This window comes from Eschscholzia californica, unplaced genomic scaffold (assembly GCF_041429995.1).
Source record: "Eschscholzia californica isolate CP2 unplaced genomic scaffold, dmEscCali1.0.p SCAF_5, whole genome shotgun sequence".
Classification (NCBI taxonomy): domain Eukaryota; kingdom Viridiplantae; phylum Streptophyta; class Magnoliopsida; order Ranunculales; family Papaveraceae; genus Eschscholzia; species Eschscholzia californica.
In genome coordinates this window covers 49,783,558-49,893,033 of record NW_028238472.1, presented here as the reverse complement: position 1 = coordinate 49,893,033, position 109,476 = coordinate 49,783,558, and the positions used below count along the sequence as shown (strand labels likewise).

The 109,476-nt window shown below is 35.7% G+C and overlaps 10 protein-coding genes and 1 long non-coding RNA gene across 17 annotated transcripts; 5 read left to right on the top strand and 6 right to left on the bottom strand.

Moving 5' to 3' along the window:
* Window positions 1–4,998: 4,998 nt before the first annotated feature.
* Window positions 4,999–8,025, bottom strand: LOC147540167 (GATA transcription factor 26-like). Its single transcript, XM_086643204.1, has 4 exons — window positions 7,986–8,025; window positions 6,209–6,541; window positions 5,590–5,897; window positions 4,999–5,106 (listed from the first exon to the last, which is right to left on the bottom strand). Exons 1-4 carry the CDS (start codon window positions 8,023–8,025, stop codon window positions 4,999–5,001), a joined length of 789 nt encoding a protein of 262 aa, XP_086499330.1.
* Window positions 8,026–15,041: 7,016 nt separating this feature from the next.
* LOC147540166 (uncharacterized) lies at window positions 15,042–26,525 on the top strand. The gene is made up of 10 exons (XM_086643203.1): window positions 15,042–16,664; window positions 16,827–17,016; window positions 17,114–17,244; window positions 17,757–17,867; window positions 17,981–19,425; window positions 19,501–19,765; window positions 23,794–23,940; window positions 24,213–24,311; window positions 24,386–25,854; window positions 26,149–26,525. Exons 2-10 carry the CDS (start codon window positions 16,998–17,000, stop codon window positions 26,417–26,419), a joined length of 3,957 nt encoding a protein of 1,318 aa, XP_086499329.1. The 5' UTR covers window positions 15,042–16,664; window positions 16,827–16,997; the 3' UTR covers window positions 26,420–26,525.
* A 1,187-nt stretch (window positions 26,526–27,712) lies between these two features.
* Window positions 27,713–33,496, top strand: EYE (conserved oligomeric Golgi complex component-related / COG complex component-like protein). The gene is made up of 10 exons (XM_086643512.1): window positions 27,713–28,290; window positions 29,304–29,393; window positions 29,459–29,578; window positions 29,690–29,791; window positions 29,902–30,182; window positions 30,302–30,447; window positions 30,566–30,764; window positions 30,937–31,621; window positions 32,086–32,415; window positions 33,075–33,496. The coding sequence occupies exons 1-10, from the start codon at window positions 28,003–28,005 to the stop codon at window positions 33,354–33,356; spliced, it is 2,523 nt and encodes an 840-aa protein (XP_086499638.1). The 5' UTR covers window positions 27,713–28,002; the 3' UTR covers window positions 33,357–33,496.
* Window positions 33,497–36,658: 3,162 nt separating this feature from the next.
* LOC147540164 (LUC7 N terminus domain-containing protein) lies at window positions 36,659–41,830 on the bottom strand. 5 transcript variants are annotated; one of them, XR_015226013.1, is made up of 10 exons: window positions 41,230–41,830; window positions 40,974–41,102; window positions 40,834–40,873; window positions 38,340–38,415; window positions 38,046–38,246; window positions 37,756–37,962; window positions 37,242–37,666; window positions 37,076–37,145; window positions 36,899–36,984; window positions 36,659–36,787 (listed from the first exon to the last, which is right to left on the bottom strand). XR_015226013.1 is itself a non-coding variant. In XM_086643510.1 (8 exons), the coding sequence occupies exons 1-7, from the start codon at window positions 41,270–41,272 to the stop codon at window positions 37,289–37,291; spliced, it is 1,074 nt and encodes a 357-aa protein (XP_086499636.1). In that variant the 5' UTR covers window positions 41,273–41,830; the 3' UTR covers window positions 36,659–37,145; window positions 37,242–37,288. The 5 variants fall into 5 exon arrangements, 2 of the variants coding, with proteins under 2 accessions (XP_086499636.1, XP_086499635.1); XR_015226012.1 differs by having other exon boundaries at window positions 36,659–36,984; XR_015226011.1 differs by having other exon boundaries at window positions 36,899–37,666.
* Window positions 41,831–45,591: 3,761 nt separating this feature from the next.
* LOC147540163 (peroxidase 47-like) lies at window positions 45,592–48,651 on the top strand. The gene is made up of 4 exons (XM_086643508.1): window positions 45,592–46,009; window positions 46,689–46,877; window positions 47,311–47,473; window positions 48,107–48,651. The coding sequence occupies exons 1-4, from the start codon at window positions 45,779–45,781 to the stop codon at window positions 48,502–48,504; spliced, it is 981 nt and encodes a 326-aa protein (XP_086499634.1). The 5' UTR covers window positions 45,592–45,778; the 3' UTR covers window positions 48,505–48,651.
* Window positions 48,652–49,443: 792 nt separating this feature from the next.
* LOC147540162 (uncharacterized) lies at window positions 49,444–51,076 on the top strand. The gene is made up of 2 exons (XR_015225786.1): window positions 49,444–49,623; window positions 49,909–51,076. It is a non-coding gene; the product is annotated as an uncharacterized LOC147540162 (long non-coding RNA).
* An 8,960-nt stretch (window positions 51,077–60,036) lies between these two features.
* LOC147540161 (peroxidase 47-like) lies at window positions 60,037–69,947 on the top strand. Of its 2 annotated transcripts, XM_086643507.1 has the most exons (5): window positions 60,037–60,454; window positions 61,478–61,666; window positions 63,689–63,851; window positions 64,490–64,870; window positions 69,856–69,947. In XM_086643507.1, exons 1-5 carry the CDS (start codon window positions 60,224–60,226, stop codon window positions 69,873–69,875), a joined length of 984 nt encoding a protein of 327 aa, XP_086499633.1. In that variant the 5' UTR covers window positions 60,037–60,223; the 3' UTR covers window positions 69,876–69,947. The 2 variants fall into 2 exon arrangements, with proteins under 2 accessions (XP_086499633.1, XP_086499632.1); XM_086643506.1 differs by lacking the exon at window positions 69,856–69,947 and having other exon boundaries at window positions 64,490–65,087.
* A 12,964-nt stretch (window positions 69,948–82,911) lies between these two features.
* Window positions 82,912–84,743, bottom strand: LOC147540160 (Eukaryotic aspartyl protease family protein). The gene has a single exon (XM_086643505.1). The coding sequence runs from the start codon at window positions 84,628–84,630 to the stop codon at window positions 83,152–83,154; it is 1,479 nt and encodes a 492-aa protein (XP_086499631.1). The 5' UTR covers window positions 84,631–84,743; the 3' UTR covers window positions 82,912–83,151.
* Window positions 84,744–90,112: 5,369 nt separating this feature from the next.
* HINT4 (histidine triad nucleotide-binding 4) lies at window positions 90,113–92,423 on the bottom strand. The gene is made up of 6 exons (XM_086641041.1): window positions 92,178–92,423; window positions 92,008–92,054; window positions 91,062–91,138; window positions 90,918–90,984; window positions 90,443–90,520; window positions 90,113–90,336 (listed from the first exon to the last, which is right to left on the bottom strand). Exons 1-6 carry the CDS (start codon window positions 92,247–92,249, stop codon window positions 90,252–90,254), a joined length of 426 nt encoding a protein of 141 aa, XP_086497167.1. The 5' UTR covers window positions 92,250–92,423; the 3' UTR covers window positions 90,113–90,251.
* A 1,162-nt stretch (window positions 92,424–93,585) lies between these two features.
* On the bottom strand, window positions 93,586–94,848 carry SPX3 (SPX domain protein 3). Its single transcript, XM_086641534.1, has 3 exons — window positions 94,500–94,848; window positions 94,249–94,414; window positions 93,586–94,051 (listed from the first exon to the last, which is right to left on the bottom strand). The coding sequence occupies exons 1-3, from the start codon at window positions 94,713–94,715 to the stop codon at window positions 93,726–93,728; spliced, it is 708 nt and encodes a 235-aa protein (XP_086497660.1). The 5' UTR covers window positions 94,716–94,848; the 3' UTR covers window positions 93,586–93,725.
* A 1,724-nt stretch (window positions 94,849–96,572) lies between these two features.
* Window positions 96,573–100,363, bottom strand: EMB2794 (Tetratricopeptide repeat (TPR)-like superfamily protein). Of its 2 annotated transcripts, none has more exons than XM_086641531.1 (3): window positions 97,630–100,363; window positions 97,362–97,465; window positions 96,573–97,267 (listed from the first exon to the last, which is right to left on the bottom strand). In XM_086641531.1, exon 1 carries the CDS (start codon window positions 100,029–100,031, stop codon window positions 97,806–97,808), a length of 2,226 nt encoding a protein of 741 aa, XP_086497657.1. In that variant the 5' UTR covers window positions 100,032–100,363; the 3' UTR covers window positions 96,573–97,267; window positions 97,362–97,465; window positions 97,630–97,805. The 2 variants fall into 2 exon arrangements, with proteins under 2 accessions (XP_086497657.1, XP_086497659.1); XM_086641533.1 differs by having other exon boundaries at window positions 97,661–100,210.
* Between the last annotated feature and the right edge of the window lie 9,113 nt (window positions 100,364–109,476).

Below are 109,476 nucleotides of genomic sequence, written 5' to 3'. Positions count from 1 at the left end.
TTTGTGGTAATAAAAATAAAGTTCTGAATTAAGTAAATTTATTGGAAAGTCCGGACCGAGACCGTCCGGTGTCCGACTGGACCGGTAAAATAAACGGTCTTGGACGGTCAATGGACAAAGAATTCTTGAGAGTGACCGTCCGAGTCCGCCCGAATAAATAGGTGGTCACCAACAGTTTATGTCCGAGTCGACCGGTTCGATGAAGTTAGAGTCCGATACCGACCGGTCCGGACCGATTCCCACCCCTAGTAGGGAGGTTGCTCAGAGTTAGCTAGACACCTTGAACTTAGATCCGCTTGAAGAGAATCACAATGGCAAGACCAGGCCAAGTAAAAAAAAATTTACTTTTCATACACAAATCATTATGTGTCACAAGATTTGTCAGTGTTTGAAGATACACACTCATCAGATATCATCTTCCAAACGACCATGCACACATGGTTACCATCAGAAACAGTGTTTTACCATCGCATCATCTCAGTCGTGCTCTGATGCAGTCATCTAAACCTATATATAGCCTATAAGTTTGTCCTAAAGAGAATGAAAGTTCATCTTCTACATTTAGACTCTTTGATTATTTCTTGACACTGTAAAAATACTCCACTGACTTGGGTGAGAGTATATTCCTCTATTTTTGCAGGTCTTTCCCACCTAAATTCAATCAGAAAAACAAGGTGAGTTCATTGTGTGACCAGAAGACTTTGATCATCATTAGGTTGACATCAAGAAAAAAACACTTTCCTAGTCTCTGACATCATCAAACATGAAAGCATCAATGTCAGGGCCCCATGGTGGGTAACTTGGGCTTAATAAAATTTTGAGAAGCTCGATCATGCTAAATGAAGATTGTTCAAACATGTAATATTTCTTTACGATGTGGCCAAACCACTTCTATTCTCTTCCCATTCTTCAATGCATATACATTTAATTAAGCATGTTTTGTCAAGCAAATACTAAAGGGGTGTGTCCGAGCAGGGTGTCGAAAAACACTTATAAACCGATTCTGACATGTTGTTTAATCAGTCAATTGATCAGATTAGACCTGACTACGAATCTCGGGCATGCATGGGCTGTAACAAAGTCAGGTGTCCATGATATATTTTGAGTTCTCGAACTTTTCTCCCATCTCTACTGTGATGATAGATTTTTAAACTAAACTATTTATTATATAAAATAGATGGATTGAGTAATAGATGGAATGAGTGCTGTCTAGGACAAACCTATGATAAATCTTCGTTCAGGATACACAGTTTCCTCAGTTTTTTCAGATTAGGCCCCATATATTGTTTGGAAATAGTCTTGAAGGACAATTTTAAAGCACTCTCATTTCTAATGCTGAAATTATCCTTAGATTCTTAGTTTGCGGAGCTTTGCAAGCTGGTTTGCACTGCTTTGCAATCTGGTTTACAGGGCTTTGCAAACTAGTTTGCACTTGTTTGCAATCTGGTTTGCAGAGCTTTGCAAACTGTTTGCACTACTTTGCAATTTGGTTTGTCTTGCAAAGCTTTGCAAACTGGTTTGCACTGCTTTGCAATCTAGTTTACAGGGCTTTGCAAATTGGTTTGCACTGGTTTGCAGAGCTTTGCATTTCCGTTTGCATTGCTTTGCAATCTGGTTTGCTTTGCAATGACTTTACAAAATTTTGCACACACTTAGCAGAACGTTTTTATCTGGTTTGCTGAGCTTTGCAATCTGATTTGCAGAGCTTTGCAATCTGGTTTGTAGAGCTTTGCAAACTGTTTGCACTACTTTGCAATTTGTTTGTCTTGCAAAGCTTTGCAAACTGGTTTGCAATCTAGTTTACAGGGCTTTGCAAATTGGTTTGCACTGGTTTGCAGAGCTTTGCATTTCCGTTTGCATTGCTTTGTAATCTGGTTTGCCTTGCAATGACTTTGCAAAATTTTGCACACACTTCACAGAACTTTGCAATCTGGTTTGCAGAGCTTTGCAAACTGGTTTGCAGAGCTTTGCAAACTGGTTTGCAGAGCTTTGCAAACTGGTTTGCACTACTTTGCAATTTGGTTTGTCTTGCAAAGTTTTGCATTCTGGTTTGCATAATTTGCAATCTGGTTTGCAATAAGGTCAGTTTCGTCTTATTCTTGTATTAGATAATTTACAAAAAGGTCATAGGGAACTGAAGCTTATAAAAAGTTGGTGAATCCTTTTCAACTAAAATTCAAATTTTGTAAGGAGTTTTAACTAAATTTCTTTTTTTTCCTAATGTAAAATTTAAATAAATACTTTATTATTTGATTAATTATGTTATTTGAGAAATCTAATTTTTTATACCTTTCATAAAAAGGTATAAACACATGATATTTTTTTTTTGAAACGTATAAACACATGACTTACACACTTAAATATTGTCTTACACCTTATGAGTACATATTATACTTTTTTAACGTGCTCCACAGAAGTGTTCGTCCCAGAAACACCCGTTATATTCAGGTATTTTCAAAGGTATGATTATTCCCTATTAGCGTTAAGAGAATAAAATTTGGGCGGTGATTCTGTTTGATAAGGTTCGTGCTATAAGCACCATATTTCTGCTACATATAAATATGAAAAATAACATGTATAAACTTCAAGATTTTAGTGGGAAACTTTTTTAGCAAAAAAAGCTTATATGAACTTTTAATGGATACTCTTTTATTTTCGAGGAATGCTACGCGTACAGAAAAACTTTAAGATACCAGGAAAAATAATTGTTAGAAAAAGCCTATGCGAACTTTTATATGATACTCTTTAAATATGAAAAATAATATGTATAAACATTAAAAAATTTCTGGGAATAAAAACTTATCAGAAAAAAACCCATATGAACTTTTAATCGAGACTCTTTAATTTTCCGAGAATGTTACGTGTACAAAAAAAATTTGTGATTTACTGACTCATTTTTATCAACAAGAGAACTGAACATAACTGAGATGTTGACGTTCTTATTTTAAACGATATTTATCTTCTTTGCCGTCACAATCATTGTCACCATCAGATCCATTACCATAGGCACCACCATTACTCTTTCTCTCTTTTTCTCTCTCTGCAGATGGCAGAGAAAATCCACTATCATCAACAACCTTTTGGCCTTTGTGGCATTAAAAAAACTGTTGAAAGGAATACAAAGACTTCCGATCATATCAAAATAATAGTATGACATTTTTTGAGAATGAAACCTTTTGTTTAGAAGGTGATAATTTATAAAAATACGAGAAACAAACAAGTGCGCAGAGTTTTTAAATTAACTAGATCTTATCCTATGAAATGTTGAAAGGATATTGGGAAAAGCCTAAATATGACTTGGCCATTAGCCCACTAGCCGATAAAATTTATCATATGGAGTATATGATTTAGAGACATTCCATATATACTAACATTCATACTAATACGTCCCTTTTACTATTTACCATTTTGGAGTATAAAATCACATTAAAAATCTTAAGCTATCATTTTTCCGTCTTGTATTATTCTCAAATTCTGGAATGTACAACCTTTCGCTATCCTAGGCGAGTCGGTCATGTACCTTAAAGAATAATTTTGTCACTAAAACTTGAACACACTCAGAAGTATTCTCTATAAGTGAGAAAATTCTATCACCATGTCCCTCTCAATTGATCAACTATGGTAACTTAGAGATTGACGAAGATGTTAAGAATCTAAGATAAATATAGTTAGGGTATGAAACAAATTGTTAAAAAGAAATTATAGTTAGTATCTATATTTGGAGGTATAGGATTGTAATCAATTTCAACTCATTACATCATTTAGATTAAGAAGTTTTAGTTTAGGTTAACTTGTAGGAATATATGAAATAAATTTTAGTCAACCTTATTTTTGAGTTGTCTTTACTTTAAATAGAATAAAATATGAAGCAAGAAGATTAAGATTAGAGAATAAAGAACTTGAACTGGTACACAATAAGAAAATAGACTTCTTTTTCTTCATTAATAAACTTCTACCCACAAAAATTATGGGAGGTTTGTTTTCTTTATAATTAGAGGAGAAGCTATCTGACCTGACTTTCTTGGTAGTGTGTCTTCTGGGTTCGGTGAGCACTGAGGAGTGGATTAAACAATGGTGCTTGTTTTGAATGTGAGAATAAGAATATCAACTTTTCTTCCTTAAAAACTGTAGTCGGCTTCTTTAAGAGATGGTGTTATCGTTATACAATGGTGAATACCTTGTATTGAAACTCGTCTACATATTTTGAATTATTTTAGTTATATGTACTTCTTAATTTAAAAAAAAATGCTCTTCCATGCATCTAGGATTATAGGTTTCCCCTAAATTATTTAGGAGTTTGACTACAACTTATATGCGGATATGCCAACACATATTCTATAACAAAATTCATAAGTAATACCAACATTAGCATGAACATGCATGTGATATAGTTGATATAAGTCAACCAAGTTCTCTCAAAACCCATATGTCTAAGAATCTCAAGTACAAAATACATTATTGATGTCTTAAAAGGATCCATTTAAACTTGTTTATAATCTAAGATAAAAAAAAAAAGACTTTGAATCTAGGTCTATCACATTCTAACTCATCAATGTCAACAAAATATAAAAGTCATCATCAAAACCAACACAATTGCAACTTTTTGTTCAATATTTTCGCCAAGTTAAATTCTCATCAATCCGATTCAAAGGAATGGTTCCTGGCTTCTACACATTGCTTCCTTTATTCCAAAGTGTGCCCTAGCATGAAAGGATAGCAATTAGGGTCGAAGTCAAATTTAAATTTTAAAAATAATCACATCAAATAATAACTTAATTAGCTATAAAACAAAGACTTTAGATGCTTTTCTAGTGAGGGTTTGGATTAGACGGCAAACCACACTAAGAAAATAAAATCCCTCGAACCGCCTCGTATATATAAGGTTCAATAAGAGTGATGTGAACAAAGTGTAAGAAAAGTGGATGTATATCTTTTAAGTTAAAATCATCTATAAATAGTAAAGAAATTTACAGGATTTACTTACCTAATGGGAGTTTGTTAACTCGAAGATGTTGATTGTGAAGGTTTCTTAGTAGATGCTAATATTTCATCTCCATCTACATGTGACGATGAAGAAGAGTTTCCATTTCTTTCACCGGTTGACGACTGTAAGACAAATTCAACTCAAAGATTTAGTTAACGGGCAAAATGTTGTGATGTATAGACTAAAAGAATGTAACCATTGTGCTTGAAATACTAACTGGAACAACAAGGGATTCAATTAATTGAGATTCAATTAAGGGAGACTCCGAAGCTCAAATTTCAAGGCTACCATCAATAGATTTAGTCAGAGTAGGTACATAATGATTGACAAACGGGCTCATAAACAAAATGAGCTTAGTTTACATCAATCATAATCAAGTAATAATGGTTCGAAATGGAATAACTAATTGATATAAAATCCTCCATAATTTCCTACAACTACTAACATTAACAATTTCAAGAGCTTGGGCTTGGGCTTGTTGGGGTTTAGAGTACTTTAAGGTTTAGAGTTTCGGGCTTCTGACATAATAATATCTCTTTAAAAGCTCGCGCTCTTAGACTAAACTTTAAAGATGTACATGATGCTAAAGGAGAATAGTGACATACCTTGTTTTCTTGGGTACCATCAGATATGACAACCTCACTTTTTTGTTCGTTCGAAGAAACTGAAGGTGGCTTAAGAAGAACAACCCCGAGACCAATTTCATCATCAGAAAATGCAGGATTTTTCTTTTCATAAATGAGTACATCCTCATTATCTTCTAGTGATCCAGAAAATTTGGATTCATTTTCTTGCTCCTTCTGAATCTTGAGCAGATCTCGTCGAAGTTGTTCAACAGTTGATAGAATCGGGTGTACTGTTTTCGATCTCTTTTTTGAAGGAATATGAAAGCCTAGTACACTTGATCTGTTACCTGCACAAAATTAAACATTAAAACACTAGTTGAGAGAACCCAAAGTAAAACGTGTGAGAATAGTCTCATATGAGGAAAAAGAAAATATCACTATCAAGAATATAATATACTTATCTAGGGTCTCTTCATACATTAGTAATTGATTTTAAGTTTAAATGCCCACAAATTTAACAAAGTAACAGAGTTGGCATACGTGCGTGATTGGTCCAACAATCACATGACAAAGGAGAATTCTCTTTTGTCAAAAAAAATGAAAAAACATAAGACCAAATTGAGAAAAGAAAATGAAAGAAACTTAGAGACATCATTACCATCCTCATGACAGCTTTTAGATGTTGTTGATATTGCAGATGCTGAACTGACAGATTTATTGGTTGTATTAAATTCAGAACCAGGTAGACCAGATGATTGATTTGATGGAAAGTCTTGTTGGTCACGAATATTAGTACCATTACCGTCGACTTTAATATTGTTTAAATTGATATGAGAGGATAAGTCATTAGAATGATCATCAAGAGAAGAAGAAGAAGGAAGAGAATGTAATGGATTATAATTTTCAAGTGTTCCCCTTGTTCTCCATCTTGTTCCACATGCATTGCATAGCACTGGCTTCTCTGGAGGTCCATTCCTCCATAGTGGTGTGTCTGTTTCATTTTCAACATTATATCAAATATTTTGTACTATAGAAAATTCAATTGAAGCACTTAATATAGAAAAAGGTTTAGTTATTTGTATATCGAATTTCTCATACTCGAAAGAGAGTAGAAGTATTATTTGCTAGAATGTTGTAGTTGTGTTTTCTTAAGATAAATTTCTAAACCCACATTCCAGATTAAAAATGACTCAGGATTGAACAATGACAATGGGATAGTTCTACATCGGTTAGGGAACGTATGAAGCATGGACTAGCTATCGAGTGTGAGCTTAAACTAAGTAACGTAAAAACCTTGTGGTTGGCTATTGAAGTTTTTAACAAAAATAAAACCTTATATTCCAAGTTATACTTGTTGGACTTGGGATGGTAAAGAGTATATAGGCTAGTAAGCTGTAAGATAAATTGATCTTTAATCTTATGCTTTGTAGTTTGAACAACTCTTGTAAAAATATAACAATGAGAAAGAGATTCTGTTAGATGATTCGAAATAGGACCATACCCTATCTAAGTTGAAACAATAGGCTATATACTAGTGGGCAATTAAGTTAAGACCACACAATTTCAACATTAAAAATGATGCTATGTCCGGCCACTCTCCCGGTAAATCTCGACCGGATGGCGTGGCAGGGCCAAATTTAGACAGAGAAAGTGAAAAACCCTCTCTCTAAATCTGGTCCGACCACATCACCCATGAGAGTGGCCGGGCATAGCGTCACTGTTGTTTCAACAAAAGACAAAGTCAAGGATCCTAGCTTATACCATGTTCTAAGGACACATGATAGACCGTAGTTTTTTTTTTTTTAAATAACAAGTCGACATTCAACTTCCTTTTCTGATTGTGTCGTTTTTAAATGTTTTTTTCTTTTTAATTTGTAGCTTAACATATGTTGTTAGGGCAAAAACCGAAGAACTAATTTCATCCATAAGTTATTATATATATCGTGATTCATATGCTACCATAGAAAAAGAAGTTTACCGCAAACCATCGTGGACCAGACTAAAACTCCCAAAAGTAAAGGTGGTCCAACATAACACAACTTCTTTTTCACCTAATTTTTAGAATTACTTGTAGAAAAATGCTAGGGGACATAAAAATCAAGCAGATTCTTGTCCAGCGTGGATCAAATTTATGTTTGGTTTCTGCCTACTTTTTTTTTTTCGTTTCCTATCATTACTCTTAATTGAAGCATGTCTATTGTTTTATAATGGGCAAAGTTTTATACGATACGTTGATGGCCTAATCTATCCTTATAAAGTTTAAATCACTGAGATCGAATTAACCATTAATAAATTAAAGCCAACGATAGACAAGATCCCAAGTCAGTTTCTAAGTCAAATTGTTAGTAGATTGAGAAACAAAATAATAATTATTCGAACACTTGAATCCAACAATAAGGGGAAAAAGTATTAAGTCATAAAAATAACAAACTCACATGTTATCGCGCAATGAGAGCAAGGTCCTGTTTTCCCCATTTACGCTTCTTCTTTTCTTAAGCTTCTGAAAAATAATCGAACTTGGGTCAAACCTCCACAAAGAAACTAGGAAAAATCGAAACAAAAGTAAGTATAGATTAGAGAGAATGATAAAATTATCTTCATTTAAGCTTTAAACACCAATTAACAAAACTAAAAAAAAAATAATAACTTACCCAACACTAAGTACTAATTTTTGTTCTCCTTCCTCACAGCCACACTTATGTAAGTGATAGAAGAACAGAGACAACTCCAAGGTTGGGTTAGCAAGGGGTTTGTTTTTCAACTCCTCCAATGAACTGCATAATCATTTCTTACTTGATTTTATTGGTAATTAGTTAATAGTTAATACTATAAATGTTTTGCTAATCCCTCATATCATTTTCATTAAATGGAAAATCTTTTAACCATTTTTATTTTGTCCTAGTTGTTTTATTCAATGGAATCTTAAAATCATAAAATGGAAACGACCCACAAATTTTGTTTCCACTTTTAACCAATAAACACTCAATTCAACAAATTGGTTTCACCAGTTCTGATTTTCTTTAATGAGATACGTGAATAACGTGATGTATCTCATTGTTTTGTTTGTTAAAAATAAGAATTATTAATGACTTGACATGTATTCCAGAATCAGAGAATGATTTTGTCCTAGTTTTTCTATTATTCAATGGAATATGTGGGTGATCCCTAAATTTTATTTCCACTTTTGATAAGTAAACACTCGATTCAACTAATTGGTATCACGGATTCTGATTTTCTTTCTTATAAATAGAAATTTCTAGTGACTTACTTAGAGAACTTGTAAGGCTAATTTTTTACTGTAATAATCCTGGATCAAATATTGTATTCTATATGGAAAATACTTTTTGTTGTATATTATTTGTTTCCCTTCTTAAATGATTTTATAAATTTTTATTTGTTGAAGAGCTTTTTTAATTCCAAGAGTTTCATCAATTGAGTCAAAATTGCAATTAGAAATACTATGGGGATAGATGAATTGTTTCAACAAAAAAAAATGGGGATAGATGAATTTCTTTAACTTATTTTTAGGCAGAGTTTTAGACTTGTATAGTTTCAAAGTTAAAAGTTTTAAGACAATTTTGGTAGAGTTTTATGTGACATGCCTCTAGTTTAACGAGGTGAACTACTTGACTTGATTTAGACAATTAACTTATTTACTAGTGTACGTATATGTCGTGTGGAAGCAGAACATTACTTTTCTCGTCATTTCTTTGTGACTATTACAACGTATGTCCTAAGTTTTTATATCCTATAAATAAAAGTCTTAAAAGGAGGAAGCTACGGTACAAATCTTATTTCTGCTGGATAAAATTAAAATCAAAATCTACCAATCAAAGCATATCTTAAATTACTAAATAACACTTATAGAAAAACAAAAACAAATGTGAACCCTTGGAGAGAGGAAATACTATAATTTCCCAAAATAAGGGATAAATACGTTTATATGTCGCTTGTGAAGAGAAGAGAGAAATTTTATTTATCGTACAAAACTTCTGTCAGTAAAAAGATATTTCATTAAAAGAATTCTTACTATTATTCTATAAAAGTATATTATTATTATTTTATTGTGAATAATTACTTTTTAATATTACATTGCTTAAGAACACTTCGAAAAAGAATATGTTTTTTGAATTATTTGACCAATAAAAAGCACCCTAGGTAAATAATTTTGTCCGTCAATTATGTTGCTTAGAGCATCTCCAATGCAACACTAAAATTGAAAAATTCGAAGTGCCACCTGAAAAAACCTTCTTCAATGCAACATTTAATTTGGATCTCAAAATGACACGACATCATTTAATATTGAAATATCTCAAGAAGAAACTCAATATTTGAGATTTCTTTGAGGATCTCAATTGACCACTCAATATTAAAAGTAAATCTAACCATCTTAGATACGATACCTAAGTTATTTTTTACTTTTTTTGAGTTTGGACGGAAGATGCTCTTTGTTAGCCATTTGTCCAAAGGAATGGGGTGAATTCCTACTTGGTCTCAGTTGTGCTGACTGACTTACTTTAGTCCCATATTTTGACCAATTCTAATTTTGGTCCCTTAACTAGGTACTGTTTCCTTAGAAAACTATTAGGTTTTAAGAGAACTGAAATCAGGTACTAGTGTAGGAGTAAGAGCAATGAAGAGATATTTCTAGAGATAGGAGGAACAAGTAGTTACATCTTCTAAATTGATATTATCATCGTTTTAGTCGTAAATACATAAAACATATATATATCGATCATCATGATACTGCCACAAGTGGAAGTCATACCATCTCTACTATCTCGTTTTCATTAGATACTTTCTAGCTTATAATCTTTCATAAGGTTGTAAAACAATTCTATTTATGTTCCCGAAATTGAATACGAGTACTATTATTGATCTCTATTTACTTATAATCTACCAATTAATAGTTTCCTCACTCTGAGATACATTTCTGACAGCCACTCAATAAGTGATATTGCAAGATGCAGAGAAACCCCCAAATTTGTTTCTTTTTGTTGCAAACCCCCAACTTGTTATATTGACATTCTCTAAATGCCACATATTTTCGTTCCTCGCGCTATCTCCAGATTCATTTACCCAACAAAATACATATTAGTAGTATTTTTGTAATTCCATAGATACCATGGCCGCCATGTATATTGTATCTATCTCGGACCAACCTAATGTATTTTCCTTGACAACAATGAAAGCGGGTGGCACACGTATTGAGAGCAATCTGAGCAAATACGAACTCATTATTAAAAGTACTCCGAATAAGGACTAGTTTTACGTCCTTTTGAGAGAATCTCTTCTTCCATGAAGCCAAAAATCCATAATCTTCAACTTTAAACCAATTGGAATTCGAAAATAAGTAAATGAAAAATCTAATTCCACTCAAATGATTGAAATATAATAAATGCCTATACCCAATATGCCATAAATAATACTGCATGGAATTATTCACCCCCTCATTTTACTTGTACCAATTAAACAACTCACAAACTTCACACACATTATATATCTAGAGAGAAAATGGTAAGAACCCATGACTAAAGTGTAAGCATTGACAAAGATTGAAGGCTATCTTCATCGGATTGAAGTCGTGGTTGACTAGTTGTTGCCCGCTCACGAACCAGCCTAAGGGCTCTCACCCATCTACGTCTATCCATTGTAATCGGATCATCGTCATACATTATCCGATTTAGTTGAAAAAAGAAGAGTCTAAAACGGTCGAAAATTTCGGTATAAGACTCTCTACTCAATTTTCTCATCAAAGGGATTTTGAGAATGTAGAGAAAAACCATAGGAGTTAGATTTGGTGCAGTAGTTATTGCAGTTGTTGATGATGAACAACCATGGCTAGCTAGAAGCTTTAGCTTTGTTAGTACTACAAACAAGTGCAAACCCATTCTCTATATCTCTCTCTCTCTCTAGGTGGAGAAGAGTTTGAAGTTATGTAGTGGTAGATACTAGAGAAAGAAAGACATTAATGATGGGGACATTTTACTATTTTCTACAATCTAGACAAAGGCTTTACTTAGACATGTATTACTTTTTTAGGTACTACATTTTTTATGGTCATTATTAGTGAGGTTCATTACAATGGATGAAAATATCCATGGACAAAATATCAGTTTAACATTTTTCAAGATAATTGTATATTGGTGGACTATTCAAGATTGGTTCCATAGACAAGTTCACAAGAGGGTTTTCATTAATTTCTTTTTTAGTCTCAATTAGTAACAATCTTGAATGACCATTTCAAGACATTTTATTGTATATTTAAACTCTAAGGGGGGGGTATTGGATTGGGACTTTCGCGGACATTTGAGAGTCCGCGAAAGTCCGAGGCATTCAAATCCAGACATTTAAGAGTCCACGAAAGTCTGAGGCATTCAAATCCAGACATTTGAGAGTCCACGAAAGTCTGAGGCATTCAAATCCAGACATTTGAGAGTCTATGAAAGTCCGAGGCATTCGATTTGTCTTCCAAAATGTCTCAGACTTTGGTGGACTCCATAGTTTGATGGATTTGTGAAGGATTTGGGACAAATTTGGAAGCCAAAATGTCTTTCAAAAAACAAGAGACATTTGAAGTCCATCATGTGATCAAATAACAATAATAATATTAAAATAATAAATGTCTACCAAATGTCCATCAATGTCCACAAATATTCACAGATGTCTACGAAAGTCGAAAAATATATTTTTGAAATGTTAGTATAAATATATTATTTCATGTGATTAAACAATAATAACAATATTAAAATAATAAATGTCTATCAAATGTCCATCAATGTCCACAAATATTCACAGATGTCTACAAAAGTCGAAAAATATATTTTTGATTAGCACAAATATAATATGCATTACACATTTTGTCAATGGACTCAAGATCTTAAAATGTCCCCCAGGACATTTTGTTTATGGATCAAATGTCTTGAAATGTCTATAAAGACATTTTGTCTACAAACTCTCAATGTCTTGAAAATGTCTATGGACACATGTTGTCTATAATAAGTCATCCGAAATGTCTTGAAATGTCTACGGGACAATTTGTCTATGAAAGTCTGTGAAAGTCTCGATCCACTACCCCCCCCTAAGAGTTGAAGTGACAAGTTCTTCTTTTTTGAGTTTTTCTCTGAGATGACTTAAAGTTGATGTGGTGTCTTTGTGACAATGTGTTTTCGTTGAGTAATATTTGAAAATCTCGACGGACAAGATTTAGAGAGAAACTTGGACACTTCACCTCTCTGAATTAAGTCGGTCAATATATATATATATATATATATATATATATATATACCTTTAGGAGAGTTGAGCTGAATAGATAGAGAGTATCAAGGTTGAAAACTTTAAGGCCATATGATTTGTGTCAGGGTATTTGATGGTCCACTTCCAACCAAGGAATATGAAAATTATTTGGAAGAGGTAATGAGGAAACTTCCTGGAAACTTCTTCCCTCATATACAACAAGGCCAACTTCAGATACTATATGGGAAAAATGCTGACCAAATGAATATGATTGCTTTGTCTTTTAACTATCATTTGCTTACATAATTCATTTATCCATTTCTCTTCCTTGAAGAGAGAGAGATTGTAGGAGTGAAAGAGCTCTGACATGATCTTGGTCTTTCTTGAAAGAGTTTGACATTAGAGCATCTCCAATGCAAGACTCAATCTTAAAATCTTAAGTGCCACCTAGGACTTTAGAGTTTTTTTGAGAAAAACCCTCTCCAATGCAAAACTCAATTGAGATCTTAAGTTGATGTGGAAGCATTAAGTTTTAAGATGTCTTAACTAGAAACTCTATTTTTGAGATCTCTTTTGAGAGTCTTAAGTGTCCTAATCATCAAATTTAATTTTTGAACCAATAGAAAGCTTTTCTTTCTCAACCACTTTTTCCTATTAAATGTATGTATGACATGTGTATCTATTAGAGTTTTTTAGAGTGTTGCATTGGAGAAGGACTTGAATTAGAGACACTCAAGTTAGCCACATAGGAAAGAGAATCTCAATTGAGACTCAACACATAAGCCAAATAGAGTTTTTTTTAAGTTTTACATTGGAGATGCTCTTAACGAACTAACCCAACCAGATCCTAGCTAGCTAGGTTAGTCACTAATATATTTGGGTTGGATTCACTCTAATGTCATTCATTATTTTCAAAAGTTCATAATAATTGAGATGATAGATATGGGTATCACAATCAATTGACCATTAGATGTAGAGCCTCACTTGAAATCAAAAGTCTAGGCGTGTGCTGAATAGTTGAAATAAAAATAATAATTATAATAACAGTAGTGTGTTTGGATGAAAAGAAAAATCATAAATCACAGAATCATGAGTTCTTTGGATTCACGACTCTACGGATTCAGGATTTCAAATGATTCTTTTGTTTATTTGGTAATTAATAAGAATCCTAAAATTTATGAGTATTGAAAAAAAAAACGTTTTTTGTAATCAGGTTTTAAGAATTCGATGTTTGGCAAAACCGTTTTTTCATTAGAGTTGTTTTTCTCAAAAGTTTTTTTTTTTTGGAAAAATGTTTTCTAAAAAGAATTGTTTTTTGATTAAAAATGGAAGTTTGAGAAAAACAAGTTATGAAAAAAAAAGACCTTTTGTAAATAACAAGTTTTGAAAAAATGATCTTGGGTAAAAACGGTATTTGAAATGGTTTGAAGAAACACTTTTTGAGAAAAATATATTTAAACAAAACACATTTTTTTTTCAAAATAGTTATGTTTTTAATGAAACATTTTTTGAGTTGCTTTAATTTTGAAATTTGAATGTAATAATCCAAAATTTTAGCAAATCTTAAGGAGTAGGGTAAAGTTATGGTCCAATACAAATTTAGGTATGTTTTGAAAACAAACATTTTATAAGTATGTTTTTAATTAAACATTTTTGAGTTTATTTAAGTTTAAAATTTGGATGTAATAATCCAAAATCCTAACAAATCTTAAGGACTAGGGTAAAATTTTGGTTCAATACAGATTTAGGACTTAGAAATCTTTAGGATTCGAGAGTCATAGGATTTTTGGTAGCCAAACTGATCAAGGAATTTCGTTTCCTACAAAAAGTTATAAATCCTTATGATTCAAGAGTAGTTGGATTTTTTTATCCGAATCCTACTTCTAAACAAACCAAAACTTTTTTCTCTAGAAAAGTTTGAGAAGAAAGTTTTCTATTCCATATAAAATCATACCACTGTTAATTAACGTTGTACAAATTTATGTAGATGGACGAACCTTCTCGGATTCCCTTCTAAGGGGACCCATTCTGCAATAGTTTTCATATACTAGTTCGTCGTTTTTGTTTAAATCTTTATTTGTTGAAGAAATAGACTTAACATTTTTTTAACTGAATAGTGGGAAAGGGGGCTAAAATAGAAGCTGGGAAATGTTGAGGACTATATGAGCAGGTTATTCACATATAGGGGGTTGAACGGAAATTAGCCACACAAAAAAGGAAAAAAAAATGTGAACCCCCCTCCATTTTGAGTTTTTACTTCTTCGAACCCTAGATTCTCCGATCTCTATCTCTAATTTCTCTAACCTAAAATTTCCCTCCATTTTCGTTTCTTCTGTTTTCTCACTGGCCAGTGATCGATGCTCAACACCTATGCTGCAATTTCTAGGGGTTCTTTCTTCCCCTCTTTAATTCTACCTGTCGATCAACAGGTAAGTTTTATTTTGTTTCTTCTTTGAATGCACTTATTAGTAGCTTTTACTTTTCTCCTCAATTTTATTTGTACAGTTTATTTTTTGTTAATCTTAAAGTTAATTAGGTTAGATAAGGAAGCTAATGGTGTGATAGAAAAGGAATTGTAAAACAGAAAATAAATGAGCTTAATTTACATAGTCAAGTTTGATTATTTTGAAAATTAACTCCCAAATCAGTTAAATTATGGAAATTGAATTCTGGGTTTAAAAAATCAAGTATCTAGTTCTTCTGATCAACTCAAATAATATTGCTATTTCAATTTTGTTCTGTGCTATTTGATCTTATTAAGTGTTAATTAGACTTTTTAATGTGTAAACAAATCTATCCACTTGAATTTCTTTTTTTTGGTTACATGAATGAAAAGTATAGCATATTGAAGGATTCTATGTATGTTATGAGTGTTTTGCTAGTTTCTTACTTACATCCTTTAAAAAGGCGCACAAGGTGCTCACATATGCACGCTCCTTAACGCAAAATATAGGTGCATGGCATCAGAACTTACGCCCCTCTATGCAGTAAAGGGATGTAACTCATGTTGTCGTTTCCTCTCTTTTTCTTTAGTTTGTGGAGGTAATCAAAAGGGCAGTGAGTAGTGACCAATTGGATAAAAACATTTTATGTTCTTTATATTTACTATTAAAAAACTAATTTCTTGTAGTACTACAAACAAATTCAATAAAATATACTTTTAATATGATAAAATACGATCACAGCGTAAAATACTAGATTATAAAGAACTTGGAGCTACACCTCTTTACCACCTCAAGGCAGTGTCTTACATTGTCAAAGAAAACTGCATCGATGCGGAAACATATTTTTTTGAACATAGCTTACTAATATTAGCATGAACACCTTCCTGCGTATGTAGTGCTGTCGACATATTGTAGTAACCACAAGTTGTCTCTATATGACATTTCTAACTTGTTTTTCCCTTTCGTGCTTTAATTTTTTTCCTTTTCTCAGTGTAAATCCTTTTTTGTGCAAGAAATCTCGTTTCTACACTTGGTAATTCTGCAAAAAGATTCGTACTTATATTTATTAAAAGTGGGAGTCGCTCCTAGGGACTAATTTTAGTTATCTCCTGTAAAATGATTTTGTTCTACAACTCTATCAACACAAAGCTGAAACCCCTTCGGTTCAGTATGCCCAAAAAGGGTTAGATGTCCCCATCTCCTTACTTCAGTTTTTGTAATTGATAATCTGATAGAGTTTCATCTACATTATCTTCTTATTATATTGCCCTTCAGTTTCTCCACCTCATTCTCCCTATCTTATACCCTCTCTGTATTCATCAATATAAGGTCGACACTAAGTTTTGCTGAAAGTTGTTTTCATCCTTACTCTGTTGTATGACTGTCTCCATGAAGCAAGTTTCTCTCTTATAATTTTAATTACATTGGTCAAAAGTTACATATTTCAGTTAAAGTCCTTATTGCTCTCTCTACGCTGCTTTCAAAGTCTGAACTTTTTGCTGATTAGGAGAATGAATCGTAACATTGATCTTCTTTGTTTCGTGGAAACATGAACAATATTTCAGTTTAGAGATCTGACTTAGACATCTGTAAAAGTTCCATATTACTAAAAGTATTTGGAGTTCCAATATATATTAATTATTAACTAGTTAAGGTTGATGTTGCTTTCATCTTGTAAATGCACTTCTAATAATATTTTTTCTAGCTTATTTGTTCAGTTTTTTCGGGCAGGTTTTAGTTTAAGCGGCAACTGTAAGGGCAACCAATATGTTAACAAGAAAACGAGGTAACCTACTCCAACCGTCTCAATTGTTTGGAATTATTGATTTCTTGCTTTATTGATTGTTCAGCAATATTTGACCATCAATGGTTACCTAAAATAGCTCAAAAAATGGAGGATGAACGCATTGCGAAAGAAGCGCCTTTAGTTGAGGATCCTAACTCAAAGAGTTCTTTTGCGGAAGTTGGGGAATCTTCAAATATGGGAAAAGATTCACATTTAATCCAAACTGAGGTAAGATACCCTACGATTGACATAGTTTTCACTTACTTCTTTTAAAGGTATCCGTACAATAGGATGTTGGTCGATTAGTACACTAGTTGGGGATATACTTAAACAATAATCAAGTCAGTACACTCTACACCTACTGCGGTTGAACGATCCAGTAATGCTTATTTTGTCAGCACTAGTGGTCGTTCTTAACATTGCTATTTGATATCTGGTTGTTAATTTGGAGGATGTGGACGAACAACTTCCACTGGTCAGATAGAGCCTAAGCTGGAGTTTTGAAATAAAACACTAACAGTTTATTTATATATAGTCTATAGTCTTTCTTTACATTTTCAATCTTCTTTTCTCCCAAAATTTGTTGCATTCAATTGTGAATTGTAAATGACTCAATCCAAATTATACATAACCTGTCTATTTTTAATATGACAAGTTAACAGGTGACATCAACATAGATACAACTTATAACTAATCAATTTTGTGCTATTCATTTGGTTGTCATTGTAACTGTGTCGAAGGTCGCCGAAAAGCAAGTTGAAGATCTTGTAGAAGACCTCAATATCGTGGAATGTCACAGCCCAACTTCGGTTATTCATATCGACTTGACCAAATATTTTGAGACAGACAAGGTATGATTGTACAGTCATTCGTCTTTTTTCCTTGTGAAGAAAATCATGTTTCCTGTTAAGTTTCCAAGTTGTCGCGATGACACTAAACCTCATAGCTTTTGTGTTTAAAATAGGAATTTGAATCGAGAGAAGCAGTTGTTCAGTGGTGTCAAGAGGTGGGAAGAAAGAACAACTCTGTACTTGTTATAGCAAAGACCTCTACTTCCCCGGCAATTAAGGGGTCTTCGGTCGAGCTAAGATGTGAAAGAGGTGGTGTTTATCATAGCCGTAAAAGGGATGGCCAATCAGAAGTCAATAATAAAAGAAAGAGGGAGGTCACTTCGAAAAAATGCGGGTGTCCTTTTAAATTGAGGAGTTCTTGTAAAGCAATCAATAGTTGGGCTCTGAAAGTGACATGCGGGATGCACAATCATGAACTTCCAGAGATAGCAGCACCTGCTCGCTTGAAAGAGGAAGAAAAGGAATTGTTATTGACTCTTAGCTGCAGTGGTGTTCGCCCACGACAAGTGTTTGAGGCATTAAAGCAAAACAACAAAGAGAACCTCTTTACTATGAAAACCATATACAATCTTAAAGCAAGACTAAAAGGGTTTAAGATGGATGAAAGATTACCCATGCGACAATTGATGAAATTTTTGGCAGAACATGAATATGTGGAGTATAACAATAGGGATCCAAATTCCAATGAGCTTACAAATATATTTTGGACCCATCAGGAGGCTTCAATGCTTGCTCAGTGTTTTCCATCTGTAGTAATTATAGACATCTACAAAACAAATCGGTTTAAGATGCCTCTCTTTCAAGCAGTTGGAATGACTTCCACAAATAAATATTTCACCGTTGCATTTGCATTTTTACAGGCAGAAACAGAAGAGAATTACACTTGGGCACTGACAAACTTGAAGACCATGTATGGTCCTAATCTCGTTCCCTCTGTATTTGTCACAAACACGGACATTTCATTAATAAATGGGATCAATATAGTATTTCCAGGAGCTGTCAAAATCCTTTGCACCTGGCACATTGAAAACACAATACAGGAAAATTGCAAGAAGTCATTTGACAAAGAGGAAATGTGGGAAAAGTTCTTTTCTGACTGGAAGTATGTTTGCCAAGCTGAGTCGAAGAGTAAATACAGTGATTCTCTTACTAATTTTGTTTCGAAGTGGGCTGGTACTCATGGAGCATGCATTTCATACATATGTGAAGCGTGGTTGGTTCAGAAAGAGAGTTTTGTATGTGCTTGGGTAAATAAGATAAAGCATTACGGAAACACAACATTAAAAAGAATCGAGGGCGAGAATGCTAAGGTAAATGCATGGTTAGGAACTTCACATCGTAACTTCTTAAATTGTTGGGAGGGGATGCACAAAATGTTTCAAAATGAACATGTCGAGATTAAAGCCTCCTTTGACATGAGCTCGACTTCTGTTAAAAGTAGTCATCAAATATTACCATTTAAAGAATTGAGATACAATGTTTCACAAAAAGCTATGGACTATATACTGGACGAGATGGAGCACATAGAGACTGTCAAGATTGATGTTGCCTCTTGCAGGTAAGTTTTATACAAACTCAAGCCAATGACATATGAACTGTTTTAGCATTCTTCTAATGTATTATGACACTGCAGGTGTGTAATTCGTAAAACACATGGCTTACCATGTGCTCACGAATTGGTTCAATATGTCGAGGAAAGTACACCCATTCCCCTCTCTGCCATTGACCAACAATGGAAGCAGTTATGCTCGATATCTATTCTGAAAAAAAGAGTTGGTTTTGATTTCCTTCCTGAGCTGCAATTAATCCGGCAAAGATGGATAGAAGGGTCAGAAATGGAAAGAAAGGCAATTGTTGAGGAGATGAATGAGATTGGAACTCCTAGTTCAATACCTATATGAGCATTGTACATTATTCTTACTTCCACATTTTAATATTTTGTTTGAGTTCTAAAAAGAGAAAAGTAACCAATATTTATTAGTAGTGTCACAAACTTGCCTTTTTTGTTATGAAACGTGTCACTTCAGCTTCTCCATTGAAGGAAGAACACTGTTTATGTGAATTAGCTGTCGATGAACACTGCATCAGGAGATGAATTACTTCTAACTCTTAATCAAATTTAGTCCTATGAATCGACTATCTCAAGTTCTGCGCAGTCGAAATTGGCTGAGTAACTCAGCTCGGACTTGAGGAGAGCTCGAGCCCATACCTGGCCAAACTCCCAGCCAGAGGTTTAGCGATTTACGCGTTGGACTCGGCCGAGTCCTCAAGCCCTACTGACTTGCCTGTGACTCATTTCCTTGAAAGAAGTTTCAAACTAACTTCCTAAAAATAGGTTTCTAGAAATAGGTCTTTGGAAATAGGTTTGAAATAAAGAAGTTTTAGAAGCAGGTGAAGAGTCAAGAGAGACCAGAGAAAAGTTCGAAGAAGACTTAATGGAAAAAAAAAGTTCGAAGAAGACGGGAGAGAGAAAAGACGATTCATCATGCTTTACGTGCAACTCCCGTTATCCATTAAGTTGATTCGAGACTTCTAATTAGCATTTCTGATTCCCGGTAAGTCTTTAAATCTTCAGTTACTTCCCGACTCCTTGTAGTTTTAAAAACTTGGCTCAAGTTTCAATGGAGTCTCTCTATACATTGTAGTTATGTCTGGATCCCTTGTTAGTTTTCAATTTTCTCCATTTTCTATCAGGTCTCTCTTTTCAGCCAACACAAGGAACTGGTTTTCTGCCATTGGTGAGGTAATACATTCTCTCGACTTGCTATTTTCTATTATTGGAGGATAGGCTAAAAGCAATGGTCTAGCCTCATTCTTCCGAAGCTTTAGCCACATTACAGGTCATACTACCCTATGAAATCATTTCTCGCTATGTTCTATTTATTTACTTGGACCTTGATCAACTTCATATAATTATGTACTATATTGTTCTCAATAGTTTCCTCAGTGATTTGGTAATAGATTTTGTTTTTAACTTTGTTACTGAAGTTAATGTCCTATGGATCTTCGGTTCAAGTTCCCATGAATCTTTGTACTTCTTCTTGCTGAAATCCTTCACATGGTTTAAAAATTTATTATTATGTTCGTAGTCTCCGTCTTGATTCTCATGGTTTATTTGGAGAATTTACGCATACAAGATATCTTACACGGAAATATATGCTGACATACAGGTACTAAGATTCTGCCAAGTATGTTGAAGCATTGATTAAAGTCGGGAAATACGTCAAGGAGTATTAAACGATGGTTTTTTGGAATCTTCTCTTCGGCTTCTTTTATTAAATAAACTGATGTCAGTATATTCTCTGAAAGGGTTATATGAGCAAAGGTGAAGACACTGACTAGTACTAGTGAATGATAGTGGCTTTCTGTTCTTACTTAACCACTCTATGATGTACAGAGAATTCAAATGGGTAGAGAGAGAAAGTTCATTTTTAATCTTCAGTGTTTTTGACTGATCCTGATATTGACATATAAATTGAGTTTCACCCTTGGTATTCTTTGTTGTTAGTGAGGTCTCTTAGGGTTTATACTATACATTGCAAAGTGGAGTATCTTGAATTGTTGGTTTGGTTTGTTTATACTCAATACAATTCTATCGTCTACTCGGTATATATAGGCGCCTATACATATCCTCTTAAATTGAATTTGTTTCTTACACTTGGGTGATATCTCAATGTTACCGAGAAATCAGTAGGGTTTCGGATCTCTTATAGCATATACAAGTTATGGAGGTCGATGTTGATGATAATGTCTTTTATGTCATTTTGTATAGCAAGGACAGAAGATTCATTTTAATAAGCGGGAAGTATTCAAAAGAAATATTTCGCATTCGTCAGCCCGCTTTTGGTTCTCCCCCCCCCCCCCCTCCCTCCCTCCCTCCCTCCCTCGCGTGTCCTCTCGCTTTTGTTCTATTCCCACTCTCTCTTTCCTCAATCGTTCCTCCCTCTGACAGGTTCGAGTACTGTGTGAAAAAGGAAGACAGAGAGGTAGAGTTGTGAAAAACTGAGAGAGAGAGAGAGAGGTAGAGTTTTTACCAAGGGCACACACTGTATAGAAGACTGGACTCAAATTCCCTGGCAACCTTACTTAACACCAAATTTGAATTCCCCACTCGAAAATCTATTTTGTTTCATAGTCAGAAACTATTCAACCTGACATTCAAATCATTTTCACACGAATCACACATTAAATGAACGCTAATAGGAGCTTGACGGAGGGGGAGGAAAAAGTAGGGGGGTCAGTAGACTAGTGTTCATAAACTAGGAGGCAAAGAGGAATTAGCTCACAAATAATAAATTAAAGTTTAAATCCTGGACTAAATTGAAATATAAATTAAGAAACAGGACTAAACTAAAATACAACCTTAAAAAAAAAGTTATTCAAGGAACAAACAGATCATTGTTTTTCTATTGACTCTTCTTTTCAGAAATTCCAAAATCTCTCTCTAACTTCCGTTTTCTCCAACATTTCTCTTCACCTCTCTACTCTACCGGCAATTCTACCATCGCCGGATGGTCGGTTTCTCACAGGTATGGAGAATTCTCTCTCTCTCTCTCTCTCTCTGTCTCCTTGAAACCCTAACTTTACTAGCTTTTATTTAGGAATTCTGTACAATCTAATTGTAGTAAAAGGAGATGAAAGTAAGAGAATGGAATCATATATCTAACTATGTATGATTTTTTTTAATCAATTTTTGAAATTTTTTTTGAACGAATTTTGTTGAGTAAGATTTATTTCTGAACTTTTTGGGTAATATGATTTGTTATTAACAAATTAAGTGCAAAAATGGGTAGATATTCAGCTGAATTAGGTATAGCATTATGTATTGAGAGTGACAATTTTCCATTATGAAAAACTGTAATTTTGTTAAAAACCTCATAAAACCCTTGATACACTAAAATTTGCTGATGATTTTGGAATTTGGATCTCTAGTGGATTTTATATATAGCCTATTAAATGCTTAAATGCTTAATATGGTAAGATTTAGGGCAATTTACTTTGGTTTGGCTTGCAGGATATTTTCTTGTTTCTTTCATTAATTACGTTTACTCTCTAGTATTACTTGATTAGTTTGTAATTACTTATATAAGAGTTAAAAGTTTCCTAGTTTAATTTGGATTCTAATTTGGATTCTTGTTTCTTTCTCGCACCTTATCGATCAACACTTAGTGTTGGTGTGTCCGTGGGGCTTCGTTGCCCTGAAGTGGTCTTGGCTTTTCCTTGCCTACAAATGGTCTTGGGCATATCTCACTCCAAAAGCTAGCTCAAAGGGTGAGGCTTTCCCTCATACTTATATAGTGACAGCCACCCTCCTCCCAGGACCAATGTGGGTTAACTCCAAGACTTAATTGTAGATTCTGATGCAATTTTAGTGTAGCCTTTGATTTAGACACCGCCCATGCCCAATAGCCTATTTCAGGCCAGGACAAGGTTCTTCCTTGGCATGAGACTGCTCTAGACCATCCTAGGCTTCTCCATTTACCAATTGGGGCGCCAAATCCATCCCAAAGTCCTAACGTCTAATGAAGACAAAATGATACGTTAAACCCTGGTCTGCAAGGTCATCTAAATGAATGAAGAACAATTCTTTCGCGCATGAAACTTTCGTTTTACGTCAGGTTGATAATGCTTTTAATTGTTTGGTAGCATTGATGGGTTATTTTATTTTGAAGGAATAATATGTACTTATCGCTCTGACGCTCTCTTCTGTCATTCTTCTGTCTAGGTTTTTATCTGAACAACCAAAATAGATTTTTATGGTGGAGACTGGAGATCACAATAGAGTGATAGGGAGTCAACTCTAGCATTTTAACGTGAACAACCAAAATTCGTTTTCAACCTTCAAACAAAAATAAATTGAGTACGGAACAAGGTTGATACTCCTAACTTTCTCAATCGTTCGTTGTTCAACTTTATTTGACCAACAACGTCAACCGAAACAGCTCGAAGGATGGAGGATGAAGATATTGTGGAAGAAAACCCTTTAATGGAGGAAACCACTTCCCTGAGTTTTTGTGTGAAAGATGTCGAATCTTCAAACCCAGTGAATGAATTGCAATTGAACCAATTAGAGGTGAGATAGACATTGACGTAATGAGTTTATTTTTCTATATTTTTCTTATTAAGAACCTTATTTCATAGTTCACTAACTCACGTATAGGGATTTTGCAAATAATTCGGAGACTTGTTGCAAAAATTTATCTTTGGTGTCTTGAACCAGAATTTCTTCCATAGTCATACATTTTGTACAAAAAAATTAATATAATATTCTGTAACTTACCAATTATCCTCTAGTCTTATTTTATTTTGGTTTTCATTGTAATTATGTTGAATATGGCCGAGAAGGAAGCTGGAACTTTTGCAAAAGATATTAACATTATGGACGAACACAATCCTACCTCAAGTATTACAATCGACTTGACCAAAGAGTTTGAGACAAACATGGTATGGTTTTCATTCTTCTTCTTTGGCAGTTTGTAGTCGTAACAATCACACTTATTATTTTTCTGTTATCTTAGGAATTTGAATCTCGTGAAGCAGTTGTTCAATGGTGTCAAGAGGTAGGAAGAAAGAACAAAACAGTCATCGTTATATCAAAGACAAGTAATAGACGGGCAATTAAGGGATCAATAGTCGAACTTCAATGTGAAAGAGGTGGTAGTTATCACAGTCATGCGAAGAAGGATGACCAACTAAATGTCACTGAAAGTAAAAAGAAGAGGAAAAGAGACACTTCGAAAAAATGTGGATGCCCTTTTAAATTGAGAAGTATATGTCGAGAAATCAATAAATGGACTCTGAAAGTGATACGTGGGACTCATAATCATGTGCTTCCAACTACATTAACTGGACATGCATATGCGGGCAGGTTGAAAAAAGATGAAGAGGAATTAGTGGTTACTCTAATTAGTGGTGGTTGTCTTCCTGGACAAGTACTTGAGGCATTAAAGCAAAACAACAAGGAAAACCACTCTACGATTAAAACCATATACAATGCTAGAGCAAAACTAAGAAGATATGAATATGATATGAAAGAAATATCCCCGATGACTCAGCTGATAAATTTCGTAACTAAGCATCACTATGTCGAGTATAATAGAAGAGATCCAGAATCTGACGAGATCACAGATATATTTTGGACGCATCCAGAGGCTGCTATGCTTGCCCAGTGCTTTCCGTCGGTTCTAATTATTGATTGCACGTTCAAAACCAATCAGTTCAATATGCCTCTCTTTCATGTTATGGGCATGACATCTACAGGTAAATATTTTACAGTTGCATTTGCGTTTTTACATTCGGAAACCGAAGAGCACTATACTTGGGCTTTGACACATCTCAAGACAATATATAGACCAAATCACCTTCCCTCTGTATTTGTAACGGATAAAGAACTTGCATTATTAAATGGGATCCATGTAGTATTTCCAGAAGCCGACACAATTTTATGCACGTCGCATATCGATAAGAACATACATGATAATTGTAGGAAGTCATTTGACAGCGAAGAAACGTGGGAAAGATTCTTTTCAGATTGGAAAACTTTGCAATCTGCAGAGACGGCGAATGTTTATGGTGATACTATTACTAAGTTTGTTTCAACGTGGGCCACAACTCATGGGTCGTGTATTTCTTACATATGTGAGATATGGTTTGATCAGAAAGAGAGATTTGTAAATGCATGGACAAGTAAAATAAAGCACTATGGAAACACATCGACTGATAGAGCTGAGAGAGAGCGGTGTAAGGTGAACTCCTGGTTGATATATCGTAATTCTCTAATTTGTTGGGAAGGAATGCACAAGATGTTTCAAAACGAACATGTCGAAATCGAAGCTAGTTTTCAGTTGAGCTTGACTCATGTTAAACAAGATCATCAAATTTTGATACTTAGGGAGCTATGGAAACATGTTTCACAGGAAGCAATTGACCGTATCATGGAAGAGATGAAGCGGAATGAGGTAGTAGGGATGAATGAAGCTTCTTGTAGGTGTGTACTATATCAAGTTAAGTTTATAATTCCTCTTAGGTGGCACTTGTTTTTCTCATTGTCTATCTCTGACTCATCCTAACTGACTCAATGGACCCAAAATCAGTTTAATCAGCCATCAAGAGGAGTCAGACATCACAAGTCAGATAAAAACAAAATTCTGAAATCTAACTCGAGTTAATTCAGACTTCAAGTTAGATTTCAGATCTGACTTAGAGAAAAACAAACACTACCTTATTCTTTTCTTTGTTGTTATAATGTTATGTAACACTTGTTGTTGTTGTATGAAAGTAGGTGTATACTTCGTAATACACATGGCTTACCTTGTGCACACGAGTTGGTTCAATTTTCACAGGAGAAAGCCATCCCACTCTCTGCCATTGACCAACAATGGAAGCAGTTGTCTTTGACGTCTTTAGAGAAACGGGTAGGTTTTGATTTGCTCCCTGAGCTGCAGAAAGTACGACAAAGATGGATAGAAGCTTCAGAAATAGAACGGAAATCAGTTGTTGAGAGGTTGAAGAAGGTTGGAGTTCCCAAAGAAACACGCTTGGTGGAGTATTAAAAAGTGGGTTTCGTGTTTGTTAGATTTTGAGAACTTACCGTTCTTAGTTTAACGATGCAAAATTATTTAGTTCAGAGTTCAGGATTACGAAAAAAGCATTGCAGACGAGGTGCGCGCCTTGGAGACCTCTTTGTGAACATATCATTGTAGAATTATCTGTTAGAACAAGTTTTTGAATTTATATAATATGATGAAAAATTAATCTCGATGGTTTTCTTATGTTATTTTGGTTCTTATACAGCCCAACATAACTTTGTTTTTCAATTTGTTATCTTTTTCATAGGAAAAATGCTTGGGAAGAAGAAATTTTGAGTAGACACTCTGGACAGAAATCTGACTTGGCCTCCCTTGATTGGAAAATATGTGGGTATGAATCATTTGAAGCTCCAATCATAGGAAGTCACATCGAATTTTTGTCAGAGTCTGGCCGGAATTTCTTTCCCTAGCACTACTGTTTTCTACGGTCGAGTACTTATTGGATCCATAGTTTATGACCATCTTCCTTTTTCATCTCATATTTTTGGTAACTTCTGGTTTGACTTTCCAAAACGGTAAGTGAGCGTTCTTCAAAAAAAAAATCGAGCGAATAAAGACTTGGTCAATTAGATTATGACATCCCGACATCTTTATTTTGAGTCCACAAATTAATTTGTTTGCCCTTTGGCTCTTATTTTAATTTCTTCTCTCTTTTGCTCTCTCATCTTCGTCTTGCCCTCTTTCTCTCATCTTTTAAGTGTTGGTTAAATTTGCACCGAACAAATTTAAAACATAGTCAACAACTTTTGATTGGAGTGGTTACCAAGTTGGTTTTTATCTTATAGGTCAAGGGTTCGAGACACGGGGTCATACACTCATACTCCTTTTAAGTATGCTGACATTTACAAAAAGAAAAAAGATTTAAAATATAAAGAACAATTGAAAAACTTGACGATATTATTTTTAGTTAACGTCACATTATCTAGTCATTAAAATCTCGTGCAGAATTGAGATGGAATCCCAAATCAACATGTGGGATTGAATGTAAACTTTCGTGTGGGATTGAATGTAAACTTTCTTTTGGTTTTTGTCCCGAACGATATGACAGTCGTTGATTTAAAATTCTCTTTCACATCTGTTTGGGATTTGGCTGACTCTATCAACTTATTGTTTTCTAAAGACAACGTTTCGCTTTTTAGTTTTCTACCCTTCCCTCTTGTTTTCTGTCTATCTTTTCTCTATTTAAAAGATCAATAATTGGATTAATTATTACTAAACCAATAACATTTAACCGATACTCTATGAACCCAACTCTTCAACTCGATTTCTAGTTTTATTGCTCCTACTTATTATTAGGTCCTTCCGTAAGACATAAGAGAACATAGTTAAATTGGTCTTCTTAGATTGACTAATTTTTCCAAGAAAAGTCAAGTCTCTACATATCAAAACCCAAACTCCATATATCACATAGAAACAATCTTTCTTTCTTTTTACTCCGGTGAAATTTTCGCTTCTTCAACAACAAAACGTTTGGAGAAATCCAAGAGGAACAGAGCGAAATATGATAATTTGATCTAGAGAGAGAAAGTAGAGAGATTTTAGAGAGAATGATAGATCTAGGAGCATTCTCAGAAGAGAAATTCGAATCGAAGAAATGGATCAACACAGCAATCCAATCACGACATCCAACTCAAGAAGAATCAGTGGAGAAATACTTAGCAGATCTGGAAATGAAACTTCAAATGATGTCTGAAGAGATCTCTGCTTCTCTTGAAGAACAAAGTAGTGCTGCTCTTCTTCGTGTTCCTCGTGCTAGTCGTGATGTTATTCGTCTTCGTGATGATGCCGTTTCTCTTCGTTCTTCTGTTTCTGGTATCATCCTCAAACTCAAAAAGGTAAAAAAAATCTCTAACTCGGATCACTATCAATATCACCAAATTGAAATTGAAATTGAAACTGAATTTGTTACTTTCAGTTCTATTCTGATTAGGATTTTGAGTCAGTTATGTTTTTGGCAATCAATTCATTCTAACTGTGCCGGAGTTTGACCTAGTAGTCGGGGTAGGCTAGGCATTACTCTAATTCTTTCCATTCTACCAATGAATTATCTTTAATGACTCACTAGTCTCGACCGGCTAATTGTTCTGTGATACCACTTGCTCCAGTTGAGATTTCTTGATTTCGAAATATATTGAATCCTTGAGTAGTTGAAAAAAGTGGGATTTTGTATTTCCAGGTCGATTTCTATATTCGAATGAACCTCATTATCATAAAAAAAGTAGACTTTTCAGTATGGACCGAACCAAAAGAAAAATTGAGATGGATTCCAATATATTTTCCACCCTTCAAAACCGGACCGAACGTGAAGGTTTCCTCTCATGTATATGTGTATAATGTGTCCTCTAAAATGTGCAGTACAACTTAAATCAACATCATAGCTTACATTATCTGTAACTGATTTTACTTGGGGAGGAGTGAGATGCTCGACTTGCTTACCCACAGGAGGAGTTAATTGCCTTTTGGAATGAATATCTCATCCTTGCTTAATTGACTTGGTGGATTGATGACTCGAAGTACTCAAGGAGTTCATTAACATAACCCATCAACACTAAAGTAATTTGAGTTTAATGAATGATCAAGGTTATGAAACAAAATGAATACTTTATTTTAAAAGAAATGCTTTTCGGAAAGCATTTCTTGTAAAATAATACAAGTGTTAGTGAATTCGCCAAATGAGCTATTATTGTTCGAAGTTAAAGATTATTCTGCACATATATCTGCACTTAAGCTCAATAGAAAACAGTATTCCTGCGTAGCTTCTCTATTCTCATTTTATATCTGATTAGAGCTTCGATATGACCTCAAATGACGATTTAAATATTCATGGATATTATATTTTTAACTGCAGGCTGAGGGTTCCTCAGCTGAATCAATTGCAGCCTTGGCTAAAGTTGATATTGTCAAGCAAAGAATGGAAGCGGCTTATGAAACTCTGCAGGTACCTATGATTTTTTATATCTATGGTTTTATCATGTGGGTTTATCTAACTTTGATTGAAAACAGGATGCAGCAGGGTTAACTCAACTAAGTGCTACGGTGGAGGATGTTTTTGCTAGTGGAGATCTTCCACGGGCAGCAGAAACCTTGGCCAATATGAGGCATTGCTTGTCTGCCGTTGGTGAGGTAATTACTCTCTTTAATCTTCGATGTTAGCTAAACTATTTAATAGCCCTTGAAATTTGAAATGGTGTATGAACTTTTTATATATTTCTGACCCGTGAGCTATTTTTCCAGGTTGCAGAGTTTGCTAATGTTAGAAAGCAGCTTGAAGTCTTAGAGGATAGGCTAGAAGAAATGGTCCAGCCTCGTTTATCTGATGCTTTAGCTAACCGCAAGGTCAAAATTCCATATAAAAGTTGATTCGAGCTATTTTGTTTTTACTTTTGATCTCACTCAACTTCAAATGCATATAATTCTTAACATTTCCTTTTTCTTTTCTATGATAGATTGATGCTGTTCAAGATTTAAGACAAATCCTCCTCCGAATTGGGAGGTTCAAGTCTGTAGAACAATACTACACAAAGATTCACCTGAAACCTATCAAGAAACTCTGGGAAGACTTTGAGTCCAGGCGACGAGTTGACAAGCTTTTAAATGAAAAGCATGAATTTGAAAGGACTGGAAGCATTACAGAGCCTTCATCTAGTTTATCTACACTTCCTTTCTCCATTTGGTTGCCAAGTTTCTATGACGAAGTACTGCTCTATCTTGAACAAGAGTGGAAGTGGTATGATTATCTTCAGCAGTTCTTTTTTTTTTTTTTTCATAAAAAAACAAGAGTACTTTCTCCAATGATTTGATAAAGTAACTCGATTGCTTATAACTAAAAACTCGTGATATCTGCAGGTGTATGGTTGCTTTTCCTGATGATTACAGAACTCTTGTCCCAAAATTATTGGTTGAGGTTATGACCACACTTGGTGCAAGCTTTGTTTCTCGCATTAACCTAGCTACTGGTGAAGTTGTTGCCGAAACGAGGACACTATCTAAAGGTAGCGTTAGTAATTATTAGATTTTGCTCGTGTTGACAAGTATCCTGAACTATTTTGATGCGTGATGAAACTGCCATCTACTGTTTCCTAATTTTGTTTTTCATGTTTTATGTTGTAGGTATACTAGATATCTTATCTGGTGATATGCCGAAAGGTACTAAGATTCAGACCAAGCATCTCGAGACATTGATTGAGTTGCACAATATGACGAGTACTTTTGCAAGGAATATTCAACACTTGTTCTCAGAATCTTCTCTTCAAATTTTATTGGATACACTAAAGTCGATATACTCTCCTTATGGGTCATATAAGCAAAGGTGAAATACTTATTAATGAATGTCGTCTTCTTAATTTAGCCTTTTTAGTTGGGTAAATTTCATGATACATAGTAAATTTGGTATTCAGTTGGTGGAGCCCGTAGCATAGGTGATCTTACAACATAATCTTTGGTTGCAAGTCGAAACTTATCAGACCATCTTTCTTTTCTAGGTATGGACAGATAGAACGTGCCATCCTATCTTCTGAGATTGCTGGATTGGATCTTAGAGGGGCAGTTGCTCGTGGAGTGGGGGCCCAGGGTATTGAACTAAGTGAAACTGTTAGAAGGATGGAAGAATCAATTCCACAAGTTATTGTGCTTCTTGAAGCATCTGTTGAAAGATGCATAAACTTTACTGGAGGTGCAGAAGCAGATGAACTAATTTTGGCGCTGGATGACGTAATGTTGCAGTTTATATCTTCTCTACAAGAAATTTTAAAATCGTTAAGAGCTGTGTGTGGAGTTGATTACAATGCCGATGCCTCTGGTTCAAAGAAAGAATTGGGGTTGGACAAAAGGGAAGGAGCCCATAATACACGTAAACAGGAAAATGTTTCGGAGGAGGAAGAGTGGTCTATCGTACAAGGGGCATTACAGATTCTTACAGTTGCAGATTGCTTAACCAGCAGGTCCTCAGTTTTTGAAGCTTCCCTTAGAGCTACCCTAGCTCGTCTAAGCACTAGTTTGTCTCTTTCAATATTCGGTTCAAATGTGGATCAAAACCAGTCACATGTGGGTAATGATGATGGAAATGGAGAAGTATCTTTTGTGGGAAGGGCTTCATTGGATGTTGCAGCTCTCCGTCTCATTGATGTTCCCGATAAAGCTAAGAGACTCTTCAACCTCTTAGATCAGGTATTATGGCTTCCTGTAGTTCCTCAAAATTTAGTTACCGCCTAGTACATGCATTATTTGCAACTCTTCAGTTTTTATTTCTATTTCCTCTTTCCTGGAAGGGGGTTCTCATTATCTCCCTAAGGAGGAAAAAGTGAAGAACAAAAATTATTTACGCCAACTTCTTAAAGTACATGCATGCCAAATGACAATACAATGATCTTATAGCATTAGGATCCCTCGAGCAAAATGAGTAGCTTTTCTAGCTCTGTTTTTACTGATTCCTGTTCAATGGTAGACGCAAACCAGCTTCGGTCTGTTAAAATTATGTTTAAGCTTGTCGGAGACAGCTTATCTCACTATAAAACGTTTTTTCAATTGGCCCAAGCTGTCAACTTGAGTAACTTAAGTTAGCAAAACCCCTTCGGCTCAAATATGATCTTATATATTGTCCAAAAATAACACCATTTCATATAATATTGCAGTCTAAAGATCCTCGATTCCATGCGCTTCCACTTGCATCACAAAGAGTATCAGCATTTGCAGAGACAGTAAATGGACTTGTCTATGATGTTCTTATATCAAAAGTACGTCAACGCCTAAGCGATGTGGCTCGATTACCTATTTGGTCCGCTATGGAGGAGCAGAATACTTTCCATCTGCCAAGTTTTAGTGCTTATCCTCAGAGCTACGTGACTAGTGTTGGGGAATATCTGCTGACTTTACCTCAACAGTTGGAACCACTTGCTGAGGGTATCTCTTCTGATGGAAACACGGATGAAGCCCAATTCTTTGCAACTGAATGGATGTTCAAGGTAACAATGGTTTTGCTTCTCTCCTCTTATTTCCTAATAGATTCTCATCCCCTATTTTCAAGCTTGTGCACGGGGATATAAAACATTGATTTGGAAACAAGACCCTTTACGGTCTTCAGATGTCTTAAAATCAACTAAAAATAAAATAAAATAGAAAACTTCGTTTTACTAAATCGTATTGATCTCTTGGAAGAAGATCTAAGCAATAGTGCAATCAACCCGTCTGTTCTTTCCATTGTCGAGAAAGTAAATGTTCCTCAAATCAACAACTGATATCTTGGACCCTTGATTGTTCTTTCTATTGTGGAAGAAGATATAGTTCCTCAATCATTGCTTTTATTATCCATTTATCCTTTGTTTCTTCAACACATTCCACGATGTGTTGAAACATATGCATGATTATTTTGCTTTTTTAAGCTTCAACTCCCTATGAAAGGGTTGAACGGGTTTGCAAGAGTAAGTTTCGCATAAATTTGCACAGGGAACCCAAGCCTAAGAATATTGGCATGTCTTTTAATCAAGACCAACACAAACTTGGGTCTTCGGCCTAATTTTATCGTACTATGTTTCAATTACAAGTTGCGATTGTAGTTGGAATTGCATTCGTCTTTCGCCACATAATATGTTACTAATATCAACAATTTTATAAATTTAAATAGGTAGCAGAGGGTGCCACAGCACTTTACATGGAGCAATTACGGGGAATTCAATATATAACAGATCGAGGAGCACAACAACTGTCAGCTGATATCGAGTACTTGAGTAACATTCTTGCCGCTTTGTCTATGCCCATTCCACCTATACTTGCCACATTCCATAGATGTCTTTCAACACCAAGAGACCAATTGTCTGAACTAATCAAATCGGACTCCGGAAACCAACTTGACCTACCAACTGCTAACCTTGTTTGTAAGATTCGTCGCGTGACTCTTGATCCATGAGTTTTCTTTCCTGCTAAAGTTTTGGTACAATATGAGGTAATATTTTTAAAACGATAGTTACTACAGACACGAAGTTCCATATAGAAAAGCTTGTATTTCATTTTTTATGGTATGAAAGTTTCATATTGGTGCTTACAAAAGAGCAGGTTCGTTAGGGTTTTACCCATCTCGAAACTAGAAATGCTATAAATTAGGATCAAAATGAAGAGGTTAACTAATAGTATTTGGTCCGGCCCTATTTTCTTTTGTGGTCATGCGTGCTCCACTTTGCATTTCACATAGTCTCACTAGATTGCAACACTTTGTTGGAGAGACTATGATTCAAATAAGTATGATGATTGAAAGCTCAGCAACACTCTTAAGTTTGGAATAACAACTTCTTCGTCGAACTCTAAGTTTGGAAGTAATAACCACTTCCCATTTTCTTTTAACAAATTTACATGTAGTGTTGTCTTGAACTCAAAGTAAAGATGGTTTTGGGTCGATTCAAGTTGGCAAAATATTGGAGCAAGTAAAACCAATTGATATAGAGGTCTTTGTTACATACACTGCATGAAATCCCACTCGGGACTCGAAACCCTCCCTAATCTCTTTCCTCTCTGTGACAATAACCTGTTCCTGTATGACTTAGTGGTTTTTTTACACTTGGGTGATGGTAATGGGAGGTGGTCTGTTGGGGTAAAAAATGACGGTGGTGGACGTTGGTCGGAAGTTATGGGGGTGAAGCTGAAACTTACGGTAAAACAAACAAGTTGACTATTGGACTCAACATATAGTCTAACTTTGTATGACCAAAGTCCATATAAGTCTAGCAGATAATATTTTGGATGCCTGACATGAAATTCTAAGTTCCCTTTGTTACGTGAGAAAATGAGGTTGGGAAAGTTAATTTTGCGGGAAGTCGTGTTTACGGGAAAGTCGATTTTCTGTTGTCTGGTTAGACTAAAGTGTCGTTCGGCAACTAAAAGTATAGGTTAACTTTGCTTGTAGTAGAAGTTCTTTTGCTTTAAAAGAAAAAAAGAAGGGACATTTTATACGCAATGCCCAAAGTTGTTATAAGCAAAGGCAATTCTTAATTTGGTTAAAGACAATGTGTGTTTAAGAGGCAATGCCTCAACTTTTGTTTGACCTACCACGCCCTTCTTCTTCTTCTCCTTCCTTTTTCTTCTTCTTCCCTTCTCCAAAAGAAAGAGAATACTCAAGGAACAAAGTTAGAGAATACCCCAGGAACAATGTAATCACTTTCTTCTTCCTCCTCTCAATCTCACTACAAAGAACAAAGTTAGAGAGATAAAGTAGAAAAAGAACTAAAGATTAAATAAGAAAAAAAACAGAGTTCTAGAGAGATAAGAAAACGCAAGAGAAATGGGGGAAGAGGGACTTCTCTTCATTACCTTCTCTTTGTTATTTGGCAAAATTGTTATTTATAAGTAAAAAAAGTCAAAATTTAGTTTGATAATCCAAGTTACATTTCTCTTTTTTCTTTTTCTAATGGAGATACTTGGCTTTATTCGAATTTATTTATGATTTCCCTGACTGCTCGTGTAAGAAGTGGTGGTTATATTGGTGGTAGTCGTAGTATAATAGTGGTGGTCATGCCTTGAAGGTATGGTTATAAGGGTTTGGTGCTGGTGGATGTATGACAGTGGCATTGGTGGAGGTATGATGGTGGCATTGGTGGTTATGGAGGTAGGGGATGGTCGTGAAGGTATGGGATAGTGGTGGTGAAGGTAGGATGATGGTGGTGGTGAAAGTACGTTGTAGTGGTGGTTATGGAGGGATGGTGGTGGTGAAAGTACGTTGGTAGTGGTGGTGGTGGACACGGTCATAGTGATGGTGGTTGAGGTACGTTGGCGGTGGTGGTGCTAGTATAATGGTAGTGGTGATGAATAAGGTATGTGGGTGGTGGTTGAGATACGATGGTGGTGGTGGCTGAGATACGGTGGTGGTGGTGGAGGTACGGTGGTTTTGGTGGTTGAGATATAGTGGTGGTGGAGGTATAGTGGTGGTTGAGATACGGTGGTGGTGGAGTTATGGCGGCCGTTTTAGTATAGTTGTATAGTTGGTGATGGCAGTGGAAGATAAGGTATGTGGGTGGTGGAGTGGTAGAGATGCAGAGGTGATGGTAGTTGATGGGTGGTGGAGGTGTATGGCGGTGGTGGTGGTCGTGGTGGTGGTACGAAGGTGGTGGTTAAGATGTGGTGGCGGTGATGGTGGTTGTGGTATGGTAGAGGTCCATTGGTTTTTGTGGTGGTGGTGGGAGTGGAAATACAATGGTATGGTGGAAGTTTAATTGAGGTCCATTGCTCTTCGATCCAATTACCAGATATTATTGTTGGCGTACTTTTCTGCACCCAGTCTATAGCAGTTTTTTTTTTTTTTGTTAAAATTTCAAATTTTATTTTTTTGTTAAAACTTCAAATATTTGTATTTGTTTGATTAAACACCAAATATTTTACCAAAGCATTGCAAAAATATCGCAAAGCATTACAAAAGTGTAAAAGATGTTGTAAGGTGCTACAAGACACTCCAAAGCTATTAGAAACTAGTTGTAAAATTGCTACAAGGTGTTGCAAAGATATTGTAAGACGTTGCAAAGTCGTCGCAAAGATGTTATAAAACGTTGCAAAATTAAAAAAAATTCTTAGAGAACTGAAGATTAAAAAAAATTAACTAATCATTTTTAACTAAAGTCCAAAATTTTTAGTGAATTTGGCCAAATTTCTCCAATAATATTGCCAGGTGTCTTGAGAAGTTCTCATCATACTATCTTGCCATACTGAACACAAAAAATTGAATTTCTGTACAAAAACTTTGTTTTCATCTTCATGGAAAAAATAGTTTTCACATCAAATAATTATCAAACGGACCGAATCTTTCAACAAAAAAAAAAAACGGACCGAAGTGTTTTCGGTGTGAGAAGCAATTAGGAAGGAAAGAAGTACCTTTAACTAATTAGATTTTCTTCAAAAATTTGAATCTTATAATTTTAATTATAATTATTTTCAATTACTAAAACTAAATTAACTCACAAATGTGATTATAATTTTGTTACAAAATGGCAAACGATAAACAACCAGTTGTGAAATAGTCAAAGAATTTCTTTTATAGAAATATGTCAATTATTATTCATGTTTCCTTCATCTAAACAATGCCAATGATTTATTTGACAGACTGTTTAGAATCCACAAAATTACTTCCCCACTTCCAAAATCTGCAAATATAAAATCACTAAAATCGACACCACTTTGTTTAGAGGTGCTAGATTAGCCCATGGTGGAATTTTCATTTACGGAAACTAATTTGCAAGCACAGCTTAAACTGCAGATTCATTATAATTTGTTAAGTTCTAGGTTACAATTCCGAAAATTTTGATGACTGGACAAGCCTATGAGTTTTTGGTTTTGGTTTCGGTTATCACCTAGCCACATCTGATATGATGTTAAGAAGAAAAGAGAAACGAAACCTTAGCTGAGAAAAAACATTAGTCTACGACAGCGGCTTTGTTTAACTCATGGCAAATCTCAAGATTTATGGGTTACCTTTCGATTGAGAGAAGAACCATGCTTCTCCATCTGCAGCAGATCCACTGAGCAAATATATAACATAATGCCCCAGGAAAGCAGTTCTGAAACAAGTGCTGACATAGAACAGCATAAAGAATGTGTGAACCTAACCAAAATGTTAGAACAAGGCAACGACAACATCATAATACCTACCTCAACCCTTTGTCCTCTTAACAGTAGTACGATTGAAGGAGATGATATATAGTATATAGTCTCAATAGAGCTGTGAGATGACAAAAGCAAAGTTTCATCTAGAATCATGTTCTTACTTTGAACTTCATAAACAAACTTTTCAGAAGTCTGAGATAGAAACGTCTACCTCTTTTCGGTTTCGAAGCTTGGATATCTATCCACACCCACGGTACACTAATACGGGCGAACCGGGCTTCTAGATGACCTCCTGTGACCATGCCGAACAGGAGAACGTGACCTGCTCCTTTCCCATCCCCTCGATTCCTTGTTTCCACTTCTCTCGTGATACCTGTCCCTTTCTCTGTCCCCATCTCTTCCATTTCTATGATTGTTATACTTCCAGTCTCTCCCCCTTCCACCATCCCTGTTTCCTCTACCAACCGAATCTCGTTCTCGGTGTCGATCTCGTTCACGGTCATGATATCTGTCTCTCTCACCTGAGTTACTTCGTTTACTTCTATTCTCAATTTCTTTCTCTCTTTGCTTTCTTCGTTCTTCTGCTTCTTTCTCCCTAGCCAGTCTTTCCTCTTCCCTTGCTTTCTCTTTTGCTTCCTGTGTAATAAATCGAAGTTGTCATACTCAAAGTTTATTAAAGATTTAAAGCTAAATTCAGCATTCGAGGCTCCATAAATTTTTTTTACCTTGTACTCGCTAATGAAATCCCGTACCATGCCGTAACCAATATGCTGCTTGCCTGTAACATGAGACTGTGTCCTCTCTGCTGCATCATTTGCTACAAGGAAAGAACCACATATCTCACACAAAGCCATCTTCTTCTCCTGTGTCAGTAAAAGTTTGTCATTCTGTGGTTGGGTCAAGTTAGTCTTCTCAACATTCAACAGCTCTACCTGCAAAAGAATGCCAAAATCTTTCAAATTTGCTGTTTTTTGTCATCAATTTGAAACAAGGTAGTGGTAAATATTTGCAGTACCATTCTCATGAGGGCCTCAGCCTCGTCAACCTTGCCAGCTTCACCAAGGGTTTCCACTTGCTCCAACAGTTTTTTTATCTTCTCTTCTAGCACAGATAGTTGCTCAGATTTCTCACCAGGTACTGGACCAGGGGGTGGAACTTCAACCTCTTGAGCTAGGCGTTCCCGACCTCGCCTAACTTTTCTATCCAAGTCCATTACCTAGGGGAAAGAAATAGAAAAGAATGTCAAGTCATAAAGCCATCATCTACAGACTACAGTAACCAAGAAAGAGATAGATATTAGCACACTCACCAGTCTCTCACAAAACTGAGCAAGTTCAGCTTCAAACTTGGGCACATGTGTGTCGTGCCTAGGTGACTTCTCAAAGCTATGAAAAAATATGCCAAACTCTCATTAGTAACAATTAATAATTCATTTCCACAAAATATAGCAAACATGTAGGAAACTAAAATCTGACTACTCTCATCCACGATCTACCAACAAAATCCCATGCAGGGAGATATCAATATAACATGGGCACAAGTACCATATCAGTGTTTTATACTGGTACGAGGTTGCAGAGATGACAACTAAGAAAACACAAAAACATGAACACGATAATATATACGTAGGTACTGCCTTATTGGGGTCAATTCCGAACCAATTGATACTATTAATTCCTAATTGCTCTTGGTTCATGGAATAGAAGACCCATCCATATTTCCATGATACATGATTACTTGTTCTCTGACAAAAAAAACTTAATTTCAAGCTTCCAAATTTTCCATTGCAGGTCACAAATTTTTCATTGCAGGTAACGAGATTCAAAAACCATGCTTCACAAATATCATGCCTAAGCATTTCTAGCTTCCAAATTTTCCATTGCAGGTCATACATATAAGGAAAAAGGGAAAATAATTAAGCACAGGAAATGCGAAATAACCAACATCGTCAAGAGTAAGTAGCTGTGGAACCATCACAAATAGTTCAGAACAATGTTCTTAAACATGAACTGCAGGCCAGTCACTGCAATGGATTAGGAGTGAGGACCGTGGGGCCTGAACGTTCAGCTTCATGTCGTCCAATAGAAGCCTTATACGCATGTCAAAATATGAACACAAGAATACCAAACAGAAGACTAACTGGATAGGTATATTCACTCAAATCATATGAAAGCATAGTCAAGAGGAAAAGAAAAATAAGGCAAAAATAAATTGATCCAGGCATTGTCTTTGTTACAACCTACAAAAGAGGCATACATTTTTTTACATTCTAGTTGAAAAGGCAAATGTTATAAGCATGGAGATCTTATCACTATAAATATACTACAAGCCTACTTAGAGAACTTGTAGAAAGGTAGGCATCAACATCATTTTGTATGATGTATCGTACTAACTATCGCTTAGGTTCCAAATTATACTGCATTACTACTAAAATGTTCGAAAGTAAAAACATAACCCTCAAGTCTTAAAAGGGAACGTAAGCGCATATGTAGCCCACCAAGCTATAATTATACACTTATCGCCTTTAATCTGCACAAGTCACATTTTCTCTTCAAAGATCTTATAGAAACTGCCAATGATCGTTTCATGATTGAATGTTTACATCTAAACAGAGACACAAAACGAAAAGGAACTCAACCTGAAGACATATAGAGTCAATCACCACACTAAATTATATAGCTTTAATATTTTTAAGGGACTGAACATATAGCATGCCAGAACTGTACTGACTACTGTATAGTAAAATACATACTACATGGCATTAGATATTTTTAAGAGACTAAATACTGTACCATCTTCATTATCCTGAATAGAAAGCACCACTTCCCCAAGACTTATAGAGTCGATGTTAAAAAAGTGTTTTGCGGCCTCAATGCGGTTTTCTTTGACAATATGAGGCGGTGCCTCGAGGCGGTAAAGAGGTGTAGCTTCAATCTCATATATTCTAATATAGTAATGGTATTTTATTCTATTAATAGTATATTTTATTGAATTTGTTTGTAGTATCATAGCAACTAAGTTTCTTGATAATGAAGTCGAGGGATATGACTGCTTTCGGTCACCTTTGACCTTTTGACTATCTCTCCAAGTAAAGAAAAGAGAGGAAAGAACTACAAAACCGAGGCGTAAGTTTTGTTGCGGTACACCTATACTTTGCCTCGAGGTGCGCATCGACGCACATCTTATGCGCCTTCTTACACATTGTACAGAGTTAACCGCAACCTTAAAAATCTATACTGTTTGGTATTTGACAAAGGAGGAAGAGTCTAATTATTCTCTTTGTGACAGGATCTGATCGAAGTGCTAGATCAGTTACCTCAAATGAAAAAACCTGCAACAGCCAGAACTTCAAAATTCCAAATGTCTATTTAGCTTAGGACGCCTTTAACTCAATATAAGTTCCATCCTACACAACATATAGCAGGTAACTTGCTTAAAAACATCTACGAAACTAAAGAAGAAATCGTAAACAACAAGGGATGTTAAATAAAATGACACATTAATCGGATAGAGAAAACTCGGGCAAAATAGGAACACTTAAAGCTCTCGTTATTCGATTATGTACCTGTAGCACCACAACTTACAATGCCACAAGTACAAAAAAAAAAAAAAACACTTCCACCGAAATATGACGAAACTCAAAACAGTTAATCATAAAATCAGTAGAGCATTTAACATGATCGGGAAGATTAGGTTAGGAAACCCCAAGAACCAGTTGACTACAGTAGTAGAAACCCAGATTTAAAAAGACATAGACAAGACATTATACACAAATATTCAAGCAAACTTTAAAGTTTAATTACCTTTCCTTAAGTTTCTGATCATGTATTTTAGGGCAAGGTCCTGAAAAGACAAACAAGATATGTCAAAGCTAATTACAATCAAAATTAAACACAAATTATGATGCGAATAAATCATCAAAAAGGGGATAATGAAATTATACCTAGGTCACTTTTAGTGTTGACGAACAGATCATGAGGGCAAAATCTGATCATATAGCAACCACAGACCTCCTTATCATCCCAGCGAATTTCCTTGTATCCCTTTCTTTCTTCTTCGGTAAGATTACGAGCTGAAATAAACATAATGAAACATGAGGAATCAATTAACTAAACCCTAAAAAAAAGTAATACTTTAACATTCAGTTGAAGAACAAGTTGATAGAGAGAGAGAAACTAGTGAAAAGATGATGAAAGTACCAGCTCCCATGAGTTCATCGAGCAAAGCCCTTTGAGCATCCATGACTAAGGAGTTGGAATCTGAGAGAATTGAGATAGAAATTGAGGAGGAGAGAGAAAGAAGTAAGAGAAGAAGAAGAAGAAGTAGTTGGTGTGAATTTGGGGGAAATAGTTTATGAGGTATCTAGGGTTTCACTCGCGGACATTATCAATTGGGCAAACCGTGAAACAGACCAGATCACCAGAGGTTTCGTAGTTGGAGAGCGCCCCCATTTTGGTTAACCGCGCAGTAGTTTTTGTCAAATGGCGCCCCTTTCCTTCGGACTCTCTCTCCATTGAAAATTTGCCTTCACAGGTGCAACAACTTTGCCTTGTTAGTTTTGGTGCTTCTAGGAAAGATTGTTGTTGTCTGGGGCGGGCCAACACACCGCCCCTCAGCCCCGGCTTGCCTATTCATGGTTGTGCCGCGACGATTGGTCATTGTTGTGTTTGCACACGACATAGCTAAGTGTTGTGTTGTCGGTGCGTCCAACTCCTAAACCCGTTGTGTTTTCTAGTTGTCGTGCTGACACACAACACGCTAGCCAATACTACTTGTTCGAAACAAGTGTTAACAAATCATAAGTTTCGAACCATAGCCTTGGAACTTTTGACACCTAAATCTTGAAAATTATAAGGAATCCCTTTTATCTTATCCAACCCCATATGCTACTTGACTTGGTCCACTCAATTGAATTATGACTTCGCTAAACTCCAAAAATAATAAGGGAGATTTTATAGGCGATGTACTTAAATGCAATCTCGCTAAAGACAATCCCGCGTATTATAGCCAATGTACTCCATAGAAGGCAATGCCTAAGTTCAGTTTGACCTAACGGCACAAATGACGTCGATAGGTCAACGCTTAAGTCAAAATTTTGATATAACCCCTCACTCCGAAATAAGAAGAAAAAAACTCTATCTTCACAACTGCTTCATCTTCTTCGTCACTTACTTCTCCTTATTCTTCTTCAAATCTCTCTCATTCTCTCTCTCTCTCACCCCCCCCCCCCCCCCCTCTCTAAATTCTTGAACAACTTATCATACTTACTCTCCTCTTCATCGCTCTCTCATTTTCTCTATCTTAGTTTTCTCGATCGTCCATAAAACAGAGGAACCCCTAGAATTTGGAAGATTGATTTATCTTCGAAAACTCGGTTTCAAAACTTCATTTCTGTACTTGATGTTGCTTGGAGTGTTCATTGAAGTCTTTCTACGAGCCATTTTAGTCTAGAGTTCAACCAATCTCAAGAAAGAAGAAAACCCCCAACTTTAGAGATAGAATCTTGCCTAGAAATCGTTTCGATGTAGTCTTTTGACGTTTTCCCTACTTTTCTGGAACTTCTTCACCTATGGTGGTTTGGAACAAATACGGTTTCTCTTGCACTTCGAGTTTAAGGGGAAGAACATAATGGGTTCATGCACAAAATCGGTGTGGTCAACCCGTTTCAGAGCTCGTTGGTGACCAATGACTTTGATGATTCCAATAGGTGGCTAATACGTGGACAATCGATTTTTATATACGGACAACTATTTTCGGGTCTGATGCGAGTCAAATAGGTTTGACTTGGTTGACTTTAGTTTAATAAGGGAACAACTCCATAAAACTTCAAATATTAACAGATTCGATATCAAGATAGGAATCAACAACAAAAGCTCCAACAAGAGGAAGCAACCCCAAACCAGACATTAACAATAAATAGTAGTTTTTCCAAGAGAAACATGGAGATAAGTTACGAGGTTTGAGGATATCCCACAAAAAGCAAAACCCTCAGAAATTTGAACTCCAATAACTAAACCAGCAGATCTCCATCTACCAAACTTGTTTCTATTATCTTCATAAAAAAAAAAACTTAGTTTCTATTAAATCACTCTCCTTTTCTTGTAATCATCTACCAAAGTTGTATACACCTCTCCCTTGTTTTGCAATTTTGTTTCACAAGACATCCATTATTAACTTTTCCACCGTCCAATCAACTACTTACCACAATCTGTTCTTTGTCCCTAATTTACTCCGCCAAACCAGTCATGGATGATGATGGTGTGAAAGTCAACTCTCTAGGGTTAGTGGACGATCGAGAGCTGGGGTTGAAGAGTTCACGCTATCTTTATTTTCAGTTTCAGACTGGAAGAGAGAGAGAAAAACTTAGATCTAAAATCTTCTGAATTTTAATGGTTTCTAGGTTTTGAAATGTTCAAAAATTGATTTCTAGATTTTATAAATTTTAGGGGATCTTACGATTAATGAAGATTCCCTTAGTATGATGCAATAATCATCAATGTTTATTCAAAAAATTTCTCTCTCTACAAATGTGAGTGTTGGTGATGAAGGAGTAGAAGAAGAAGACCAAGTTGAGGTTTATGGAAAAAATAGAGTTGTCCTCTTAAAAGTTGTTGCCCATATAAAAAAATTTAAATTTTCTAGTTGTCTACATAAAATAGTTGTCCATATAAGAAAAATGGTTGTCCACGTATTGCTCACCTTCCAATAAGGTGAAGATAGTGTTTAGGGATTTGGGTTTGGAGATCTACGGTTTGTTTTAGTTCAGATATTGGAGAGAGAACAAAAAAAGTGTGTGAAAAAACCGTCAAACTTGATTTTTGTACCAAGTTTGAGGGTATTGCCTTTCACCAAGCTGGTCATAAGGAATTGACCAAGTCAAGCTTGCCAAAGACAATGCCTATGAAACTTCCCAAATACTAGAAGATGAAGATGAAGATGAAGACGAGAATAAAGATGAAATTAATTGAGAAGAAAGAAAGATAAAATGAGACAAAACTTGATCCTCAAATCCTGAACCTTTAATTTCGAGAGTTGGTGAGGATCCGAATCTCTCTCTCCTCAGTCTTCATCTCTTTAGTTAGTATATTTTCTCTTTTCGTCTTTGTTTCTCCAGATAAAACGAGATTACTATAGTATCTTATTGAGGCCTGAGTGCGCATTTTTCTTATATGTTTTTATAGCAATTGAGATTGTATTGGTAGGACGTCTAAAAAATTTACTTGGGTAACTCTCCTTATCTTATTCTTTCTATTCAATATGTTTTCAACTACAACCTACCCCTTCATTTGACTCGGAATGATTATACCCCCATTGACCAAATATGACTTTACTAATCCAAAAATCCGAAGAGGTAAGTTCGATAATTAATCAGCGAAGGAGGTAAACTCAGTTACCAATTAGTGTTGAGAGAATATAATATGAAACTGTTATATAAATAACAAACATCAACTAGAATGAAGGATTATACAAAGATTTAACAATATTATAACCTAAACTATCTACAAAATTGATCAATAACATTAGAACAAACTCCTAGCTAGGGTTCTATTTATGGAAAGTGAAAGCAATTTGGTGTAAGGGAGAAGAAGGAATGTAATGAATGATATACTATAATTCATAACCAAATGGATAGATTATAGGCGTGCAATGAAGTTGTGGTTTTGAAGTACTCACCATCATTTCTGTTTTTTTTATTTGTGAGACGCGTAAACTGCACTAAGAATAAAGTTATGTTTTTATATTGTCCTTGACCTAATTTGTGGCTAGCTAGATATCAAAACAAACCAACTTCCACTTCTTAAAAGATGAAAACGATTGATTGATGGAGTTCTAAGTCAAAATGGGAACCAGCTCCATTTAACACCACCACTACCACCATCACTATCCTCTTCCACCTCCCCCTTGTATTCACCTTTTTCACTATAGTACAATTGGTCCATCCACACCAAGTCATTAGTCCCTTCACTGTAATTACTCTATTTACTCTATGTTTTAATGTTTTATTGTAATTACTCTATTCGAAGTTGTACTTAGGTTGTCCCTCGCTTTAGTCAGGGGTCCATTTGTAACTAATTATTACAATTTGGCAAGGCGGTTTCTTAACTTGCCCTGCCAGAACCTAGGCTAGAACCCGGCGGTGACATTTTACATGTCTTCATTTGGCTCTTTTATGTACGTACCCTATTTTCATAAATGGCCCTTTTAAGTTTGATCCATATGTTATGTGCAATTTATATTGGCTAGACCAGCGCACCCCGACTCAAATCCTCGGTCTGCCCTTGCCTGTTGGCCCTTTTGAGCAATTCCAGCCGACAAGATCATACAATACAATTTCTTCAATTAACCCTAATTAGTTTAGTGGAGTGGCATAATTGAAATCAGATCACTACTCTAACCCTAATAATTATATAGTATAATCTAGTGAGTAATGACATGCAAAGATGTTAATCAAGTATTGGTCGAATTCGCCCATGCAAAATCATACTTAACTTAATTTAGAGTCAAAATGATTAATTTTAGTGTGGGTAAACTATTTAAGATAATCTTTTCCTTAGCTAGGTGGACACAATAATAATGCACCACTAACACTCTCTCTCTCTCTCCACTCTCTAGTATATATGTAGTTACATCTCTTCTCTTTTCTTTCTACATCTTTCAACATTCTCAAAATCCTTAATTAGGAGTACATTTTAGAAGAGCTAGAAATCTAAAGAGAGAGAGAGAGAGAGTTAGGTGATTAAGACTAAAATGGAGAGAAGAAGGATTAGTTCAAGTTTGGTAGTGTGGTGTTTGTTAATAGGAGTTTTATTAGTGAAGTCAAGAATTGGGGTAGTAGATGGATTAAGCATGGGTTATTATATAATGAGTTGTCCATTAGCTGAAATATTTGTGAAGAATACTGTTAATAGAGCTTTACAATATGATCCTACTCTTGCTGCTGGTCTTGTTAGAATGCACTTCCATGATTGCTTTGTTGAGGTATATATATAATTAAACCAACGGACTCACTCTCTCTTTTACATAATTCTCATGAATTTTCTTGATGGAAAATGTCACTATGTCCAACCAAATTCCGGCCAGGTACGTAGCCCGACAAGATTTAGTGAGAGAAATAAACTTATTGGCCGGACGATATTTTGGTCGGACATAGTATCTCCCTTTACATTTAATGGTGTGTTTGAATGAAGAAATATCAGCCCTTCGATAATTTAGCTAGTCCATTTATTTTTCATTGTTTTTCACATGTATAGAACTAGAGAAATGTTTGAAGTACATCCTCATTGATTTCCTCGTGCACCGTCTATCATATGTGGATAATAAAACAATGGGCAATATAGTCTTTACGTACCCAATACCCTTCGAATAGTATAAAAAGATGATACTCCGTATTATTTTTTTGTCTTATTCAAGGCAGTAAGATGGGTGGTAAACAAGAGTGCACCTCTTGTCTTAGACTCTATCAAAACCTGCAAATTGTGCATATTTGTGCAAACAATGGTGCAAATCATATATGATGCATCTGAAACCTACAAAAACTGATGGATCTTCAAAGGGAGTTTTGGCCCATTTTCCCATTTATCCATTTATCATATGTTATATTAATTGCACTAGAAGATGTGACTAACATATAACTCTACATAATATATTATGAAATTAGGGTTGTGATGGATCAGTACTACTAGAATCAACAAAGGATAACAAAGCAGAGAAGGACTCCCCAGCAAATTTGAGCCTAAGAGGGTTCGAAGTCATTAACGACATAAAGGAGCAAATAGAGGATCAATGTCCTGGTGTTGTTTCTTGTGCTGATATTGTTGCTATGGCAGCTAGAGATGCTGTTCTCTGGGTATGTATTACAATCTTGTGTTGAAACTCTTTTTAAAGTGTGAAGATGTATGTCTATGTATCCACTTGAGAGAGTCGGATTGGAATCTTATCGTTTTAAAAAGATGTCAATCTTCTTTAATTAATCAATCAATCTTCTTCAAAAGGGGTTTTAGTTAGAAACTAAAAGAAGCATTTTTCTAAAAACAATCCGTCACGAACAAAAGAGTGGGGTTGCGCCCTAGTTGTACACTCCCTTCGTTCTATGAACCCTTGTTGATTATGAACTTCGTTCGTGAAGGAACCGGGCGACTCCCACCCTTTCTTCGAAAGTGAAGGGTAAGCCTTTCGGAGAATCGGAGGCATGTATACTAATGGATGGTTTTAGTTGGTTAAAATACTGTTTCCTAGAGTTTTATCTCAAACATTTATATATTTTTTGGTAACTGGTGCAGTCGGGGGGGCCAATATATGACATACCAAAAGGAAGGAAAGATGGAAGAAGGTCAAAGATAGAGGACACTATGAAGCTGCCTCCTACCTTTTTCAACAGCTCCCAACTCATCACCTTGTTCTCTCAGCATGGTCTTACTGTTCAAGATATGGTTGCTTTATCTGGTAATTAACTACATTCTTGTATTTCTTGGCGTGTCTAATCTCTTACGAAGGATACCACACCTTTTTTCCCGCGCAATGTGGGATTAGGTTGCATAAAGTAGTACGTATTGGTGTTAGTCTCACATTAGTAGCAAGTGTGTCGAATTTACAAAGTTAGTTTCTGGGTAAGATAGGCTAGAGACCACTTTGGACCAAGTAAGGCCCATGGATCACATCTACAAATGGTATCATGAGCCTAAGTTTACCAAAGCTAGGTCCCATTGTAGAAGAGAAGACAGTCTTCCAAGTCTAATGTGCGAGAAGAAAGATTGTTGGAATGTTAGTCCCACATCGGTTGTAGGCCGAGGTTACTTTATTAGAAGGCATTGTTTTTGTTGAAATGGGAAAGTAGAAAGCATGATATAATGAGCAACTACCATATCATTTTGATATTCACATTTCATGCATCTTCTCCCTCCGCGCAAGCACAGACCAGGCTCGAGTTGGCTTGGGCCAAGCCCGAGCCCGGTGCAGGTTGCGTCAGGTCAAGGTGGGGTCTAGACTGACCCACTTCACACCACTAATTATTTTTTCACAAATGAGACATATAACCTAAAGTAAAGTTGAAATTCAATCGGTTTGTTATGAAAATAGGTGCACATACGCTAGGCGTGACACATTGTTCCGCTTTCAAGAGCCGACTAAGCAAATTTGACTCAACAAACGACGTAGACCCATCTCTTGATTCAAATTTCGCAGCAAGATTATCAAAAATATGCACAACTGGTGATAGTACAGAAGTATCTTTCGACGAAACAAAAACAACTTTCGATAATAATTATTATAATGCATTAAGAAGAAAAGTTGGAGTACTTAGTTCTGATCAAACATTATTTGCTGGACCAAGAACAAGACCAATTGTGAATGCATATGCCATGAATGAAGCTATGTTTTTCATGGATTTTCAACAAGCAATGGTGAAGATGGGACTTATTGATGTTAAACAAGGCAATGAAGGAGAAGTAAGGCTTGATTGTCGTAAAATTAATTAATTAATTAATATCCGTGCTACTTTGTTGAATTAATTATATCTTAATTATTTAGTATAAGTTTTAGAATTTTCTTAAATGAATTGTTATGTGTTAATTATGGATTTATATTGATTGGAGTTTAATATTAGTATGTTTTAAAAATGTTAATACTGTTGTTGTAAAGCAGTCCCACATCGGTGGTATTATTCTTAGGAGGTTAATCACCCTTCCCTAGTGAAGTCTTTTAAAACCGTGAGGTCGTGTCAAAGCAGACAGAATCATTAGCAGTCCAAAAAGCTGGTCCGCACCATCCTATAACACGTTTTCATCACGATTCGTGTGATATGTTCTTGGGAGGTTGTATTGTAAAGCAAAAGTGTTTCCGGGGAATCCTTTGAGAGAACCAGTGAGAGAACTAGGGTTTTACATTTCGAAGAGTAAAGCAATTAGAGATTACAAGGAATCTTATATGGTCAACTTGAGTCAATAGTCAAGATCGAGTCAACAGGATGAAGTCAACAAATGCAGCCCATTTCAGCCCAGCTCGGTCACAACTCAGATATGCTAAGAGCACTCACCAACTGTTAAAGAAAAGTTAGTTTAAGTTAGTTAGCAAACTAACTTTTCTTTCAATTCAGTTTTTCTGTTTCTAGTAACAAACTTTTCTGTTATTTCTTTTCCTTTCTATCTCTATAAATAAAGGTTGTAAACAATTAGAAGATAATTGGAAATAAAATTTTAGAGTTCATGAAAACTTACATCCTTCTTCTGGAAACCAGACGAAGGTGTCTGGAAGAACCCGATCCAAACGAGTTTCCGAGAAGGTGTCTGGAGGAAAAGAAAAGAATTTGTTTCCACCCAAAATTTATTGCCCGAGAAACTTTGCTTATGAGATAGAGTAGAGATATAACTTAATGCCCTGAAAATGCTACGATTATGGTCCGAAAATAATTTGTTACTGCTTGTGCTTTTTGGCCTGATTATCTTCTCCAAATTTATAAAAGAAACCCCAGAATTGCCATAGTTTGTCTTGGACCTGCCGAGAAATAGAAGCTTCTTAATTAGGGGGTTTCACCGTATAAATTGAGTTGTTGGAACACTTTTTTCACACCGCCGATTTCTCTCTCTCTCTTTCGTTTTGTTTATTCAATTGATTGATTGTTCTTTGTTCATATATATGTACTTGTGAGTAATAGGAATTTCACTTTTTCTTTCATTACCTAGTTTCTTATAGCCATGCTTCAAAATCCTTCTTTCGATTCATCCATTGAATTGTTACTATAAGATAGTCTGATTTTGCTTCTCGATAAGATTCAAGCTAAACTTTTGTAGTTAGGTCAAGTTGAATCATATGGATTAATTTCCTTCTTTTTTAGTATTCTTTGTTGACATGTAGTAAATCCTAGTATTTAACTGATTTTGTAGTGTTTTTCATCTACTTCTTCTAACTATTATTGTCTTCTACAGTGTTTAAATGGCGGTCACGAAAGTGGGCGAGAATTTTAAACGAGAACTACAAGTATCTGATGCAGAAGCTTTTGAACATTATTATACGAGAGCTGCCGTTCGACGTCAGGATCGATTGATCGATTACTGGGATTATAATGACTTCTCCCAATGTTCAAAGTTACCCAAATTCATTTGCGACAAAATATGGATAATCGTTAATCGTAGGAAGAGTGAGACTGGTGTACTCATAGGACGGGAAGAATTTTTCGAAGCTCTTCAACTTATTAGTTTGGCACAGAAATATAAAAAAGAAGGATTATTAGTTGATTTTGCCAATAAACTATATGACGTAGATTGTTATGACATAGAGGTATTACCAATCTTGGATTTACCCAATGTACCTCCACCTGATATGAATATTATACCTTCACCAGATATTCACACTTTATCCCAACCATTAATTCGCTTAGATCCGTGTGGAGACCGAATCATATTTGCTCCAAAGGACTCATTTAGTAGAGAAGATGAAGTGTTATTCCCGACCAAAATTTTGTTATCGGTTAGGCCGGCTTTCAACTTATACTTATTTGCTGGAGAAAATCCATATTCTTTTCGTGGTAAGTGCTTCCCCCGCCTTACCATTCGTCTACCCGTAGAAGGACAGATGAAGGAGATGGTTTTCATACCTCCAACACATAGACGGGAGAACAGTCCCCAACTTGGAGCTATGAAAGAATGGGAAGATTTGCCCGAGGAGATACGAAAACTTGTAGTCAAGGAGTTACACCTTCACGATTTGCTTGAAACTGATTTCTAGAAGGTTTTGTTGAGAATTAGATCTTCCTAGCTACACATTACAATCAGCAAGTATTTCACCGTCATGGTATAATACTACTATACTAGTAGTTGTGATTGTTACGAAAATGTGGTTAAGAAAGATTTCTATGTGAGTTCATATTTACATTTTGAAACATACTTTAGTGTTCGGTTGCTTGTTCTTCTTATCAAATTTTATTCTGCTAGGAACATCTTTTTTCCGCCTTTTTCAGGAAAACTAATTCACCTACTGTATCATGTAGTGATGGTTTATTTTGATCTACTGTTTTTATTATATACGGATCTTATGGGATGAAGCAGTGAAAAAGTCACTCCGAATAAATATTAAAATAAAAAGATCAATGTTACCACATTTCTTCAATTTAGCATCAAAAGTGAAGAACCTAGTATAAAGAGCAGTTCTAATATCATTAGTGTTACAAATAGGACAATTCGACCATTGACAATCGACTACATAAGGCTTGACAAATACGACAATTTGAGCGTTACATTAGAGATGTATTTGGAAAATAGGAACTCGATAGTATCATCTAGATAAAAATCTCAATTAAGACCAACGATTCGAATTTTTTTCGACCTTTGCATAGAGATGCCATTAGAATTTCTTAGACAACTTAATTTTAACGAATAACTGCACGCTATATGCCTACTCACCAAATAAATAAAAAAGACAGCATGAAAACATTTAAAATTTCCTACATTGGAAATATCTTTATTTCTCTAAAGAAACAGCTAAACCGCTAATATATATTTTTTTTTTTGAAAGAACATTTTTTTGTTGAAAGAACATTTTGAGATTCTCAAAAGAACATCAGGAAAACACGACTTTCTACCCATAAAAGTTTATTGATTTGGGTACCTATGTCTACGCACCTCAATTTGGGTGTTGTTTGAAGATGTGTTTTGAAGAGGGGATGTCAATAATCTCATCCCGAAAAAAAAAATCAATTTAGACTTTTTTTTTTATAGAAGACGACTACGATCAACGTACGTCGAGATATTTGGCATTTGATACATTATAGATGTGATAAGCTCGATAACTGTCCACTCAAACATTAACAACACTGAGCGTATAGCCCAACAAAGACAATGGCCTGAAGCCCAACAACTTTATTAATACCTACATAATCCCAATTCGAACCTGAGACCTCCAGGGATTTCTGGAGTTTATGTCAACATCTTGGAACCACTTGGGCTACCAACTGTTGACAAATAAGACTTCACAAATAGGACAATTTGATGAAAAAAAAAGTCGAGTTTTGCATTGGAGATGCTCCAAGATTTCTCAAAGGTTTCTTAGAAAATTTTCTATTAAAAATTGGATGAAATTAAAAAAAAAAAAATTCAACTTTCCCACCTCAAAAGAAGCGGCCAATATATTTTTGGGTCCGTGGGTATATAGACCAAAATAATATTAAAAAAAGGTTTATGATCCAATCTTCCCAAAACATGGATATTTAATCCTTTTACATTATGGACTTAATAACCCATTCTTTATAAGATAACTACCGTCCATGTCCCTCCTACAAAAATCACGAGATTTTTAATTTTCCAGGGTGAATTTGGAATGTTTCTAATGTGGGCGCGATTTAGGGGATTTATAGCAGCTAACGTATAAATCCAAAATTGATTTTTCTCTATCTTCTAACCGTTTTGGAAAGCAAATCTATTTTCAAATCGATTCAAAACAAAAATCTTAACCAAATCAATTTTATCTCTCTTTACAGATTTGGAAATCAAATCAATTTTCTCTCTCTAACTATGTAAATTTTTTTCGATTCAAATCAATTTTCTCTCACTTAACTTTCAGATTTGGAAATAGTATATTTTCTAGGATCAATTTAGCGTGATTTGGGGGTTAATATACAAAACATATATATCACTTTCTCTCACTTAACTTTTAGATTTGGAAATAGTATATTTTCTGGGAACATTAAAAGCAACATTTGTTTTCGTTTTTACTCATACATAAATACATATCGAATACAAATTATGAAACAAATACGTAAACTACGTATTATTTATGACGGGGAAACCATCATTTGTCAAGTATATAACATAATTTATCAAATGTATGTGGGTCTTGTTCAATAAATTACACATAATTTCTTTTACATTACACATCCTTTACATTCTGTTACAAAAAAAAAGTACAAATTCTTCTCTGGTTCAAAAATGGTGTCCATCCATGTACTCTCCATTAGTTTCGTTGACTTACTTTGATTTGATGATTCTCTTTGAAATTTCATCTGGTATATCAAATCTACACACATAAATACACATACATTAAAGAAAAAAAAAAATCATATATTGTATTATAAACTACATGTACAGTTTCGTAAATTATGTATAATGTTTGTCAAATTTTGACAACATTTGAAGGTTTTGAGTAGTTTGGTAAACTTAACAAGGTTACTGTTTTGGGTGAAAAGTACACGTAATGGTAAATAAATAATACATAATTTATGTGCACTTATACGTAAATTATATACATAATGGTAAGCACATGAAGATATAGGTAAATTATATATACTTTATTGCAAAGTACACGAGATTTGATAGTAAAGCAAAGTATTTCTACTAATGAAATGAGTACTGTTTTGGTGTTAAAGCACGGATAATGTTTTATAAATTACCCATAATTTACAATAAATTATGGTAATTTACGATAAAGTACATGTACTGTAAATTCTGTTATGAGTAACCGTACGAAAGAACAAATGTTTCATAAATCCGTACGGATTGAAAACCAGATCTGAAGAAAAAAAATGAGAATATCATTAAGCTTAAATTACAAATCTAAAGATATCTGCTATGATGATTGATTGCAATAATGACAAACTCGAGTTGAAGGATTAAACATCAAGATAAAAAAACATAAATAAAATTTTAAGCGAGAGAAAGAAAATAAACATCAAACATTTGATTGTTTCTATGAATTAGTACAAAAAATCTTTGAAACTTATACTCAAAATCATATATGATCAACTTTAGAGAGAGAATCTGTTATAATAAACTGAAACATAATATAAAATCGTATAAAACAGAAAGTGTTTTACCTCATTAACGATGAAGAAAATGATTTCAGCAGCTCTAATGAAGATAAACAACGGAGCTTTTTACTCCTACTGTAATGAAGATGAAACAATGGAGGTTTGTACAGCTGCTGGTGAGTTTAATGGAGGTTTATTGGAGCTTTCGTTTTTAGAGAGAGAGAAAGTCTCCAGATTTCAGTTACGGAATATATTGAAGATGGAATTTACTTTGAATTTAAACGTGATTGGAGAGAGAATGTGGAGATAAAAATGAAAAAAAGATATTTTGGATTTTAGAATGTAAATCAGATTTTATATATAAAGAAGGTTAGTATAGGTATTATAAATTAATATGTAATCTAGGGATTTGTGTTTTCTCTCTAGATGAGACTAAAAGGACTAGATATACATTTATATTATTTTTTTGGTTTTGAAACCCTTTATAGGATTAGAGAGGACTATATCTGCTATTAGGACCCGTTTTTTGGGCTATAAGCCCAAAAATTCTATATTTTTTTATTCTCAAAAAACATTATATCACAAATAAACAGATAATGTGGCGATCTCAGCTAAATATTTAAGGTGACCAATATATAGACAATTAATATCTTATGCGGACAACAATTATGTGGTCAAATGGAACAATTAGAAATCTTATATGGACATCAGTTTTTTAAGTAGACATCACTATAATAAATCCAGGACGAGTCTTATACGAAACTCAGGATTAGATTAAGGAGGAGTCATATATAAAACTCAAAATTAAATTAAAGAAGAGTCTTATAATAAACTCAGAATTAAATGAAGGAAGAGTCCTATGTCATATGACTTATAATCTCATATGACATCCACTAGTAAACACTTAGGTAGCAATCAGGGCGGAGCCAGGATTTTGTTTTAGGCAGGGCTGGCTTAAATATAGTTTTGTGTATACAATTTTAAGTCATTACTAGTTGTGAAACATGATGGCATTTTTTGTGCAATACAATTGCTTATTTTATTATTTTACGATAATTTTTTTTTTTTACTTTATATCGTTAGACATACCTAAAGTTTGAGAAGCGAAAAAAAAATTGAAGTTAAATTTGTGACAAAAAACAAAAAAATCAATGACGTCAACTATTTTGTCTTACCAAGCAATTGAAATGGAATATGGTAGACATAACACGATAATTTCGCTAAGTAGGAGAGAGGCTTATGGTAGAGGTTGAAGTGACAATACAAAATAAAAGATGCACAAAGAGGAAAGATAAAAAATTCTCAACAAAAAAAAAAAAAAGAGGAAAGATAAAAAAAAAAAGGTAAAGAAAAGAGAAGAAGGACAAAAAAAGTGGGGTCTAAAAGAAAGTCTAGACATAATTGAGTGCCAAAACGACAGTTGGGTAAGTGTTAAGGGTAAAATCAGGATTTTGCTATAAGTTGGGGACCAAACAAGAATTACTCTTTATCAAAACCTCGGTGAAAAAGGTTAGAAAATAATGCTGAAGGATGGTTTTGAACCCTTGTCTCAATCATGTTAGGCAATAGTTTATCCAGCCGGGCTACTTATAAGTGTTGGTATTTTGGTGCGGAGATTACAAGAACTAATCCAGGCTATAGGTTTCGAACCCTTGTCTCAAGCATGTTAGGCAATTGGTTATCCAGCCGGGCTACTTCTTATAAGTGTTAGTGTTTTGGTGCGGAGCTTACAAGAACTAATCCAAGCTATAGCCTGGGTTAGTCTTCACATAGCTCCGCCCCTGGTAGCAATAATCCACAACAAGTATTATCTTTCACCATTCAAAACCAATCCCTCCCCCGCCTACTTGTGGATAAATCTATTATTATTAACCAGAGTTTATTGACAAGACAAAAAATTTTAATTGTCGTATATGTCCAGTTTGGTATATGTGCAAACAACTTATTTTAAGGGGTGTACTTGTGGAGCGAGTTTGTCTTCAATATTTGTCTTTCATTAATCATTTGACTTGTCTTCTATTAGGACTAGAGATGATGGGTTGGATTTGGTGTGAGAGATCCAAACATTTACTATTTTGTATGACTTGAGTACATTTGTAATATGGGGAAACTATTTATTATTATGACTTGAAATCTCTTGCACATAACATCGAGTAACAAACACGAGTAGCCATCAACAATGTTGTTGGTACAATTACAAATCATATGTTACATCGTATAATATAAGTATTTATTTTTTGTATAATTAGACTAATAATGATTGAGGTTATACGAAACTCATAATTAAATTAAAGACAAGTTTTATACAAAACTCAAAACTAAATTAAGGATGGTCCTATAATAAACTCAAAATTAAATCTAAGAGGAGTCTTATGCTAAATTTGAACTAAACTAAAGGGAACCCCTATCTTAAACTAACAAGAAACAAATAAGCCCTAGAAACGAGCGACACGAAAGTCCTGCTCTTCAGGCCCCCAAAATTGCTAATAGTTGGATGACCGAAAGCTCTTGCCAGGTAAGCAAAATTCCTCACTGGGGAGAGCTTCAAAGGTAAGAGCATCCCCAATGCAACACTCAACAAACAATCAATTAATCTAATGTGTCAAGTATGAATTGAGTTTCTCTTTCCTAGGTTTCACTATTGAGATACTCAATTCAAAATTCATCTCCAATGCAACACTCAAAAAAACTCGACATTTACTTTAGATTTACTTTTGGTTCTTATTTTAATATATAAAATGTTGATGCGGACCAATTGAGAAACAACAATAAATGTTGAGATACTCAAAAGGAAACTCAACAATTGAGTTTTCTTTTGAGTATCTCAATAATTATTGTTGCCACATCATATTGAGTTTGTAGTTGAGTGTTGCATTGGAGAGTGTTTTTTGTTAAAAACTCAAGTAATCCTAGGTGTCAAGTTGAGTTTCTCTAGTTGAGTGTTGCATTGGAGATGCTCTAAGGCCTGCTTCGCAGGCCTGAAACGAAGCCCAAGCTATAATAAGGCAAGAAAGACACAAAATACAAAAGAAAAAGAATCTCCGCTTCGGCAGGCACATCTGTGAAATTTCACATGTTTTTCGTTTTTTTTTTGGAATCTGATAACTTCATTGATTAGGCAAAGACATGATGGATTACAATAAGAAGTTAAAAGAAAGAACAAAGCACAAAGAAGTAACCTATGCCCACTACCTATGGAGGAGGCATTTTAGTTTCTATGTGATTTTAGTGGTTCCACCACTATCATGAGTTCATGACCCATTACCACCATACGGTTCCCTTGGTTGAGTAACTAACTTTGAGTGGGTCAAAGTTTGTAACCGTTTCTCCACCACGGACTAGAGTGATCGGAAAACTTCCGTCGGCCGTCGGTCGGGATCCTTCTCCCATTGTCAGTCCAGCATCTTCCTCCATGAAACTAGAAGCTTGAGTTTGAACATGATGAGTTTGAACATGATGGATTTGAACATGAACAAAGGACCATACCGAATCAAAATCATGTTCAATCGTAGATTTGTCTGCTTCACATCTTTTGACCAAGATTGTATCCTCCAAAATGATCCCTGAGACTTTACATGTGACTAAATCCACTTCTCATGTCCTCTGTAAATGTATATGGATATGGGAGATTCAACACACCTCTGTAAATGAAAAGAGTTTTGAGTTGTTGAAGAAGTTTGAGGGTAAGAAACCAATGAGTTGGTGCACAAAATCGTTGTGGTCAACCCGTTTCAAAGCTCGTAGGTGACCGGTGATCTTGATGATTCCCATGAGATGAAGATGGTGTTTAGGGATTTAGATTCGGAGATCTAGGGTCTGATTTAGTTTTAGATTTTGGAGACAGGAAAAAAAAGTGTGTGAAAATTACCCTCAAACTTAGTTTTTATGCCAAGTATGAAGGCATTGCCTTTAACCAAACTTGGTCGCAAAGAGTTGACCAAGTCAAGATTGAAAAATACATTATCTTTAACAAGTAGAGCATTGCAAATAGAATTTCCCAACTGGTAGAAGATGAAGATGGAAATAAAGATGAACTAGAGAAGAAAGAAAGATAAAATGAGACAAAATTTGATTCTCAAAACCTGACCCAGTAATTTTGAGAACTAGTGAGGTTTTGAATATTTGTCTCCTCCTCTTCATCTTTGTACTTAATAAATTTTCTTTCTCGTCTTCTTTTTTCTCCAGAGAAAACGAGTTTGCTATATTATCTCATTGAGGTCTGAGTGCGCACTTTCTTATATGGTTTTATAACAATTGTGTTGTTTTGGTAGAATGTCTAAAGAGTTTACTTGGGTGACTTTTTTCTTATTTTATTCTTTCTATTCAGTATGTTTCTCAACTACAACATATAGTTACATTTGCCTCGAACTGATTCTACATCTACAGACCAAACATGATTTTAGTGATTTTGCCAATTCCAAAAATCTAAAGAGATAAGCTTGATTGCCAGTTACTAAATTCAATTACCAATTAATGTCGAGAGAGTAAAATAAAAATCTTTATATAAATAAAAAAATCGACTAAAATGAATATGAAAACCTAAACTATCTACAAAATTGATCAATAACAATTGAACAAATTCCTAGCTAGGGTTCTATTTATGGAAAGTGAAAGCAATTTGGTGTAAGGGAGAAGAAGGAATGTAATAAAATGATGTACTATAATTCATAACCAAATGGATAGATTATAGGCGTGCAATGAAGTTGTGGTTTTGAAGTACTCACCATCATTTCTATTTTATTTTGTTTGTGAGACGCCTAAACTGCACTAAGAATAAAGTAATGTTTTTATATTGTCCTTGACCTAATTTGTGGCTTCTTCAACAAAAAAAAAAAAAGACCTAATTTGTGGCTAGCTAGATATCAAAACAAACCAACTTCCACTTCTAAAAAGATGAAAACGATTGATTTGAGTTCTAAGTCAAAATGGGGGTCTTTCAACAAAAAAAAAAAAGTCAAAATGGGGGAATTCTCAAAAAAAAAAAAAAAGTCAAAATGGGAACCAGCTCCTTTTAACACCACCACTACCACCATCAGTCCATCACTATCCTCTTCCACCTCCCCTTATGGTCACCTTTTTCACTATAGTACAATTGGTCCATCCACACCAACTCATTAGTTCCTTCACTGTAATTACTCTATTTACTCGATGTTTTATTCGAGTTTAGCCGAATAATGAGATTTTTTTTGTAATGCCTACAGTATTTAACTATTGTGATAAAGGCATATGTCATATAAAGGGTCAGTTCGTAGTTGTAATGTGGTTAAATTGCAAGGGGAAAGTTTTGCCGGGCATGTTCTTTGCATGCCTCAACCACAATAAGGTAATTGACACAACAAAAAACAGGTACTTGTCAACAACCTTTGACTGAAGTGGTCATTAAGTTAGTTTTCACTCTCTGTGTCAGGGATTCGAGACACTGAGTCATACTCTTTAAAGTATGCTGCTTTAAAAAAAATGGTTTTTTGTGGTGTTTTTTTTCTGATGAATCCATAACACTATTCTAACCCTTGTACTAAAATATTTTATGTAAAGTCCCAAGTTAAGGAGCACTCCACTCCATTCAAGGATTGTTGGCAAGGGCGGAGCCAGCTATAGGTTGTCCCTCGCTCTAGTCAGGGGTCCTTGTTTAACTTGCTCTGAAACAACCTACGCTAGAACGCGGCGGTGACATTTTTCATGTTCTTTTTTTAATTAATTTCTCTTTGACCATCTATTTTCTATCTAGTCTTCATTTGGCTCTTTTCTCTACCTTATTTTCATAAATGGCCCTTTTAAGTTTGATCACTATGTTTTTTTGTTTTTTTGTAGAAGTCAGCAGGCTTTTTAAGGGAACCTGAAACCCAAGTGCCTCAAACGCCTGACCTAGAGGATAGTGAAACAAGTGCTCACCGCTCAGCCGAGGGGTCTTTGGCAGTTTGATCCCTATGATATGTGCAATTTATATTGGCTAGACCAGCAGACCGGCCGACTCAAATCCTTGGTCTGCCCGACTACCCCTGCTTGTTGGCCCTTTTGAGCACTTCCAGCCGACAAGATCATACAATACAATTTCTTAAAGTAACCTCAATTAGTTTAGTGGAGTCACATAGTTGAATTTAGATCACTAATCTAACCCTAATAATTATATATGATCTAGTGAGTAATGACATGCAAAGATGTTAATCAAGTATTGGTCGAATTCACCCATGCAAAATCATAACTTAATTTAGAGTCAAAATGGTTAATTTTAGTGTGGGTAAACTATTTCAGATAATCTTTTCCCTAGCTAGGTGGACACAATAATAATGCACCACTAACACACTCTCTCTCTCTCCACTCTCTAGTATATATGTAGTTACATCTCTTCTCTTTTCTTTCTACATCTTTGAACATTCTCAAATCCTTAGTTAGTACATTTGAGAAGAGCTAGAAATCTAAAGAGAGAGAGAGAGAGAGAGAGTTAGGTGATTAAGACTAAAATGGAGAGAAGAAGGATTAGTTCAAGTTTGGTAGTGTGGTGTTTGTTAATAGGAGTTTTATTAGTGAAGTCAAGAATTGGGGTAGTAGATGGATTAAGCATGGGTTATTATATAATGAGTTGTCCATTAGCTGAAATATTTGTGAAGAATACTGTTAATAGAGCTTTACAATCTGATCCTACTCTTGCTGCTGGTCTTGTTAGAATGCACTTCCATGATTGCTTTGTTGAGGTGTATATATAATTAAACCAACCAACTCACTCTCTCTTTTACATAACTCTCATGAATTTTCTTAATGGAAAATGTCACTATGTCCAGCCGAATTCCGGCCAGGTACGTAGCCCGACAAGATTTAGTGAGAGAAATTAACTTATTGGCCGGACGATATTTTGGTCGGACATAGTATCTGCCCTATACTTTTAATGGTGTATTTGAATGAAGATTCAGTCCTTCGACAATTTAGCTAGTGTATTTATTTATTTTTTCATTGTTTTTCACATGTATAGCTAGAGAAGTGTTTGAAGTACACCCTCATTGACTTCCTCGTGTACCGTCTATCATGCTCTATCATGCGTTGGATAATAAAACAATGGGCGATATAGTCTTTTCATACCTTTCAAAAAGGTATAAAAAGATGATATTACTTCTTGTCTTATTCAAGACAGTAAGGTGGGTGGTAAACGAGAGTGCGCCTGTATTGAGATTGTAGAACTAATTTCGAGAGTAGGTACAATGTGAAAGAGCCTTAGAAGCACATAGGCTTTCCTTGGTCTATTTACTATCTAATAAACCCAAACCCAACCAAATATTCTTAGGGTTAGGCTAGCCTTTCCAACTGTTGTAAAAGACTAAAAATAATTCTACAACTAAATTTTCTAAGATTTTTAGTTGTCAAATTGACCAAAGAAAACCTCAATTTTACAATGTCACTCATTTTCTTTTATGATCGGTAAATTGGGCACATGAATATTTTGTTAGTCTTGGTTAAAAAGACGTACCGACAATTCTTTAAGCTTAGACTCTACGAAAACCTGCTAATTATGTGTATCTGTGCAAACACTTGTGCAAATCATATATAATGTATGTGAATTTGTGCAAACTGCTTACTCATGAAGAGCTAGTTGAAACCTACAAAAATTGATAGATCATTCAAAGGGAGTTTTGGCCAATTTTCCCCTAAATATGTTAAATTAATTGCACTAGAAGAAGATGTGACTAACATATAACTCTAACTAATATATATTATGAAATTAGGGTTGTGATGGATCAGTACTACTAGATTCAACAAAGGATAACAAAGCAGAGAAGGACTCCCCAGCAAATTTGAGCCTAAGAGGGTTCGAAGTCATCGACGACATAAAGGAGCAAATAGAGGATCAATGTCCTGGTGTTGTTTCTTGTGCTGATATTGTTGCTATGGCAGCAATAGAAGCTGTTCTCTGGGTATGTATGTCAATCTTGTATCGAAACTCTTTTGGGAGATTTGCTGTTTGGTCCCCCTTTCGTATAATTGACTTGCTGTTTGGACTCCCTTTTTCCAGAGTTGCACTTTGGACTCCCTTTTTCAAACAAAAAGTTAAATATAACATTTCTAGAGGGGAAAATACTATTTTATCCTCTACTTAATCCACAAATATCTAAAAAACCAATTCAAATGATTATTTTTTTAACAATTCAAAGGATCTCTAGAACAAGAAAGAAAACAAATGGGTTTTTTGAACTTACCCCCTCATCAGTAATGGGAAATTGAGTTTACCCCCTTAGGTTTACTATTTTTGACAAAAACACAAAGGTTGTGTTTGGCGTATGTGAAATAAATATGACTACCAAGAACAATTATCCTTCAATATGATTCCTCGTAGTTATTCCACCTTACTTTTATTGTTTGATTTGGTCGGTAATAAGATTTGTAAAGATTGATTTTGGTTGTAATTTGCGATTTTATCGTCCTATACCAAACATGTCCTTAGCAGTTTTGCTAAAAACACTAAATTCAAGGGGGTAACCTCAATTACTAATTACTGAAGGAGGTAAACTCAATTAATGATTAGTTTTGAGGGGGTAAGCCCAAAAAACCCAAAACAAATATTCAAATCTGAGTACTTTTTTTTGTTGAAATTAAATCTGAGTACTCATTCCATCATTTCCATCCAAAATGCATGTATGGCAAAGCCACCTCCTACTAAAACACCCATTAATTAATCTTCTAGAGAGAGGGAACAAATATGAGTAGCACCTGTACCATTCAACAGTCGGGTCCAATTTTGCTTCCTTTTGATGTTCATCTGCTCCTAATGAAATTAAATCATCTCTCTCATTAGACAATAGTGAAGAAGTCTCATCATCAGGTACACAAACTTCTACTAGTACTCCCGTGATTGGGTCAATTTCTAAATCGATAGATAGTGAAGTAATCGGGTTATCATCATCAGGTTGATGATCAACTTCCAAAGAAGGTGGTCTAGTACTAGTATTAATTTCAGATGATGATGAGCGGATGATGATGCATGATCTTTTATGTTTCTCAGTTATCTCCTTACAATGTAAAGCAACATCACAACTAGGACACAATTTAGTTGAACAAGCAGGACAATAGAGAGTTGCAACAACATATATAACAGTTATTATTATTATTGGTCCCTTCCATTCCTCCATTAAAATGGAGCTTGAAGAAGCTCAAGAAAATAGCGGCAGAAATCTCGGGGGAGATTTGTTGGGAGTTGGATTCTTAAGGAGAAGAAGGGAAACACTAGTTTATTAACTAATTCAGCTAGATATTTTGTAAATCCTAAAGGCCAATTTAAGTAATTAAGTTATTAGGGTTTGTGAGAAAGAAGATGAGTTAAAGATAGAAGAAGAAGATGGGTTAAATAAACCAGGGGGTCCAAAATGCAATATTGATTATAAAAGGGTAAAGTAGGAATTGTTTAAAGTATAACTTTAGAGACGGAATATTCCCGGGTGATTCTATCAAAAGGGAGTCCAAAATGCAACTCTGGAAAAAGGGAGTCCAAACAGCAAGTCAATTATACGAAAGGGAGTCCAAACAGCAAATCTCCCTCTTTTTAAGTGTGAAGAGGTATGTCTATCCACTTGAGAGACTCGTATTCGAATCTTATCGTTTCAAAAAAATGTCAATCTTCTCTAATTAATCAATCTTCTTCAAAAGGGGGTTTTTGTTAGAAACTAAAAGAAGCATTTTTCTAAAAAATATCCGTTATGAACAAAAAAGTGGGGTTGCGCCCCAGTTGTACACGCTTCGTTCTACGAACCCTTGTTGATTAGGAACTTCGTTCGTGAAGGAACCGGGCAACTCCCACCCTTTCTTCGAAGGTGAAGGGTAAGCCTTTCGGAGGCATGTATACTAATGGACGGCTTTAGTTGGTTAAAATACTGTTTCCTAGAGTTTTGTCTCAAACATTTATCAATGTATGCATAACAAATAATTTTTGGTAAATGGTGCAGTCAGGGGGGCCAATATATGACATACCAAAAGGAAGGAAAGATGGAAGAAGGTCAAAGATAGAGGATACAATGAAGCTGCCTCCTACCTTTTTCAACAGCTCCCAACTCATCACCTTGTTCTCTCAGCATGGCCTTAATGTTCAAGATATGGTTGCTTTATCAGGTAATTAACTGCATTCTTGTATTTCTCACAGTGTCTAATCTCTTATGAAGGACACCACACCTTTTTTTTTCCCGCACAATGTGGGATTGGGTTACATAAAGTAGTATGTATTGGTGTTGGTCTCACATTAGTAGTAAGTGTCTCGAATTTAAAAAGCTAGTTTCTGAGGTAAGATAGGCTCGAGACCACTTTGGACCAAGTAAGGCCCATGGACCCCATCTACAAATGGTATCATGAGCCCAAGTTAACCAAATCCAGGTCCCATTGTAGAGGAGAAGACAGTCTTCCAAGTCTAATGTGCCAGAAGAAGGTTGTTGGAATGTTAGTCCCACATCGGATGTAGGAGTGGATGGTGGTCACTTTACTATAAGGTATTTTTTTGTTGAAATGGGGGAGTAGCAAGCATGATATAATGAAGAACTACCATTTCATTTTGATATTCACATTTCATGCTTCAACTCGCTCGGGCCAAGCCCAGACCAGGCTCGAGTTGACTTGGGCCAAGCCTGATCTTGGCGCAGGTTGCCTTGGGTCAAGGTCGAGTCTAGACTGACCCACTTTACACCACTAATCATTTTCACAAATGAACATATAACTTAAATTAAAGTTGAAATTCAATAAATTTGTTATGAAAATAGGTGCACATACGCTAGGCGTGACACATTGTTCCGCTTTCAAGAACCGACTAAGCAAATTCGACTCAACAAACGACGTAGACCCATCTCTTGATTCAAATTTCGCAGCAAGATTATCAAAAATATGCACAGCTGGTGATAAAACAGAAGTATCTTTCGACGAAACAAAAACAACTTTTGATAATAATTATTATAATGCATTAAGAAGAAAAGTTGGAGTTCTTAGTTCTGATCAAACCTTATTTGCTGGACCAAGAACAAGACCAATTGTGAATGCATATGCCATGAATGAAGCTATGTTTTTCATGGATTTTCAACAAGCAATGGTGAAGATGGGACTTATTGGCGTTAAACAAGGCAATGAAGGGGAAGTAAGGCTTGATTGTGTAAGTGTAAGTGAAGTGTATAAGTGAAGTATATGTAAGTGTAAGAGAAGTGTAAGTGGATTAGTAGAAGGAGAGAAGTGATGAGGGTGCCTATATCATCTATGATAGGTTGTTATAACCGTTTTTCTCTTTCTCTCTCTAGCTTCACTAAGACTGTATAAATATGAGCTAAAGCTCTTGTGATAATTACTAATGACAATTCTCTCATTAATCAATCTCTCTCTCTCTCTCTCTAAAAGCTTAGTATGAAATCTCACATGGTATCAGAGCGTCTAGGTTAAGAAATTTTTTCGAAATTCAAGCTTCAGCAATGGAGGCCGAAAGTTCAGATCGATCAAATTCATCTTCTTCAATCTCTAAATCTCATTCTCCAGCTTTGAATATAACAAATTATATCTCAGATAAACTTGATGAATCGAATTTCCTGGTTTGGAAAGATCAATTTGAAGCTATTCTTATCAGCAATGATCTATATGGATTTGTTGATGGATCTGTTACTAAACCAGATAGTTCGATCATTGATTCAGAAGGAAGAAGTTTACCTAATCCTGATTATATCAATTGGAGGAAACAAGATAACTTCGTCAAATCTTGCCTAAAAGCAACTTTTTCTAAGTCAATTTCAGCTGATGTTCTAGGTCTTCAAACTTCTCGAGAGATCTGGAGTTACTTAGAAACAGTTTATACAGAGGAGTTTGAAGTTAAACAAGATCTTCTTCGACGTCAACTTCAAAATACAAAAAGAGGATCAGCTTCTGTAAGTGAATACCTTCGTAAACTCAAATCTCTTGCTGATTCGTTAACTGCTGTTAGAGATAGAGTTTCTGATAGAGAGATGATTCGAATCATCTTATCTGGTTTAGGTAAAGAATTCAATCAATTCATAATTACAATTAATAATCGAACAGATAATATTACACTTCCTGAGCTTAGATCTAAGCTTCTTCATCATGAGCAATGGCTTTTGAGTCAAGATCAAGATGATCAACTAGCATATTATGTCAAAACATCTCAAAATAGAAAACCTAATTCATATTCAAACACAAATTCTTATAGATCAAATCAGTCTGGCTCAAAATTCAACCACAATCAGCCTTCAAGACAATATTCCAACACAAATACTATGAAATCAAATGATTCTCATATTAGAACACAAAATTCAGCCTCACAGTCGAATTCAAATACAATCTCAAATTCGAACACAAATTCATATTCAAACACAAATCGAAATTCAAATATAAATTCTAATTCCAATACAAGCTCTAATCAAAATTTGCATAATCAAAAGGCAGTTAATTTTGATTTTTCAAGCATTCCTTGTGGAATCTGTAGAAAATGGGGTCATCAAGCTTATAAGTGTAGATTTCGATATGAACAAGATAAGTATGCTCATCCTCAAGCCTTTGCTGGTTTACATATATCAGAAGATGATAAGGTTGATGAGCATAAACAGGAAGAATGTAATATTGCTATTGTTGAGGAATGTTTTACTGCTTCTGTCAAACCCAATTGTGCTTCAGATGGTACTTGGTTAGCTGATTCAGGAGCTTCTAGCCATATGACCAATAACTCTAAGGTACTATCCTCATCTCAACCTTATCTAGGTTCTCAATCTGTTCTAGTGGGTAGTGGTAAATCTATTCCTATTACTAGTTCAGGAGATGTTCAAATACAATCCAATTCTCATGATTTTTGGCTGAAAAACACTTTGGTAGTACCTGAATTAAGGAAGAATCTATTATCTGTATCTAAATTCACCAGAGACAACCATTGTTCAGTGGAGTTCTTTCCATGGGGCTATGACATTAAAGACTTAGCCACTCAAACAATTTTAACAGCTGGTCCTATGCTTAATGACTTATATCCCATTGAGTTTGACACTATTATCTCTCATGAAGAAGCATATGTGTCAAGTGTTAAGGGATCCTTAGTCTTGTGGCACAAAAGACTTGGACATACACCTAAAAGTGTTCTTGAAACTCTTCATAAGTCTGCCCAAATTACTCTTGATTCTTCTGAATCCTTAGGAGTATGTGAGCCATGTCAATTAGGTAAGAGCAAGGCTCAACCTTTTGAACTTTCATCTAGTATTACCCCTAATCCTCTTCATATGATTCATTGTGATATCTGGGGACCTTCTCCTGTTACATCTCTATCAGGAGCAAGGTATTATATTCTATTTGTTGATGACTATAGTAGATACTTTTGGATTTATCCTATGAAGCTTAGGTCAGATAGTCTCAACTGCTTCAAGCAATTCAAGTTGACTTTTGAAAAGCTTCTTTCAGCTTCTATTAAAGTTTTTCAAACAGATGGGGCTCCTGAACTCTCTAAAGGAGAGTTTAAGAAATTTTTAGATGCTAATGGGATTTCTTTAAGATGTTCTTGTCCCTATACTCCTCAGCAAAATGGTAGAGCTGAGATAAAGAACAGGCAAATCACTGAGATGGGTAATACTCTAGCTTTTCAAGCTTCTGTGCCTAAAGAGTATTGGTTTGAATCATTTGATACAGCCTCCTACATTATAAACAGATTACCATCAAAAGTCCTAGATGGAAAATCCCCTTATGAGGTATTGTTTGGTCATGTTTCTGATTTTTCAATGCTCAAAGTGTTTGGATGTGCTTGCTATCCACACTTAGGAGCTATTAGAGAAGACAAATTGAGTCCTAAGTCTGTGAGATGTGTCTTCTTGGGGTACAGCTCGATTTATAAAGGGTACAAGTGCCTTGATATGAGTACTGGAAGAATATACTTTTCAAGACATGTGGTCTTTGATGAGAATCTCTTTCCTTTTAATAGTGATTCAGATTCTTTGTCATGTCCTAATGATTCTCCATCTCAAGTGGTGCTTCCCATTATCACTTCAAATGATTCTTCAAGTGCTCCAATTGTGCCATCTTCTTCTTCTGCATCTCAGCCTTTTGTGTCTGTTCAAGTTCAAGAAGATTCACATTCTTCATCCCATATTGGTCCTATTACAGAGAATAGTGATGCTTCTGCTTCCTCATTACCTGCTCCACCTGTTCATACTATGACCACAAGATCAAAAATGGGCATTCATAGACCAAAGTATCTGCCAGATTTTGTTTCACATTTCTCTGTGTGTCATCCATTACCTCAGGCATTTGTTAGTCTCTTAGATATCCCTCCTGATCCAACTACTTATAAACAGGCTTCTAAGAGTCCTGCCTGGTGCCAGGCTATGCAAGAAGAGTATGATGCTTTACAGAAGAATGGTACTTGGAGCTTGGTTCCATCTACTCCATCTATGAACATTTTGGGCTGTAAGTGGGTCTATAAGACCAAATTGAAGTCAGATGGGAGTATAGATAGGTACAAAGCCAGATTAGTGGCTAAGGGGTTTCATCAACTAAATGGCTTGGACTACTCTGAGACTTTTAGTCCAGTAGTTAAGTCTTCTACTATAAGAGTAGTGCTCACAATGGCTGTTACAAACAAATGGTTGATTAAGCAGTTGGATGTATCCAATGCTTTTCTCCATGGAGTGCTTGATGAGGATGTGTTCATGATGCAGCCACCTGGTTTCATTGATTCAGAGAATTCCTCTTTGGTTTGTCACCTTCACAAGTCTCTTTATGGCTTAAAACAAGCTCCTCGAGCTTGGTACACAAGATTCTCTGATTTTCTTCAAGAATATGGGTTTATTAGGAGTTCTACAGATCATTCCATGTTTGTATACACCATGGGATTGGATACTATTGTTCTTCTGCTCTATGTTGATGACATTATATTGACAGGTTCTTCCTCATCTGCTATTCAAGTTCTCATTGACACTTTGGGTCTTGAGTTTGCTATGAAAGATTTGGGGTCACTTCATTATTTCTTGGGAATTGAGGTTAATATTCTTCCCAACTCTAATCTCTTGTTAACACAGCAGAAGTATACTTTGGAGCTTCTCCAAAAAGCTGATCTTTTGGATTCAAAGCCAATTGCCACTCCTATCCCATTTGGTAAAAGATTATCAGCTAATGATGGAATATCATTGTCTGATCCCACTCTCAATAGAAGTCTTGTTGGTGGGTTGCAGTACTTGACAATGACCAGACCTGATATCTCATTTGGTGTCAATTATGTGGCTCAATTCATGCATTCTCCTACTGATATTCACTTGCAGTTGGTTAAAAGGATCTTGAGGTATCTTAAAGGCTCTTTAGGCTCTGGTGTTCCAATTTGTGCAGGAGATACTACCTCTCTCAAAGCTTATAGTGATTCTGATTGGGCTGGGTGTGTTGACACTAGGAGGTCTACTTCAGGCTATTGTGTATTTCTTGGTTCTACTCCCATTGCTTGGTCCTCAAAGAAGCAACCAACAGTGGCAAGATCAAGTACAGAAGCAGAGTATAAAGCTTTGGCTTTTGCTTCTTCTGAGCTTCTTTGGATTTCTTATGTTCTTAATGACTTAGGAGTATCTCACTCAGGCACATTTGAACTTTATTGTGACAATATGGGAGCCAAACATCTTGCTATGAACCCTGTGTTTCATGCTCGAACTAAGCATGTGGAGATAGATTATCACTTTGTTAGGGAGTTAGTGGCTTCTGGAATTCTAAAATTGGAGTTCGTTTCCTCCTCTATGCAGCTTGCTGATGTCTTCACCAAGGGCCTATCTAATCCTCTATTTAGGTCTCTTCTCAGCTCCCTCATGGTGTTTCATTCTACTCCAATCTGATTTCTCACTGCTCATCAGAATGAGGGGGAGTGTAAGTGTAAGTGAAGTGTATAAGTGAAGTATATGTAAGTGTAAGAGAAGTGTAAGTGGATTAGTAGAAGGAGAGAAGTGATGAGGGTGCCTATATCATCTATGATAGGTTGTTATAACCGTTTTTCTCTTTCTCTCTCTAGCTTCACTAAGACTGTATAAATATGAGCTAAAGCTCTTGTGATAATTACTAATGACAATTCTCTCATTAATCAATCTCTCTCTCTCTCTCTCTAAAAGCTTAGTATGAAATCTCACAGATTGTCGTAAAATTAATTAATATCGGTGCTACTTTGTTGTATTAATTATATTTTAATTATTATTAAGTATAAATTTTAGAATTTTCTTTGAATGAGTTGTTATGTGTTAATTATGGATTTACGTTTTAATAATGTTAATACACTGAAAAAGTTAGTATATGTTTTGATAATGAATTTATGTAAAAGTTTTAATTATATGTTAATTATAATTAAAATATTATATTTTAATTATTAATATGTTATATCTTAATATCATATGTTATATTTTAAAATTATATATTAATATTTATATGTTTTAATATTATGTATTAATAACTATATGTTTTAATATTATCATATGTTTTAATTGTTAATATGTTTTAATTATATGCATAAGTGTTAATTATATATTAATTATAATTAAAATATTATGTGTAAGTTTTAATATTATATTTTAATTATAAACATATTCAGTATATTTTAATTATATTTTAATTATAAACATATAATAATTAAAACATATTCAGTCCGGAACTTTTGTAACCGAGACGTAATACCAATCTTGGATTTACCCAATGTACCTCCACCTGATATGAATATTATACCTTCACCAGATATTCACACTTTATCCCAACCATCAATTTGCTTAGATCCGTGTGGAGACCGAATCATATTTGCTCCAAGTGACTCATTTAGTAGAGAAGATGAAGTGTTGTTCCGACCAAAACTTTGTTATCGGTTAGGGCTGCTTTCAACTTATACTTATTTGTTGGAGAAGATCCATATTCTTTTCGTGGTAAGGGCTTCCCCCGCCTTACCATTCGTCTACCCGTAGAAGGCCGTGAGGAGATAAGAACACTTGTAGTCATGGAGTTACACCTTCACGATTTGCTTGAAACTGATTTAGGGTCTAGGTTTTGTTGAAAATTAGATATTCAACACATTACAATCAGCAAGTACTTATAAATATTTACAATAATTCTATTTATAAACAATTTGATTTATATTTTATTTGAATTAACCAATTGGGTTTTTATTATTTATCTTATTTAAAATATTATAATTAACTAAAGTTTTAAGTTAAATGTTTAAAAAGTTAAAAGAAGTCTTTTTAAACTGTTTCAAATAATTATATTTATAAAAGAAACGGTTTACTTCCTTTTGTTTTCTTTATTTTTTTAAATAACTAATTTATAATTGAAAGTAGTTTTATATATGTTTAAAATAATTTTATCTCTACACAATTTAATTTATACTTTAATTGAACTAATCAATTGAATTTATTTATTTATTCGACAAAAAGTTGTTTTTTTAATACTATTTATTTGGACATATAGAAGTTTCCTAATTTGGGGAGGTTCACCGTATAAAGATTCTATATTAGAACTTTGAACACAAGTAATTACTAGAAAACTTTACATTGATTAACCAACTGAGATGGCTATTTATAGCCTTACATAACATGATTTTCATTTTTTTCATAGAAAGTTTTACAGAGGCCTCCCATAGGTGTTATTTGTAAATGAAAGTAGTTCTATAAATGATAATAGTTTTATAAATGATAATAGTTTTATAAATGAAAGTAGTTTTCTTTATTTTTTTTTATTTTCTAAATAATCAATTTTTAAATGAAAGTAGTTTTATAAATTTTTAAAATAATTTTATTTATAAACAATTTGATGTATACTTTATTTGAACTAACCAATTGAGCGTTTTAAATAACCAATTAATAATTGAAAGTAGTTTTATATATGTTTAAAATAATTTTATTTATAAACAATTTGATTTATACTTTATTTCAATTAACCGATTGAATTTATATTATTTATTCAACAAAAATTAAGTTGTTTTTTTAAATACTACTTGTGAGTGCATATACGTTAAAATGAAATTTCGATCTCTAACTAATTTTAGGCTAGTCCTGACTAACTTCAAATCCTGGCTCCGTCCTTACCGAAGTTTCCTAATTAGGGGGTTTCACCGTATAAATGAAGTTGTTCCAACACTTTTCTCTCGCCGCCGATTCCTCTCTCTTTCGTTTTCTAGGGCTTAAAACCGTTTGTCATCTCCTCCATTGATTTTGCTCAGACAAGATGGCTTGATTTCTATCAAAATGTTGGCGTTTTCCACCTCCCTAGATACAATAGTGATCACTGCCCTATTCTTCTCAAAATGTCGATTCATGGTTCAACATGCCTTAATTTAGAACGATTTGAGGCATATTGGGTCAAACATCATCTATATCGGAAAAATCTTCAACAATTTTGGACTAACCACAATCAGTCTTCACCACATAAACTGAAGAGGGTCAACGAGGATTTAAAAAAATGGAGGCAGTCTGCTTTCGGTAACATGGAGCGTAGACTCAGGGTCTTACTGGAGGAACTCAAAAGAATTCAATGTCTTAGCCCATCTACAGAGTCTCTTCATAGTGAGTCTATTCTACAAGAGGAACTATTATGTTTGGAAAAGATGTAAAGAACAAAACTGGAGCAAAGAACAAGACAATTCTGGGCCCTCAACGGAGATAGAAATATTAAAGGTTATTTTCCAAATAACCCTCAACTTTGTGACCATCTTCCTGCCTAGCTCCCTACTTTATCAAAAATACTCAGATGGCCCCCTTTTTTAGTTACCGTTATAACTCTGTTATAACTCCGTTAACTAGTCATCATTTCCCTCTCTTCCATCTCATCACCTCTCTCTGCCACCTCATCTTCTCGCCACCTCATCGTCTTCACCGCAAAAATCGTCGGCCGACCAATTTTCCGGTCGGCGACCTTCAAACAAAATAAAAATAAAAAATTCCTCTCTCTTTAATTTTTTTTTTTAAAACTCTCACTCTCTCTACAGATCTAGAGAGAGCAGGCCATTGAAGGTCTTCACAGAACCTCAATGGTCTGCGAACAGATCCTTTGAACAGATCCGTTGTGGATCTGTTCGCAGACCTTCAATGGTCTGCTCTCTCTCTCAAAGAGTTCAAAAAAAATTTAGAGAGAGAGGAGAAAGGAATTTTTTTTTTAATGTATCAAGGTCGTCGGTCGGCGATCTTCGCCGTTGAAGACGATGAGGTGGCAGAGAGAGGTGATGAGATGGAAGAGAGAGAAATGATGACTAATTAACAGAATTATAACGGTAACTGAAAAAGGGGGTCATCTGAAATTTTTTGATAAAGTAGGGGTTAGGCAGGAAGCTGGTCACAAAGTTAGGGTCTATTTGGGAAATAACCCAAATACTAAAGCCTTTCACACTGCAAATGTTATTCACATAAAGAAAAATCATATCCAACTTATTCTGAAACCAGATGGGAATCAGATTGTGAATGAAATAGACATAGCCGAACATAATGTTGATCACTTGCAGCCCATGTTAAGAGAGGAGTCGATTTCATCGGTCCCTCTTTAGGTCTTACAAGATTTCAAGACATTACAGACAGATGATCAGTATTCAAGGCGACAATATTTAACATGGGTCCCCTTAAAAGCCCAGACCCAGATGGGTACCCTCCCTTATTTTATCAAAACGCCTGGGACATTATTGGGCCTGACATCATCAAGAGTGTCCAAACTACTTTCAGCCACGGGACTATTGACCCATCCATAAATCACACAAACTTGGTCATGATTCCAAAATCTGGGAACCCAACAATGACTACTGATTTCCGCCCCATTGCCTTATGTAACACCAATTACAAGATCATCAGAAAGCTTATTGCTACTAGACTTAAGCCATTCTTGGATGATTACATTAGCTGAAATCAAAGTGCTCTCGTACCGGGTAGACAAATAACAAATAACTTGGTCATTGCTCATGAAAGCTTACACTTCATGAAATAATCTAAATCGAAAACAGGGGCTTTTGCGCTGAAAATCGATATGGCAAAGGCGTATGATAGGGTTTTTTAGGGTTTTTTAAAATCAGTTTTGAGGGCAGTTGGAATTCCAGACTTATTATTATCTGTAATCATGGAATGCATCTCGACTCCAACATAGTCCTCTAGAGGACTACGACAAAGATGCCCACTCTCCCTGTATCTGTTTATTCTCACCTCACAAGCCTTATCTATCCTTATTGCTCAATTTGAAAGATAATCTTTATTTGATGAGTATAAGTTTGAACCTTTTTACATGTATTAATATAATTTTACCATTACTACTCATAGTTTAAATGGCGGTCACGAAAGAGGGGGAGAGTGGGGAGAGTAGTAATCGACAACTACAAGTATCTGATGTTGACGCTTTTGAACAGTGTTATATGAGAGCAACCATCCGACGTGAAGAAGATCGGTTAATCAACTACTGGGTGTATTTGGACTTCTCCAAATGTTCCAATTTGCCCAAACTTATTCGCGACAAGGTATAATTGTTATTTATTTTTAATGTTGTTGGTTGCTTTTTTATATATATATATATATATATATATATATATATATACACACACACACACACGTATATATATAATTAAATTTATATGTACATATATGGACAGTAGTTAATGAAGAAGAGTGAGACCGGTGTTCTCACAGGACAGGAAGAATTTTACGAGGCTCTTCAACTTATAAGTTTAGCACGGAAATCCAAGAGAAAAGGAAAGCTGGTTGATTTTGCCAATCAACAACATAAACTGTTATGACATGGACGTATTAACCAACTTTGATTTGCCTAATGTACCGCCACCGAATATTATATATATCTGAAGCTTCATAGGGTGCCATATAGTGAAGAAATTGAAGTGAAGTTCCCGAACGAAACTCGCTATCGATTAGGCCAGCTTTCTCTCTATATCTACTTGTTGGAGACGATTCTCTAGAACCATATACCTTTTGTTGCAAAGGTTTCAATCGGTTTACTATCCGTATACCTGGAAATGGGCAGACAATTGAGAAGATGACATTCGTATCTCCTATCCACAGACCGAAGAACAGTCTCCAACTTGGATATATGAAAAATTGGGAAGATTTATAGGAGGAAATTAGGAAACTGGTAGCCAAGGAGATACCTTCACTGCACCTAGAAACAAAGAATGAAGTTAATTAGAAATAGAAGTTGAAGGATCTGAGTAGTTTAAAATTGACTAGCTTCATTTGATAGAAACTGATATAGGGTATAGGTTTTGTTGAGAATTAGATCTTGAGTATAATACTTTTGCCTCTTATTATGTTAAATACTTGATCTACTGTATTTTATCATATACTGATCTTTTTTTTTCAGCAATGAAAAAATCATTCCAAATAAAAAGATCAGTGTTACCACATTTCTTCAGGGCCGGCCGTGAGGGGTAAGCGACCAAAGGCTCGCTTCGGGCCCCCAGGGCCAAAGGGCCTCACAAGAAGACCAAACTGAAAGAACTAAGGGGCCCCGATTTTTTATTATTTTTGTTTAAGTTTTCAAAAACATCAAGTAATTTACTATGGCTCCATTGGTAAAAGCATGTTTTAGGATTCAAATGACACAAGTTCGACCTCAAGCATTATCATTTTTACCTTCTTAAATTATCTTTTTTTTTTATTACTTTACTTGACACTTCTACCCCCACCAAAATTACTAAACCTCCATAATATATCCCCACTACCACCACCACCATTACTAAATTTCAACATCACAACCACCATCATTAAATTGTACGTTTCTTAATTATTTTAGTTCAAACTTCTACCATCGCCACGATTATTGAACCTCCACTATTGTACTTCTACTACCAACACTACAATTACTAAACCTCTATCATTGTACATACATTAGCACCACCACGACCACTCCATTACTAAATCTCAACACCACAACCGCCATTACTAAACCTCTACCACCACAACCACCACCATTACTAAACCTCTGCCACCACAACCACCATCAAGCCACAAGCACCATCAAGTCATAACCAACACTGCCACCTTATAAGCACCGAAAAAGGAGACTCAAATTTCTATGGACACTTTTCTCAAGAACCATTTTTTTATTTTTATTTTCGGTTAGAAAAAGGAAACTGAACAAGCTATTGACACGCCGAGTTCCGAACTCGTTGAACCATTTGACCGGCTGATCAACTATGGACGTATGCAATTTTTTCCCAAATCGATTTTCGAATAACTCAATCAGATAGTTCGATTCACACTGCAAGTTATGAACACATGCAGGTTCCATGTTTAAACCTCACAATATGGAAAAAGGAAAATGTTGACAATTTTGACATACAAATTTTTTTCTTGTGAAACGTGTGTAAGCCACATTCTTAGAACTCGCTTCGGGCCTCCAAAATCTCAAGACCGGCCCCTGCATTTCTTCAAGTTATCATCAAAAGTGGACAACCATTCGTCTTATATAAAAGAGCAGTTGTAATATCATTAGAGAGAGTCCAGAACTGGGGATTCTTTTCAACACCTACAATTTCCCTCTGCCATCGCCATCGCAATCTTCGACCACCAACAATCGGTTATATAAGGCTTGAGAAGTACGACAATTCGAGTGTTACATTGGAGATGTGTTTCGACAATAGGATGTTCATAGTGTCATCTAGATAAGAAATCTAAATTAAGACAGGACGATTCGAGTTCTTTTTTTGGAGTTTTGCATAGGAGATGCCCTTGGAGTTTCTTAGGGCAACTTATTGTGTTTGAATGAGTAACATACTGCAGGCTATATGCATTTTCACCAAAAAGAAAAAGGCAACTTGTTATTATTAAAAGTTTGATTGAATTATAAAACGTCAAAAATTTCCTACCTCCGAACTATCTATATTTCCTACCTCCACTACTCACGAGTGCCTTGTCCTTATGAAGAAGAAAAAGTAGAAGAAGAACAATTAGGTAATCTATTTTCTATTATATTTGTTTATGGTCCTCAGATTAATTACTGTTTTAATATTTAAGGTTCTATGGAGTTGTCCCTATTAAACAAAGTCAATTAAGTCAAGAATGATTGACTTACACCGGACTCGAAAATAGTTGTCCACATAATATATTTGGTTGATTTCGAACAGTTAATTTGTGTCAACTATTTGAATTATTACAAGCATACAACAGCTAACGAAGTACAACCGGAAAGATTTGTAGTCTGGAACAACTTTCTCTCCATTAAACGATGGATTGTTACCGATTTAAATCTTCCTTATATAGCACAAGGGTTGTAGCCTGATGGAGTACTAAAGTGTGACTCTAGTATAGGCTATTGAAGTTGCATTATAGTTGGTTGAGTTTCTCCCTTAAAATGTACGGATGTGGGGGGGATGTATGAAGGGTCGAACAGGGTTTTTTGAAGAGAGAGAAAGTCCCCTTTCTTCCCTCTTTTTTCCCAAAACAAACCCTAAACTACTCCAAGAACAATCAAAATCCACCTAATCTATCACCCCAATCCCACATGCAATTACTTTTTCTCATCCAATCTACCTACATAAGTTCACAATAGAATAATCACCACCTTGCCACTAGTATCCTCTCCCAAATACCCGACTTGGTAGCCAAGAGTAAACCCTAATTTTAAAATTCTCATCACTCACAATAAACCACCTCTATCAGCCAAATCACAAACTCTTTCAACAAAAACTGACTTTAAGAGTACCACCATAGCAACCACTTCATATGTGAAGTTTCTCTCCCAATTTCAATCAACCAGTTTAGATATCAGTTAAATCTAGGTTTTCACCGATCCTTAGTATCTTCGGGATGGATTGGGGATTCATTCAATGATGATCTCCCCTTCTGTATAAGTTAATTTTTCCATTTCAGTCATCGGAAATTAGCAACTAGGACTGAGGTGAATACACGCAACAACAAGTATTTTCTTCTATGGAACGGGGGGAGTAACTACTTCGCGGAGGCTTCACCACTATCGAAGGAAACCCTCAAACGGTCGGAATCATCTATCAGGGAAGTCATCTTTGAACCTTCGGCTAATACTTACTATATTAGTTGGAGTTTATGGGTTTATTAGTCCTTATTTTACTCCTTTGGATTTCTCTGAGCATCTTGAACCTCATGTTGAACCTCTATGCATATTTCGTTCACACCTTGATTCTTCGTTATATAGTGTTTTCACCTTGTCGTTCTATTTGCGAAGGTTTTGATCAAGTTTCCATGTTAGTTTCACTCATATTTAACGATAATCAATTTAGGTACACTAATCGCACAGTAGCTGGCCAATTTGGCCTCTGGATCAGTCGAGTAACAAATAGAATCCATCTCACATTTCCATTCGACCCCGGACGTCACTATACTCCGAAAATAACTTTCCATCTTCGCCATAAAGTTTTGGTTGCTTATCTTCCATATCTTCTTTTGTCGACTACTTCTGTATATGTGGATCAAATAGATTTAACTTTCAATTCTATCAGACCAATAATTATAAGCATTTATCTATACTTTCCCTTCGATCCCGGTTTGTACTCAACTTTGTATTTTAATCGCCATCATCGTCTTGCAGTTGAGGTTTCTTATCTTCCAGCTCACTTTTTGTCGAGTACATGTGTCTTTGGTAATACTATAGATTCAATTCTGATTCCAATCTCTGTAACATGTTCACTTCCACCCCTTTTCGCAATTTTATTGCGATCCTTTGTCGGATTAGCAGGGTATTCATACTCGGGCTATGACGGCGATCCCATTTCCCAGGTTTCTGAACTATTTCTACATTGTAGAATTCGATCGGATATGGTCTCTGTATATGGAGAATACTGGCGGGATACCCCGGAATCATCCTATGATTCCATCTTGCAGACACCCTTGTTTCTTTCGGAAACTTTGGGTGAATGTTTAATCCATCTAAAGTGTTACAAGAGGTTAGATACGAGATTCATCTTTATAGCTACCAGACGGACTATCAAGACTAAATATTGCATCTTACTCAAGAAGAGCTGCCAGCCTTGCAAGCCACAGAATGAAGACTGCTCTACAAACCGAAGTTATACAGTGCACCTCTTCAGTTCTGATATTTTGTTGTACTACTTTTCTTACTGTATTTGTATTTTTCTTTTTAACTTACTGTAATAGACTCGTTTATGTTAATGTATTCCCTTTAACAAAAAAAAAAATGTACGGATGTGCGTTGTGATTGTTGTAGGCCGCGGTTTTGGGGAATAAGAAAAATTCTCCGGGGAATAAAGATATAGTCAATAAATGTTAATTCACAAACATATTTTTCTTTTAATCCAAAAATCGATTTGATTAAACAATGTCCTCTAATCTTCAAGCTCTCAAGATCCAATTGGATGTACATCAGCCTCTACTTCCCCCTATATTTAAGGGTTTCTTTATTCACTCCAAATTTCTCCCTTTTTGTATTTCTGAACCTCAAAAAAAAAACTGACGAAGGTTTAGGCAGAAAAAAGTTGTTCCTTTAATAATCCTCTCACTACTCTCTTACCTCTTCAATTAGTTTCTTCCTCGGTTAATCATCCAGGGCGGAACACACTTATTAGTAAGAAGATCCAACAACCTCTTAGACTTCTTGTTTTTAGCATAGTGTTGTTTTGATTACCCAATTCTGAACAGTTCATACTTTATTAAAATGAAACCCTAGATCAGTATTGAGGACCTACTCTTAGTGGGTTGAAATTTATCTATATCTCACCTGTGTGATTATTGGTTTTGGAGTCCTTATGCTTTAACGTGAAAAAAATTGAGTTTTTTCGGTTCAATTTAAAATAACAATGATGAAAATTGAAGGATTGTGGGAAATAGTTTGTTGATTTAGGTTCTACCCTTTACTAGGAATTTTTCATTCATTCAATTGGTCCATTCCTTCTTACTGTTATATACATTTTTTTTTTCTCTCTCTCTATATATATATATAGATATCTGCAAGAGCCTCCTCTTTGATGTTTCAACAACTATAGGAAGCTCCTAGAGAGAGAAATATAGTCAGTGAGAGAGAGATATCTAGAGAGAGAGAGGGTAACAGTGAGTTGGAGTGGAGAAGAGAGGATAGTGAAGAGGTGGTGATGGGAAGTTGTGGTAGTGAAGGTGATAAAGAAGATGAAGATTAGGGGTCAATGTTTGATCAAGTGAGTTTTCAGACTATTAAAATATTTCCCGGAGAATGAACGAAAAATCGTGGATTCCCTAGAGAATTTATTCCCCAGAAATTATTCTTTATGCCCTAAAGCCGCGGCCTTGTTGTATTTGGCTTTACGTTCCTTACTTCAGAAAATAACATTGTTTTGTTAGAAGTTCAATTTAGTTCTTTCATTACTTATTGATCGATGATTTAGAGAACAAAGAAATTTTACGGGATACAATATTTTGGGTGAAGCAAGAAAATAACGAGCCTATAAAGCATCAAGAAGACAAGGCCAACTCAAACCGAGTCTGACATCAGGGTTTAGGACTAAGAGCATCTCCAATGCAAAAATCAAAAAAATCTCTATTCGTCCTATTTGTCAAGTTCCAATTCAGATTCTCACTCCTAGGTGTCGAAAATAGAGATCCTCAATTCTTGTATGTCTCCAATGCAACACTCTAAACTCTTTTATTTTACTTACGTGTCATGGTTATTTTTGTAAAAGAATAATTAGTTATTTTGGAAATATACGAAGACTTGATTTCTATTGATTGAAATTTAAATATTGATGAGTTGGACAATTAGAGATATCTCAAGAGGACACTCTGAAAATAGAGTGTCCTCTTGAGATATCTCTATTCCACTCTCGACACATCATCTTTGAGATCCTAGTTGAGTTTTGCATTGGAGGTGATTTTTTAAGAAAAACTCAGAAAATCTTATGTAGCACTCCGAGTTTTTAAGATTGAGTTTTGCATTGGAGATGCTCTAACGCTCCAATGTAATAAACTTACTGGATCGGGATGAAGATCACGACAACTACCTTAAACATTATCCTCACTAAGTCTGTGATGACTCCACTTGTGTTCAATTGGTGCCACCTCACGAGTAAATAATAATAGTGGAAATTTGCTCAAATGTCCGATTCAAAGATAATTTTGGAAAAAACGAACTAAAAGTTTTTAAATTATGGGGATGCCCTTTTTTTCATTTTTGTTCACTTTTTACCCCTCTATAAAATCTAGAATCTCTAAATTTCACTTTTTACCTCTTCCCTCTTCTTCTCCCCCTCTCGTTTTAAGGTCCCTATTCCTGTGAACACTCATCTCTGTCCGTCAACCTGTGAACACTCATCTCTGTCCGTCAATCTAGCCGAAATCACTCGGTTGTAAAGTTTATATCCCTCTTGATCTACTTAAGGGTTTGATTTAGACCAAAATCTAGGGAAAAATGCACACTACAAGACCGTCCGCCCTACTTATTCATGGTTGAGCGGGCAAGAGGACTAGACACCTCGTCCGCCTATCTATAGTTTTATACTATCCGTGAATTTGATTTCTCAAGCAATTACATTTAAATGATAGTTTAAAACAGAACTTAACAATCAAGTCAATACCACTACTAAATACAGAAAATATTGAACTCGTTATTCAGATCTCTCACCTATATTTATGATTCATTTAAAGAAAAAAAAACTCGAACATACAATTTTGGTCAACTGTGTGTATAAAGCTACACATCTACATATATAATTAAAAATATGAGGTACGAGTCACCAACAAAGAAGATAATCTAGTGTATTAGGAGTCGAAAAATTTATAATCCACATAATTTTAATTAAAAAAGTAAATTGGTAGATCATGAAAATGGGGCATGTCCAATAAAATATTATAGTGTCAACATAATTATTGAATATGTAAGTGAGAACTCCTCAAAAAAAAAAAGAATATGTAAGTGAGAAGTCCAAATAGAGAAACGGTTCAACACATGAAAGAGAAATTTTAATTAGTTCTTGATTTAAATTAATAGTTTTGATATTGTAGTGATGAGCAAGAATAAAGTGACAATTAGGTGCATATAGTTTAAATTTAAGAATTGTTTGAGCATAACTTTACAATGATTAGTTCCGATAATAGAGATGTGGATTGACCTCTACCAGTCCTTGTTGACCCACATTTTGAGTAGGTCTCTAATTAAAAAAAGTACAGTCGGCTGTATATGGATGGACAGACACGCATAAGAATATCTCGTAACATAATAGTGGTAGATTTTTTTTTTTGGGGAAATTGACATCTACGATAGTCCAGAGACGAGAACTGTGTGTAGTCTAAGGGGGCAATGACCCCCCCCCCCCCCCCCGACCTTCACACCTTCTCACTATTGTATTAACGATGAGACGCAATTTTGGGAGCCATAAGTTTATTGGCCCCCACCCTACCCTTCACATCAACAAAATCAAAACTAAAGAAATGTTATAATACAAGCTCACACGATACTGGAACCAAATTCTAAACATAGTGCGCAAATTATCCTTTTTACTTGATATTTAGTTAGTTTTTTTAGTTACACGAGAACTTTTACTTAATCTTGACCCAGCCTGGACAAATCTAGATATCTGGCACAATTAGATGTTGATTATTAGCATATTTGTCGTTGGAAATGCAATAGAACTTTTACAATTAATATTTCATCCTAATTCCTCTTGATTATTTTAAAATTTCCTCATCATCCCTCGGGCAACGGGCATGTAATAAAATTGCATATTGTCCCTTCATTGTTCTTATTTACACCAAAAAAATTCAGGATTTTTAATGAAATATTGTGAAAATAAACTTTCGAGAAGGCACACCACGACGAGTTACGACAAACGTCAAATTTTTAGTGAGGTGACAAAAATTGTTTTTACTTTTAATCTTTTTTTATTTTTGGGTAGTATTTTCTACTCACTCAGAACTTCTCGGCCCCTGTCAAACAAAACTTTTGGTTGCGTTCCTGATTACAATGGCATTGATACATCAAAGATGTGATAAACACGATAACCATCTGATTCAAACTCTTTCAAAAGAAAGGCTATAGCCCAACTAAACTATAACCTAAAGACCAACAACATTTACACCTAAATAACAACCTAAGGTCAATAAATCATGGAATCTGTCTACTCTGGAAGTCGAATCTTGGACCTCCACGAGTTTGAAGTTTACGTCAACATAATCCACCACTAAAAGGAGAAAAATAGTAGTAATAAAGAGGTGAAATTTAATAAAATGAAGAGTAACTGTTTTCATTAGTACAATGTGAAGAAGTAAACTTTGTATGAAGATTTTTTTTTAATTTGTCAATATTGATGAGAACTTTGTTGGTGTAAGCACTTACACTTTTACAAAACAAAAAGTACTTTACTATTCACAAGTCCTTTTTTTACATTTTACCCCACGTTATTTCACATCCTATGCATAAAGTACCAAATCCAGAAAAACAACCCCCACGTGTGGTCAACCCTATATTCAATCCGCACGTGATTATAAAAAGTCAACTCATTGACTTAAAGTCAACGCTTATTAAGATTATTCCATAGAGATGAACATTTCTTCCTAGCAAACCCAACCTTCCTTTCTTCCAAATCATAAACCACTTCAAAACCTTGTTGTTGGTAATTACCTAAAGTTGCAGCGGGCCCACTTGATTCCGCTTCATCTCCACCGTTCATCAACATCAAACATCCTACTTTCTTCTTCATCTTTTCATCTCCACCGTCGAATCCAAAAAAGTAATTTCTCCTTGGTAAAATAACACTCACATTACCACCAAAGTGAAAAACCACTTTAGGTATTTTACTTTTACCCACCTTGTCAACTGAGTCATCAAAGTAATAACATGGACCGATTCCAGTTTGATACTCTGTTTCACTAGCTCGTTCATAAACTGTTCCAACTTGATTCTCAAACTCAGTTCTAACCGATTCATAGAATCTTGATGGTAACATTGTATAAGTTGTACCAGAATCAACAACCATTCCACCGTTTCCTTTTCTATCAACTCGTTTTAAACTCAGTGGGGTACCGATCCGTGTCCCACCGATTGAAATCGCTTCTAGACCAACGGAGTAGAAATATGGATGTTTAGGATTATCAAGCATGGGTGTGTAGATAAATTCGGTCTCACCAAACCCTAATTCTCTCTTTTCATCGATTATTCCAAGAATTAAAGGACTGGGTTTTCGAATTTGATCGAAATTAAATGAGTGAGAGATCAAACAGTAAGAGAATCGGTTACCGAGTTCAGGGAAGAAAGTAGCGAGTTGACTCGGTAGAGAGAGAATTCCATTACCAAAACCAGCAACACCAATTGGTTCACCAAGAGCTGAATTTGCACACCCAAATGTGAAATTTTGAAGATTGAATGATGGATTTGACATGGGTAATGTTAAATTATCATTATAAAGATTAGCAATGAAAGATCCATCAGCATAAGCATAATAAAATGGTGGACAAGAAAAAGATGAACATTCTGACATTTCAATTGATTCTAATGGACATTTAGCCATTGAACAAAGATCAGGATTAGGAAGAGAAGAATGAACAGATGAACAAAGAGGAGATTGACAAGAAATTGAATTAATGGATGAAATTTTAGGAGGTTTAGGTGTGGTTTTAGGGTTGTATTTACCTTCACAGAGAATACATTCAAATGGGGAACAGGGGAACCAAACAAGATCACTACCTGTATCCATATATAGAGAGATTGTTTGAGTTGGGTTTGAACCTAGAGAGAGAGAAAGAGTGTAATCACTTCCAGGGGAGAGTGGTAGAGATATTTGCCGGTGGTGGTTGTGGTGTTTCCGGTGGTGGTTGTGGAATCTAGTGGTGGAACGAGTAGAAGTGGATTTAAGAAGATGATGGGTATTCTTAAATTCAGTTTTAGAGAGAGAATGACTAAGAGGAAAAACAACATGAGATGAAGAAAGAGAAAAGAAGGTTATTAGAACAGAGATGGTGAAACAGAGAAGAAGAGGAAGAAGAGAAGCCATTTGAGAGAATTCTAGAGAGAGAAACAGAGTGGTGCCTTATTTTGTGTGTAGAAAGAAATAAAGGGTTTTAATGGGGTTTTAAAGGAGGAGTTGGTAGGTGAGGAGGAAAGTTCTGGTCAAGGGGGTTTAAGAGAGAAGATTGTTTTTGAAAAAAAAGGGGATTAGCTCAAACCTTGACTCAAATGATTTGATTAAAGGTTGATTAATTAATGTTAGATAATTAGGGTTAATTAAAGAAGGGGTAGCCAGTAGGAGACATCTGTTTGGTTGGTAATCAGTCTGACCTAGTGGCATATTTTGGAAGTCACTGTTTTCCACCTTTATATGATTACCAAGAACCAAACTCAAAATTTTGTTCTTGGTGTTTAGATATTATGTCTCAGTCTGCACTATATAACAGTATTGGATTCTTCAAAACCACAATTACTAATTAATATCTAATTCTTTTTTAGTTGCAAGAACTAATATGTAACTTCTTTCCACAAAAAAAAAAAGTATACATGTAACTTGGAATATTTTTTTCATATAATTGTCCGTTCATGAGATATTCCATTGATTACAAGAATTTATGGTACAGAGATTTGGAGACTATCACGTTGCGTTTTTTTTTGGCAAGTATATCCGACTATATGATCAACATTCCGACAAAAACTTTCTACTAGGTCCGCTGGAAACTTTTTAAAAGGTATGTTGAGGTTTAGTGTGCTTTAGATAAGTATCCATTCAACCAGTCGATTATATTTTTAAAGACCCCTTCAAATCGAACCTTTCAAAATCTGGTGCAGTACCCAATGAGAATTGCATGTTCGGATGTCGTTATCTCACCTTCTTTTATTTTTTTTTTGCATCTAGCAATTGTGGGATTTCTTGACGATTTATTTTGAGAAGAGACTGTTGGTGTAGGAGAATATAATTGGTGTATAAATATTGTAATACTTGAAAAAAGAAATCTAGCGGTGTCATGTGTTAAGTTTTAGGAGTCTGATAATTTATTTTGAGAAAATACTACTGGTGTAGGGAAATGCAACTTCAAAATTTGTTATTCTTTAATCGTTTCAGAAATATCGTATTGTAACTAAAGTCGATGAATTAGATGTGGTGTGACAAGGCTAAACATTAACTTTTTTTGTAAGCATTAACTATTTTGCAAGACTTAAACGCATCAGAAACTTTGAATGACATCGACTAATGAACGTTTGGTTAACAATAATGGCACAAACAAGTTTTAACCTTTATCATTCAAAGTCAATCTCTTCTCCATCTACTTGTGGGTACACTTATTAATCATGATAGTCTAGTGACAAACATAAAAAAAAAAAACTTTAATAGTCGTATATCTCAAGTTTGAATAGACAGACAATTACTTACTTTAAGCAATGTACTTGTATAGCCGAATGTATCTTCAATATATGTCACTCACTAATCATGTCAAACGTCTTCTATTAGGACTAGAGGTGATGAGACAGATGTGGTAGGGCAGATCTAAACATTTACTATTTTGTATAACTTGAGTACATCACCGATGTGGCAAGTACACTTATGATTTGATTTCTATTGCATATAACGTTCGCCATCCGTAGTCATCAATGTTTTTTTTGTTGCAATTGTAGTCATTAATGTTGGTAGAAACAAATCTTATGTTGCATCACTCAATATATATTTTTCGATAAATCAGTTAATCATGATTGAGGTTATACATAACAATAATTTTAATCGATTTCAAGATTTGTATATTAGGCGTAGATATAAATTTTTAAGAGAAAGAGGAAATACTAGTAAAAATATCATAAATATGAAGGAATTAATTATTGGATGTACAACTCTGTAGCAAAGTGATAGTTTGAGTGTAGTTATCAAGAACTCACGTGTACAAATTGAGTAGTAGAGTGCCAGTTGTCAAAATATCAAATATGGGAACTAGTGGCAAAGTGAATCACCCTCAAACTCAACTAGTTATTATTGTATTTTGTGCCAATGTGGCAGTGACATGTGGGCCCACTTCTTTTGAACGGGAAGACGGGGCTCAGAGACATCCAAAATTTCCACCCAAATCTTGGATGCCTCATAGATTATTTGGGCCAAAAAATGTGACCTGTCACGTATATAATTCCAATTTAACCCCAAATTGTTTAGCTAATTTGTCTATTGAGTCCCTATATCTTGACAAATAAACTCATTGATCTTCAAATTAACCAAATCGTTAGTAAATTGTGAATTTCAATTACTCTCTTATCATATCTGTCCACTTCTTTATTCGGGATAATAAATAAATGGCAAGAGAGAGTAGAGGCTTGATGTTCTCTTTCCCCAAACTGACAAACATAGATGAATAGAGTATCTTAGACTTAGAATATCTATTCCTGTATAAATCTTTTGACTTCAACTCCGCTTTTGACAAGTTACTCCGTTTGAATAATTTAACTATAGTCTCACATAAACATATTGTGTTCCATAACAAAAACTCTCACCACTTATTGTTTATCTTCTTTTATATTAAATCTTTTTTGTAGTCCACTAAATCTACACCAAATGTATAGGCTTTATATGGCTCAATTATTGGTCAATTTAAGTCCACTAAATTAACAATTGAACTCTATAAAAGTGTCTTAATTAATTAACTAATTAATGCAATTAAAGATTACTGCTATATTACATTTTTTGGTATTGATAGTCCTCCACACAGACACACACACAGTCTATACAGCTGTGAACTCACAGGAAACTTGACGAGGACGTAATCTATCATATCTTACATGGGTATGGTTGCCTTGCCCTAACCTCCATCATTTTGTATGGGTATTGAAGTGCATGGACACTGGATAGATAGAGAGATTTTGACAGTTTCTAGAGAGAAAGAGAGAGAAACTTAAAAAGTATATAGGACATTAGAATCTTATAGGCATACCTAAAGGGCAGATAAACCAAAGAAAAGAAGGAAGGTAGTTTGCTTGTTTCTTCTTATTGTATACTTTTTAAATAATTAGTAGTACTAGTCGTTTTCAATGTTTATAGATGACAGCTATTTTATATTATAATAATATCTTCTCTTCTCTTTTTAGGTACAAAATAAAACAATAACCAAGTACCAAACGTTTTTTAAATTTTTAATAAAGATCTCATTTTTTGGGGACCCTTTTTTACTATAAAATATATATATTTGATCATATCTTAAATATGACCCTAGGTTATTTCTAAATCACTTCATAATATGTCGATTTTTGTGAAAGAAGAAACTAACGATGTTTAGTTGCGTGAGTTATTAGGCGAATTATGCAGTACTACCGGGAGAACCCGATGGGTATATACGAATCAGAAACCAAAACACTTTTTAGAGATAAATATCAATAATTCTACCTTTCGTGTAAGTTATACATTCCATTCAAAGTTTCTGGTAGGTAGATATAAAATAAATTTCGGAAATTGTACATTGTTGTAAAGAGTTTAAACTAAGTGTAACTATGGATAAGACAAATTACATGAAATAGGATACTCCCTTCGTGTCCTGTTATTCCATAAGGTTGTCATCCTGTGCGTAAATATCCTCCCTTATCTTCACTCTTATAGACTATACTAAGCATTTCTTCGTCGTACGAGTAGTGTCAATATCGTCAACTGCATTGCCTTCAACTTATGGGTAAATACATCGTAACGACAATAACTCAACCCACTTACAAGGGAACCACTTATAATTATCTTTGGTTTAGCTACTAATTTAGTTTTGTACCACTCTCCTGTGCCGCCGAGTCATACTGTCCCACTCTACCATTACACCCAAACTTCATCCAATACAATTTACGAGCTCGTCTTCCCTTTCAAGTTGCGTGATTTAGCTTCTAGAGATAAGTTCCATATTTCTAACTCGGATGCTTCCAAAATGCTTCCAAATATAGGTCTTGTTATCTTAATCGCTCTCTTACTTGGAAGATATATTCACCTCTTCTCTATTTTATTGAAAACATCATCCGACAAGTAATGGATCTAAGTATTTTCTAAGCATAAATTAGTAAACCCCCAAAACTAGGAAATGGAAGGTAAAAAGAAGGTGCAAATGCACTTGATGTATTTAGGAGTACATCAAATGAATGTGAATGAATGAATGAAAATCACTAGTCATGATATGTTATCCGATCTCCCAACATTCTCACTGTTATGCTGTGGTAATGAATTCAATGTTTCTCCAAAAAGTTTTACTTTATGGGTTCAAGGACAATTATAATACTTTTCTGAAATGATTTTCCATGGGGCATAAAACTACAAACTCAACCCTTCTTTCATTGAAATCTTATGGGATGTCTCGTTATTGGTTCATGTGTAAAACGCAAATAAACAGTACCGCTAAATAAATGAGACGTAGATATTTGCAAATTGCCCTAAAAACCAAGTACACGCTCTGAGTTTATTAGTTGTTTGCAAAAAATTTCCAAAGGTGATTCTAGGATACCTTAACTTCCTATTTTCTCTGGCCGCCTCTCTCTCTAGCTCTCCCTCATGGTTGGTACACCTACCAGACTGGAAAGTCATGTAGATGGCCGTCGATGAGTTGTTCATGCTAAAATTTGAGAAATTGGTGGCTGTGAATAGTAAAAATGGGGTTGGGTGGTGGGTGTGAATTGTAAAAAGCTTGTGTATAAAATTTCCCTTTCAAGATTGGTAACTAGTTAACTTTTGTAGGACTCTTTGAGCTTCTATATTGTGAAAGGTAGGGAATGGTTCTAAGATTCTTATAAGTTTAATATTCATTTTCTCAGTCCACCACTCTTTGGTGTAACGGTTGGACACCCCTCTTAAGTCCATGAGGTCATGAGATCGAGTCTCGGTAGAAGCAGTTGCCATCAAGATTTATTGTATGTAACTAAGGTTATTAATAATGTAATAATTTGTCGGGCTTTAGGCCTCTTTGTTGTCGGGCTTTAGGCCTCTTTCATTCTCTGTTTAAATTAGGCGGTTATCGTGCTTATTACATCTCCATGATGCATCAATGCCTTGTAACGACTAACGTAGATCGTAGTCGAATTCTCAAGAAAAAAAAAAAGTTCATTTCCATTCTAATTTGTATACCACAAGTAAGGAGGTGCACATTATAGAGCATATCTTAGTTCATCAACAACTTAGGTGTTATTCAAACTATGTGGGTGTATGAGTTCAAGAGCTTTTTGTGTTGTGTCAAATTTGTACACTTCAACCATCAATATCTAGTTTCAAGCAACCTAGTGAACTAGAGATTAATAGATTATCACATTCTATGATATGGAAAATTTTACAACTTCAAAGGCAAAAAAAGACCGCTAATGTTTGATTTTTGTAGATGCATTTCCACCAAAACATATTTTTCAGTAAGCTTTCATAATATCCAACTACAGATCAAGATGGAAGCCCTAATCTTTAATGGTCTTGAAAAAGTATTATGAGAAATATATATATATATATATATATATATATATATATATATATATATATATATATAAATTTTATTACCTGACAATTAAGAAGAATATCATTTATAGAAGATTGGCATAAGATATTAGACATGAAATGGGTGAATCCCATGTTATAGACATAAAGTTTAACCAACAAGCACAACAATTAGAGATACCATGGTGCTTTTGTGTATCACTTCAATTTTAGGGTTTTATCTTCTGCAACAATTTCTCGGCCTCGATGAATCCACCAAAGGATCCCATGGATATGTACTTTAAATGTCTCCATCTGTTCAAGTTAAAGTAGGAAAGCAGATGTTAAAGCTCTTTAACTCATTTCAATCAAATAGAAATACAGAGCCGGAACACAAAATTTTGGTGGAGGAACAACTTACTTAGGTATGAAAGGAAGTGCGAAGCAATGGAGGTGGAGATGGTCGACACTATTAAACGGAGGCTGGTGAAACCCAAATCTGCAAAGGAGCATACGAGAAAACTTATGATGAATCGAACAAATAATGCTAAACGATGAAAATTAAGGGCTAAAAGTACAAAAATTTCAAACAAGATGTAGATACAAATCATTTTTATATTATACGCAAGACGTTGACCTAAAACTTGTCACATGGGCCTAACACGTATGAATACAAATTCAAACAAGATGTAGATACAAAAACTCACATTTTAAACCTATTAGAGATAGAAGTATTTGACATGAGTACCCGAGCGTTAGTTACTAGTGAGGCACAAAATAAGATCTAAAGACCAAAAGTAGTTTCAACTATCCAAGTTACATATTCATCTTGATAAAGAAAGAAAGTTCAAAGCAAATATAACAAGCTGATATGTTTCTAGTTAAAAATTCATTACTTGTATTCCGTAGAATCAGGTGCATCTCTATGCACTAGATCTTGCCCCACATTCAGCATGTGGCTCACTGCAGAAAAACATAAGCACGGTAAGTACAAAACTAGAATAATAGTTTCTAAATATCGTAACGGGGGTAGGAATTACCCAATTTAAAATCTTCTGTTCTCCTTTGGAGATTTTTGACAGTTGGTATGTGTGTCACAGGGATCACCAAATAATGCCTAAAATCAAGAAAGCAAAAGAATGATATCAATAATTAATATATATGATAAGTGAAACTATAAAAAGGAAGCTTCAAGAATGGAAAAATGTTGTAAACAGTAGTGCACAAGAAGTAACTTGCGGACTCGAGAATAGCCTAATATTTCATATCATGATATATTATAAAAGTTAACGAAATGGAATCGAGGTTTATAAAGTATAAGATGAGTGTTTTTTGTTTGTGAGCATGTCCATCTAGAGGTATATTGTAAGTATGGTATAGAAGAGGAGGATGGTGGTTAGGGTATAAACAACACATCAAACCGACTTGTTTATATCCCATTGTAGTCTTGAAAGGTCCAATACCCATGGTCTGGGTCCAACTCAGGTCCTTGCTAATATCTTACTGTGATCAAAACTGACAATCAACAAGCACGACTCTAACAAATACGCATGAACTACTTCGATGACTAAAGTTAACCTAAAATGCACCAAAAACATAGTTTTAGCTTGCAGGTGAATCTGCGCTTCCGCACTAAACTAAACTAGTTAATCGCAATTGAAGGTGAAAGATGGTTATGCCATTTTATTTGAATTCACCATTTAACTTTTACAGAACCCACATTCCAAATCCCATTGAAAAGCTTACAAATCCTGATTTAGCTAAATCAGCCCTAATTAGACACTAAACCATGAATAGTAATATTTATGATGGAAACAATCTGTTGCCCTAAGCTAATAGATTATTAATCTTACTAGAACAATTTAAAAAACCCATTTATATATTTGACCGATTAAGCTGATTGGAGCATTAAATTTCTAAATTATGAGGTCAATTACCATTTCCCAAAACAGAGAAAAGATCCATTTTTTTTTTGTATGAAATTACCTGAAAGCAGAAGGGTTAATATCCTTGAATGCAACGACCTTGTCATCCTGTAAGGGATTCAAAAGCAACAAATTGAAGATCAAAGTTAGATTGATTTGGGTAATTTTTAAAAATCTAGTAATAAGAAGAAGAAAAGAGGGAAATAAAGGGAATAGAGAAAGAATGTTTACAGAGTGGAGGAGAGGTGTAGAAGTTGAAGAACGAGCAATTTTGCAGAACAAACACGTCTCCTCTCCCGCCATTTGGTGCCCTAATTTTCAAAATCTCGTCGTTTGTGGGGGAGTTCTAATGGTTCATTCATCATCGCCTTGATGGATCTCCCAATAGGGTAATGGTTCCAATTCGATTATTGGAGCAACCCCAACGTGCTCGGGCTTGGCCGGCAGCCTCAGTTCGGCCCGCTCCAACGCGGGAACCTCGAGGTTGAGCTTGCAGGCCCAATTTTGACCGTGGGTCCCACAACAGGTATAATTGGAGTGAATCTAAAAAGAAAAAAAAATTAATTAATTAATTATTTCTCTAATTTTTTTTTTTTTTTTTATCTTTTTAAATTTCTCTACCTCTACACAATAATATCAAATTTAAATTATATATCTGAAACTAATAATTTGCAGTTGAAAATTAAATCAAAATCACACACAAGTACATAATTTGGGATTGGAAATGTGACATTGGAATTGAAGAGTCATAAGCTCCCAAAATTGCGAGCCTCGTACTATTCTCGTTGTCCTACCTATATTGTTCTACTTTTGCCTCGTTCTTTTAAAACTAACCAAGTATGACATAAATAGAATTCTTTCCACTATTTCGGTGTAGGATGTTGCGGACCAATTTTCTGGATTGTTACTGATATTGTCCGCTTTGACACAACTAGGTCTCACTAGAGAAGGATGCTTAACTTCTTAAGAGGAGCACTACACTCTGTCTCACCATCAATGTGGGGTTGCTTTACAACACACGCTCTCAAGACCCCAATGTGGGGTTGCTTTACAACACAGGCTCTCAAGACCACATCACAGTGAAAAAAATTGTGATGATAATGTGTTGTAGGATGTGCGGACCAGCCTTTTAGGCTGCTAGTGATATTGTCCGCTTTGGTACACTGAGCCTCACAGTTTTAAAAAGTCTCACTAGAAAAGAGTGTTTAACCTCTTAAGAGGAGCATCATACTCCGTCTCGCCACTCATGTGGGATTATTTTACAAAATATTTTGATTTAATTCTTTTTCGTTAAACACAAATAATGTCTAATTTTGTACTAGATAGATATATATCCAATTTCAACCAAAAAAAGATAGATATGGATCCAAAGATGCAGTAACTATATGATTTGGGATAAAAATTTTTGTTGATATTGTTTCATTAATCTTTCCCAAATATAAAAGGGAACTAGCAATAAGATTATAATCATTTATGTAGTTCATTTCATAAATGTACTTTACATGTGTAGGAATTTATGTAATTCAAATTTCATATCTGACTTTGAAAAAAAAATGCCAGACAACACCGTAATTAAAATAAACCTAGCACAGAACCCCAAATTTTCAGCCACGCTACTGCAAGAAATCCTATCAAAAGGTGCTATCGGAAATTCGTATTGAACTTTTATCTTGGAAAATAGTAACGATTAAGTCTTTATGATTTACAAGATACTTCCTCCAATTACATAATCTGGATTAGATAGTAAAATGGAAAGGTTAGCCTTTTGATTATAGGTAATTAGATTCTACTGCACTCGGAAGAAACTGAAAACTGATTACAAGTAGAACTTGTCTTCATCTCTTCCATTGTCATTAATGCAGCAAGTGTATTTTTGAGTATACTCTCTGTAACTACTATACTTCTACTGTCCTTTTCTTTTCTTGTTCCTTCTTCATCTTCCTCCATTAATACGAAAATTGCTTCGATGGTATTCTCACATTCCTTAACAAGCTTCGTGACATAATGAGTCTTGAAGAAAGGTTCTTCAAACACTTTTTGTATGAAAGGTAGGCGTAAACATCGGCTTGTTCTCTTGTCATACTTCTTCAGTATTTTGGCTAGTCCTGCAAAACTCAAGTTATTAATCATGTCTCCACTTCTTGTTAACTAATAGATTTCGATTTTAAGACGTGATTTCTTCCCTAAAGATAATGACTAAATTTGATAAGAATGATACTATTGCAAGGAAATATAGCTCGGATTAGATTTAAACGAATCAAATTCATAAGAAAACAAGGAACAAGTCTTAAGTCAATCGAACCTGTGAAATTGATATTACTGTAGTTAAGTAAAAGCACCATTTCTCCATGGAAATTGACAATATCATCTCTGATCTTTTCAATTTTTGTTGTAAAGTCCATTCTTGAAGGGTGGGTTCCAATTGGTCCTAATATAGCCATCACTTTCTTGATCCTCTCTTGCAATTCCTGTCACCAATATGACTTCAGTTCGTAATATTTAGTTAGTGAATTAGATAATTAAAGAGCCATGAAAATTATATCTAATTCTTACTTCATGACGGATTATGAAATCCTCTTCTTGTTCGACAAAAAACCAATTAAATTTATGGATCTCTGCATCTAAAGTGAAGATGAAATCTGCTTCGACCTTCATCGACTCTTCTACCAGTCGAACCAGCTTCTTCAAGTCCTTGTAACATATAAATTTGTTTTGCCATTCTGGTAATGTCTCCTGAATTTGTTGTTTCAATCTCTTCTCATACTTCATTTCCGTAAAAAGATACTAGATCAAGATCAGATTATTAGAATAAAGTTTGGGGAGGTCCTAAATAGTGGGTTTAATTTCATTAAAATATAGAATCTTTCAAGGGGCATATTCTAAGCATGATCTCTTAGCTAAGCCTAAGCAAATTGACATTGTTAATTGTTCGAATATTCTGTTATTCTTTTCCTACACAGAGACCTAATAATTATTTCTTAATAATATATGTTGGGTAAGTCATAATGTTGTAAGACTCCAAAGTTTGGTTGTTAGAATAGGTTTTTTTTTCTTTTTATAATAGTTGAATAGGCAAATAACTATTAGAAGCATCACAAGGCAGAAAAAAAGTAACCTAAGATCTAGGGTTTGAGTTACACCTACCAAAACTAGCTTAGGTAAATTATGCAGAGGAAATATTTTTTGTAGATGGAGGCTCAGCTAGGGTGTCTTAAGTGATGCTTGTTGTTTCTCATTGTCTGAATCTGAAATATTGTACTCAAATGGAGCCAAAATTGACCCAGTTAGCTATTCAAAGAGAAAAAACACATTCTAAGTAAAATCTGATTTGAGACACTCGTCAGATTTAAGATTACAAACTTTTTGGGCATCAAGCAATAGTATGACCCATTCAAACTTCATGGATCGAGGTATGTAACAAGAACGTGGGACAAGATAAGTAATTGGTTGTAAAGAAAATAAAGACATACCAGGTGGTAGTAGAAAAGGTCCCGTTAAGTACAAGAATAAGACTCCTTCCATATTCTTAGCATGTTGAGAGGATCTCCACTTAGAATATCTGAACGGGTTGACATCATTTCTGCACTTCCTACGGAAATCTATGAACCAGACAAGAAGCATAAGACCACAAACATAAAGTCAGACTACGTAGGAACCATTGTGGTACAAGGACTCGGTGTCTCTTTCCTATAAGGAGAGAAAAAGAAGTATTTCCTGTAGAACATTATGCAAATTTGAGGCCCATTACTCAATCCCATCTTCCAAAATTTTAGTATGAATAAAATGTAAGAAATACATGTTAAGAAACTACAAAATTTCCGACAATAACTCTTATAAGAACCGAAATCAACTAATCAAGTTATTGCAATGTGTGTTAACTATCCGTTCTTCAATTGCAACCAACCATTGAAATTGTAAATAAAGAAACCAAATCGGGATAGATTGAACCTGGCTGGTCATTGTTAACAAGTTGTAGTGGACCGAATGAATTCTTCACGCTAGAAACTCTAGAAATAGTAGGCACTGAATTCTTTCAGCAACGGCGAGGCAAATACCTGCAGAATATCAGATCGATACAGTTAAATGATAGCAATGAAGCTTCTCAATTCTCATGGATGGTAGGCAACCAAAGCTTTGGTTCATGAATTATAATTTTCAGATAAAAACATCCAGAACAATCAAAGAAGACTAACAATTCTGAACAGTCTCTGTGGGATAAAGATCCAGGAAATAAGCAGCACTTCGAAGATGATTAATGTGGTTAAGTTAGCTCTTTATCAAACATAAAATTGAATCATACAACATATTCATGCATCCCTTCTCCATATACTTCAATACTTACTAACAAATCGTACAAAGTAATTCCCTTGTCTGCAGTTAGCAAATCAGTACTAGAATGATGTCACAAAAACTCTTAGGGCGACTGGTGACAGTTCACCATGGACCTAACAGAAAGATGCAATTTGTAGGGTTCGTATTCAAAACACTTGTTTGACTGATAAAATTCAACTAATCCATCAAACTTTGCACACCAACAGCATCCTGATGATTTCTGCAGTCAAATATATAAAAACAAATACATGGGCTAACCATTATGTTCGAAAATATCATTACTAAGAACTTATATGAAGAAAAACTCGTGCACTTCTTTATATAAAAAAGAATTGATTAGAATATCAAGCGACAAGCTTAAAAAAAACATAATTACATTATTTGCTACAAAGATAAAGCCTCGTAATAATAATTAAACAAAAAAAAAAACAAGAAATATTGCTCCTTTATTAGCATTACAAGTTAGACAGTATAATTTGACATAGTATTGCTACATAGGATATTTTCATCCTTTCATCTCGGGAATAAAGAAATGGTGTGTGATACAAGTATCATATTATTAAACAGTTTTTGCAACTCACTGAGTTCCGCTTCATCTATTATGAGAATACTTCGGATAACTCTTTTATGGCTTTCTCTCCCGACACTTGTCATCTTCTCTTTGAACAGCATCAACATCATTCTTTTGCAGCACGAATTGTTTTACGGCAAAAGAGGTTTGCAAGTATCTAAGTGGAAAAAGAATGACCTGTAATAAGTGTCTACGGTGAAAAAATGCACTTTAACCCATGTAAGCTGATAGATGTTACTTATTAGCTCCAATCTAAATATCTAACTGAAGTGGTGTAGCAGCCGATCTTTATAATTGAAGGAAATATAGAAAGGCTTGACTGAAAGATTTTAAGACGAAATCAATGGCTTAATTCCTTTTGAATTTTGGACCTCCGAATGTGACACTTGTCTTGTTTAGGCCCCACCAAGCTGTAAGCCTGTCGTAGAAGTTTTAAACCATCAAGCAAAAGTAAGAAATACAGTAGTAATCACCATGATATAAAACACAAAAGGTTAAAAACTCAATCTTACTCGAACAAAATTGCAGGAAATGAGTAGTGGTTAAATGATCCTAGCGATCATTCTATCAGGTCTGATGAACCTCCTTGTGCTGTAAATTAAGCACACTGTAAATCCTGCAACAACAATACCCCAATGAAAAGTTAAAACTGGGTGAAATGACGCCTTCTTTTTGTAGTGAGACAAGGAGGTTCGACTCCGAAGCCAATAATTTACAGCATAAACTCCTATGGGAGAAGAATATAATGCACATGCTGAGAACTAATAGCAAATAATTCACCTCACGAAGATTCAATTGAGAGTTTAAGTACTTTATCTGAAAGGGCGACAATGACCTGCAGTTCACCATCCAGTACAATATCGCTGATGACCGAACACTGCCGATACAGAGTCATGAACTATTAGGCATCATTAAAAGCCAATGGTGAATTTTAACCATGCATTTAACTATCTTCTTCACGTCTTTTCATTTGGTACAGCGTGTATCAGACCCCTTCTTAACATCTCATTTTGCAATTCACCAGCTTTGTCCAAGTTCCCTTGCTGATGATACTTCCGCAGAAGACAACTATATACAGCCTCATCAGGAAGAACACCCTTCTCTATCATTTCATCGAGCAAATTGCGTGCTTCTTCTACTTGATCGCATTGACACAGTCCCCATATTAATGAAGTGTAAACATGCAGATCAAGCTGAACCCCACTTTCCAACATTCTGTTACGAACGTCGAAAGCCTCTTGGAGATTTCCATGCTTCAAATTTCCATCCATAAGAGATGTAAAAGCCACTTTATCTGGAAGTATACCCTTCTCCAGCATTATCTGAAAAAGATTTTTGGCTTCTTCCAAGAAATTATTTTTACAAAGCCCGTCAATGAGAGCGGTATAAACAAATACATTAGGTTCTAAACCAACATTTACCATCTTATCAAATTGATGGGATGCTTCTTTTATCATCCCTGCCTTACATAAACCATCGATTAAGACACAATATGTCACAGTCGAGGGTACAACCCCTGATTCCTGCATTTTATTTAGAAGGGTGAGGGCATCTGCGGCATTTCCTGCCTTGAAATAAGCATCTAAGAATGTCGTGTAGATAAAGAGATTTACCTCCAAACCACATTCTCCCATTTCATCCATTAAGAGCTTTGCTTCTTCGAGCTTTCCTAGGTCACAAAGCCCCCAAATTATAGTTCCATATAATGATATATCGCGTTTTATGCATTTTTCACCCATTTCTTTTAACAAGTCCATCGCTTTCTCTGCCATCCTGTTCTTGAAATACCCATGAATCAAAGCTGTATACATTAGCTGGTTTGCAACAACTCCAGCTTCTAACATTGCCCTGAAAACTTTTTCGGCTTCCTCTACTTTTCCTTCTTTACATAGTCCATCCACTAAAGCCGTGTAAGTAACAATATTCAGACATCTTCCTGCCTCGACCATCTCACTAAACAATTTCAGTGCGTCAGTAAGGTTACCAGCTTTACAATTACCATCTATCAAAGAAGTATATGTGAACTCATTCGGAGTGAGACCTACCAATCTCATGTCTACAAAAAACTTGATTGCTTCTCGAAGCATCCCTTCCTTACAAAGAGCATCAACAAAGGTACTATACGTCACAACATTAGGCTTAATCCCATTTTCCTTCATCTCACGAAGATAGCGAAATGCCTGAGCAATCTGCTCATATTTACAGAAACAGTTTATAAGTGCATTATACGTTATAACATCAGGATCAACACTTGCCTTCTTCATTTCCTCGAAAATACTAATTGCTTCATTCAACTGGCCAAACTTCCCATGACCATCAATAAGAGAGTTATACGTAACAATATCCGGTGTCAAACCCGTATCTTTCATCCGCAAAAACAAACTCTTTGCAGAACTTAAATCCCCTTCCTTGCACATAAAATCTATCATAATGTTGTAAGTGAAAACCGACGGAACTATCCTGGCAGCTATCATGTCCTCAAAGAACTTTTTTGACATATTCGACCTACCCAACTTCGAAAGTCTATGCAAAAGGGCATTACAAGATCTTGCCTTCGGAAAAATCTTAAATTTTCTCATCCTAGAAAAGCACTCATTTGCCTCTTCAAGCAAACCCAAATCTGTCAAGACACTAAATAACGCGTCAAAGACTCCAAACCCTGATTTACAAACACCTTTAGTCAACCACATAACATCAAAAACATCAAAACCAGGCACAACCCGATTCGAAAAAATCAATGATTTCAAAACTTCTTGTGCATCATAGTACATTCTACTAGAAAACAATATATGAATAAGAATACCATAAGACTCACTAGTATGACAAAACCCATTTTGCTTTGCTGCCCAATCAAAAAATTTACTAGCTAAACTAGGTTCATCCCTCAACTCAACCAAAACCCTAGAAACCTTAATGGGAGCTAAAACAGAACCAATTAACTCAACTACTCTAGAATCATCCCATTTTTCTTCCCTAATGATCTTAACTATAGACTCTTTATTAAAATCTTCTCGAGAATTACTAATTTCTGCTTCAGTTGATAAATGAAATGGAATCAAATAGATAAACAAAGTGGGTTTTAAAGAAGTTGATCGATTAGGGTTAGAAAGAGAGAAAATGAAGCTTACAGGATGAGAACTTAACCGTCTTACGCCGTTTAAATTGCGTAGAAAATGTATCATCTTTCAAGAAGAGATTTTTATTAGAGATATTTTCAGCGCCAAGAAGATAATCCATTGATGATTGACATTTCAGTGATTTGTGATAGATTGGTTGTTGTTCTTTCTTCTTCTTCCATGGGGGAGGGTTTTATTAGGGTTTTTGAATGTTTAGTAAACGCAGGTGGTCAGGGGTGAGAATTGACACTAGGCTCTAACTTGGGGTTCCGCGAATTAAGTTCAGGTGAGTTCTGGTTCTGGACTTGGACCTAAACCCCTAAACCCTAGGCGAAGACCGGTTCGGACCTCATTGTTGTCGATCACAGACAAATAAATCCCTAACACTGGATGCAGTCGGTTGCAATCCGGTCCAAAATCCCTTTGAACCAGTTGGAAAGAAGCGCGGACCTGTCAGGGTGCTGCGTGCGGTCGGTTGCAAACCGGTCCATGATCCCTTTGAACCGGTTCGGAAGAAGCGTGGACTTGTCGAGTCCAAAGAATCAATCGGATTGGTTGGTTCACAGTCGAACTGCCCTTGGTAGTACCAGGTAGTAGTGTTCTGGTACCGTCAAAGGTACGATAACCATTCGGAAACGGAATTCTGGGCGAGGGGTTATGATTCAACGCGTTGAGCTAGTTGCTAGCATCACGGGCGAGTTAGTTCAGGCTAACCCTTCCTTTGTTCCGGTAACCTATCAAACCGATGGGTGTCATTAGCAGCATAGGGTCTCCTCCTATGTTGTTGGGTACCCTTCAATGGTTCGAGCCAGGGTACTAATCTAGTGAGTGCCCCCAAAAGACAACCTAACTGTTCCGAAGACGGGTGTTACGGCGAAGGAAAAACTTATTGGCCCTCCACACAGTATTAGAAGCATCTCCCTCGAGACAAACTTTATGAGGGAGTATGAGGAAAAAGAGGGTCTTTAGAAAAATGGGGGCACTATTCGACCAAAATTTGTATGGGCAAATTCTATAGGGTCTCAGGATTATTGTTTAAAGCACCCGCAACAAGAAAAAGATAAAGAAAACAAAGATAAAAAAGAAGGAAGAAATGAAAAATGTTACACCAAGAAATGAAAGAGAAAATGGAAAAGTTACAAAGGGATGAGCTCAAAAGAGAGAAAATTAAAAGATTTAACGAGGTTTGAAAGAAATTTAGAAAGATTATCATAAATGAATTGATGAACTTCCCGACAAATTTCAAAAGATTCATTGCTCCATCAAATTAATGCGACTTGGAAGGGAGCCAAATCAATGAGTGAACTAGGGTTATAAGCCAATTCAACCTTTGAGCTTCACACGGGTTCGTGTGGGTCAGTAAGCGGCCCTCTCTACCAGCAGTTGGACGAGAGAAAGAAATACCATCCTTTAGGTTGCTTGGACCAGATAGGAGAGAAATGAAAGTAAATGGTTTAGTTTTTGTGTGACAAGGCAATTTTGAAATGATAAAAGGACACTAAGCCGATTATGGATAAAACCTTTCATAAGAATGAGATTTTCATTTAGAAAAAATGAGAGGCGAAAAAACACTTGGCACATCAAAACCTTGTGGCTATGAATTTTATTAAGGAAAATACTATTTGTTCCTATAAAAAAATGGGCCGGATGGTTAACATCAAGTATTCAAGTGTAACGATCGTTCTGTGTCATTTTCTTGTCGGACCGAACAACATGGTTGTTTTTGTTTTATTAATCGGATCGAAATAAACTGGGTATCACAACTCACTCACAAACTAGTCCAATATAATCTGTCGGTACTCTAGGGTTTTGTGAATTTAACCAGTAATATCCTTTTTTTTTCCACCATAAATAGTGATCAACATGATGACAAAATACCTTTTGCATTCATGAAAGACAGTGTAGGAAAGTGAAACGAACCTTCTCCTATTAACGAAGAGCCAAAACAAAAACAGTGTGCTTTGTGAGTTTGTCCTATATATGCATGTATAGAAGAAGTACTAGTCGGCCACACTCCTCTAGGGTTGTGGTTGGGATCCAACTGTATAAAAAGCATTTTAGGGGCTTTAAAGTAAAATGTCCACTCACAAATTCTAACTGTCCCAACCAATTGTTTGTTTGTTCAGTGTGCATCTTCTCTCATCGTTCAAAAGGTCACAAATTTTATTCACGATTGAACACGATGTTGGGACTAGAGTAAATTTTGGAATGGTTCTACTCGTGAAACCAAAGATATAGATGCACCAATGCGTTCATCTCGTCGAACTCATAAATTTAGAGCCAAGAATCACTTAAATCTGATTTCACATGAATAAGATATTGTCGTTTGAAGTTTGGACGAAAATTCGGTTAACTTCAAGACTAAATCGCCAAGAAGAAAAGTTAGTTCAGGGGTTGTTATGCAATAATATAACGTCCAAACCGGGTGGATCATGCTGCACCCAATGAACTAATCTGACGGCTCGAGCTTTCCATGGTGGCCACGCTTCGGGCAACCTTCCAGAAGATCCCTAGCGCGACGATCTAACGGACAAGATTGATCCATATTTGGGATCCCTTTCGGGCTCGTGAAAATATCCAGGATCGCGTTCTTCACACGAGTTTCTTCTAATGCAACGGTCCAAAAGGCAACCAACATTTCCAACACCGAAGTGTCATGTCTCTTGGCCCCAACGGTCCAGATATGTCCCAAAACGAACAGACACGTCCCATTATGCCTCATCCATCCAATTCCTTTAAATAACTCAAATCAACTTCGATTTTAGATTCGTTTTTTTCTAGATTTTAGAGCATAGATAGACTCTTTGCCAAAAAAAAAACATAGATAGGCTATCATTTCAGAGTAACGATATTGCACAAAAAAATTTCAAATTTCTCTAAAAAAATTTACCCATAAATTCCATTCGTTTTATAGTCATTTTAAAACTCCGAAGTTCATAATACTAGTCAACGTTCGTTGCAGTGTTCTTCTTCAACATACTGAGAAGGAGAATAAAGTCGTTGTATTCTGGAGGCGAGACGTTACCGATCTCTGTGGGTACACACATGACGTAATTCGCCTTAAGTTAAGAATGTATCTTGCCTCAGTTTTTTCATTGTTTTGTATTTCGAAATGTTTCCTTTGTTCGACAATTATTTTTTTTTTGATCCAAGGGAAACATATCCATTAATAAGTGATAAAATCACAATGATACAAGGATGATAATTGCTATTTCTCTCCTCTGAAGACTTCATGAGAGTTACATACCTTTACATGCAAAGTGCCTCATGAAGGGAAAGAAATTGGACTAGACACAGACACAAGGGATCCTAAAGATCCGAGAAAAGAGACCCTAAAGGTCTGACAAAAGGATCCTAAAGATCCGAGAAAGGAGACCCTAAAGGTCTGACAAAAAAGAAAAAACTAAAAAAACGAAACACTGCCATAGTTGCCGGAAAAAACCGTCGCTGGAAAACTGCCACTGTCGCCGGAAAACCGTCATTGGCGTCGGAAAACCGCCCTTGTCGCCAGATAACCCCTCCATCACTCCACCACCACCACTGTTAAACAAATCTCTTTGTTTTACCACCACTCCACCTGTTGATGCTATGTTTTTTCGAACCCTGAGAACATTATTTGGTTTACAATTCTGTAAATAATAATGAATGACTCAGTATCCCATACGAGTATCCAATCGTCAACATTCTGAATAATGAATTGTAGAAGGCTAGAGAGCCATAGATTAGATTCAGTTTTAGATCCATATGTGAGAGGCGGTTTTCCAATTAAGGCAGTTTTCCAAATTGAGGCTTGTGGCAGTTTTTTGGGAATGTTCATAGGCGGTTTAGTTGGTAGGCGGTTTGGTAATCCTTACCCAAGTTGGATTTCCAATTTGGAAATTGCTCAAAATTGGGACATAGTGCCGGCTTATAATAATTATAAATAGGGCTTTGAGTGGAACCACTATACACAACCAACACAAGCAACAACAACTCTTCTTTAGAGAGCTAGAGAGAGAGCAAAGTGAGAGAAATTTTTCATAGTTTTTAAGCGGTGTTAAATTTCTCGGTCGTCGAAGATTTAGTATAGAAGGTTATTACTATATGGTACCATCTTGGGACGAACTTGCGGGTTGTGTGAGTCGTCTTCATCTATCCTTCAATAAAGATTTCTTGTTCGCCCGAGGACGTAGGCTTTAAAGCCGAACCTCGTAAATTCTGTTTGCATATTTAGATTTTGACTTAGCTTTTCGATTAATCTTCATAATCGGATCAATTTCTAGGATAGGTTCGATAGCTTCCGCGACTTTTAGTTATAACAATTGGTACCAGAGCCTTGTTGAGATTGAACGAAGAGAAGATGGGATCGAGAAGTGGTACGGTCAAATCAGGGAAATATGAGATAGAGAAGGTCAATGGGAAAAACAATTTTTCTTATTGGCGGTTGCAGATGAAGAATCTGTTAATCTCGCAGAAATTACATAAGACGTTGACGGGAAAGAAACCAGGAGATATGTCAGATGAGGATTGGGAGGAGTTAGATCTCGAAGCACGGGCTACCATTATGTTGTGTCTTGAGAGGGACGTGGCGTTCCTAGTAGACGGAGAAACAACGGCGGCGGGTGTGTGGTTAAAGCTAGAAAGCAGTTTCATGACGAAAACTTTAACGAATCGGGTCTACTTAAAATCCAAATTATTCACATGTAGAATAGAAGAGGGTTCTTCTATTCAGGAATATGTGAATAGGTTTGACAGGATTATCTCAGATTTGAAGGATATTGATGTTAAGGTTGAGGATGAGGACCAAGCCCTCATATTGTTACTTTCATTGCCTAAATCCTATGAGAACCTTGTTCAAACTTTGATGCTTGTTGGTGATAGTCTAAGCATGGAAGAGACGAGAAATTCGCTATTAGCGGATGACCTTCGTAAGGTTGCTACTAGCAGTATGGCGTCGGGTGGAGTAGACAAAGAACAAGCACAAGGGTTGTTTGTAACGAGGGGGAGGAGTAATGAGAGGGGAAAGGGAAAGGGCGGGAAATCTAGATCCAAATCTAGAGGCTCTTTCAAGAAAACGTGCTTTAGTTGTGGTGAGCTTGGCTACTTTAAAGCGGCTTGTCCAAAGAGAAAGTTGAAGCAAAAGAACGAAGGCTACAAGGAGAAACAAGAGATGCAAGAGGCGGGATATGTGTCAGAAGAGGCGGATGAATGTTTCTCGGTGACAGAGGTGTCTGAGAAAATCTTCGATAAGTGGATGCTTGATTCAGGGGCGTCACACCATATGTGTCCAAATAGGGAGTTGTTTACTACCTATAGGAGTATAGATGGTGGTACAGTTATACTGGGTGATGATAGTATATGTAATACTGTGAGACTCGGAACAATACGTATCAAGATGCACGATGGAGTGGTGAGAACATTGACGGACGTAAGACACATACCCGTTTTGCGGAAAAATCTAATTTCCCTGGGTGTGTTGGAGCGGAACGGCTGTAAGATAATTATAGAGAATGGCTCCATAAAAGTCGTTAAGGGTTCTTTGGTGGTAATGAGAGGTACTCGTTACGGTAATTTATACAAACTTTTGGGGACAACAATTACTGGAGATGTAGCAGTAGGAATCAGTGGAAAGGATCCAACGGCTAGTACGAGGCTTTGGCATATGCGCCTTGGGCATATGTCAGAAAAGGGTCTATCTCTGATGTGCGGGAAAGGCTTGTTGAAGGACATGAAGAAGCCTTGCATGGAGTTTTGTGAGCATTGTGTGTTCGGGAAGGCACACAGGGTGACGTTCTCTACAAGCAAGCACAGGAGCAAAGAGGTATTAGACTACGTACATACCGATGTCTGGGGACCGGCATAGTTACCTTCCAAGGGTGGTTCCAGGTATTTTGTTACATTCGTTGATGATCATTCGAGATTTGTCTGGCTTTATTTTTTGAAACATAAGAATGAGGTATTCAACACATTCCTGGTGTGGAAAGCAATGGTTGAGAACAAAACTGGTCGAAAGCTGAAGACGTTAAGGTCAGATAATGGGACCGAGTACACGGATGGGGCATTCAAGGATTTTTGTAATCAGGAAGGCATTATGAGGCACTGGACAGTAGTAAACACACCTCAGCAGAATGGAGTCGCAGAGAGATTGAACCGTACACTACTTGAGAAGGCTAAATGTATGCGCTCCAATTCGGGATTAGGCGTAGAATGGTGGGCAGAATCTGTTGCTACAGCTTGTTATATTGTGAACAGGTCTCCACATTCTTCTTTAGATGGTGGCATACCTTACGAGGTGTGGTCAGGTGAACATGCAGATTACGGGAGACGTAAGGTTTTCGGTTGTACGACCTATTACCATGTTAAAGGTAACAAACTTGACAATAGAGCAAAGAAGGCAATTTTCTTAGGATATGCTACAGGAGTCAAGGGTTATCGGTTATGGTGTACGGAAGACAAGAAGTTTGTAATCAGCAGAGATGTGGTGTTTGATGAGTCATCTATTGTAGCTATGGCGAAAGCTACGGTGCCTAGTTGTGGTGATGTTGGGTCTACTAAAGCTCAAGTAGTGGAAGTAGAAGCCGAAGACCAACGGGTTTCTAGGAATCATGATCAGGTGGAGCATCAGGATAAAACTCAGGATGAGGAAATTGATGAACCCGATCATGAGGAGGTTCAAGGAAAAGGTACACAAGTTTTACAACAACAGCAGCAGGATGTTTCGGTACACACTAGGCCGAAACGGTTATATAAGCCGGTACAGAGGTTAGGGTCAGACAAACCTCTTAGGCATTACGGGCAGGCAAATGTGGTTGAATATGCACTCTCGGTGGAAGACGACGAGCCGGTCACCTTCAAACAAGCTATCGCCGCGGCAGAAAGAGAGAGTTGGTTGGTTGCTATGCAAGAAGAGATGGAGTCTCTTCACAAGAACCAGACATGGGAGGTTGTCCCATTGCCCGAAGGTAAGTCTGTTATTGGTTGTAAATAGTTGTACAAGAAGAAAGAGGATTCTTCCGAAATCAAGGGTACAAGGTATAAGGCAAGACTAGTGGCCAAGGGTTATGCACAGAAAGAAGGGGTCGACTACAATGAGATTTTCTCACCAGTCGTGAAACATACTTCTATTCGGGTGCTATTGAGTATTATTGCGCACAGGGATCTTGAACTGGAACAACTCGATGTTAAAACCGCCTTCTTGCACGGTGATTTGGAAGAAGAAATTTATATGGCTCAACCTGAGGGATACAAGGTTGAGGGCAAAGAAAATCAAGTATGTCGTTTGAGGAAATCTCTTTACGGATTGAAACAATCCCCTCGCCAATGGTACAAACGATTTGATTTTTTCATGCTAAACCATGGTTTTCGCAGAAGTGACTATGATTGTTGTGTATACATCAAAAAGCTTCGCGAAGGTGACTTTATTTATCTCCTCTTGTATGTAGATGACATGCTTATTGCTTCTCGAAGCATGGTGGAGATAGATAAGTTGAAATCTCAACTCAGTCAAGAGTTTGAGATGAAAGACATGGGCGCTGCAAAGAAGATACTGGGAATGGAGATTAAGAGAGAGCGGTCAAGTAAGAAACTGTACTTGAATCAGAAAGGTTACATCGAACGAGTAGTTTCTCGGTTTGGGATGCAGAATGCGAAGGCGGTGTCAACACCTTTGGCACCACACTTCAGGCTCTCGGGAAGACAATCTCCCACTACTACGGTGGAGAAGGATCATATGGATCGTGTACCATATGCTAGTGCAGTTGGCAGTTTGATGTACGCTATGGTGTGTACTCGTCCAGATATTTCACAGGCGGTCAGTGTGGTTAGCAGGTTTATGGCAAATCCGGGGAAGACACATTGGGAAGCTGTGAAGTGGGTCTTGAGGTACTTTAAGGGTACTACTGATACGGGTTTGTGCTTTGGTGGAGACACATGTCAGGTAAGCGGTTATGTTGACTCAGATTATGCTGGCGATCTAGATAGAACACGATCTACTACTGGTTATGTATTTAGGGTACATGGTGCTCCAGTTAGTTGGCGATCGATGTTACAATCTACAGTTGCGTTATCTACTACGGAGGCGAGTATATGGCTATGACCGAGGGTGTGAAGGAAGCATTGTGGTTGTGGGATCTTCTGGATGATCTAGGGATTAAGCAGGAGTGCGTAGAGGTATGGTGTGATAGTCAAAGTGCGATCCACTTGGCGAAGAATCAGGTTCATCATGTTCGCACTAAGCATATCGATGTCAGGTATCACTTTGTACGAGATGTTATAGAGGAAGGTGATGTTTCTCTCATGAAGGTACACACAGATGAGAATCCCGCAGACATGTTGACTAAAGTGGTGACGTGTAGCAAGTTTCAGCATTGCCTGGAATTGCTACAAATCGGCTCGTGTTAAGTTGCCTGAAAGGGCGTAATGGCGACAAGGTAATCTTTATGTGAAGGGTTGGTAGAACTACGGTAGGCTTGATCCTGTAAAAGGGTACGTAGGCAACCATGGTCATATGGTGCAGTCGGATGAAGTTACAAGAAGCAGATATATCTTACAAGGAGTATCCTGGTGTTCGTCCAAAATTTGAAGTATATCAAATTGTGTACGAGGTGGAGAATTGTGAGAGGCAGTTTTCCAATTAAGGCAGTTTTCCAAATTGAGGCTTGTGGCAGTTTTTTGGGAATGTTCATAGGCGGTTTAGTTGGTAGGCGGTTTGGTAATCCTTACCCAAGTTGGATTTCCAATTTGGAAATTGCTCAAAATTGGGACATAGTGCCGGCTTATAATAATTATAAATAGGGCTTTGAGTGGCACCACTATACACAACCAACACAAGCAACAACAACTCTTCTTTAGAGAGCTAGAGAGAGAGCAAAGTGAGAGAAATTTTTCATAGTTTTTGAGCGGTGTTAAATTTCTCGGTCGTCGAAGATTTAGTATAGAAGGTTATTACTATACGGTACCATCTTGGGACGAACTTGCGGGTTGTGTGAGTCGTCTTCATCTATCCTTCAATAAAGATTTCTTGTTCGCCCGAGGACGTAGGCTTTAAAGCCGAACCTCGTAAATTCTGTTTGCATATTTAGATTTTGACTTAGCTTTTCGATTAATCTTCATAATCGGATCAATTTCTAGGATAGGTTCGATAGCTTCCTCGACTTTTAGTTATAACACCATAAATATGGGAGAAGATCGTTTCATCATCACAAAAGACAGTTCTTCGCTTCATTATACAACGACAATGAGATGGATTCAAGGAAAGGTTTGTAGCCCCAGACAAGAATAACAGCAAAATTATTGATGATATTCGAAATATAAAAGGATCCGGCGAAGGGAAAACCCTTCGCCGGAGAAACCACGACGAAACTCTAAGATTTCTCAAGAAACGGTTAGGGAGAGAGAAGGGAGGAGAGAGAGAAGATTTGGCAGATGGTAGAGAGAATACTCGGTGTTTAAGTCCTTTGTTCGACAATTAAGAGGTAAGTCTGACTCACTTCTCTTTGAATTTTATATTAAACCCGAATCCTTTTATCCAACA

Coding starts and splice junctions, on each gene's coding strand:
- HINT4 (XM_086641041.1), bottom strand. CDS start 92,249: ATGGCGGGAGAGGAGACGTGTTTGTTCTGCAAAATTGCTCGTTCTTCA. Junction 91,139..92,007: donor ATTAACCCTTCTGCTTTCAG/GTAATTTCATAC, acceptor TCTTGATTTTAG/GCATTATTTGGTGATCCCTG. Junction 90,521..90,917: donor CCTGATTCTACGGAATACAA/GTAATGAATTTT, acceptor GCTCCTTTGCAG/ATTTGGGTTTCACCAGCCTC.
- LOC147540163 (XM_086643508.1), top strand. CDS start 45,779: ATGGAGAGAAGAAGGATTAGTTCAAGTTTGGTAGTGTGGTGTTTGTTA. Junction 46,010..46,688: donor TCCATGATTGCTTTGTTGAG/GTATATATATAA, acceptor TTATGAAATTAG/GGTTGTGATGGATCAGTACT. Junction 46,878..47,310: donor CTAGAGATGCTGTTCTCTGG/GTATGTATTACA, acceptor TAACTGGTGCAG/TCGGGGGGGCCAATATATGA.
- LOC147540160 (XM_086643505.1), bottom strand. CDS start 84,630: ATGGCTTCTCTTCTTCCTCTTCTTCTCTGTTTCACCATCTCTGTTCTA.
- LOC147540167 (XM_086643204.1), bottom strand. CDS start 8,025: ATGGGGAAAACAGGACCTTGCTCTCATTGCGCGATAACAT. Junction 6,542..7,985: donor CTCTCATTGCGCGATAACAT/GTGAGTTTGTTA, acceptor AAAATGAAACAG/ACACACCACTATGGAGGAAT. Junction 5,107..5,589: donor ATGGTACCCAAGAAAACAAG/GTATGTCACTAT, acceptor TTTGTCTTACAG/TCGTCAACCGGTGAAAGAAA.
- LOC147540164 (XM_086643509.1), bottom strand. CDS start 41,272: ATGGATGCTCAAAGGGCTTTGCTCGATGAACTCATGGGAGCTG. Junction 38,416..40,833: donor GATCAGAAACTTAAGGAAAG/GTAATTAAACTT, acceptor ATTTTTTCATAG/CTTTGAGAAGTCACCTAGGC. Junction 37,667..37,755: donor ATTTCATTAGCGAGTACAAG/GTAAAAAAAATT, acceptor TTTATTACACAG/GAAGCAAAAGAGAAAGCAAG.
- EYE (XM_086643512.1), top strand. CDS start 28,003: ATGATAGATCTAGGAGCATTCTCAGAAGAGAAATTCGAATCGAAGAAA. Junction 30,183..30,301: donor CTTGAACAAGAGTGGAAGTG/GTATGATTATCT, acceptor TGATATCTGCAG/GTGTATGGTTGCTTTTCCTG. Junction 31,622..32,085: donor TCTTCAACCTCTTAGATCAG/GTATTATGGCTT, acceptor ATAATATTGCAG/TCTAAAGATCCTCGATTCCA.
- SPX3 (XM_086641534.1), bottom strand. CDS start 94,715: ATGAAGTATGAGAAGAGATTGAAACAACAAATTCAGGAGACATTACCA. Junction 94,415..94,499: donor ATTTCATAATCCGTCATGAA/GTAAGAATTAGA, acceptor TATTGGTGACAG/GAATTGCAAGAGAGGATCAA. Junction 94,052..94,248: donor CAGTAATATCAATTTCACAG/GTTCGATTGACT, acceptor TGAGTTTTGCAG/GACTAGCCAAAATACTGAAG.
- LOC147540161 (XM_086643506.1), top strand. CDS start 60,224: ATGGAGAGAAGAAGGATTAGTTCAAGTTTGGTAGTGTGGTGTTTGTTA. Junction 61,667..63,688: donor CAATAGAAGCTGTTCTCTGG/GTATGTATGTCA, acceptor TAAATGGTGCAG/TCAGGGGGGCCAATATATGA. Junction 63,852..64,489: donor AGATATGGTTGCTTTATCAG/GTAATTAACTGC, acceptor TTATGAAAATAG/GTGCACATACGCTAGGCGTG.
- EMB2794 (XM_086641531.1), bottom strand. CDS start 100,031: ATGATACATTTTCTACGCAATTTAAACGGCGTAAGACGGTTAAGTTCT.
- LOC147540166 (XM_086643203.1), top strand. Junction 17,868..17,980: donor AATATTTTGAGACAGACAAG/GTATGATTGTAC, acceptor TGTTTAAAATAG/GAATTTGAATCGAGAGAAGC. Junction 25,855..26,148: donor ATGAATGAAGCTTCTTGTAG/GTGTGTACTATA, acceptor GTATGAAAGTAG/GTGTATACTTCGTAATACAC.